Here is a 138,623-nt window from a genome sequence, read left to right as displayed (position 1 = left end):
GATAGCGAGGGTGTGTGGAGGAGGGCTGCGCATTTGTAAAGAAGACGGAGAGGTTAAAGGTAGGAAGAAAGAATAGAAGGAACGAAAAATGTTGGGGCGCGGTATGAGTAGGGGCGTTCGTCAAATCAAAACGAGTCCTTCACGTCTCGCATCTTGACTTGGATTTGTTGTATGGATGGAGGCGGTTCCTTCTACTTCGACGTATGCAGCAGGACACCGACGATGCACTTTAGAATGATCCGAAGTTCCCGGGTTCGAACCCGACCGCGGCGGCTGCGTTTTTATGGAGGCAAAACGCTAAGGCGCCCGTGTGCTGTGCGATGTCAGTGCATGTGAAAGATCCCCAGGTGGTAGAGATTATTCCGGAGCCCTCCACTGCGGCACCTCTTTCTTCCTTTCTTCTTTCAATCCCTCCTTTATTCCTTCCCTTACGGAGCGGTTCAGGAGTCCAATGATATAAGAGACAGATACTGCGCCATTTCCTTGCACCAAAAGCCAATTATTATTATTAATGAACGTACAAGCATTGGCGAGTTGTGTGCGATTTCTTTGCCTTGAGATTCAATTCTCACTGTCGCCTACATATCGCCAGGCGCCATTGAAAGGCATGCTGCTTCTCAGGGGTATCATTAGTTATCCTACACAGTTCTACGCAACGAAACCGCCCTTGTTGGAGACTTCACCTAGCGCTTCCGCAGGTCTTCCAAGTTTATCGACGTTATTCTAGACAATCTGGCATGCGTCTTTCTCGATGAACAGGCAGACTGCCATCTATGTGGCGTTCCAGACCAAAAGGGAAATTGAAAATGTCAAGTAAAAACGGTGCTCGCTATGCTCACTCTGTAAGAAGCCCCAGAGAGTCATCCACTTGATGTAGACATCAGGCTTGAAAGTCATTCGTGAAAAAAAAAGCAAGCGAATTGTGTGGATAACCTTTGGATAAGTCTCAAAAGACAAGGCAATCGAGTACAAACAGGTTGCATAAATGCCAGCAAAACTGTAGGGAGCTTTGCCGAATTCTGGCAAGACTGTGCTGAGCCGCCATTGCGCAGGAACGCCAGTCGCGAATCTTGTCGCAACGGCCGTTCGCATCATGTGTCAATCCATCTCGCATCTGCAGCGTGCGTACAAATTGCACATATTGTCTACAGGCAAAGAGCGAACAACTGCTTTCCGACGTTGTTTTTGCAGTTAGGCCATGGCGTGTCATATTCCACATTACGGGATGGCGCAATAACTTAACCATGATCCCGCAAGTCTTGAATTGAAGAATGCGTGGTGACTGCTATGAGAGCAGAGCGAGCACAGAGTGGAGGTATGAGCGTAGCTATAACTTGAACGTTCAATATTAGGTAAATGTGGCTGTGCCGAAAACCAGCATTAGCCAGAGCAGCCACGGCTGCCAGGTTCTGCGCAAGGGTTTGGCGTCCGTAACTTCATCGTGCTGATCAACACGCGTGCCCAGTTTATTTCGTTAGATTTATAAATTACCCGGAAATACATAGCGCGTAAAGAGCGCTAATTCACAGAAAGCATCTTACACATTGTAAGAGCACTAAGCGTTCAAGAAATTAACTCTCTTTATTTACAGCAATGGCGTCGTTTGCGTAAAGACACCGTCCATTCGCAGCAGGAAAAAGTATACGCTGCAACACGCCGTAATGGCTGCCCTGGACGGCACAGTGGATACTGTTGTTGAAACTGCCCTGCAGGGATGCTCACCAGCAACACGTACCCTGCTCGCTATCTTGCGCACCGTTATGGTGCAGCAGTCCATGAGATTTTCCGAGCCGCGAGATACGCTGCTGTGTACAGACTTGCCCGGCAGCGGAGGGTACCCGGGGCAGTGCCATCAAAGGGCGCGCAGTTCTATCCGTAGACTGGAGCAAAGAGAAGCAGGATTGAGGCAGCACTCCGAGGAATGCACTGCCCAAAGGAGCGTGGCATGTACCGTATGACTCTCCCTCAGCAGGAGGACGTTAAAAAGCGGCTAGCACCGGACCTTCTCGATAATACCCTGCGTGAAGACTGGTACGTGCGCTGCTCTCTACCGGGAACAAGCCTTGCAAAACAAAACAGGCAGACTGCGAACCAGTTCACCACATTTTTGCGCTCATAACTTGAAGCACAAAGATGGAACACAATACTCTTACATGAGCGGGCGCTCTTATAGAAACAAGCGAGTAGCAGCGTTGCCATGCCGCGCTCATTATCCAGAAAAACTTAGACAGCACTCAGTGGCTGCAGCTGCGCCGTTTCAAAAGCAGGCGTGAGCTTGAGACAACATACGCATTACTGTTCCGATGGAATACCATCTCCAATTCACTTATTTTTTTCATCAAGTGCAGCCTGAACAGAGCAGTAAACAGGTAGCTCCTTCATGCAGGTACCCTAACCTCTAAGGCTACTAGAAATACCAACGGAAAGAACGAACATGTTCCAAGTAGGAACTATTTCAATTAAACAATTAAGTCGTCATCAACAGGCGCAACCATAATAATACAGCGCGAGCTGAATTGCATTCGCGGCGCAAATAAGCACTGAATTACGTTGGCGTTTTCGTAATGTAGCAGTCTGAGATCACAAACGCATGCTCTGCCTCTCGCACCAATGCCATTGGAGAAATTTGCGCACGCGTGAGCGCGGTTCATGAACTGGCCTCTCGGAACGAAACGTAAGCCGTCTCTTTTCGAGGTGACCTTTACTCAGCTTTGAAAATGAAGTGCCCGCAGGCCAGCGGCGGCGGCCAACGGCTCGGATAACAGGGATGGACGAATCCATACGTGTGCAACGAAAGGGGAGACGGGATGCAGCTCGTAGGTTCTTCGCGGTGTTTGTACTCGCTGGCCATTCGCGCCGGCTACGGCTTTTATTCAACCATCACACTATAAGCCTTCCTCCAGAGCCGCTTGACTAAAGCTTTAACAAACGTCCCGTGCTCCAGTCTGTAGCACTGCAAAACATATTTGGTGAAACGTCGCTGTCCACGACGCGCATCGAGCGAGCGTCTACACGTAACAAGCAATGCACACCTCTCAATGAATATTCCATGGTCCGGACAGGCGATAACGCAAAGACTAAAAAGGTAAATGTTATCCACCTCAGAACGTGAGTGTGCGTTTCTGGAAGTGCCAAGTGCTAACCAACGCATAGCTCCATTTCGGCCGTCATTCAAGAGATAAGCGATATTTCTGGCCGCCACACATCTACCTTACAGCAAGAGGAGCGCCTTATCATCACGGGTTTCGCACCGACTGCCTTTCCGCGCGGTAGGAAAGACACGGCGGCACAGAGACAAGTGGCATTAGTCGAGAACCCGGTGGCTTCCGCTCCTTATAACCACACTTACAAACGAGGATAAGAAGTTTGTCACGGCGCACATAATTTGTTCTGCACGCACAGCTCTGCTCAGAGTGGTTTAGGAGACCAAATGAATAAAACGTAATCGCGTAGACTCACCGTAAGCGGACGATAAAGTTGGATTTCGTTGAAAATGCAATCCACGGGAGAGCACGCCCAAGACACCGACACATCCGCGCACACGGTTGTTTGCAGCCCGAATGATTTTCCGCCGTCTCCCGGTAAAATGGGTAACACGTGAAACAGAAACCCATTTCACGGTCGTATCTTTGCAGCTTGCACCCTTGCCGTGCGTAGCTTGATCTGGTATCCAAGACCACCGAGGGCAATTAGTTTATAAGCTCAAATTCTCCACTCCACGTTAAAAAACTTATTCTTTTCTCGGAAATAAAACCGAAACCTTACTGCTTTGTCCATGCGTACCTCAGCTCCCACAAAATAGTATGTAACACACTTTTGGACTAATAATTAAAAAGTTGCATACCATAACGTCTTTTTTGTGTATAGAGAGAGAGACATGAAACGAAGAGGGGAAAGGCAGGGATGTTAACCAGAAAGGTTTCCGGTTGGCTGCCCTGCAATGGGGAAGGGAATGAGGGGATTAAAAAGGGAAGAGAGAAGGAATGGGAAACACAGTCACATTATGACGAAGCAGAACGTTCAGTTGGGCAAGTTGGTATATATGCATCTTTTGTAAAACAGCACGAACAACGTCGGACAAGACCAAGAAGGACACGGGACGAGCGCTCGTCCCGTGTCCTCCTTGTTCCTGTCCGACGTTGTTCGCGCTGTTTTACAAAAGAAGCAGTCACAATCTGTCAATCAAGGCAGTCGTTCGTAAAAAAACAAAAGAGTGTCTTGTAAGCCTTGATGGCAGCCGACTGTTGTGGCCACGGACCGAGGATCTTGGCCTCTGTGAAAGGGCGAGGATCAAGGCGACCCAGAGCACAACACAGCTTAAGTCTTTCCTTCACAAAGACAGGACACTCGCACAGGAGATGACTGATTTCTATTCGCAGACACAGTTTACACAAGAAAGGCTGCCGGCCATCTCGATCCGGAAAGCTTATCGATTTGTGAGGGCAAAGCCCAGCCATAGACGGCACAGCAATGTCGATTTGCGACGCGCTATGTCACAAGGAAGAGAGAGACACAGTCCAAGGTATGGGCGGCATCAGGGTATCATCGGCTCTGAAGCAGCAGGTATATGGGGAGGAAAGAAAAAATACTGGCTGTGTGATGGTTGCGTCGTAGCGCAATTTCACGTCAATGCAAACTGCAAAGGTATTAATGGCAGATGTTAATCGCGCAGAGGACCCTACTCTTTGAACTCGTCTAACGGTGTTTCTAAGAGATGGGGACACCCATGAATTCTCACACCCGTCTTTCCCCCTTCATTTAAAGGAAGTTTTAAAGATAAATGCGGAATCACTGATGAAATGTTGGACAGTAATGGTCGAAAGATGGAATGAAAATGTCTCGAGCGATTCCTTTAATGGAGATGGTGTTCGTTTGATGTAGTACAGTTCGCGGGCATCCGTACTTTAGGAATGGCTGCCTTTCCTAGCTTTATTTATTTACCTGTTAATATTAAACATTCTTGAATTCTATTCACAATATACCTCACGGTGTAACGAAAAAGAGTTTTTGCGGTTTCTAAAAACAATATACAGGAGGGCGCTGCATTGTCCTCACCCAAAATCTTCTTAATTCCCAAAACAGCGAAAGAGGTGGAGGACTGTAGCCATAGTTGCGGTCACCCGATGCAGGGATCTCCTCGACAAAGAGTTTAAAAAATTGACACGGTCCTGGGCTTAGTCGAAAGGCAGTGCATAGATTGTCACATAAAAAGAAATTGAGATTTTTATACACTGGTCTTTAGACTATAGACTATAGATAGTCTATAAACTAACTATAGATTATAAGGCTATTATAGAGTTTAGTCTACAGTTAGTTTATAGACGGTCGATAGATCAAAAGAAATTAAAGCTGTTGCAGATTTAGGCTAGAGATAGCCTACAGACCGCCTATAAACAAAAGGAATTTAAGAGGGTTATAGACTTTAGTATATCGTCTACAGACCATCTATAGATCAAAGGAAATTAAGAGGGTTATAAACTTAAGGCTGCAGATGGTCTATAGACTGTCTATAGACAAAAGGAAAAGTCTAAGGTATGGCTATAGAGTCTAAAAAGTCCATAGAAAGTATATACACCATTTTGATAAGTGTCTACCCTACAGACAGTGGTGGTTTTTACGTTAATAATAAAAATAATTGGTTTTTCTTGGGAAAGTAAATGGTGCAGTATCTGTCTGACATCTCGGCGGACACCCGAACCGCGCCCAACCGCGGCTGCTGCGTTTTTATGGAGGAAAAACGCTAAGGCCCCCTGTGCTGTGCGATGTCAGTGCACGCTAAAGATCCCCAGGTGGTCTAAATTATTCCAGAGCCCTCCACTACGGCACCTATCTCTTCCTTTCTTCTTTCACTCCCTCCTTTATCCCTTCCCTTACGGCGCGGTTCAAGTGTCCAACGATATATGAGACAGATACTGTGCCATTTCTTTTCCCCAAAAGCCAATTATTATTATTATTTTATATTATTATTATTATTATTATTATTATTATTATTATTATTATTATTATTATTATTATTATTATTATTATTATTATTATTATTATTATTATTATTATTATTATTATCATTAAGGGAAGGGATAAAGGAGGGAGTGAAAGAATAAAGGAATAAAGAGGTGTCGTAGTGGAGGGTTCCGGAATAATTTCGACCACCTGGGAATCTTTAACGTGCACTGACATCGCGCAGCACACGGGCGCCTTGGCGTTTTTCCTCCATAAAAACGCAGCCGCCGCGGTCGGGTTCGAACCCGGGAACTCAGTGTGCGTGATTTCTCAGTGTACGTTCTCAGTGTGCGTGATTTGTGATCCTGCCCGTGTGCTCGGGTGTATATATTAAATAGTGCGACCTAGTGACAGATTGCGAGAAAGAACTCCCAACATGGGCTCAGTGCGAGCAGCCCACATTTCTCATATTGCTTCAGTAATTAAAAAACTAAAATTTTGAAGAAAGCTATTTAGATGGCGTTAACACGTGAAAAATAATTGTCTTCTGCCGGTACTGATAGGCCAAAAAACGCAAGCAGGACTGGGGCCGCCGCTTGCCTTCATCGGACCCCTGCCGGGGAAGGGCTTGCCCCTGCTGAAGCCGTTTGAGCTGAAAAGATGCTTGCTTCAAATAAAAATTACCCTTTTCTAGCGGTACAAAAATGTATTTTTACTATAAATATTTTGCCCGCCGCAGTGGCTCAGTGGTTAGGGCGCTCGACTACTGATCCGGAGCTCCCGGGCTCGAACCCGACCGAGGCGGCTGCGTTTTTATGGAGGAAAAACGCTAAGGCACCCGTGTGCTGTGCGATGTCAGTGCACGTTAAAGATCCCCAGGTGGTCTAAATTATTCCGGAGCCCTCCACTACGGCACCTCTTTCTTCCTTCCTTCTTTCATTCCCTCCTTTATCCCTTCCCTTACGGCGTGATTCAGGTGTCCAACGATATATGAGACAGATACTGCGCCATTTTCTTTCCCCAAAAACCAATTAATTAATTACTATAAATATTCTACTGCAAAATGCTGCAAATTTAGAGGCACCAACTACCATACATGTACTTCGAAAAGGACTTAATATAGGTTCCCTACAAAGCGATGTTGGTACAATAAAAAGACGTTTAACTGAAAACGTTTTTTTATATGACGGAAATGCTGCAAAGCATAAAGGTACCAACAAGCATATAAGTGCTTTGAAATTAACTATATTTAAGTTTCCTAGAAAGCGACGGAGGAAAAAAAGGCAGGTTTATCAGCAAAAGTTTTTTTGAAAATGCTGCAAAATTTATAGGCACCAACTCACATATATGCGCTTTCAAATAGACTATAAGTTCCCTACAAAGAGATGGTCGTAGAGTATGCGAAGAGGAAACAGCTTAAAATTGGATTCAGAATAGTCAAAATGCGCCTAAAATATTATTGGAAAATAAGTATAGATGGAGAATCGAAACGACTTGCAGTATATGTTCTAAGGGAAAAGAATTGAGGTTTTATGGAACTGCATGACAAATATGAGTTTCATTCTCTTGTTATCAAGGACACCTATAGAGCGATCAGAGGCCAGAGCCAATGAGTCATAATAACAGCCATTCCATGAGAATTTAAAAACGACGGTCACCTCGATAACATTTGTTCTAGTGATATTTAGGTTAACGTTATATGGCAGCTGCATCCTAAACTCTCCTAAATGATCGTGTCAGTCCTCAAAAAATGCCTATTTACTTTGACCACAGCATTCACTGTGTTGAGTCCATATACATCTGCCTTTGACGCCACCCCACTACAAGAAGACAAAGCAGGTCCCTCCAAAAACTACAATACTCAGCACCAATGAGGTAACTGAAGTTTTTAAAGAAAGGGTGGCAGAATAAATGACATATTTCTGCGTGGATTACCTAAGTAAGACACTTTATCGTTGGACTATTCTATTCATTTTACTGGCACTGTATTGTGTTCTTTTCCTTCTATACTATTTTGGCCTATTTTTTTTCACCTCACTCGAACAAAATTTACGCCATGAAAGGGCCCCGTCTGGATAACGCTTCGAAAAATTTTTGCCCGCGTCTAACGGGTAGCGATTCAGCACATGTCCTCTTTCTTCCCTCCCCGCGGCCTTTCAGTTAATGCCGTTCCCCACACACGTCGCGGAAGCTTCTTACATTCAACTTCTCTTTTTTACTTGTTTTAATAGCCTGGAACGGGCTTTTCAGTTACAAGACACTACATGAAGCGATATATTTTTGTTTTCCTCTGGACAATGAGCCGAGACAATACCGCCAGCTGCTTAAATCACTGTGCGTTGTGTCGATTCGATTTCGTTCCACTAGAGACGTGAGGTGCAAAACTCCTCATCGACAGCGCAGCCCATTTAACCCTCTTTCGGTGTAAGCGTTGCCGTGGACGGGTCTCGACGGGAGGCAAGTGCTTTTGTCTGTTTTGCTGGATTTCGCTGGTAGTTTTCAAGAGGTTAGCATGGTTGAAGATGCACCTCAAGAAAAAGAACCTTACTCCAGTCTCCTTAAAGATCCCCAGGTCGGAGACCTCCACTACGGGCACCTCTTTCTTCCTTTCTTCTTTCACTCCCTCCTTTATTCCTTCCCTTACGGCGTGGTTCGGGTGTCCAACGATATATGAGACAAATACTGTGCCATTTTCTTCCCCAAAAACCAATTATTATTTTTATTACTATAGACTCCTTACAAAAAATTTTTCTGAGAAAAATACTGTCCATAGACTTCTGACTATAAAGTCTACAGACTCTCTACAGACAAACCCTAAGAACAGTCTATGGGCAATACAAATCCTGTCACAGCCTATTGATAATCTCTATTTTATGGCCATACACTTTTATTCGACTTTATCTATAGACAGTCTATAGACTATGAATCGACAAAAAGAAATATCTCTAGGAAGTGAATAGAAAAAAGAAGTCTATAGACTGTCTATAGACTTCTATACCTGTCTATACCTTGTTTTGTGAGGGTCACGTGGTTCCTACATGTTATTTGATGCATACAAAAATTTAGCAAGCGCTGTTAGTGGAACCACTATTTTCGAAGGGAATACTTAAGGCCTGGGGACCAATATGGCGCGGGTACTTTTAAAAGCTGCGCTAGTTAACTTCAGCACTAGGCGCCAAAGGGCGCACTGCACAGACTTGAGAATTCGAAAAGCGTTACGGATGTCGCAGTATCTGTCTCATATATCGTTGGACACATGAACCGCGTCGTAAGGAAAGGAATAAAGGAGGGAGTGAAAGAAGAAAGGAAGAGATAGGTGCCGTAGTGGAGGGCTCCGGAATAATTTCGACCACCCGGGGATCTTTAACGTGCACTGACATCGTACAGCACACAGGCTCCTTCGCGTTTTTCCTCCATAAAAACGCAGCCGCCGCGGTCGGGTTCGAACCCGGGAACTTCGCATATTTCGCTTACAGACTTCATGCATGCCAATTGTCTCACCTTGTCTAGTTTTTTTTTTTGAAAATCCACTTCAGGTTGCCTCTGAGTGTTAGCCCGAAATGCTGACACAACACTACGCTGGATGACGTTGCAGGCATTAAGGCTAACTGCCATTTTCGAACATTAAGCTGCGCAACGGCATTAGGGCATACTCACGTGATGGCGCATAAAAGGATGTCAGCTTTACGAAAAAGTTTTATGATAGGTAGAAATGTGGCTAAGAAGCAACGTTCTGCCACTATCACGGGCTGCGTAGCCTGTGGGCTCGCCTCACCTCACTCATCGCAGTGTTCGCATCGAGCTTAACATACCACTTTTAAATGGAATGTCTTCGTTTAGAGCGAGCCAAAATGCGATTCGATAGTTATAGCTTTCTCTCGGGTTTTGGTGCACAGACCATCGAATTATAACGGCTGCTTAACAAGATCGTCCTAAGCAGCACTCTTTTGAAGAGGTAGCTGTTAGATTGGCATTCCGAGAAAGGCGTCGTCCACGGCTCGAGGCATGACACATAAATTTCTGTGGGCAGTTGGAAAAGAAATAAAAAATTAGCTGCGCTTCAACTACTTCAAACCTGGTTAGAGAGCTAAAGCTGTGGTGTCGGGCAACTAGACGCTTGGCGTCTGTAACGTTCAGCGCTTTACATACACTTGATAGGCAGTGCGCCCGCCCTGCCACCCTGGCAGGTGGCAGTTAATGATTGATCGCGACAGGTTGGTCACCAAATGAACGCTGCGGCCTATTGCTGCAGTGCCGCGTGTCCGCCACAACGTCCTGTCCAATCTTGATATCGCTCCCCTCTATACTTCTCGTTATTCTCTCCCTTTCCCTTTCACCTCAGCTGGTTGCAGCTCAGGCGCTTAATATATTAGATAGCAAATGCCGCAGCCGCCAACATAATTTTTCTTTCCTTTTTATTTATTTGTTTTAAATAAACCACTACCACCACCACGTTGTCAGCGCTAATCATAAGGCCACATCTTTCTCTCACCACCACGTACCGCATAGCGCGATTGAGGCGTCCACTCTCCAAGGAGTCTAGAACGCTGTCAACGTCAACGCCAATGAACACAATGAACGCCGAAGGGGTCTATAGCTTCAGTGCCGCGTTTCTCCTACAACGTTGTCAATGCCAACGCAAGCGGCGCACATCTGTCACTACCACCAAGTAGCTTAGAGCGCGACTGAGGTGTCCACTGTCTCAGGGGGCGAGTTATGCGCCTTTCCTTTGCTTTCGCAGAAGATTGGATTCGCTTTGAAAATTGGCGTTTTTCCTCCATAAAAACGCGGCGGCTGCGTTTTTATGGAGGCAAAACGCTAAGACGCCCGTGTGCTGTCCGATGTCAGTGCACGTTAAAGATCCCCAGGTGGTCGAAATTATTCCGGAGCCCTCCACTACGGCACCTCTTTCTTACTTTCTTCTTTCACTCCCTCCGCCATCCCTTCCCTTACGACGCGGTTCAGATGTCCAACGATATATGAGACAGATAATGCGCCATTTCCTTTCCCCAAAAAGCAATTATTATTATTATTATTATTTGAAAATTGGTTTTGAGGAAAGGAAATGAGGCAGTAACTCTCTCACTTATATCGGTGTACACCCGAGCCGCGTCGCAAGGAAGGGATAAACGTAGTTGCGCTGAAGGTAGTTCAAGGTCGTTCTCCGGCCAGCGTGACGACTGCCAAAATAATATTGTCCGGCCAATGCGGAAAAGGGGACAAGGGACAAAAGGAACTCCTCCTCAGCAGTGAATACGAGTTGGTGAGGACGGAAAATGGAGCTACGCACTCTCGGGCTCTCTCCGTTGTAACCGCATCTTTGTTTGCCCATTGCCGTCGACGCGTTCATCGAGCCACCCCAGACAGAACCAACGCGGGGCGAACCCAACATCCTCAAGATGTTGAATAAAATTGAATTGACTTATCGCCAGGGTCTCCAGAAGGAGGCACGGCCTGCGGGAAAATGACACTTTAACACTCGTCAGAAGCCTCGTAGTAAGCAGAATAACATACAGCCTCGCATACTACAACTGCACTAAGGGAGAAATACTTCAGGCACACACAATAATAAGGAAAGCATATAAGTTAGCGCTCCACCTACCGCAAGCAACCTCAACGGAGAAACTCCTAGCCCTGGGTTTGCATAACACCTTTGAAGAGCTGAGAGAAGCCCAACTTGCGGCGCAGCTACAAAGGCTAAAACAAACCAAAGCTGGGATAGCACTCCTAAATAGGGGTGGCTACGAAGGTGCGCTGCAAGAAACAAGAACAGAGCGGATACCTGACGAATATCGCAACACACTCAGGATAGCCCCGATACCGAAAAACATGGATCCAAACCTGCATAAAGGACGCAGGGAAGCTAGGGCAAAATACGTTCAACAAATCCTAGCCGAAAAAGAAAACACACTGTACACAGACGCGGCTGCGTACCCGAGAGATTCTCGAGAAATCAGAAACAGAATGGTAGCAACGGCAATAAACTCTGCACACAGGGAAATAGCCAGCGCATCATTTAAGGACTGTGCGGCCGAGGAAGCCGAAGAGGCTGCCATCGCCCTGGCGGCGGCGGAGGGCTACCGTATCCGAAGGTCTCTAACAATATTAACAGACTCGCAAGCAGCATGCCGAAATTACATGAATGGCAAAATAGGACGGAAAGCTCTACATATCCTTAAATCGGCCAAAATGCCGCAAACCGAAGAACAACAACTGCAACACGTAATCATGTGGGTACCAGGACACACCGGGATCGCCGGGAACGTAGAGGCAGATAGGATTGCTCGAGAGCACACAAACCGAGCCTCCACTCAAACTGACCTCGACAACCCAGCAGCAGACCCGGTACCCCTGAGCTACTCAGACATTCTAAACTATCACAGGGGAACGCGACTCAAATATCCGCCACCCCATAACAGTCTACACCAACAAGATGCAGTATGCTGGAGGCTGCTGCAAACGGGGACTTTCCCCAATCTAAATGCCTTAAGTAAAATCTACCCCACGCAATACAGCAGCAAATGTCCGTGGTGTGGAGAAAAACCCACGTTAATGCACATAACGTGGGTGTGTCAGAAAAACAAGGATCTATCTGCAATAAACAAAAACCCGTGTGCGGAACAGTGGGAGGGGATGCTCTCCAGCGAGGACCCGGCCGTCCAGCGCGGATTGGTGCGGAGAGCCTACCTGGCGGCATACCTCAGTGGAGCCCTGTACCAGGGGCCCCAACCCCGTTAAGACGGGCTGCAATAACTCATCGGAAGATGAAGAAAACAGCCCGCGACCGCTAAGAACACGTTTTAATATCAAATATAAATAAAGTTTTTCCTCCTCCTCCTTATCGCCAAACACGCTCAAAGGCGAGAGCAAGGCACTGAGCAGTGCTCTTAATTGCAAAGAACCTTGGACCAACAGATAGCTGTTTTCGTTCGCGACCGTGTTGGATGATCATTTCACATTTTCACACGTGTTTAAAGTAGCTGCATTTCGCAGAAAAAAATACTGAAATATAAAATATTTTGGCTCAATCTACGTTGTTAAGGTGGCTGGACAGCGTAGCTATGCTGACTGCATTAAGTTTTTAGCCTAGCGTTTTCTGCTTACTACGACGAAACGAAAACGCAACAGTAATCCTTACCGGGAAACACACGCGGGGACAAGGCACGTGCTTCGCATTGTTTGCAGGCGCCATTATGATACATTATGCGGATTGCACGTTGCGCGAAGGCTTGCAATGGCGTCAAGCGCTTTCGAAGCAGATGCAAACCTAATGTTTACCGCAACGCGTAGCTGTAATAGTCAGCACCGCGCGTCGGAAATATTCGTTCTCTAACGGCACGGTTTCGGTGTCCACCGAGATATGCGCGACAGGCGTGATTTCCTTGACTTAAAACCAAATTTCATTTTATTTTCCTTGCTTTACGGCCCAGCTCGGGTGGCCACCAAGATACGTGAGAACGGCGGCACTTCCTTTCCTTAAATTGTTTAACAGGCAAGGCGTCGCGCCGAACGGAAAGGAATAATAATAATAATTGGTTTTGGGGGAAAGGAAATGGCGCGGTATCTGTCTCATATATCGTTGGACACCTGAACCGCGCCGTAAGGGAAGGGATAAAGGAGGAAGTGAAAGAAGAAAGAGGTGCCGTAGTGGAGGGCTCCGGAATAATTTCGACCACCTAGGGATCTTTAACGGACCCGTCGCGGTGACTCAGTGGTTAGGGCGGTCGGCTACTGATCCGGAGTTGGACTAAGAGAAGAAAGGAAGAAAGAGGTGCCATACTGCAGGGCTCCGGAATAATTTCGAGCACCTGGGGATCTTTAACGTGCACTGACATCGCACAACACACGGGCGCCTTAGAGTTTTGCCGCCATAAAAACGCAGGCGCCGTGGTCGGGTTCCAACCCGGGAACTCTCGTAACCTAGGGATGCATAACAGGTGGTTATATTCTGCCCTCTTCTGTATTCACCTGACTGATCGTGTGAATATGGTCTTTGTCCAGTAGCATTTCCGAAAGTCAGCCTGGTTCTTTCGTTTATTGATGTCTAAGGTTGACCTAATTCAATTAGTGAATAAGTCAGCAAATATCATGTAAACAACTGACAGTAAGCTGGCCGCTTTAATTCTGCAAGACCATGACATTCCCATCCTTGTCAATTACGATGATGTTATCGTTCTTATAAGATTCTGGTACGATTTGCCCAAAACGTATCACCAAAAAACACTGACCACTAAATTAAACCACCAAGAAGCCATCCGCTTATCCGAGGGAATCGTATCCGTGATATTTTTATCAGTGACACAACAGCCGGTGTTACGACTCATTATCCTATGCCTGCTACTAGCGATGGGCAGAGGTGGCCAGGCAACAAGCAGACTGTCCTAATACAGAAAGAAGTTTAATCCCGGCCAACGTACTAGAGCTCGTATAGAGAATTAACGCTTATAAAAAAGTGTGTACAATATATCGCATGCCAGGATAAAACACTGGCACACGGTGCAATTCACATGATGACGACGGTGTCTTTAACCAACCAACATCGATTTCTGTTTCTTTATTAGGTGCAGCAAGAAAGGAAGCAGTTCAATCAGGATGTTGTGGCTTCTTGCTGTGAACCTTCTCTTGTGTGTCGTGAAACCGGTGGGTATTCCTTTTTATTTTTTTTTCAAATATAAGACTCCGAAGTGTTATAACTTCGGATAAACTGTTACCGGTTACAAACCGCCGTCGTGTAACTAAATTTTTGCATTGAAAGCTGCTTAAGCATTAACAAGGTAACAAAGCTTTCAGTGAGTTTGAGAAAAACGAGGCATTTTGCGTTTTTGTACGTTATCGTATTTCTCGCTCAGCAGTTATTCGTAACGATGATGATGATGACGATCAGGCATATAGCCAGAAATTTTTTCGGGAGGGGCTCAAGGTAATTTCTTCTATCTCGGGGAGGAGGAGGAGGGGGGGGGAGCTGGCAGTTGGATGAGCACTACCAAGTGTAAAGAGAGGACACTTGAACTTGTGCCTGATGATGATGCTGATGATCAAAACTACAGCACCTGTCGAGACGAAGTCCTCTCGTCCGAACGATCATCAGCAAACTAAGGCCTCGTTACCGTTGCTTTTTCATTTTCTGCTGTCCAGATTTCGGTACTTTCTTCACTCTAGCTACAAATACTGTCATAAATTTCCCGTCTCTCACACTTACAGCTATCTGCGGAGCAATTTGAACTGAATGGATTAGGTAAGTACTCCATGATTTGGCTTCTTAGACGCTCATTCAGATTTTTAGGTAGGCGAGGGAGGCGAAAAAAATTGTCGACACTATCTCTGAGGTGAAAAGTCCCATAATGAGGCCGCTATCAGCGCAGTATGATAATGTTAGTCATGAGTTAATTAACATTTAACAACAAAAACAAATTTATAATATCTCTAACATCGTGCACTTTCTTCCATTGAACGACAATGAAAGAAGCTTTTGGTACGTACATCCATGATTAATTTTTGTCGAAAAGAAAAGCAATTCAATTTTTTTTTGCACAGCTAGTTTTCTTGGGCGAATTTTTACCCCATAGTTGTTATACAGGTAGGCAACGTACAGGGCAGGTCAAAAGTTCCCAGGCCACAAAGTCTACTTTTGAGCAGTGTAGTCGGGCAGTTATAACACCCTCGAAGCTGAAAATATCTGCAGAGGGTAGAAGAAATATCATCATAACCCCTGAGAACCTTGATAGCTTTATCCACATCTTAAAGTGCCAGGATATGCCGAAAAAAAAAGCAGACTGTGTTGCCTGGGAACTTTTGACCAACCCTGTACCTTTGTAAAAATGTTGGCAGAATACTTGCATTTTCTTCTCATTGTACCTGATATCTGATACGATGCCCTAATACGATATCGAGGTGATATCGATAAGCTTTTTAGCTAACGAAGCTACTTCTTAGTCATCACATGAGGAAGTGATAAATCCAATGCCCCGAAACACACAGGGAGTGAAACTGCACTGTAAACTAGAAAACTGAGTTACGAAATGATTGCTATAATGCCTAACACTAAATATATGTTCTATATTTGCCCCTTTGAAGAGTGCGGGTTATCGGATTACCCACGACTGATTATCAATGGATCGGCAGCAGTTCCAGGGCAGTTTCCGTGGGTGGTAAGAAAACAAGGCCATTTTTGTTGTTTACATAGCTTCAAGACATCAGCAAAAAACGTTAGAGGTCTCTGCGGTAACCCGCATTGGTGGAATGCGAAAGCACTGACGCCTCCTCCTTTCTCTTTGCCTCTCTTTGCCCCTCTTTGCCTCTTTTTGCTTCACTTGTCCCTTCTCCTCACATTTACTCGATTAAGCACTGATGTAAATTCATCCAATTTCCCCAATTAAAACTATTAATTGTGTTAATTCATCAAGTTCCATCAATTACTCATTTTGAGATTTCAAACTTGACGCCACGCTTTGTTTTCAAGTTTGGCGTCACGCGTTGGCTCCGCCCGCACTTCCGATTTTTTTTCAAATTTGGCGCCACACGGTGCCCTGGCTCCGCCCACTTTTTGGACATTTTTGCCTCTAATTAACTAATCACTCTATCGACATAATTTTTTTTGCGCACCATCCTCACATAATTCTCTTTCGATCAATACCATTCGTCTGGCGCTACCTCTTCTAAGTTCGTCACAACTGCTGCAGACACGTTTTGCGGACACGACCTTGTCGACATAGCCTAGTAGTAAGGCTTTCGCATTAATAAAGACGTTGGACAATTTGAGCCTACTGATCAATGCCCAGATCTCTCGCTTTTGGGAACCCCATCTGCTTTTAGATCATTGTGGAATGCAGCATCGCGAGACAAGTTTGGCCGCACAATCCTATAAAGGCATCAAACTTAGCAGCATTTGGAACTACAAAGCGATCCCCTTTCAAATCAATGCGCACAACTATCTTATACCTATGCCTATGCAACCTATACAACCTACTTGCGCGCTCCTTATGTAGATAGGGGGCACGCACTCGTATGGCATGGCAGGGTACTGTATAGGAAGATGCATTCAAGCAAAATACCACTAGCATGAATTCATCTAAACGCTTGGAGTATTCTGCTCACACTGAACGGTGGCGTGCACGTTCACATACTCAAATATCCACGAAAAACAGGGAATGATACCTTGCTGGAACTGTGGCTTCGAAGGAGATTCTTCTAGCTCGTAAACGATAAATGAAAACTAAAATAAAAAAGCTGAAAGGCCAATAAAGAAACAGTGCCTGAAACGAGCGCCTAGTCAGTGAATAAATTAATCGTGTTCAGATATGCCTGTAACCCGCCGCGGTGGCTCAGTGGTCAGGGCGCTCGGCTACTGATCCGGAGTTCCCGGGTTCGAACCCGACCGTGGCGGCTGCGTTTTTATGGAGGGAAAACGCTAAGGCGCCCGTGTGCTGTGCGATGTAAGTGCACGTTAAAGATCCCCAGGTGGTCGAAATTTTTCCGGAGCCCTCCACTACGGCACCTCTCTCTTCCTTTCTTCTTTCACGTCCTCCTTTATCCCTTCTCTTATGGCGCGGTTCAGGTCTCCAACGATATATGAGACAGATACTGCGCCATTTCCTTTCCCCAGAAATTTATTATTATTATTATTATTATTATTATTATTATTATTATTATTATTATTATTATTGTCCGTGTAATTTTTCCCGTAGTTTGTTACCCTCATTGATGGGCAGACGCAGGATTGGTGAAGAAATTTAATATTCACGGTGTTGTTTGCATTTTAACGCACTGGTATGTTGTTTTCACTACATATACGTAGCACAAGAACGGCTAAAGTGTTTTTAATTTACCGAATTACAGGTGCGGGTTAGGACGTTCCTGACTCCGAATTTGGGCTTTGGATGCGGGGGAACTATCATTACCAGGCGTCACGTGCTCACAGCCGCGCACTGCGTTAAAATGTGAGTTGTTAAAACTATAGTGAATATAAATTGTTAAAACATGGCTTGCACAAGAATTGCTTTAAATTACCGTAATGTAACTTTTGTTTGGGCAAGCATAGAACGGTGCTGGTATGGCCTCAATATGTTGCAAATATAGTCCGGCATTGCAGTGGCAAACGCGTCGAATATACGCTGCGTAGCATGCAGCAATGTGTAACGTCAGCCCAAAAATTGATCGTTTTTCGTGTTTCAGGGCATTTGTTGCGTAGAAATGTTGTGGTTTTATCCAGCTGATTTGTTTTGTTGGAATAAATCTGGCATAAATCGGATAAATTGAAAATGATAAGTTCAAGAAGAGCTATTTTTGTATTAGTCTATACATATTAGTGCCGCGAATGCATTAAACCTGCTTTAAGTAAGTGCAAACGTTCACATCCAGATGTCAACGAAAACATGGTAAGCCATCATGAGGCTCGGAAGTTTTGGGATAGTGCCACCAAAGCTAACACATCAGAAGTAGAGGCGAGCAAGGGAAGAGTACCTAAAGTACTGGTGGCGTAAAATTTAATAGAAATGCTCAGAGCCGAACAAAAATAAAAATAATGCAGTTTCAAACATAGGAAAGAAATCGTTGATAAAAGGATGAAATAGAGTAATATTGAATGTTATTAAACGCATAATAAAATATACGAATCAAATTGCAAGGCTGTGGAGCGCCGGCTACCACTCCTATTCAAGATTGGTGCCAACAACATCTATTTATGTATCGTATTTCGACATTCCGAGCTTCAGACTGTCTTCTAGCGCACTTACTCAAGAGCTCATTTCATTCTTGAGAGCTTAAGATACAGAAAAATTCTATTTCTTCAGCACTTCTTGAAATGCGCCAGTATTCGGTATCGGTACTGAGCTGTGACACAGCCCGGTTCTATCATGAATTGTATTCCGCATTCTCTTCTTATCAGGGTGAATTCACAACGAAGTATCCGGAAAATATCTCGCACAAAATTTCCCCCGTCTTGAAAACACAACGGCGCTGTTTCTGCAATCATTTTCTCCAAACTACTATGGGCGTCTTGCTGAAGAGAAGTTCTGGGACGATTTATGCAGAATAAAACTTGGCGTCGAACTGAGCTCTTGTAAACGTAGGCACAATCTGTCGAGGTGGGGCGGCCAGTGTGAAGATTTCATCTTCTTGGCGGATTTACGTGCTTTGGAAGGTTTGCAAGGGTTTTCTACAGTAACACGTTAAAATATTTATATATAATATTCATATTATTCTTCGGTAACTAGTAAACTAAAAAATGCAGTTAATTTCAGATGTTTATTACGGTTGCAAGGTGAACACTGACTCGAGAAGTCCGGTTTTTACAATTTTACAGCATATAATATCGACAAATGATTAAAATACGTTTCTCTACGTTCAAATAAAAAAAGTTCGACATTCTCATTCTTTAACAACTTACTCGTACATTACGTTTTCTGCAGCCATAACTTCTTGCAGTACTTAATGGCATTGATACAAGCGTCAGATGGTTTCAAGCTCAACGCCACTTCATCGCTGGCGTAGCAAGTTCCACAAGGCTGACATCAAGATTACGACAGCATAGAGCGGCCTCATTCTTTGCCTTTTCGGTATATTCAGAGGCGCGGTTTGTTATGAATTAGCATTAAAGCAACACTGATAACGCATTGAGCCACTGTCGCTGTTGCTCAGGTGTTACCGGAAGGATATCTTTTTTAGTTTTGATAGCACTCCCCGCGTAAAGCAAATGCCCTACGGTTTATCTGTTTCCCGCGTATGGTGCATGCGTCAAAGGCTAGCTGTCCCCTTATAATATGCAACGTTTTCCACAAGCTTCAACCTCCTCTTTGACTAAAGGGAGTGCGGGCCTGATAAGGTTGATTGATTGATTGATTGATTGATTGATTGATTGATTGATTGATTGATTGATTGATTGATTGATTGATTGATTGATTGATTGATTGATTGATTGATTGATTGATTGATTGCTATAAACCACACGTGCAAGTGTTGTTCTAAACGGTGGTATATTTTTTTCTCGCGCCTAGAGAAGGGAAAAAGGTGCTCAAGGTTGATGTCCTATACGGTGACCCGGACGTCACAAGAGCCACACAAGTCGATGTCGAGAAGTGTCTGCCTCATCAGGATTATAACGAGAAGCCTCCTGTCAATGACATCGCCATCTTACTGGTACTTATCGCAGTCAATGTTTAATTTATCGTGCTTTTTTATTACTAAGAAATGGTAACTGCCCAAGCTCTAAGGCTTCAGTTTTAGACAAATTACTTGAGCCTCTGAAGTGTAGAATATTTCCTTTCACGGTTTTTACAGACCAGGACTGAAAAAAGGAACTAGAACATCAAAGTAATCACAATGTTGTGCGAGATGACTTGTGAAGATACGTATAGATATGGGATGTAGTCTTCCAAACCAAGGCTCCTATTTCTTCTTATATACTTCATGGCTGCAAATGCTCAATAATTACACTATAGTGAATTTATAGAAATCTACATGCATGAATCGCGAACGAGAAACATTGAGCTGTAATTAGATTACTAATTCAGGAAGTTATCGGACTCTTCGCTCTAATTGATTAATTACGCCATCTAACGCCTGAAAAAGAAGTAACTGATTTTTCAGCGTCAATGAGGCTAAAATAGTATTTTTTTAAACAAGTTCCAAATTTAACTTAGTGGCTGTCATGAGAGTTAAGTATGATCGTTTTATGCTCACAAGCTGAGATCCTCATGTTTTCGTCAGAAAGTGTCCAACACAGTAGGTTACAAATGTCTGCAACGGCTTGCCTGCATATTAAAAAGTTATTGCACTTATACATGAGCCGGATTTCGGAAATTTAGGATGCAAGAAAAAAGAATGCTTTTTCAACATTTTCTTAGTGCCAGTATGTCTGGATATTTCCGAACGACAGCGTATCGCATGAATCTCCAATCCAGACGTGCCCTTACAAAATTTTCTTTACACTCTCTAAAACGCTATCCTCAGACTTTTGCCGATAAAATTTGTACCGTTTGAAGACAAATCGTAAAGACTAGTCTACAGACAATACAAATCCTATAGACAGTGCATAGACAAACAAGATTTACAACCACACATTTTAGTAGACCTTCGTCTAAAGACAATCTCTAGACTATGAATAGACAAAAGCAAATATTTATTGGAAGGCAATCGAGTCTATAAAAAGTAGAAGTTTCTAGACCTTATTTCTAACTGTGGCTGCACATCCAAGGCGTTGTACATTGTAGGAAAACTGCGCTTCAACTGAGCAATAACTGCGGCTTTTTAGTGGCCTCAAATTTAGCTGTCCGTTAAATTTATGAAAATCGAGTCATCTATTGTGCATAACTGGGCTTCTTTGATGTCTCATGTGTACTACTAATGCATCTTTGGTTTAGTTCTGTTGTAAAATTTTAAAGAGTCTATATGAAAACGATAGAGGTCGTGCCATTTCGTCTCTCGGTAAACACATAGGTGTTTCCAGAAAAAAAGCTTTATATGGTGATTGAATAATTATGTCAAAAGATGTTACACTTCATCTTTCAAACTTCTTCAATGCCCGTCTAGTGTGCGTTTTTCTGTTCCGCTTATGCGCATTAGAAAAATAGTAGTTAATATTCAAAGCCAGATAGCCCCTTACGACACTTCAATATTTTCTCTCTAGTTTTTCAAAAAGTATAAAAAAATGAAAAGAACAACTACTGCCCGCACTTGTGCTGTCATTATAACATTAGAACTTATTAAGTGATCATATGACTTACTGCGGAGTTTTGTGCAGGTGAAGGAACCTTTCCAGTTTTCTGACACAGTAAAGCCCGCCTGCCTCCCACCAGGAAAATTGGACATTGCCGGAAAAAGAGCTGTTACTCCCGGCTGGGGTATGACTTTACCAGGTAGAAAACTACTATTACAACAGCGCCACACTAATGATTTTCAAGCAACTTTTGTATCTGCTCGACGTGGTAATAAACTTGCAGTTTCCTATTGACAAAAATACATACATACATACATACATACATACATACATACATACATACATACATACATACATACATACATACATACATACATACATACATACATACATACATACATACATACATACATACATACATACATACATACATACATACATACATACATACATACATACATACATACATACATACATACATACATACATACATACATACATACATACATACATACATACATACATACATACATACATACATACATACATACATACATACATACATACATACATACGTACGTACATACGTACGTACGTACGTACGTACGTACGTACGTACATACAGGAATTTTATTGCAAGTTTACCCTTTCCTCTAACGCAGAGTCCTTTCCGGTGTAAATGTCACAAGTTTGAATCGAGACACGGGAAATTTTGATATGCAGTTTGCTCAGCAACAACAGGAAAAGAGCTCTGAAACAAAATTTTTCGAAGAAAAAATTGCATGGGAGTTTCAGTGTTCTTTAAAGCCGCTCAAACCAAAGGACCGTTTGTATGTCTAGCTTTCCTTAACTGCACCAACTATCTAAGGTAGCGCCACCTATATGACACAGGTAGCGTAAAAAGCGGATGTCAATAAATAACGCGTTTTATTTTACAAGGACCAATACTGAGGAGTAAGCACACAAGTGGGAGGAAAAGGGGTTATTTTTATGGCATACACGATGGAAGTCAACAGCATACATGACGGAAACCAACGAATAAAACAATTGTTCAGAAAGCGCGGCAACGTCCAACGGCTGCCCTTGCAAGATCAGAAGTAACTTCAGTGCTCGGCCTCTGTGCATACTCTCACGGAATCACTACGGCATTTTGAAGCGAAAAGCTTCACTACGCTGGGTAAACCAGTCGTTGCGTAGGCCGGTGAATGACCTTGAACGACCTTCAGCCCAACCATGTTTGCTCCGTATGACCATATATATGTAGTACAGCTAAGGTGTCGAACCTTTGCCTGCTGACCTTGATCTATGACATTTAGTTGAACTTTGACCTTTGATTTGGGTTTACCTCTGACTTTTGACATTTGACATTGGCTGACCTTCGGGTTGACCTTTGACCTTAAGAACATTCGATGGGGTGATATGAAGCCGCGTAATTACATCCGATGGAGGTGTCGTAAGACCATATGATATCACGTCACAGCCACGTGGTCGTGTGGGTATATAGAGAACGGCTGTCGCGAGCGTGTAGCGGGGCTGCCATGGACGAGCCTCAGACGCTTAGCGAGCGTGCTTGCTTTTTGCTGAATTCCAGGGTTAGCCAAGTTAATAAGCCACTGCCAACTTCTTTTATTTGCGACCCAGGTGGGCCGTCAACCAACCACCTTCAGTACACGACTCTCAAGGTACTGCCGGACATAATCTGCTGGATGGTCTACAGAAATAAGTTCAGGCAGGGCAGCATGCTCTGTACTGATAACCGCCTCTCTACGCCGTGCCAGGTAGGCTTTATCATTCAAGACCCAAGATGTCTGTATTGTTATTTTGTTGTAGAAGAATGAACCACCCGAAATCGAAGCGGTTTCTGAAATAACCACGGAAATGAAAGGCTATAGACGCTTTCCGCAAGAGAAAAATTCATGCCGCCGCAGTCTGGAAGACGAAGTAACGAGCATTAGCTGTTTGGTGGGCGACATCTTGGATTTATAAGTGACGTCACCAATCAATAACCAATTGTATATATCAGTGACGTCAGCAATCACCAATTGGGTTACTATTGATTTCCCATGGCGGCCGCCACCTTGGATTTATAGATGACGTCATCAATTGGAGGCTATCTTGGATATACCAGTGACGTCAACAATCAATGTCCAATTCGTAATACTAATGACGTCATCAATCAATCACCAATTGGTTTGCTATATCGATTTACTATGGGTGCCGCCATCTTGAATTCCTTCGACTGAAAATTTCACGCCGAAGGGAGGTGGTAGCAGACCCCAATAAATCGAGAAACGTGATGAGCACGAGCCAACGCTCTTAAAAATTTCTAGGTAAAAGTTTTACAATGAGATGACCTCAAGGTATTTTTACAGAGTTAACTTTATGCGTACTTTGCGACAGTCGTCCCCGCTGCCTGCTCGAAGTGGTGCCATCGCATTAGTATTCCATAAGCTGAACTTCAGTTCAAGATTTGGTGGCAAATGATCGTCCTCCACATGTTTGCAAGGGCCGAAAAATTAAGAGCTGCTAAAAATATCGCCCCTGGAGTCAACTTAGCCTCTGGCAGTATTCCTTCTTGAGCTGAAGATTTATTACCAATGTATGTGTATCTGCACTTCAAATCAAGTTCAACGGACGCTTAACGAAAACAAGCGGTGAGAAGTTGCAAGAAACAAAAATAAAATCGAGTTCTCTTCAGTGTGCCTTTCAACGTCGGCGCATTCGAAGTGGTCTGCTTAATTCTGGAGCAACATTTTGGTGAGGCCAAGGTAATAATACTTACCAATGTGTGAGAAATTCAAACAATTCCAGTTATTTAAAAGCTAATTCTTTAAGGAATGATAACCTAAATTAATACGTTTTTCTCCTCACCCCACATTGCACTTTATTTAAACCACCTAAGCGCAATACTTCCTGCGTCTTTTCAACGCAGACTTTCATCAAGTCTGCGTTGAAACCGAATGCGATGAAGAAAGGTTTAAGGTAGCCCCGCGCCAACGATCACAAATATTTTTTTAGACAGTCTATAGACTTTCTATAGACAAGAGCCGCCACGGTGGCTGAGTGGTTATGGCGCTTGGCTGCTGGCCCGAAAGACGCGGGTTCGATCCCGGCCGCGGCGATCGAATTTCGATGGAGGCGATATTCTAGAGGCCCGTGTACTGTGCAATGTCAGTGCACGTTAAAGAACCCCAGGTGGTCGAAATTTCCGGAGCTCTTCACTGCGGCGTCCCTCACAGCCTGAGTCGCTTTGGGACGTTAAACCCCTTTAAACCCATAAACCCTTTCTATAGACAAGGCCTAGAGAGCAATCTATAGGCAATAGAAATCCTATAGACAGTCTATAGAGAATCGGTAGATTTATGGCCATACACTCTTAGTTGACTTTTGTCTATAGAAAGTCTATAGACTATAAGTAAACACGGATAAATATCTATAGCAAAGCAATGTAGTCTATAAGAAGTCTATAGAATATTTTTGTAAGGGTCAAGAGGCAGAACTATAACGGCACCCACTTTCCCACACCATTTTCTCAAGCGTGCCAGCCCAAATGGTGCAAACGCTCCGGGTTGAGGCACAAAATCTTACTCTCTCGATTCAGGATAAGCTAAACCAGCCATAAAGGAGTTTATATTACCACCAAACTTATTGCTGAAGTAAGAGTTAATACTTTCCTCTCTATTTTACAGGGCGACTCTGGAGGTCCGCTGTTCGTGAAAGTCAACAAGGAGCGTTTCGTGCAAGCCGGAATCACATCTTTTGGCGACGAGTTTTGCCGCCGTATTCCGGGTGTCTTCACCCGTGTGGACGCCTTCATGCCCTGGATAAAAGAGAACATTGGAAACCACATGGCCTACGAGGACGTTTCGGTATATGCGCCTCCGATAGACCCAGCTGTTCCGTTGATGGAACCGTATGCATTTTCCTCGGAGAGCACGGATCACGACCTATCCGAACCATACCTCCTGTGGTGAAGCTTGTTTTCGCACAAAAAAAAAATAAACTTCCTACCGTAAATATACTTTGCGAGAGGTAGCCTTCATTGCTCAACAATCCCACCGATGATTTTAGTATATGGCAAATGAAATACTGCGCGTTTATTTAAATTTCACAAGCGTTTTGTTTTTATAAGGGCGAATGTGTTGTTTTGCAATGGGGGGCGTAAAAAGTTCTCATTAAAGGTGATCCAAATGCACCACCGTGTTGCGGGACCTGAATATTGAGTGTAACTTGAGTTTGTGGAAAACAGCAAGATCGTGTTCCGTCTTCTGCATTTGCATTGGAGCTAAAAAATATCTAACTGCGTACGTTCACTTTATTCCGCTACAGCTAAGCAGTTGTGGGGGAACAAAATTGTAGGGCATTTTATTGATCTCTTGGGCTTCTTTCAACATTTATGAAAAATGCTTCTAGGCAGGAATTTTGTTTAAAACTTATCTTTGAAGTGATTTCTCTAGTCCTCCTTTCCTCCCTCACATTTCCAGCTTCGCTCGGTATTTTCGCAAAATTTGTTTCCTGGGTAAAAATGTTGCAAAAACTTGCTTATACAGGGTACGCATTTTGTATCGTAAAACTTCAAGTATTGCTCGTTTTTCTTTTGTAAATTTTACCGATTCCATCAGTTTCCGATTAATGCAATCCTAAAGGTAACTGTTGGAAGGAGGTGAATAATTTCCAGAGGTAATTAAAACACTTCGTTATTCGTATGATAACGTGAACAGCTATATTCTTATATTTCATCAATGGACCCCACAAAAGGCCAGTGAAGGCAACATCTACGAAATACTCATAACCTTTTTCTTTTCCTAATTTCCTGAGATGAAGTAAGTGCACCCTGTATAGTATTGCGAGGCACGTGACTCCGCCTTGGACTTAAAACAAGTCTCTGCTCCTTTATTTCCTGCGTCGCCGGAGAGATGCCTGACTGCTCGATATGACGAACTGCACGAAAGGTACTTCCTCAAGAAACATGCGTAAACTATTCCGACGTAAAACAGTAAGAATAGTGATTGTCCCTCGAAGTTGTGACATTTTGACATTGTGCAACGCCTTTAGACAGTCCAGGACGCCAAAAAATCCCCGCAGGAGAAGACTTCTAAATCAAATGTTATAAAAGAACGAATACTCATATAACCGTCGAACAACCATTTACGAAGACATCACGTGATTGACCATGCATGCAAAAACTTATATTCTGCTTCCGCCGTAGCAACGAAGGAGCTATGACATAACCTGGCCACATAATTTGCTTCTCCGGGAATTTTTCGCCACGACGACGACGCCGATTATGACGACGCAGCATTTCCTACAGAATAAAAGTCTTATCGGTGTTGTGTTAAATTAGAACACACGGCGAAACACGCTCCCATTTAAGTCATACATTGAACGAAACTTGCTTTGTCTGCCTAATGCCTTCACAACCCAATCGACGCATTCTGCGTTTTAATGCGAAAGCATTTCTAGGCTATGTCTACGGGGTCGTGTCACCAAAGCATGTCACCAAAATGGTTTATGGTTTATGGGCGTTTAACGTCCCAAAGCGGCTCAGGCTATGAGAGGCGCCGTAGTGAAGGGCTCCGGAAATTTCGACCACCTGGGGTTCTTTAACGTGCACTGACATCGCACAGTACACGGGCCTCTAGAATTTCGCCTCCATCGAAATTTGACCGCCGCGGCCGGGATCGAACCGGCGTCTTTCGGGCCGGCAGCCGAGCGCCGTAACCACTCAGCCACCGCGGCGGCGCACGTCACCAAAATGTGTCCGCAGCGATTGTGACGTTCTCAGAAGAGGTAGCATGAAACGAATGGTTGTCATCGATGGAGGATGACGTGAGGACTATGCGCAGAAAAGTTTATGTGAATAGGATGATTAGTTAATTACAGCCAATATTGTCAAAGGAACGTCTAAATAGTGTGGACGTCGATATAGTGAGCGGACGGGAAAACAGCCGTGGACGGCAAAATAGCGAAAAGAAAAGCAAAAAAGTGAAAATAAAGTTTGAAATGAATTGAAATGTGATGAGTGATAATTAGTCAAACAAAAAGTTTCATTGACATAGATAAATTAGCTAATAATTTAGAAGCAAACATCAATCGACTCAAAAAGAGGCAAATAGAGGAGACGAGTGTCATCGAGGCGTCAATGTTTTCGCATTCCGCCAATGCGGGTAGCCGCAGTGATCTCTTAACTTTTTTTCCTGTGCGAATGACCGGTGTCTTAGAGTTCCACTCACTAAAATCTGCTGAGCTCCTTGACAAAACATTTGTGTTTGAGAATTGAGCCAATAAAGAAATAAGCGAGATCCTTGATATAAACATGCGGAATTAGGTCACAATACAGAATATCTCCAAAGCAGTATCATGGTGTGATCGCTTCTCGATGCTTTGTCTCAACGAGTGTACAATTTTTGGTAAATACAACCCTTTCTCATTTCACTCGACAAGAGACGGAACCACTGCCGGTAGGTTCCAATACCAATGTGCATTGTGACTGTGGATGTGGAATGTGCATTCTGAACTGTTAGCTCATACGCCATGCCGCACTCTTTGAAAGACCCTTCCCACTGGAGAAACTCGACCGCCTTACCACAGCAATGCTGCAGAGGTTCAAAAATACGTCTGCCTTCGATGGTACCGAATCCAAATCTAGAACATCCCGGTCCCCCACAGGTTGTTCTGCCACCGTTGTGACAGGTGCGGTCAGGCTGTAAGGTTTACTAGTGTGCTGGTATAGACGGATTATGGGACGTAATGAGCCTCTCACTGCAGGGAATTGTCTAAAATCTTGCCAGCAGAATCATCATCATCGAGAACCCTGGTTACATTCACCACAGAAAAAAGTCTTTTCATTGTTTGGCAATACGCCCTGTCATTTATGGGCCGCGATAACGTCACAACAAATTTTCTTGTGTAATCTACCAACCTGACTCTTTGCAGAGAGAAATATGAAATTCGTGGATCACTCAACAGACTACATAAATTTGCTTAAGGAGGTGAAATTTTTAGCTTCATAGGCGCAAGATCTAAAATACTGAGCCGTAAAATTTGGTCGACTTAGCTTTCTTTTCAATGCAGCATTACAAGAAGCTTAATGTGCAATCATTGGTTATAGAAAAATTTAAGGTTATACAGAAATTGGCTTAATCGGTCGGAACGCGTAAGTCTTTTGTGGCGAGAGAAACACAAAAAATCCCCCTTTAGAAAGGCCCTTCGTTCTCTAATTAATTATTTTCAAGCACCTAAAGCAGAAAGGGGGCACGTATTTTTTTACTGACGATTTGCGAGAAGTAAGCGTCTTTATTAACGTCGAAGGCTGAGCCATGCATCGTATTAACACTCATTTACAAAAATTGGCTGTAATGCTGTTTTTTTTATAGCGTTGTTTATTGCCTCTGGGCATAAGGGGAGCTGGGAAGAAAAGAGAAAAGAAAGGAAAGAAAGGAGGTGGTGGGTGTTAAATGAAGCAGGAAAGATGTGCCGATCTAATGAAGGCGAGGAGGGAGCGGTGATGTGGCCCCTGCGTGCAATCAATATATGAGGACGGGTTGTTGGATGGAGACCCGCTGCTGCCAGGTAGCGAATTCTAGTTGGCTTCAGTGCCGGGCAAACCCACAACAAGTGGTGAATGTCAGCCTCAGTGTCTTGTGAGTTGCAGACTGGACATCCTAGGCGGGGATATAAGTGGCGAAATTGAGGCCACGTCCAAGTTACGGCAGGGGCGAGGGCGACCCCGACCCGGATCCTTCGGAGCACTACCTCCTTTGCACGGGTAAAACCGCGGAGGAGGGTTATCGCACACGGAGGGACGAGAGCACGTGTGCAGCGCCGGAGGTGTCCCTTTCTTGTGAGAAGGAGAGTAGCATCATCCATACTGAAGAACTGAGGCATTTATGTGGGTACGGTTGGCAAGCGGGTTGCAGAACCTGCAGATCTTTGTGAATTGAGTAGGTCCCGTGGGACCCACTCAATTCAAATGGCTTGCGGGGCGCGAACCGCCAGGCGATGTATATTCTGGCACATTTCTGGGCTGCGGCTGACGCGTCGGAGTAGACGAGTTGCTTGAAGGGCGTCAGTACGGATGATAATGTGGCCTCTAGGGAGCAAGGTAACTGCGACTACAGAACGAAGCGCATCTTGTATAGCAAGCAGCCAAGCACAGAAGGAAGTAGGGGGTTCCGCGAATCGAAACCTGGCCGTCTTGTTAAGTGCAGGCTGCCTGGGACAGTAAAGTGCAGTCGTCGTTACACAGCCCTGGAGACTGGCATCAACATATATAATAATTGAGCCGCAGGGTAGGTGACTATCTTGTTCCGCGATTCGCTCGCGAAGGGACGATGCCGCATAAGGTGAGGTTGGTCGACGTATATCGGTAGGTTTGTTGTCGCTGAAGTGCACAAAGTCCCTTGGAGGAAGAACTGACGGTGGCGGCGACAGTATGGTGTGCGATAAAGCAAAGGTCAGTAGCGCTCGCGGTGAATGCAAAAGGGTGGCCTTAAGGCTACGAGCATCACGGAGCTGCTGCACAAGCTCGTCAAGGGTATTTAACTGAGCATTTTCTTGAAGTTCCACGATCGGCGTGATGCGTGGAAGGCAAGTGACAGTTCTCACAGCCTCTCGATTGACGGCTTCCAGATGATCCCACTGAGCTCTGGTTAAGTGTTGGAACTGTGCTTGGTAAATGAGGCGCGGTTGCCAAACCGCTTTCACCAAATGCCGTGCGACATGGGAGCGAGCGCCGCCGCTTTTGGGAGCAATACGTCTGATTAGGCCCAAAGTCTGCAACGCCTGCTTTTTAGCCTGAGAAAGCCAGGCAGTACTCGTTCCGGACTGATGTATCGACAAACCCAGAATTTTCAATGTCGAAGATTCTTGAACTAGGGTTCCAGACAGTTGGAGACCGATTGGAGTGGAAGCGAGTTTACGGCGTCCCCAGCGGTTGGTCACTCACATGAACGTAGTTTTTCTCACTGAAAGCTGTAGGCCGACAGACATAGCGTAATTGGCGATAATATCTAAGGCTGACTGTAGGGCCGCCGCTTGAGTTAGCAGGTCATGGTGAGTGCTCCATACCGTGGTATCATCGGCGTTGAGTAAGAACTTAACGTCAGGGACATAATGTAAGCGCCATGCATGAGGAATGAAGGCAATATTGAGCAGTGTTGGTGACAGCATCGAGCCTTGGGGTACACCGCGAACAGATTCAAATGATCCTATGGAGTCACCACCGAGGCGTATGGCAAATTGTCTGCCTTCAAAGAAGGATTTTATAAAATTGCATTCTCGAAGAGGGAAATGCAACATGTCAATATAATGCAAAATGGCGGCATGACTTATATTATCGTAAGCCTTTTCTATATCCATCGCGAGGACTGTGCGTACACTGTGGCTGCGAGTTGATGACAGAACTTGCGACGCCAAGACAGCCAGTCGATCTTCAGTGCCGATGAATGGACGGAAGCCAATTTGGCCGGGGTGGTAGAAACTGGGGTGCTCCAGACACCACGAAAGTCGTGTGGCTAACATTTTCTCTGTCAGCTTGCACAGTGTTGATGTTAGAGAAATGCTACTAACAACCTTTTTGTTTCTTAAACGCAATGACCTTTTACAAATATAAAGGTAATGTAAACATCTATGACCACCAGCGTTGTGGACAAGTCAGTTTAACGCTTGCCACTGCGATGGAAGATAAATCGGGTCCAGTGTTGGCAGGTGCTACCGTCTCTGACGACGCTAAGACTCCGCGTTATCGGGGAAACTGTCAAGGCCAGGTTGACCCGGTTCAAGGGTCAAATGGCGTGAATCCGAGGTGTGTCCATATACTACATAGGGCACATCTTGAGGCGAATAGCTGATGATGGGATGGGAGAGGGAGATGCAGGATTCTGAACAGTCTCATTCAAGATGATTCTTTTCGTCTGTGTCATGTTCAACCGTCCAGTTTTAGATTGTCGAATAATTCTTTTGGGTCGCAAATTATTATTTTTTTGTTCTTGTTGAGACGGAATTTCCTCGGTGTCATGTTAAAGGACTATCGTGAAAATCGCGCTAATAGCGCAGTTATGCTACCAACAGCCTTTTTGCTTCTTAAACGGAACGACGTTTTACAAATATAAAGGTCATGTGAACATCTATGGCCACCAGCGTTGTGGACAAGTCAGTTTAACGCTTGCCTAAGCGGTGGAAGATAAAACGGGTCCAGTGTCGGCAGGTGCTACCATCGCTGACGACGCTGAGACTCCGCGTTATCAGGGAGACTGTCAAGGCCAGGTTGGCCCGGTTCAAGGATCAAACGGCGTGAATTCGAGTTGTGTCCATATACTACATGGGGCACATCTTGAGGCGAATAGCTGACGATGGGATGGGAGAGGCAGAGGCAGGATTCTGAACAGTCTCCTTCAAGATGATTCTTGTCGTCTGTATCATGTTCAACCGTCCAGTTTTAGATTGTCGAATAATACTTTTGGGTCACAAATTATTTTTTGTTCTTCTTGAGACCGGAATTTCCTGGCTTTCAAATGAAAGGACTATAGTTCAAATCGTGCTAATAGCGCAGTTATGCTGCTAACAGCCTTTCTGCTTCTTAAACGCAACGACGTTTTACAAATATAAAGGTCATGCAAACATCTATGGCCACCAACGTTGTAGACAAGTCAGTTTAACGCTTGCCTCTGCGATGGAAGATAAAACGGGTCCAGTGTCGGCAGGTGCTACCATCGCTGACGACGCTGAGACTCCGCGTTATCGGGGAGACTGTCAAGGCCAGGTTGGCCCGGTTCAAGGTCCAAATGGCGTGAATCCGAGGTGTGTCCATATACTACATAGGGCACATCTTGAGGCGAATAGCTGACGATGGGATGGGAGAGGCAGAGGAAGGATTCTGAACAGTCTCCTTCAAGATGATTCTTTTCGTCTGTATCATGTTCAACTGTGCTGTTTTTGAGGGTGTGTTTTGGAGAGTTGGGCTCCTCAGAGCCTTTTTCATCTTAAAATCAAGGATATTGTACAGCTATAAATGCATTGCAAACCACTACTACCACCAGTTTTACGGGCAACACTGTTTAGCGCTTCCGTCGGTGGTGGGAGATTTCGAGATGATTATTTCCCCGTGTATCATTTTCTACTGGGCAGTTTTGGTGAGTTGAAGAATATTGTTTTGCATCGCCAGGGCACTGTTATTTATACCGTCGGGTGCTCAGCAATTATTCAAGTAGAACGAAGACTTAGATCTCAGTAAGAGGGACCTCAGCATATAGTTCGTCCTAACGCCTCTAATATCTAGAAAAGCTTTCTTTTTCTATAGACGCTATCTTCTCCATCTATGACTACTCCCTATTCTTCACATTCCTCGTCTAAATGCACCTATATACATGCCGTAGCTATGCGTAGATGTGAACATAAAGATGTGAGTTCTTTAATGTAATTCAGGTCAACGCTATATTTTTGTCTGGAAACAGGAAGAATTAGAAGAAGCCTTTTAATTAAGTAAACAATGCACAGGTGACGGCTCTGTGATGCGAGAAATCTTCGTTAGCACTATTGGTTGTGCGTTTCGCTTTTAACATTGATCGCCTTCCTATTGCTTCTCTGAATTTGCTTTCTCCGGAGAAATCTGGCTGGTAGGGGCCTCCTGAAGGGTAGAAGGGGGAGAGGGGAATTGGGTGGAGGGACGCAGGTAGGAAATGCAGCTTTTATCCGGAGATGCACCCACCAGAGAGTGCCCCGGAGGAGGCGCCTCCCGGGCCCGGAGGTAGTGAACGTTCTCAATCTCTCCACCCTCACCAATTCCCTACTTTCATCTTGCTTACTTGGCCTATTTCTTTGCTGAAACGTTTTTCAGATCAACCGGGCCAATCCTCTTTACGACGCCACCTGTCGCAGCTCCTGTGCCTCGACAATTTTTTCAAGTCCTCGTTCTCTATCTCACTACCCTTCCCTCATCACACCGTTTAGCCCTCACCGGTGTTTCCTTCTCGGAGGAAAGGCCCTATTGAACAGCTGTCAATGATGAACGCATTTCCCACACGAAGACGAGTCCTCTTACCCCAACTTTTGCTCGCGGACTTAGTCTCCCTCTCAACCACTGTTCACTTTCTTTTCTGCTGTCAAGAATCTCACACCGCCCCCCCCCCTCTCTCTACTGCGGATCTTTTAAAAATAGCGTCCAGCGACAACCATTAATAAGTTGTAGAGCGCGTCTTTTGCTGAAATAAACAATAAACGTTTTTTTCGCGCTGAAGTCTGTTGTCTACCGTTTTACAGCTCCAAAAATATACTAGAGCATCGAAGACAACGCCGTTATCACTACAGCGAAGAATTCACGGTGCAATTGTACTAAAGTAGAAGGGGGCGATGCATGACAAAGCAGCACTCTATGACACCTGTGACACGTTGCACTGTGATTTTTTCCTGGCCACCATAGCAAAGCATGCTAAATATAAAACTGCATACCGAGTCGCTGTGGCGGCTTTCACGGCCTCGGCATTTCCTCTTGCGTGTTTGGAGTGAGGCGCTTGTATTAGACGTTGCTGAGACGTTTTCGCCTTTACACAACGTAAGCCTTACCCTTCTAACTGACATTTGCAATATTACTGCTGCTGTATTGCACCATAAATGTTTTGCAGTGCCGGTATATTCATCTCTTCTACATTAGTTCAAAAAGTTTTGGATCAATATATCAGCAGCCGTCTTTGCTGTTGTTATTATTGTAGTAATTTTTGACTTCAAGCTCACTGACTCGCACACACAGCGAGAAAATCGGGGTAATGCATTTCTTCATAATGTGACACACGGTCATGTTCACTGCCCTGAAATGTTAACAGCTTCAATCAGATATGACATAAGAAAAACTGCTGGGGTATAGTGGCTACAGCTGGTGTATAACGAGGCTCATAATGTGAACTTGCGACGTCACTGCTCTACAGAGGAGGTAATTCCGCTAACCTGTGCAAAAACCTGTGTCTTTAAGAGCACTTCCTGCATTACAGACAGTAAGCATGCCCGACCCCCTTCCAAATCTTTTCAGGTATATAGTCAATAATAAGCGTTTGTCTATAAAGCTTTTGTAGATCGTCTATAGACGTACCTTGTAATAACCAGCAAATTACTCATTGGCATCCACCCAGGCGCAGCCATTCTGCTAAAATAAAATCCGTACACACATCTATACGTATCTTATAGATAGTCTACGGCATAATGGTTGAAGCCTTTTGTAGACAACACACAAACTGCCTGTAGTAGATGGATTTAATGCCTTCAGATTTTTGTACTCGTTTGATTCTAAAAGGTATTTGTGCTTTTAAGTTCTGAGATACTTCAGCTCTCTGCAAGTGTCATTTTGTCACCGTTTTGAACTGGTGCTCTACGCCCTTAAAAGCCACTATGCGCGCTTTAATAACGCTTGCGATTCGCTGCCGAGTTACATAGCGTTGTCTAGCGTAGCTGCCAGATTTCGCCTTGTGCCTGCTAAGTTTTGTCTTTGATTGCAGGCGTCTGTGTTCGCGAGCTAGAAACATTTCCTTGTGCGTCATGGTTAACATCCTCGGAGTGAGCTTTCTGCTAGCTGCCGGCCACTTGGTAGGTATCACAGTCCTTTCGCAACACTGCACATATTCTACCGTAAACTGACCTGTCACATACATACACCAGAGCAAAAGAAAATTTCATATCAACTATTACAGAGAAACGCTAATGGACACTGATAGCGCACTCACTGTTGTCAACAAGAAGTTCAGACAACCACAACCTTCTCCACGGGATAGTGAGAAGTATGCTTAAATAATTGAATAAATAAGAAAATAAATAAAAACGCAGGACGGCTTTAAGCCCGATTGATGACTAAACAAATTAAAATGAAAGTTAGCTGAGCATACGTCTACTTTTTTCTAAATAAAAATGACCCTAATAGCATTTGACCGCTATGGTTACATGCATACCGTTCTATACTTGTCTTATGGACAGTGCACATTTTCTAAAGTCTCTGATGCAACCTCAGTCTGCGAGTCTGCTCGGGTGGGACTGAGCAGTCACAAAAAGAGAAAAGTATACTTCGGGAAGAAAATTCGTTTTAAAACACTGCCCAGAGTTCCGTTTAAATCTGCGACTAGTACACCCTTCTTGAGTTCGTTTTGTGTAGTCTTTCTTTTCTCGGCTAGCAATCAATTTTTATCCGCGTGTCACAATTTCCTATCATTTTTTTTTCAAACTTCAACTTAACAAATATGTTCAAAACAACGCTTCAAAGTTTCGGTTCATGGCATTGCATGCTAACGCCATGAGGCAGCAATACTAAAGGAATCCAAGAAGCGTACTTCCTTTACTTCGATCTCTGCGGTACAGCATTTTTACTGCAGCCTACGTTCTTCAAGCCATTATACCACGCACTTGCTTTATTTGCTTACATAAAAAGTTCATGAAGTTCACGAATTTTTCTCGTCACCTCTTCTGCTGTGCATCTCTTTACAATTGGACGCATGTCTACATGAATATCTAATATTTTTTCAGCTTTCTGCTCAGGAACTTGAACTAAACGAAAAAGGCAAGTATTGCAAGGCAACTTCAAGTCCCAAGTAAGGTCACTCTTGCAAATCTTGTAATATAATTCTTGTTCAAAGAAGGCCTATCAAAGGCCCCCGTTTTTGCTCACGTAAATAAAACTGCGCACAACTGAAGGCATTATTGAGGACTGCGTAGTAGACTGCGTAGTAAGGTGTCTACGGCTTGCGAAGGATAGTGTTGAACACGGCGGGGGGGGGGGGGGGGGGGGGGGGGTTGTTTTGTATCAGGTGCAATCCTGGTGATAATGATGATGGTGCTTGCATTCAAGGTTGCGGCCAAACTATCTCGCAGTACATCGTGAACGGGACGCTTGCAAAGAAGGACCAGTACCCCTGGATGGTGAGATTAGACTTTTCAAGTTTGTTTTGGATCCCGCGCCAATCAGCACCTGCCTCTCTAACTACAATTTTAATTTTGAAACTCCTTTTCATAATTTTATTTCCCGGCGAACTGAAAGTTCTGAGCGCTACTCCCTCGGCGCCCAGAAATTCCCGCACATTCATCCCTGTATACTGCTGCTATTAGAAGCAGTCCTTCATGGAATGCAGTGCTTGCTTTGAAAAGTGACGTTAACACCTGCGAATTCCTCGCTACAAGTGAAGCTGCACTCTACAAATGAAGAAAGCAATTCCGCCTATGAAGGAATCTGCCCAACTGCATCACAAAAATAGGAGGTGGTTGTTAGCTCGGGTCAGATTTGTTGTCCCAGCTTGGCAATACAGGCACTTACGTCCCTTATCCAAATGGTCTATGGACTGCCTATAGACGTCTTATAGATTCTATTGCCTTCCTATAGATATTTCCTTTTGTCTATTCTTAGCCTTTAGAGTGTCTTTAAAGAAAAATCCACTAAAATAGTATGGCCATGAATCTATAGATTGTCTATAGACTGTCTATAGGTTTTGTATTGCTTATTGACTAGTCATAGGATTTGTCTACAGAAAGTCAATAGACCTTATAGAAAAAAGATTATAGATAGTAAAGGAACTCTTCTAAGGGGCTACCCTAGCTCTGCATATCTAAGCAAGTGCCCCGCGGAGAAAAATGAAGAAGCTAGCGCGTCTAAGTTAAAAAGCAAAGCAGGCTGCACGGGACTTATATTAACAGTCTGGGCTCTAGCATGCCCACTAGTCTCAGCCAGTGTCTTCTATTAGGGAAGCCAATAACCTTAATAGAAATTAGGAGCAATGTTACACTGAATCAAGATTCGACTCCGATGTGTCGTCATGCTAAATTTAACCAGTTACAGTGGCTGCGGTGCTTGGCAGCTGACCGGAAATACTCGTGTTCAATCCCGGCCACGCCGGCCGAATTTCGATGGCGAGAGGAAATGCGAGTCTCCCGTGTACTGCACGATGTCAATGCACGTTAACGAATTCTTTGTGAAACAAGGTGCTATATAATTGCTTGTCGTCCTGTTTTTTTTTTATGTGTACCAATGTTTCGCCTTGTTTCACAAGTTAACATGCAGAACCAACTAGCTCGGAAACATACCTTAATAAATAGTCCCAAGTGGTCGAAACTATTCGGAGCCCGCCACTACTGCGTCCCTCATAGCCGCCTCAGTTTCGTTGGAACGCTAAACGCCCATAAACTCTAAAACTAGTTAGCAATCTGAGGTGGCAATGTGAGATAGAGTTGATCGCACTCCAAAAATTATCACCTCGATGCTAAAATCAATGACAGCGGAGGGTGGGCAGTTTGTTGTACATAGCAGAAAAGGTTCGATGCAGTTATCTCTTCACTGTGTTAGTCTCCTTTCCATCAATTGCACATGGTGCCTGAACTGGCGACGTTTTTGTTTCCTGCAGGTGTTCCTGAAGGTCCACTTTCCGTCGTTTGACTCTAGATGCGGAGGAAGCATCATAACCAGGCGCCACGTCCTTACTGCGGGCCACTGCACATTATTGTGAGGTTACCCAGGTTTCGGAGTCACTCAATGACCTCATTAAGGTCCATATAGTGATGTCATTATATTTGGGTATTTCAGGCTGTTATGACAAACTCTGAGACCCCAAATGACGAAAGATAGCGTTAACGAATGTAACGCTGACCGCGAACTCAACTTCATGAAATTCGAAGCGTTCTCAGAGCCACTGGATTTTGTGACACGGTGTACCATCGAAAGAATGGAGTGTTGTCCAGATGAACGCATAAAATAGGGAGAAAATTGGAATAAATATATTGAAGCTTTCAAAACGAGAAAAACATTATGGTTACCCGCCGCGGTGGCTCAGTGGTTAGGCAGCTCGGCTACTGATCCGGAGTACCCGGGTTCGAACCCGACCGCGGCGGCAGCGTTTCGGTGGAGGCGAAACGCAAAGGCGCCCGTGTGCTGTACAATGTCAGTGCACGTTAAAGATCCCCAAGTGGTCGAAATTATTTATGACGATGATGATGATATCCTCAGGCTTAATGGCACATACCCACGGCGGGGGATTGGTTCTGGAGCCCTCTACTACGACACCTTTTTCTTTTTTCTTATTTCACTCACTCCTTTATCCCTTCCCTTACGGCGCGGTTCAAGTGTCCGCCGAGATGTGAGACATACTGTGCCATTTCCTTTCCCCAAGAACCAATTTTCAATTATTTTTTTCTAGGAAGGAAAAGAGTAAACTGAAACGATCTCTTTATGCACCTGAGTGGTTACAATACGAGATGTAAGATGCCCCAGAATTGCCTGCATATTTTCTGTATCTACCAATAAGCATGGGTTCGGGTTATAGCGGCCAAGGCAGCGCTAATGCTTGAACGAAAGCAGAACAGGACAGCGCTAGTGAACAAAGAGCTCTGCTGCACAGGAACTAAAGAAGAAGAGAGGAGATACAGCGCTTGCCCATCAGTCTGCGTTTTAGTGAACACAGTCATCTTTAGACGCCAGAAGCATCTGTACTGCAGTCTTGACCTGACTGTATTTCTCTCCGCATGCTCTTTTACAAATGTTGCCAGTCTAGGGAAGGAAGTAGTCAAAATAGACGTCGTCTACGGGGAAACAGATATCAACCGAGGCACCAAGCTCAAGGTGGTGAAGATACGACGCCATTCCGAGTACAGTGCAGTCCCGTTGTTCAATGACATTGCAGTCCTGCTGGTACGTGCTTTTTTTATATATGACAGTTTGGCCTTGCAACGCATAACCGTAGAGTGGTCAATAGCCACAGTAGACGACTTCAAAACTGCGCGCCTTCTGAATAAAGTCTTCGTCCTTCTCCATGCAATGAGTATCAGTCAGGATTTGAAGTTCTCCCTATCTATGTTCAGGGTTCCGGCCAAAGTAAAAAACGACAAATTTTTACAAATCGTTGCACTCCATTCCTTAATACGAAGCTGAGTCACTTTATTTTTTAGAGTGTTTTTCAATATTCCACATAGTCCCGATTTCAACGCAGGCATTTCCCCCATCGGTGGGGAGGCTTGAAAATACCACTTCTCTGTAGCGCCCCAGTCCAGCCTTGTAGACGCAGTGACGCAACGCTGCAAGGTTCACTTTTGATGTCACGAATCTTTGGCCTCGTATTTGTCTCAAAATATTTGAATAAGTTGAAGACAGATGGAGCCAGATCAGGGAGAGTGAAGAATTTTCAACCCCACTGCGCCATGGGGTTCCGCCGTGCTCCACCAATTTCCCTTACAAACATAGTATATATACAGTCTATAGATTTTTATAGACTATATTGCCTTCCTAGCATTTGTCTATTCATTGTCTGTAGACTGTCTATAAAAAAGTATAATAAAAGTGTATGACCATAAATCTATAGACAGTCTATAGGGTTTTTTTTTGCCTATAGACTTTTCTAGTGCTTGTCTATAGAGAGCCCATAGACTTTATAGACAGTCTATGGACAGCCTATAGACTGTCTAATTAAATTTTTGTAACTCCCATTCATGTGAGCTTTGAGATTGGCGCGCAAAAATTTTACATCATTACTTCTGTACGATCCTGGTAATTGTGCATCATCGGTATTCTACCGCTACAAGGATTACAAGGCCACACTGCAGTCGTGCCGAAAAGGGAAGAATGGCTATCGCTAAGAATAGTCAAGAACGGTATCACCCACTGGAAACATGTAGTTTTAATTCTGTGAGGTCCTTTCAGTCGGCAAGAGTTATATCGGTTTGCTGTGTGAGTGTACAAGATGCTGAGTGCTAATGTCAGTCAGTGTCCAATAAGCCAGTTCGTATACAAACGTGTTGCATACTACAACGTTGCATGTTGCATACTACCACACTGACATAACCTTTAGCGGCTATGCATTTTAGCCGCTTAGTGCGGATGCTCAAGAACATATTGCGATTTTGTAGCAGAAACAGTAATTAAAAAATCCCAAAGAACAACCCGTCAAAAATACGGGAAACTTGCCATCAATCGTTACATTTAGGCTGTCCCATGCATCCTCCGGGTAAAAAATCGCTTCTGTCTTAAGACGCTTTTTAGACGCCTAAGACCATTGAAAACTTCGCTCTCAAAGTGCCTATTTATTTTTTTTTCCAGGTGGATAAACCATTTCCCTACGCACAGAACGCGAAGCCCATATGTGTTCCCCTGGCACGAACAGATTTCTTCAACAAGGAAGCTGTCGTAGCTGGATGGGGACGCCTCTCCGAAGGTGCGGTTTAGTGTGCCCACAATACCTTTGAGTTGGCAGTTAACTCAGCCAAAAAGCACTTTGGGAAGCTTTGCTGACGGGTGCATCATTCCGACAGTAGCATCCATACAACCAAAATATTAGAGATCGCCAAGAGATTGTCTGACAGAGCTGTACATATATTTACATCGCTAAAAGTCTGTCGTCTCACAATATAACAATGCCCCTCCATTAAACATCTTTCATGGCGGTTGAATTTCCGGAGCCTTTCACTATGGCGTCCCTCGTAGCCCAAGTCGCTTTGGGACGTTAAACCCCCATAAACCATAAATGCAATTAAGTGTGCCCTATTTTTTGCAGAAGAATGTTGAGTTGGGCGAGTTGGATGTAGGTCATTTTGGTGGTATATGTATATATTTTTGCGCTCCTTCTTAATAAAACTTAGTTGCGACACAGCGCTTGTTTTGTCCCCTTTCTGTGTCCTTCGTCCGTTCGCGCTGAATTTTACCGCCAAAATGCCCTATTTTTTTCTGTATTTTTTACGTCGCAGACGGCTTACCTACAGACCGCCTCATGTACACGGTTGTCAAGATCCTACCGAATGACATCTGTGCAGAAACTAACAAGTATCTCGGCTACAGGAAGGATATAAGCTACTGCGCTTATGGCAATGAAACCGGCTCCTGTCAGGTAAGGGCCGCTAGTAAGGAGGGACGTTTTGTGGTGTGCAACACAACACACAAATGCTTCTTAGACATGCGAACTTGTCTTAACGCGGAAGAGAGCGAGAGAGAAATATTTATTATGTGTGCTAGGTGTGAGCCCAAGTGGATGCGCTTAGACTGGAGAATGGCTCAGCATGACAGTTAGGTGGCGTGGTGACGTCACCAAGATCAACAGGGGAGTGGCAGGGGTGTTCAGCGCCGTACTCCTCCCTTGTAAGAAAGAGAATAAGCTTGAACTCGTTACCCAGCGTGGATTGAAACGCTGAACGAATATGCGAACACCGACTGGGAAACAAGGCCCCACCTTTCGCCACAGTTAACCTGAAGTTGGTGGCGTTACAGTCGGCGCTCTGTGGCGATCGACTCGTGCCGCTATGGCGAAAAGGATCATGGCAATCATGATAGACTCATGATCTATGGCGATCGACTGAAGTCAGCTAACTGACTTGATATCGCCGCAGTTTGCATGTGAAAACGGCCTCTGGTGGCTACACGTATATATCTCTTTCAGAGTGTTTTTCTTGCTTATAAAAGTTAAATCTTCAGTGAAAGCACCGTTTTCTTGTGATTACAACATGGTGATATCTCAATTTAGTTCAACTTTTATTTGTGCTGAGTGTTTTGTTTAGCTCAACTAAGTCCAACCCGAGCCATACGAATAGGTACTATAGCGCTAAGCTTCATTGTCTTGTCACCTTGGACCAACTAGCCAATATATCCAAAATCCATGCTATCCCAGTCTAAAAACGCAACAAAAAAGTTTCTGTCGCGAAAACAAACTTTCCGTAATCCTTTTTCCCAAAAACTTGTAGTAAGAACAGAAATGTTTGCCGTTAAAACCGCATTTTTCGTAGTTACTACAAAAAAGTACTACAGATCTATAGACTACAGAAAAGTAGAGCAGAAACAACTACAATACTACAGAAAAATACTACAGAACAACAGAAAAATCTGCCTATGACAAAGCTACAAAATGTTTTGCCGTAACGACAGAAAAATCTGTCGTTACGACAGAACTACGACAAATATACGACAGAACTGTCAAATGTTTTGTCGTATATTTGAAAAGTTCTGTCGATTTTTTTTCCGACCAGGATTGCACTATGGCAAGACAGAAGCGCTTGCTTGCCACTGCGCATACGCGCGTCAGGCACTCGCCTGGTCCTGTATACGTGTGCGCTGGGACGTCTCCGCTACGCTAAAAATTGGCAGTGGATTAACTTGCCTAACCCTGCAATTCAACAAAAAGCAAGGACACTTGCTAAGCGTCTGAGGCTCGTCCATGGCAGCTCCGCTACACGCTCGCGACAGCCGTTCTATATATACAAAGACGACCACGTCGCTATGACGTGTATCACATGGTATTACGGCACCTCCATCGGATCTCATAACGTGGCTTCACATCACCCCTTCGGATGTTCTCAAGGTCAAAGGTCGACCCAAAGGACACCCAATATCAAAGGTCAAAGGTCAGAGGTCAGAAGTTAACTAAAGGTCATGGGTCAAGGTGAGGGGTCAAGGGTTCGACATCATAATTGTACCACATGCGTTCATACACGGCTAACGTGGCTGGGCTGAAGGTCGTTCGAGGTCGTTCTCCGGCCTGCACGACGACTGCTTTTCCTAGCGTAGTGCAGCTTTTCGCTTCAAAACTCTCTGCCATCTTCGCGGAAACGTTGTGTTATACGTCCTCCTTCCAGGGTGACTCCGGCGGGCCACTCTTCGTCAAGGCGGAAGCAGGCGGCTACGTCCAGGCCGGCATCGTCTCACACGGCATGGGCTGTGCCGGTCCACCGGGTGTCTACGTACGGGTGGACGCCTACGCCGAGTGGATTGAGGCGTCCGTACGCTCCGATGAAGGCTACACGGACCTGGATGTGGAAAATGCAGAACAACCGCCGTTGTAGCTCGTTTTCCAATTCTCCTCCTCTCCTGAAGCTGTGTCATATTATGTCGCCATGCGCCGAAGCTTTACAAGTCCAGCTTTCTCGGGAAAAAATTTCGAAAATTGGAAAATTGTAAGACACTGTTATGCTGATATTGAAGGTAATGGTCCATTATTCTGATACGTAGCAAAATCTTTCTTTTAAAGTGTTTCCATCGATCGCATCGCACATTTAAGACTGCCATAGAAAACCAATGGGGAACACTTTTGACAATAGCAGAAACGTGAATAGAAAAAGTTTAGTTTAGTTTACGGGGGTTTAACGTCCCAAAGCGACTCAGGCTATGAGGGACGCCGTAGTGAAGGGCTCCGGAAATTTCGACCACCTGGGGTTCTTTAACGTGCACTGACATCGCACAGTACACGGGGCTCTAGAATTCGTAAATAGAAAAAGAATTCAAGACTGCCATCGGATGATCTGCAAATAAATTGATTGCTATACTAAAACCTTACATTATATGAAAAAAATCTGCGGTCAGAAATGGCTTGCCGCTGAAAAATGTTTTCGTCCAGAAATTGCTGAGTACGGCGAGGCGCAATTTGTAAAAACTGAAGCCGTGTTTGATACATTTTTTAGGGAAAAAATTCAGAATACGAAACCTCCGCAAAGCAACGAAAACAAATTCCATGGTTTAACCCTTTAAAGCATTCTTTGCTGAACCACAAATATAGCAATGTCCTGCTGTGTGATGTTTCTACTTGTCATTGAATAAATAAAGCTTTATGAATAGTAGTTTGCGTGTCTAGCTCTTCAATGTCATCCAGTAACGGCAAGGACAGCAAAGAATTGAGGAAGAGAAGACTGTTTTCTTGCTAAATTATTTTTATGCAGTCTCTAAACGGAATAATGCAGTAAGTCCTACGCTATCCCAATGTAAGATATGTGATTCGTAGTTTTTTTGACCAGTTTTGCATTTCGTCAAATTTTGTGTCCGTGGCTATGAATCTTGTTATGATAGGCATAAACTAAGAACCGTTATCTTTATTGCAGATTTTCAGGCTCCTTCACGCTACTTTCAAGAGTCGCAAGAGTATACATATTTCAGTATTAGGCCACCGTGCGCCTCATGCCGCTGACAATGCTAACGCGAGCCAAGCATAAGCCAGTAAGGCCAGCAAGACGAACAACAAGCTAATGAAGAAAAGGTAATCATCGCCTTATATGGCAGGTTCTCTCCGATCATGAATGGCAGGTTACCAATATCCCTCAAGAGAAAAGTGTACAACAGCTGTATCTTACCGGCACTCACCTACGGGGCAGAAACATGGAGGCTAACGAAAAACTGTTAAGCTTAAGTTAAGGACAGCACAGCGAGCCATGGAAAGAAAAGTGATGGGTGTAACGTTAAGAGACCGGAAGCGGGTCGAGTGGGTGAGGCAGAAGTTTTTGTTCGCAGTGTTGGGCGTTTGCATGAACTCGGAAACGTCAGTTCCAGCTCGCGTGTGGTGTGTCTGCTACCGTGTGCAAAATGCCTACGGTGTTCTGCTGATGCGCGCCGAATTTGTCTGTTAAGTTCTTGACCGCGACCATCACATTTCAAAAGTCAAGGAATGCAAAGCTACTTGAGCACTGGTAGTTCAACACAAGCTGCAAAGAAAAAAAAACGTTAGCGGTCAAAGTTATTTCAGAACGCCCCCGTAAATAGCACACAAGGTTTAGCTTTCTATTGTAAACATCCACACATTTCAATTTTTTAGCTCGAGCGCACTGACATCGCATATATGAAACCTGGTCTGGAGTGGAAGGCCGGCCTCGCTTTGAAGCCTCTCGCAAAAAAAAACGTAAATTTCTCATAGAAGAGCTGACTAGTCAAGAGCCTCGTTCGGACTTTTCGACCTCCAAGCGTTATTCAAATTTCCTGTCAGAAATTTGACTTTAATTTTGTATTTTCCTCTAGAACAAAAAGTGCTTGAGAGCCAAAGCAAAGTGAAGAGCCTATGCTAGCGACAGAAGTGTTCACTGAGCCGGAATACCCTCAATTTCAACGGCTACTTTTATTCTGAAGACAACACGCGAGAACACAGTAAAGCGATTGTCCCGCAAGCCAAGCTGCGCGTTGTAATTCCCTTCTTTCTCTCCGCATTTTTCCGCCTCATTCCTGACATTGAAACTGCAGTCATTGTTTATTGTTTAGCCCTTCCAGTTGTGCTGAATCAGACAAGTGCAAGACAAAGCTGGTAAATGGCTAAACCTGCCGATGAAATTTGGATGAATCCGTCCCTCTGGGACAAAGCCAGCTGTTTATAACGGTCCCCACACGAGTAAGCTTTTAGTGACGCACATATTTTACTCATCTACACTTTAATGATCGGTCGTCGTACCAAGCAAGGTCCCACTTCACCATGTGGCCATTCTGGATTTTAGAGCCCGTACCGTAGAAGCGCCCATGACCTCAATATTTCGTGGTTATGTTCAAATGTTAGGTGTGCACTTGCTCGGTATTTTACGGTATCTACTGTTTTAATGCTAGGGACTAAGTCACTGCGTCGGTAGTCCGTATCCGTGACGGCATAGAATGAGCTTCCAAGCAGCGCGGGTCCCAATATTGGCCCTATATTGGAAAATACTGTCAAATGTCGGTCCAACAAAGGCCCATAATGAAACCATCAATTTCCAATATTGGCCACATTACATGTGCTGCTTGATGTGTAAATCAAGAAACCAGTCTAACGCGCCGGCTGTTGTGTCTCGTCGGTAAGGACGACATGCTTCTATTTCTGTGTCCTCGTCTATAGCGCTAGTCTTTTGTAATTAACAATGTACAACCTGCTAGCCCAGCTTTCAGCCTTCACTGGTCAGTAGAGCGTGATACCTGTTGACAGCGGCTACCGTCAACACACAGCCACAGCATCAGAAGAGCCAATGCGAGTTCAGTAGCACTTTCGCTACTCCAGAAAAGCTGCTACGGTTGCAAGTTTCATCATCATCAGCAGCAGCAGCAGCACTAGTCAAGTTACGTCTTCTGCCTACTTCCAATCAGTCCTGCACGGCCTCAGCCTCCATCGCCTTATTGTAGGATATTTTTCTTTTATCTTACTTCCTCACTCGACCCTCTGCCGCCTTACGGCACGTTTTAATCCCCGTGTTATGCACTCTAACAGGTCAACGGTTATCTCTTCTCTGCATTACATTTCTCCCCCAATTAAATTTCCTGCTATTTCCACTACGTGTATGATTACCTCAGTGGTCCGAGTCTTCCAATTCCTAAATCCGCAACCAATGTGCGCGGCCCCGAGAGAAATGCGTTGACGAAAAATATTGAAGCAGCATTAAATTTTCGACATTTCCGTCATTTCTTGCTACAGACAGACCAGAAGAGGCGGGTCACAGTTGCGAGGCGAAAAGTTCAGGACTCCAGCTCCGTGCGTGGGACCAAGTCACGAACGCCGGTGCGGCAGCGTCTGCGAACGAGTGATAAAGCAGTCTCTCGGATCTCGGGCAACCCACGAAACGTGCCGGCCGTAACGACCCAAGCGCAGCGGTGCGAGCCACAAAACACGAAGGTCCGACCTCCAGGCACGCACACACAGACAGACACACAATCCCAAGAAAAAAGGGGAAAAACATGCAAGTATCCAAGGAATAACGAAGCTTTCGCTTCTCCTGCCTTCGTAACGCCATCTTTGCGGAAACACGGCTTCCACGGCTAACGTCAAGACCACAAACACGCCGTCCAGATGTCAAGAAGCCACGCGCTGCAGACTGGAAGTGGCATAGGTCGGCAAGAGCTCTTACGTCGGCCCGCAATTCCGACGCAAATTGAACCTAGAGGTGTGGCGGTAATCCTAATTAGCGCGATAAGACCGCAAGCGTCCCAAGGAGGTCGAGTAAGAAGGCACACTTTCCCGGAACCCTTAGATCATGCCTTAAGCTGTTAAGTATGTTTCGGCTCGAAGAAGGCGCAAAAAACAGTCCTTGTGGCACACTACCCGTCTCGACAACAAAATGCGCGCCCTTACCTTGTTAGTCTAGTTTCGTTAACTCCACAGTGGTTTTTTCTTTATGATTACGTATAAATATATTAAATACTGAAGCGATACAAAGACAAGTCTTGACCCATGAAAGTGTTGTGATGGTAGAAACAAAATTTTCAATGCAGTCCGATGCAATCTTTGCTTACTGTAGTATCAGCCCGGATATAACAACTAACTCTTAACTTTAATTGGCACTGACGTGGAGAGGACCCGGACAACTGCCCCGGCTAATTAGCACGCTTCCGCCTTGCACGTACCGCACCCTGCTTGTTTTGTGTGATTACAAGCCTGTAGAGTGGCAGGGAAGCTTAGTGCGCCCGAAGGCCTCTGCGCGCAGCATGACTTCTAGGAGGGACCTCAGCACAGTCTCGCACTTTGACCAACTCCCTCGGCTGAGTCGCTGCAGACTAGAGATTGTGTGGTGAGTAAGAACATATTCACTTCACTGTTGAATAAGAGCCCGTAGGCTTCGCCTAGTAGCAAAAGTAGTTGCGCGATAATTATTGGTTAGCTTTTACTAGTAAAAACTATTTAGTAGGCTACGGGATACGCCATGGCGGTGGGCTCCTAATTAACTTTTACTGCCTGTGCGCTTTTAATGTGCACTGAAATCTCAGTATAGGCATAATTGTTTTTTACTTCTTCCTCCGTTTAAATGCGGCCGCGACTGCCGGGTTCGAACACATGGACTTGAGCTCAGCACCTGAACATTATAGCTTCTAAGCCTCCACAGAAGGTCACTGCGCAAAAATGATGGGAAAGGTCCGGCGCGGAGTTGCCAGGCAGCCTCCAAAGTGGGTCCACAAAGAATCACAACATGATGTGGAACTTTCACTGCGGCTTCCATCAGCAGTCCCGCAGGATTCTAATGCCACCACCGTACGGCCTTTCCATACTTTGAGAGGCTGCCCGAACAGCCTTTCGTCTCATCAAGGTGAGAACAATTCCCTGTGTTCCATGAGCCTCTTCGCTTCCTGAAGCTTCTTTTCATTCAGCACTTTCAGCAAGGTGTGCCCCCTAGCTTCGCCTGGTATCTCCAAATGACGAATATCTAAAGCCTTCCCGCAGGTCTAGGTTCATTCAAACAGTCATCATCATCATCATCATCAGTCTGACTACGCCCACTGCAGGGCAAAGGCCTCTCCCATATCTCTCCAATTAACCCTGTACTTGCCAGCTGCGCCCACTGTATGACAGCAAACTTCTTAACCTCATCCACCCACCTAGCTCTCTGCTGCCCCCTCGTATGCTTGCCTTCTCTTGGAATCCACTCCGTTACCCTTAAGGACCGGCGGTTATCTTGCCTTCCCATTGCATGCCGTGCCCAAGCCCATTTCTTCCTCTTGATTTCTACTAGGATATCATTAACTCGCCTTTGTTCCCTCATCCAGATTTGAGTCAGATGTGGCCGAGTCAAATTAACAAGACGGTACACCCACGACGACCTACTCTGCTTTTCTTACTATAGACGCACTTTGCTAGATACAGGTGCTGGGACTCAAGCCTTAATAGATATTAGATGTGATGAGGGACAACAGTCCAGAAGTGCTCATCTCGAGTAGCCAACCTGGTGAACATCTCCAGCAATCATTGAGGTATGCCTTTCCTTCCTATCCCCCGGATATTACCTGTCTGTGGCCAGTTCAGGCAAAACTTCTCGAAATATCAAGGAAAAATACAACGGAAAAGGTCGCGTTCATAAGAAGAAGCAGACAGGACGACGCTGTCTACATCAGCATCGTCTTCCTACTTGTTGTGAACGCGTCCTTTCCTGCTGTTTTTTTTTTTTGATCATTCACCAACTGGCCCATCAAGCTGCGCTTCCTCACTACTGCAAATATATTCTGCAGTTAAACGCACGTCCTTCACTGGATACCAGAAATTTATAAACAGGCGTTGTTCATTAAATGCATGTTGAATCCAGCACAGTGCCAGCGCAGGTACGTTATGATGCTGAGTACTACTCCATTCTGGCCTCAATGAGAACTTCATCTGGATATAATATCGACGAACAATACAAAACCTCTCACCCGGACACTCTAATTCACACTGAAAACACCTATTTTGTTTGTTTGTTTTTAAATAAACCGGAGCTAGCTTTTGCAGTCAGATGAACACCAACGATCGCTAATATACACAAACCACGAAGCTATTCATGTTGCGATAATAAACACTTACAAAATGAATCAAAAGCATCCGGGCCACACGCCTAATTTGATCCTCACACATTTTAACATTCTTGAAATTTTCTTCACGACAGTAATGCAACAGCTGCAAGTAATTCTACAAATTCTCAGGCTTAGGAAGAAACAAGCTATTGTGAGGAAAGGAAAGGCACAAGCTTCATGGTAAACTTCCTGCGCACTTGCATGTGTTGCATTTGCATGTTTTGCAAATTACGAGCACAAGGCAATAACAGTACCAGATGCTCACTTTCTTTTAGGTGTTCTCGAAAAAATGCTAACGTCTCAGGCACTCAACAATCCAAGCCCCCAGCACAGACCGTCGCTATCTCGCAAAAACGACGCGAATGCAGTCTCGTTCGCACAATATTGGCTTCCAAGTAAGACTTTCAAGCGAGACTCGTATTCAAGCCGAAGGGTGTAAACCTCCGTCCTCACAGCTGTTCTTCCCTCGCCGTAAAGAAATAGTCCTTCATAACTGAAACACTCTAGTACACGGCGTCTGCCTCTTGTCTATCCTAGAGAATCTCTGTTCTTAATTGACAGAAAGGACCAGCCACCTGGGTGAGTTGGCACGCGTTTTTCGCACAAAGTGGAACAATGGCGACTCAAAGAAAATTTATTTTTGTTTGCCTTCCTCTAAAGTCAATCCTTTTCTCCTGCCCATGCAGCCGCCCTCAAAACAATCGTACGCGTGTTAGAAGCAAATCGATCGAAACAGATTCGAAAATCGGGCAGGAAAAGCGATTGCTTAATTAAGCCTTCTGCATCTTAACCTGCCTGCATGTGACGAAACAGTCAACTTCTAGCGCAAGAGGTTCTCAAATTCGCACGTTTGGAATATCCGGAAGTTATTATACGCTTCCAGAAGCTAACGGTGAAGGGTCACCATCTGCTGCGCTAAATACTACCATTGCCTTTCTCCGCTCTGATGCCAACACCCACCGGCTCAAAATAGCTCTCCGGTCATAGATCCCACAATAGCTGTCTGTTTCCTAGCCCACCACTGTTGTACTTCGTCCAGCAAAGACATCTTGACAGGCGTACATGCGCTGTACAGCATATTCCGTACCGCCAAGCCGCTTTCGTAGGCCTTGACAGAAGCGGGTGTAGGCACCCCGAAAGCCGCCAAGAAGGCAATGGCATGCACGGATTACCTGTCCGTAGGTGACGGCCCACAGCGAATGCATGCAAGCGGCACCTGCACCCCAGCTTTTCATTCGCAGCCAATGCACTCTCCGTTCTAGGGGGCGGTGATTAGTGAAAGGGGAGGCCGCGAAGGTAGGGGAGGGGGAAGGCAAGGAACTTTTTGTATCGCCTCGTTAGAAGCCCTCGCACGTCACCGTTAAGCGCCAGAAGCCCGAGATTCGAGAGAAGTCAACGTAAGACGGGAAACGAGAAAAAAACATGACAGCCTCCCCTGCATTTCTCACGCAGCCGCGCCTCTGGAAGTCGCGGGACACAAAGGAGACCCCCCGCCGAAGTCAACAAATAAACAGCATGACAAGTGAGCGTATTAAGCCAGCCGAGGCGGCGTCAATGACTGCGAGAATAGGCGAGACACACGTGGTCCTCGCCGGGATTCGAGCCGCCGTCGCATGGGTGTTGTTGCTGCTGAGCCTATCCGTGAGTATAAAACACCTTTTTATTGCTTTCGAGGTGAATATTCGCTGGGCACGTTCTCTGATTGGTCCCTCGGCATCCTCAGTGGCACTGTGTACCCGCAGCACGTGTCTGTGCTTGTCCAATCAGGCGCGAAACGTCACTAGTCCGGTGCATCAGTCACGGCAGTGATTGGTTCGCGGGAAGCTTGGCGGTGGCCCTGACAGACTGTCGTCTCTGCAACGAATGAACGGTGTCTAGTTTCCAGGCCATGCATAGTACCACCACCCAAGTGATTATACGTGTTAACTGCCAACGTTGACAACTAGCAAACAGTCGTCATTCGCCAACTAGCACTTGTATTCGAATCCTTATTTCTAACTCAACTAATGATGACGTTCCTCTGAACCTTTTAGAGATGGAGCAGCAGTCTTGTAACATCTGCCCACAAAAAGTACTTCCCAAGTTTCACTAAAATGAAGGGCAATAAATAATTTTTACACATTGTGAGCCTGGGACTGTGTAAGAATAAGATCGTAATAAAGACAAGAAAACAATAATATCTTTCGAAATATGCATGCAGACCTTACAGCAACAATTTCCGCCTAATGATTCCTTTCAGAACATGCGTACAAAGTTATCTGAGTGCAATGCCAGGAGCAGTCGCTTGTGTTATTATAAGTGATACGAATAACCTGTATCTAAACAATCTTCATCTGGTCGGCTCTTCAATCATGCGGACGGCGTCTTCCTTCCCCCTTGAACTAGGATCATGGTCATCTTTCGCGAGTTGCATCAACGACATTAACGAGTGATATGCTTGAAAACAAGAGCTTGCTTTACGAGTGACGGTGTGCCGCTTAGTTTTTTTTTTTTTCCAAGAGCATCATCTTCCCTCAAGCAGCTTTGGAAATTTATATGAGCTGGCACTGGCAAACGCTGAAGGCAGTAACTGCTTCATACTTTCAGTAATTAATGACCACGAACTCAAATAAGCTTATTGCATTCCAGATTTTAACAGCAGAAGCGTTTGAAAACGAAAAACGTGAGTTGAATTTTTATATTACCTAGTTATATACGAGTGCGGCGCAGTGAACCAAAACATGCCCTATATATATCCACAACGGCGAAAAAAGACTGCCGTTTAAACCCAGAGCTGATAAATCGGCTGTCATTGCACTGGCATTTAACGGGAAATTTGTGAGCGCGCAAAGTTGCGAACAGTCCTACAGTTACCGCGTTCATGCTCTTCTTGTTAACAAAGTCATGACCAAATTGGCCGAACACCTTTCTTACCTTAAGCTCACACAACCCAGAAAAGTGGTCGCTTTCTGTCAAAGTCTGATGAAAACGACCGCCAAAAGGATACGTGCAGGAAATACGTGTCGTAAGGCCAAATTCATACAGAGTAGCAACTTGAAATGCGAGAGTATGGTTGGTCTGTGTAGTTCGCCTCTCATGGTACTTTACTTTCATGCAGCCCTTCGGTCACTGTCGCCGTCTAGCATATATATACAGACCTTTCTTCGTCACAAGTTAGCCTCTCTACCTTCTATTGGAAGAAACCGGGGTAGCCTCGCTTCGTCGTTGCGTCAAAAGGTAACCTCCTGAGGCTTACCAAAGAAAGTTCAGTTCAAGCTGCCCCGTAATAGCCGGCATCAAAGCCTGATTATCAAAGACTGAAAACGCAACAAAGTTCAATAAAAAACAAAGCCTACAAAAAATTTGCTCCAGCTTCAAGAGGTGTAGCTGCGAATCGCGGAAAGACGCTATTCTCACAGCTTGCGACGTTGCCAAGATCCTGCGTATAGAGCTGAGCGCGTTGTGATCTCTTGGAGCCAGAACCTTCTTCTCTTTGAAATAGCTCGGACTGCTCACGACAAAAAGACGAAATACAAGCCACCGCTGAGACGTTTCGCAGTACTGGGCCGCTCTCCTTCTGAAGATAGGCGTACGCGAGTGTTAGACGCTCTTCCACGACCGAGTCGAATAAAACCCGCGGTTCCGCGCTCTGCTCTTTCAGCTCGCGTGTGCCATTGTGCGCGGTGTCTCCAGAGAACTCTCAAACCTAATTCATTTTACCAGAGCTCTTTCATGTGAGCCTATTTGTGTGCACTGAAAGTACGTGTTTCCGTGGAGGAATCCGGCGTAAAAAAGAGTGCTTCAAAACCATTACGACGCCCTGCGTGTTCCTCTTGACACCATACCCAGAAGCTGGACTGACCTGCAAGAGATATCCCTGTGGAGTCCAAGCTGGCGTCCAGATTGCAGCAGACACTCGCTCAAACCTTCCGGACCAAGCTGTTGGCGTGTGCAGTTCGGCGGGGAGAATTGTAATCTTGTGTGCAGTCTGAGCTCTTGTGTGTAATTCCTCAACTTTGCTTGAAGTCACACAACTGAAACGGAATTTCACTCGCGTGGTTTTTAAAGTGATCTTACACTATGGTGCTCGGATTCAGAATGTTTTGCCCGCCCGGATCTTACAGTGTATTGCGAGAAGTAAGTGCTGTCGATGCCGTGACGAAAACGAGTTCGAACTGCGGATTTTATAGAATGCGGTGTGTTCTTCGAGACCAGGGTGATCAACGGGTTGCGCGCCAGCCAGGGGATGTTCCCCTGGATGGTAAGTTTGAATCGTCCTTTCTTGCTTTCTTGTTTCGCTGTAATCGAAGCCCAAGTGATCGTTCTTCTTTGTCATGTTTGGGATTGTGAAACAAGAGAAAAATACTGTGTTCCCGACAAGCATACGCAACACATGGAGTGCCTGCCGTGAAATATGTAGGCAGTTGGTCAAAAGTTTCCAGGGCACAGAGTCGGGTTTCGAGCCAAGGAGCATGGCAGTTCTGAACATCCACGAAGCTAGAAATCTGCGGCATGCCCAGCATTCGTGGACGAAAATTTTGATTATTGGACTATTTAAGGCTACTGTTGTGTAAAATAGTAGGCAATGGTCCATTCTTCCGACGCGTACCAAAATCTTTCTTTTACAGTTTTCCCGTCGCTCGCATGGAGCAGTTAAGACTGACATTGAAAACCAATGGGCGACGTTTTTGACGATAGCAAAAAAGTCAATAGCAAAAAATTTCAAGCCTGCCGTCGGAAGATCTCAGGATATATTCAGTGTTTTAACGAAATCTTATATTATATGAAAAAAAATGCGTTCATAAAGTTTTTCTCGTTGAAGAAACCTTTATTCCGGAATTGTTGGGAATTTATCAAGAACACTCTGATATTCACCCCTAAGGACCTTCGTAGCCGCTATAAGTGCCAGGCTATGTTGCTCGAAATTGGACCCTATGTCCTGGGAACTTTTCACCTACAATTCACCTCCATGCGTTACGTGGGTGTTTCCGTGTACTTACAAGAATGTACACGTTAAACGCATCTGCAGCACATGCATAATTCGTATGCAGTCCAATGCATATTATGTAGCTTGGGTGAGACTGCTCCAGTGCTGCCACAGCAAACGTCATCTTATGCAAGCACTGCTAGTCAGAAAAGATTTCAAGAATGACGCTCAAGTGTCTGAACTTTGTGTATATGATGGTTAAGCACCGTTTTTCACGACGGTTGTAATGCTTCATTCTTAGACTTCTTAATGCGATTGCACTTAAGCATTCGTCTCACAAATAATTTTCGGCTTCTCTGCCACGACATTCTCTGGTTGGTCGAGAGGATCGCGACGTCATCAATCAGTACCACGTGACCACCAGTGGAACAATCATAGGGCACCGCTAGATTCTAAAATCTGAGGACACCTAAAGTTTGAAAATTACACCCGCCCCCCCCCCTTTAAAAAAGTTCCAAAGCAGCTCTAAAATCTTGGAAGTAAGCCAACATAAGATTAGCGGTGGACTGAGGTAGATTAACTGGTGGGATTAGTATAATTACATATGATAATCTAATGGTCTTACAACTTTCTAGAAGGCTATGACTTGCATACCGCATAAAGGCAACGAAAGCGGTTCCAACCGTTGTTTTGTTGGGAAAATCGTGAGAGCAATAGACGCTCACTGTAGACACCACAGCAAGATACTTAAATGCTATCGCATATTCTTGTTTAAGAATGTTATTAAGAAGGTCTCCAATTTTTTTATTATTTTCAGTCCTTGTCACAAAGGCCAAGCCAGATCTTCCTCGTACTGTTCACTCTGCTGCACCAGGCACTTAACGGAAGTAATAAATAAAACACGACTACATTGAATGATGCAGACGTCAATTTCAAGCCAGGCTACAGATTTAACCTAATGAAAATAGTCATTTATCCACACAAGATCGTACTGCCACATCCGTAAACCTCTGCTAGGTTTATGTTGTACATGATATATTACTGTGTGTTGGTGTGCCCTATTGTTTCGGAGTAGCGACTATGGCCCAACATGCGCAAGCCTAAATTTATACCAATAGTTGTGTGAAGGATGCTTCGGCCCGGGTGAATGGCCACACTGCTTTAGCGTACTGCAATTAAATACCACTCCAGAGGGCTTCACTTCAACAAATTCTTCAGTTAAGCGAACTTTTACAAAAACCCCTGCGGATACGCCATTGCATCAAATGAACATATATTTCAGTTGGACACATTTTAGCACACTGTAAACTTTGTTTAGAGGACATTTTGTGTCATTTTCACGGACACGATGAAATCTTCGTCCGCGAAACTTCGAACACTGCGATTCTGGAACTGCTCAATTTGCGAAATTTCGGAGCGCCATACTCTCTCTCGGGGAAATTCCGGACTCTACATCCGGTTTAGTTTTGTACGGCTGAGTTGCTGGCGTTTTGCTTGAGCAGTAACTGAACGTATTGCCTAACGCACGAAGTTGGCAATACTGAATATAAAAAAAATCAGCACAAAACGGTTTCATTTTTTTTAAAGAGCTTTGTGCATATTGCATGTGTAGAGTTTTCAGCACTGTAAAATAAATTCCATTAACAATACCCTAAATGCTCGAAACTTAGTTAAAAATGGGTGGTCGCCTGTCCGTTTCAATTGAGTGATTTTTTGATCAAATGAATGTATTCTTAAGTTTCCTTGAAGTTCGGTCAAGTAGTATTTCACTATATGTCGTAACTCAATACCTGCCATTTTCCTACCTGTGCTTAAGGATATCCATGTAGACTTAACACGTAAAGCAGGGCGCGGGGCTTTATCTGTGATCACGCGATGTCTATTTATTTATTTATTTATTTATTTATTTATTTGTTTGTACAATACTGCCAGCCACCTTTTCGTGGCCAAGGCGGGAGTGGGGTACAATTGCACAGTGTTTTGTCAACAACGAAAAAAGGGGAAAAAAAGGCCTGCAAGCAGGCAGAAAAATTTCTGCGGAACAACTCAAATAATAGGCGAGTAAAAAACACTTTACATTAAAATCGAAAAAAAAACTCTATTTATTCAAAAATGGGCAATGGGCACTGCCCTTACAAAACTGGTCTGTAGACGTTCTATAGACTTCTTATAGACTCTGTTGTCTTCCTATAGATATTTCTTTTTGTATAGTCATAATCTATAGACTGTCTATAGACAAGTCTACTAAAAGTGTATGGCCATAAATCTATAGATTGTCTATAGACTGGCTATAGGATTTGTATTGCCTATAGACTGTTCTCTGGGGTTTGTCTATAAAGAGTCTATAGATTTTATAGACATAAGTATATGGACAGTCTATAGACAGTCTGAAGAAATTTTTGTAAGGGTGGGATAGGCGCAGGCGCGGCACATGAGGGTGATGTGGCGGCGATGATAATAGGAGTACGGTATAGCCATGCCTGTCTGTCCCTTCTTTGCCAAAATATCTGGGAGTTCTTCCAATCAATACACGTCATCCAAAGACGGGCAGGTTGTAGCCATGCCGAAACGTCGTACGTTCTTCAGGTGCGACTTCTGGTGTACATCAACGGATCATCTCCGGCGACCTGCGGAGGCGCCATCATAACACGATGGCACATCCTGACAGCTGGCCACTGTGTCATGCGGTAAGGGGATACCTGAAGTTGTCTTTGACCAAGCACTATACACGCAGTCAGATGTGACTCGCCAATCAACAGTGCAGTATATGACACGCTTAGAGAAAACATGCACACCTATGAGTATGCAGATTGTATACAACTGCTAGTCTATAGTTGAGTCATTTTGTCGGTTTAAGTTTCGGGCGTGTTAAGTAATGCGAAAAAAAGACATACAGTGGAGGTGGACAGGTCTACATAACGTTTGCCCTGTCATCTGTCTAGTGGTCGTGTGTTTGCGCCCCACTTAACATGCTCATATACACAGCGTTTGTGCCGCGCACGCATCTCATTTTATGGATCCTAAAAGCTCCAAATCATATAATTAACAGAAAAAAAGGACATGAGGTTCCATACCATAGAACAAGGAAGGGGCGCGCTAACTTCCACTGAGCGCCAGATAAAAATCGTTTAGTGGAAGTTAGCGCCCGAGCTCTGTCTCTTCCTTGTTGTGCGCTGTGGAACCTCATATCGATTACCTACTAGCCCGAACCCCAACCCTTCTAAGAAAAAAAGGAGGTAACTATAGCAAGGACCTCTACGACTGGGCATTGTATTCCTTTCAAAGACAGATACTATATATGTCTCTCCTTCTACCTTTCTAATATTCTATGATGATGATGATGACGATGGTGATTATGACCACTGCAATAACAAGTTTTACGCAGTGGGTAAAAGCTGATGCTAAAGATGGAAGGCATATACGGCCGAACATTACAGCCCCGCTGAAGAAAGATGTCATTATTTTTCTTTGCTTCTTCCTGATGTCTGATATATGCTGACAACGACTGCGATAAGAACGGCAACGATTCGCACGTAGCGACCACAAGCTGATACCGAAGATCGAGGGCATTTACGGCGCCGCCGACACCACGTCGAAGCACGCGGTGAAGACCCGCATCGCGGCGGTGGCGCTGCACCCTCGCTTCTCGGAGGACCAGTACCACGACGACATCGCCGTGCTGCGGGTGCCCAAGGCGTTCGACTTCGGCTTCAAGATAAGGCCCGTCTGCCTGGACTTTGACCTGGGCGACCTGACCGGAAAGATGGTCACCGTGGCCGGATGGGGAGTGCAGAAGAGCAGTGAGTGACCCCAGCTTCCATATTTAACGCATCACTATATAGGCTTCAAACAGACCTTGTCCCACAGTCACCGCAGCCAGTGGGCTCGCCCCTTACAAAAATTTTCTTAGACAGTCTATATACTGTCCATAGACTTCTGTCTACAAAGTCTATAGACTCTCTATAGACAAACTCTAGAGAGCAGTCTATAGGCAATACAAATTCTATAGACAGTCTGTAGACAATCTATAGATTTATGGCCATACACTTTTAGTAGACTTCTGTCAATAGGCTTTGACTAGACAAAAAGAAATATCTATAAAAAGGCAACATAGTCTACAAGAAGTATATAGACTGCCAATAGACCATTTTTATAAGAGACCGCAGCTCTTCACACCATTATGTCCGCCCCGTCAGTGTACCGACCGATCTACTATGCCAGCAATCACCAACAGAGCTTAAATTTGGAATCTTGGTAAAGTCTAAAAATTAGGGAAACGGAAAATTATGGGCGTACGTTGAGAAACAGAAAGAGTAGATTAGACAAAGACAGCGAGTTAATCATATGCTGTAGCTCAAATCAAGAGAGAGTAATGGACTTGGGTTGTGCGTGCGTTGCGGCGAACTGACAGCCGATGACCCGTTATGGTGATCGAATGGATACCGTGCAAAAAGAAGGTTAGCGTTGATTGGTGGACGGTAAGCAAACAAGAATATTGTATTAGGAAATTCGCTGGTGCAGGGTGACCATGGTTGGGCACGTAAAGTGTGCTTGGAATCAATAGGGGAGGCTTCTGTCCTTCAAGCACCTCAGTTGTCTGATGGTTATGATGATATCAGCGTAGTGCCTTTTTAATAGAGAAAACAGATTGCGGATGCCGTCCAGATATATTGCATCCATATATAATTAACAAGGTCGAAGTATATATCAGCTCCCAGTGTGTGAATGCCTCCCCCCACCGAAACCCTCCCTGGCACTGCTTGGGAGCTCAGTTCTCGGTCGCTCTCTCCTCTACTTTTCTACCTAGCCGAAAGGGGCAAGACCGAATGCCCCTGTCCTCAGCCGTCCACATCGAAATTCAGAGCCCCTGAAGCTGTTGTGGCCACGCGGTCATTCAACCTGTACACATTGGGCTCAGTGACCAGGCTACGGTCCCAGCCCTTAAAACCAGACCTCAGCCTGGATCGACGCACAACCAGACTGTTCTTCGGCGCGTGCCTGAAAGCTGATCGTTACACTCTCTGCAAAAGAGCCGATCGCTCTCAGCGTACAGTCGCGCGTAAAAAAGATTAGTTAATTGTGAGACCCTTAGAAATATTCTTCGCTATGCTCACCGCGCTGCTGTTCTCCTATTTCGACGGTACTTGCCCATTGACGGCGATATAGCCTTGCATGAGAAAAGCGATGAACCAATCGTGACCGGCGAAGAATTCGCGTCACCAGGCGCGGTTGCAGGAATCCGCGAGGGGTGTCGCCACGTGTTCTTCACTTCTGCGCAATTTTCTGGCGTATCAAAGCTCTGTTCTTAGTAAAAATAACATATTTGCCAGGCGAAGTTGCAAGGATCCTACCCGCACAGCCATCCTGTTTGACAATATTTTCAAATTCACGCTCCCCCATCCTAACACCCTTCCCACATCACACCCTTATCCCCTTCACTGTGGCTTCCTCTTCGAAGCGAAGACCCTATTTAATCCACCCTGCAAATGACGACCGCTTTGACCAGATAGATGCAAGTTCTCTTATCGAAACGTTGGCCGAGCAACTGGGCCTCTCCAGTTCTTGTTAATAATAATAATAATAATAATAATAATTGGTTTTTCGGGAAAGGAAATGGCGCAGCATCTGTCTCGTATATCGTTGGACACCTGAACCGCGCCGTAAGGGAAGGATTAAAGGAGGGAGTGAAAGAAGAAAGGAAGAAAGATGTGCCGTAGTGGAGGGCTCCGGAATAATTTCGACCACCTGAGGATCTTTAACGTGCACTGACATCGCACAGCACACGGGCGCCTTAGCGATGGCAGTGGACGTTCAAGATCCCCAGGTGGTCGAGATTATTCCGGAGTCCTCCACTACGGCACCTCTTTCTTCCTTTCTTCTCTCACTTCACTTTGTTTTATGTTGTCAAGAAACCCATCTCCCTGCCATCTCTCTACCATATTTGTTATCACGTGACCCTACTGTATCATCCCAGCATGACTCAGTGTTCCCTTTTAGTGTAGTGTCCCTTTGGAAGCTCCAAGTGGCAGAAACTAATCTGGAGTCCCCAGCTATACAGCGTGCCTCGTAGACAGTTGTTTTTGTTTCTCGTTTGTTTGTTCTGGATGTGCGATTCTTCGTCGCCTTGTAACCCCTGCTTCACTTGCTTCTCTATGCAACCTACCAGGCCGGGGTCCCTCGGATAAACTGCGCTACACCAAGCTGCAGGTGCTCGAGCAGTCGGAGTGCGCAGAGAAGCTGCAGTCGTACAGCTTCAATAAGTCCAGCATGATGTGCGCCTACGCGGAGGACACGGACGCCTGCCAGGTGAGTTTAGACAGGTGCTTCGAAAAGAGTGAGTGATATACAAACAAACCTTCAAGTTGTCCGGTTGCTACGACGTGTTAGCCGCTGTCCAACGATATGTCAGGACATCCACCGGCTCGCGGCACGCATCCCGCAGCCAGTACGTATTGAGTGGGTCCCACGGGATCTGCTGACCTATCAAAGCCAGGCAGATTTAGCGACCCGCCTTGCGAATACAAACTCATCACCCCCTCGGCTCCTTCATTTGGGCAATTTTACTATCCTTTCATCAAGAAAGGAACTCCTCCGGCGCCGCACACGTGCTCTCATCCCTCCGTGTGCGGTAAACCTCCCCCGCGGTCTTACCCGTGCAGAGGAGGTCGCGTTTAGGAGGATCCGGGTCGGGGTTGCCCTCACACCAGCTGTCACTCGGAATGGCCTCAGTACCGAGATTTGTTTCCTCGGCCAGGGTGTCCGATATGTAAACACGAGGACATTGAGGCCGACATTCATCACTTACTGTGGGACTGCCCAGCTCTCAAGCCTACAAGGATCCGGCACCTGATGGTAGCAGGTCTTTCACCAAGCAACCCTGCTTCATACATTGCCTGGACGCAGGGACCGTACCATCGTTCTATACTGGACTTCATCAAATCAGCTAACCTTTTTTTCATTCATTTAATCTCTACTACATCATTCATCACACCTTCACCCATCATTGATGCCCTGGGCCAATAAATTTCGCTTAAAAAATATACAGACTAGGCAGCCATGTTTGTTACAAATAAACATTTGGAAGGAGCGAATGTTAGAAACTCCTGCGCAAGGATTGAGTATTTCACGTTGTTCGGTTCATCTGCCACACGAAACTTTCACAGCAAAGAAGCAGGGGCATCATTTTCAACGATAACTACACCGCCTCAGCAACAGCACAGCTGGAGAAAACATTTCCAATCGCTCCTTGAATAGTTTGTTGTCGCGCTGTTTTTGGCCGAAAGGTTCTGTTTCTACCTCTGCGAGCTGCGACGTCACATGAGAGTACGCAAAACCCCCACAAGTCATGCGCGCTCACAGCAGACAAAGAAGCAACGAATGCGTCACCGTTTTGTGAGCGCACATAAAGCGGCGGTTCTCTGTGCCCTCTTGTGACGTCAAAACCCGCCGAAACTATATTGCGCTACAATAAATTACTTATAGCACACTGAGGCTTATATCTCATCCCTTTATGTCACCACCAAGACCGAGAACATGGTTACTGCCAAGAAACATGAACTTTTAGCGTGCGCTGTTAAGGGACTCATGGGATCATGTACACCTCCCATCAAAAGTATACGGCCCAAAAGGTTTCCTTTTGAGGCCTGGTGCATGCCTCGTTATGCATCCTCAGTGACCCTAATCTATCGAAATAGGAATGGCTTCGCGTCCTCAATCCTCACAAGGTTTGGACTGCTAGATGTACTAGGGAGCCCTGCTAAACAGCTGAGAAGCAAACCCCTTGAGATGTACACTTTTGACGGGGACTGTACGTGTAAGGGGGTCGTGGTCATGTCTATAGTCACCTTACCTATTCATTGAAATAAATAGGCGACATCACCAATGTGATATGCTCGAAGCTCGTTATAACGAAACGGTTTATAACTAAATAATCGATACAACGAAGGAATGGCGATTCCTCTTGGAAGCTCGGTCAACACGGGCTATAATGAAGCTAAACTGTAACGAAGAAATCGGCGGGCCCCTCCAACTTCGTAATAGCGAGGTTCAACTGTATACGTAAATAATGAGACTTACTTAAATAGGTCACGTGACCTGGTCACGGGATTATTACGTAATTTAGTGGAAACGACACGATCTCGACACAAGCGCTTATTGATCCTACAAAAAGATATTTCTGTCGCAGGGCGACTCGGGCTCTGGCGTGATGTACCGCCAGGCCCACCGATACATCCAGGTGGGAATCGTGTCGCACGGCGTCGGCTGCGCGCAGGGCATGCCGGGAATCTACGTGCCCGTCAACGTCTACAAGGAGTGGATCCTGCAGACCATCGCCGACCAGAGCGCCTTCAAGGAAATCGGAGGCCGGACAGATGGAAGCACTTGAAGCACTCCGCCTGTCCTATATCATCGAAGACGCAATAAACGAAACGCGGCGCGGCTGTACAGAGAAACGAGTGTTTTTGCACAGCCACAGCTGTACAGGCACCGCTGGGCGAAATCACGTTGGGTTTCGTCCAAGCCTCGTCCCTTTCTCTCATTTCCCTTGCTTACCCTGTTTTATACGAACCGATGAGCGACCTTGCGACCTTGGGTGACCTCAACCGTGCGTGACATACGCCTACCCTGCACTCCTAGCCAAAAACGGCCGCCACCCAACCGAACCCCATACTAATTACCGTAATAATCTGTCTGTGACAGCACGAAGGGCACGACAAACCAGAATGAAAAGCACGAGACACAATGTTTTACTGAGAGCTGGATACTGCCCTGTAAGTAAAGGTATTTAACTATTTCCTTAAAGTGAGAAAATTGGCTGTATTTTGTGGGTGTTTTGTGGGTGTAAACTATCTTGGTACAAAAACTATTAGGTCTAAAATTTAATCTGATACATCAAAATGAAGCCAACTGAACAGACTTCTTAATAATATGAGCTTCGTTAAAAACTTCCATGCCTTATTATGAATCTTAACTGCGAATTTAAGGTTTTTAGATAGAATCTGAACAAAACTTACAAATATATGCTGGTATCCAAGAAGAAAAAATTCAAAGAAACTGGAAAAAGTCGCCAGAGAAACTTAAGGCTGCTTATAATAAGAGAGTAAATACTCAATGGCATCCACCCAAACACAGCCACACGGCTACAAAGAAAAGCTATACAGCATTTCTCAGAAACTTCGCTGTTAAACAAAAATTCTTCCTGGTCTGAGGTTCGAGCCCGGGACCACCGCTTCAAAGAATCAGTAGCTCTGCTAACTGATCAGTAACTCGAAGTGGGAACAGTGTTGCTCAAGTGTTTAGGGGAATCCCCCAAGGTGGTGTAGAAGACTGCTTATGTCTGAGAAGGAGTAAGCCTGCCTCTCACTTTCTGAGCGCAGTCACCGCGCGCTGCGGCGTGATGTAACCCGATGCCATGAAGCTGGCAATTCAACCTCTTTATGGCTCTACGCAGCCGCCGCAGCACTCCTTCTGATCTGCACGCTGATGTGTATTAAGATTTTTTTATGCGATAGCTAATAGGTTAATGCCCAGATATGCAGAATTGGGCTTTTTCTACCTCATAGTCATAGATCCCTGGGGGTCCTCATTCCACTTCTGACGCAGTGGTGTAACGGTTAAGCGGTGCGCCACTTCCTAACGATGGTAGGTGCTGCCACCGGTGTTACTTGTGCGATCCGAGTTGAACCAAGCAACCTCGGGCGACCAATCATTAATTTAACTACCACCTGCCAGGTTGCATACGGACGCCGTATTTTATGGGTACCATCGAGCGTCACCATACGCACACGTATTTTCGCTTAATGGATCAAGTGAGGCTTACCCCTTACTAAACACGCGTTCACCGTCATCGAGATAATTTCGATCAACTTGGTTACCCGAGCTTCCTCCTATTGGCGGCAGCCTGCGCTATGCCTCTCCGAAGTTACCGCAGCTTACCCGAGTTACTTTGTGGACAGAAAGCTTGTGCGAACACTTTCAGTACACGCCACGCATGAGGCGAGTAATGCGTACGCATTAATAAAATAAAGCTGATTAATTTTTCGCGTCTGCCGAGTAATAAGCAAAGAGGACATCACGCCACTGGAGGGACTCATGGAGGGAGCCTTAAGGTGGGGTTTAAGTGTGCTCCTAAATTCTTTTCGCGCTTAATATCCGGCCCTGCATATTACCCGCAGCCCTAGTTTGAACCGTCATGACAAAAGAAAAAAAAAAGAAGTCTTCCTCGTACATATATACCGGCAGTAAGAACGACAGTGCACTTTTATGGCCGGCAAAGACAGCTGACCCTTAAGCAAGAACAAAGTTATCTAGGAGATGCTCCCTGCAGTGTTCACTCTGACTGCATTCGACCACCTCGGTGCTTGTTAAGGAACTCCATGAGGCTGAACTGAATCCGAACCTCTCTGCTGCGGTGTCCCTCGTTGCTTATGTGCAGCTGCAGGACGTTAACCCTGCACACTGCCCCACACGCAACAAGCCGCACGCCATACCACACCCCTCCATACCATACCGTACGATACCATACCACACCATACCATACAATACCGTACAATACCGTACAATACCATACCACACCAAACCATACCATTCCACACCACACCATACCATACCGTACCATACCACACCATACCATACCATACCATAATCACAAAGTGAACAAGCAAGGGAAAACCTCTGGGTGCTTGCCAACGTTTCGACAAGAGTAGTTGTCTTGGTCGAAGACAAGACGAAGACGAGTCCACTTGTCGAAACGTTGGCGACAAGAGTACTTGTCTTGGTCGAAGACAAGACGAAGACGAGTCCACTTGTCGAAACGTTGGCAAGCACCTGAGGCCTTCCCGTCCCTTGTTCACTTTGAGATTCTCAAGAACCCCCTGATCAACCTCTCTCTACCACGGTTACCATACCATACCATATACGTAATTCAATCACGGTTGTAACTGTCATTTTTTGGAGCATTGTCTTTGCTGATAAGGTTTCGCCATGTTCTGGGCCATACAGTTCTTGAGCGCCATACCTCCAGAGCATGACATTCAGTCTTCAATGATCCAACGTTCGCAGACGATCTAAGGGAAGCTGTGCACTGCTTTGATGCAGACCATCCCCTCGGAAATGCGCGTAACCTCGCAGCCTTACTTTTAAATTTTTAGATCGCAATTTTCAGCGCGAAAGTGATACTTCATGACGTCTAACCGGCCCGTCGAGCTTGTGTGAAGCTTCACCTTGAGGGTGACCTCGGACAAACCATAAATAAACAAAATAAATATTGCCGTGACTGGGTGTGGAACCCGCGGCGGCGCAAACAGATTCACTGGCCACTGCACGAAAGCACTCTACTGTCGCCGCAGCCAATCACGCTTCGTGTTAAACTGCTACAGACTCTCGCGCTGTGCTTTGCACATCGTCGTCTTCTTCAAATAATACTACTATCGAACTAATATGCACTCTCTTGCGCTGTGGATTGCACATCGCGGTCTTTATCAACTAATACTACTATCGAACTAATACCGTGGCGCTCGACAGACAACAATGGAGTGCGCATTTGCGAGGAGATGGCTAGCAAAAGAGGATTTTTTTGCTGAACCGACCTGTCCAATTCGCACACGACTTAGAGTGGCGATGGTTGTGGTGGTAGTGGTGTTAATGTACAAGCGGGAGTAGCTTTACAGTAACCTGTCGGCAATTTCTCCGACTGAGCCACAGGTTTTAATGATTGTTTCATAAGACCAGTGTCCTCTAAAAACTTCAAGAGTGATTTTGACATTGATCGCGCTCAGCTCGGGAGCCCTCCAACATTCTAACGGAACGCTAAAACGTTCCTGGAACGTTCCAACGGAACGTTCAAACTCCTCACGATGCCCAGGAGTGCCTACTCTGGTCACAAAAACGCTGACACGCTAAAAAGAAATGGTTCACGTCACCCACAACAGTACAGTTTAGGCACATAGCTGAGGTGGCGCGGTGAAGCTGATGAATCCAACCCGGCCAATAGGCGGAGTTCGTGAGCAGGCGATGCAAGAGTAGCTCTGTCGCGCGACAAGCCTTATCTAATGCAAGGGATGTGCAGAACCGGCCGAAGTTTCGGACAGTGATGCACCGCGCACTAGCTGAGAGTGGCCTGCGCCGACGGTCGACAGGCACTTGCGACGCTAACGTCTTGAGAAACTTGCACCTTCTTCGGCAGATCGCGGCGTGTTGAGCGACGGTCATCTAACGATGCACCTAACTTTCAGTCACGGGCCTCTGTTGTCAGCGTTATGCAGGAGACGTCGCCTAGGAAAGCTACGGTGCAGTAGCAGCAGAATCCGCTGCTTAAAACGGAGCAGTGCAGAGAGTGCGTATGAATCGGTGATGGAAACGCTTCGGCTGGGGCGAGCGGCTTCCCGCTGGGGACACGCACGATATAGCCGTGAAGTAAATGATGATACTCGTAAGAGCAGACAGACAGAATTGTTCACATTTTCATGAGACAATGTTCTCGCAGTATAAGAGAATACAACGCATATTCACTATTTAGTGCACACCACAGGAGAAGGGAGGGGGGGGGGGGGGGGGGGCAGGTGCTGGAATAGTAAATGTCTCCCGTCACTCGACATGCTTGTTCTCGAGTAATAATAATTGGTTTTTGGGTAAATGAAATGGCGCAGTATCTGTCTCATATATCGTTGGACACCTGAACCGCGCCGTTAGGGAAGGGATAAAGGAGGGAGTGAAGGAAGAAATGTGTGTCGTAGTGGAGGGCTCCGGAATAATTTCGACCACCTGGGGATCTTTAACGTGCACTGACATCGCACAGCACACTGGCGCCTTAGCGTTTTTCCTCCATAAAGACGCAGCCGCCGCGGTCGGGTTCGAACCCGGGAACTCCGGATCAGTAGTCGAGCGCCCTAACCACTGAGCCACCGCGGCGGGTCGTTCTCGAGTCGACATCCTTACGTTTTGTCTGCTTTGCACGAGCTAACTCTGTTCGAACTACACCTTTGTGCAGCGGCGCAGGACGCTGGCACGGTGATGGTCCTGAGTGCCCTGAATACCGTGTCCCTGGAAGACGTGAGGGCCAGAGCCCCACACTGCGTCCTCTGGCAACAGGTGTGCATCCTCCGGGACAGGTCCCTCACCGAGTCCCTGGTCAAGAGGGCCGCCGCTCAGGGTTACGCTGCCATCGTTGTCCCCGTAGATGCGCCCGTACCAGGCGACGCCGTCTCCCAGTTCGCGTTCTCCAGCCGCCTTCCAGAGGGCGCCAGGTTGGCTTACGTTTCTAAAAAGTTGTCTAATAGAATAAACCTTTTCCTCTTGTTCTCCAAGCGGCCAGTTTTGGGCCGTGGTACTCAATAGTCAGCTTCTGGCAACTGCTTGAGAAGCTAACTGTTCGCACGTGAAGGGCACCTTGCAATCATGGAGTAGTAGTAGCAGTAGTAGTAGTAGTAGTAGTAGTAGTAGTAGTAGTAGTAGTAGTAGTAGTAGTAGTAGTAGTACTAATAGTAGTAGCAGTGGTTTATTTAAAATAACCTAAGTTAATAATAACAGTAAGATAATAGATAAGATAAGATAATAATAATAATAAAAAGGAAGGAAAAGATTTTACAGTGATAGCTGTCGTCGCCGTCGGCGTAACCGCTCGACTTGGGTGTGTTTAAGCCTGCGGATGGCTCTGTTTGGAACAGCCGCCTGCCAGTGCAGGTGTGCATCACGTGACCACTAAAGCAGTGGTCACGTGACTAAACGCATAAACTAAACGCCTAAACAGCTATCGCGGAATCTCGCGTTACACTCTCGTAACCGTCCCGTAAGTTTCTTTTTTTTTTTTGCTGGTCCCGGCATCTGCCATCGGTACGGGAAGTATACCTGAGCTGGGGCAACGGAAATAAAGGAATAGCAGGCAGACTGGAGAAATGAAATGAAAGAAGTGAGGGGACAGGAAGAAAGGATATGGGGAAGGAGGTAATATTTAAAATTATTCTATTTGCACAATAATATATGCACAGGTCGGGCGCGTGTGATGTCCACAACCATGGAGGGAACGCGATAGAATTTGCAAATTGATCCTAATAAGCTTTACAGACGGAGAATATATAGGTTCGTCCGGTTTAACAGAACTCGGAAGGGCAGCTTAGGCCTTCAACAAGGAAGCGGTTCTCGTCAGCATCCACCTATATTTTCCTTAACACCCCTGGAACACATTCGAGCGCACTCCTCCCGCATCGCATGCGCGTTTCAATCACCCTGCGTGTCAATTGGCCCGCTTTGTTTTTGAGGCTAGTGTCATCTAAACGCCAATGTGATATGCGCGTGGCTTCCTCAGATATTCGTAGCATTTATGCGTGGAACAAGTAATCTTCGGCCGTTCAAAAGAAAGCTGGATTTGGAATGAACTGGATTTGCAGGTACAGCTCATCATCGGATAAAAGTCTCTGCAACGGTGAAGCCAGCGTTTTTACTCAAACCATCGCGACAATTTCTTCCTCAGTGCCGTCAGATGTGATGTATTATGTGCAATAAAGACATCAGGGGTTCTGATGCTGACGTATGGGGGATAAAAAGTGTTAACTGCCTTCAAGGATTCAACATAAAGGAGCCACTCCTGCACCTGGATACTGTAGTTTGCTTCAAAATCACGCCACAGCCGTGACACGCTTTCGGAGCAGAAACCCAATCAGCACAAGTAATCAGTCCAACATTGGAAATGTATTGGCAAAGGCTGGCCCTGTAAAGTATCGGTGTGACGCCATCCATTGCCAATATTGGGCCAATTACTTGTGTTGCTAGGAAAATAATTCGATTGGTACAGTGGCCAAGAACATGCAAGCCATTTTTCAGTGAGTGAAAATAAAACCAAATACGAACAACCTGAAATCAACTGTTTAATGGGTAACCAGCGATAAAACTTGGCTATTTCATTAAGCGCTCCACCATATGTAGGCCAGGAGACCTTTTTCACCACGAATTCGCTTTTCACTGGTCACTAACTACTTACACCTCAACGATCGAGTCTGAATTTTCTAACCATTCGCTCTCAGTTTACAAACGCTGCGAAAGGCGTGGCCATCTGACCAAGCTGTTGGTCACCACGAAGCACGAAATGACAGGCACCCAAGCATTGGAAATGTATTCGCAAATGCTGGTCCTCCAAATTACCAGTGCGGAAGCATCTTTTTTACAATGTTCGGTCAATTACCGGTGCTGCTTGGGAATCTCTAGATCCGGAGAGGCTGCCTTTGGAAACTCGGCCTATAGCAACGTTTAACGCTAGAACCTTACCAAAAGAACCTATAATCTCAGTGTCGTTCGAGCACCTACAAGCTATTAAACTGGTTTCCATAGAGCTTGTCAAGGTTTGGCAGAATAATGATGCATACACAGCACTGAAAGTACTGGCATTTTTTTTACACTAACGAAGACTTTTTGAAGGAGAGAGCACGGAGAAGGCTTATTTGCCCTTAAAAAGAAAGCACGGAAGAATACAGAGAAACCTTTCAAATAAAGAAAGGATAGCAGTATCTTAATAATTAGTTTTTTAGGGAAAGGAAATGGCGCAGTATCTGTCTTATATATTGTTGGACACCTGACCCGCACCGTAAGGAAAGGGATAAAGGAGGGAGTGAAAGAAGAAAGCAAGAGAGAGGTGCCGTAGTGGAGGGCCGGAATAATTTCGACCACCTGGGGATCTTTAACGTGCACTGACATCGCACAGCACACGGGCGCCTTAGCGTTTTGCCTCCATCAAAACGCAGCCGCCGCGGTCGGGTTCGAACCCGGGAACTCCGGATCAGTAGCCGAGCGCACTAACCACTGAGCCACCGCGGCGGGTAGCAGTATCTTACATAAACTGTTTTCGGTTAAGTGGGCGTTGTACGTTTCATTTAAAAGCTCTTGCCGTATTATATACAATAAAGCGTAGTAAGCGATAGAAACTGAGCGTAGTACTATCTGTGTAAATATATCACATCATAGAGAGGAAACGGACGAAAAAATGTCATACATATCTGGAAACGGCAGCGCAGTACACTACCTTGACGCAAAAATCTTCGCAGCTTTGCCAACATGCAGGCTTCATATGCGAACCACACGAGCAGTGCCGAAACGCATCACAACTCTTACTGGAGCGGCATGGAGGTTCTACGCACGGCTACTCTCGCCGACAATAGACGCTTTTAGCATACCGGATACGCATACCGGTTTACCGGAACCCTCTCGCGGATGCGCAGAGGCATTGTTGGGGGTGAGGGGGAGCCACTGCACATGCGCAGCCGGCATCCGGTAAACTGGTATACGTCGCCGGTAGTACGTCTCCGGTATGCTAAAAACGTCTACTGACTGGTTGTGCGGCCTCTCTGATCTGCCCGTGATCGTGAAGGGTGTCCTCACCGGTGAGTGAAAGCGCTTGAAGCGCTTTCAGAACGACGATATGCGACTGTTTTGTGACTCCATGCCAGAAACTATCATAAGGATTGTCATAGGCTTAACTACATCCACTGCAGGACAAAGGTCTCTTCCACATCCGTCCAGTTATCTTTGTCAGGTGTCAGCTGCAGCCATCTTATTTCGGAGAACTTTATCTCATCCGCACGACTGACTGTCTGCCACCCTGTTACGCTTGCCTTTTCTTCGAATCCGAAAATGCGCAAACTGTGAGTAATATACACGAGAACATGAAGGAACTTGCCAATTGACAGGCCTGGACGTCAATGAGCATTTTAACCTGAAATGTGGGCACTGTTCCATACAATAATGATGTTAACTCAATGTAATGTGAACATGTCTCGGTGTAACAATAGGTTTATATCCTGAATCAGAAACTGCACACAATAAAAACCCCTTTCATGCAAGCTTTTTATTCACAGCAAGGCATAAGCCAAATGCAAAAATCATGGTACAGCAAATATTAACACTGCATTCCCTTAGCAATATGCCATATTACATTATACTAGATGAACTGGTGGATCTAGCAGAAAAAATATGCTTCACTGAAAAATAAGTATGCATTTTAAAAATAAATTCAAAACTTATCTCGATGATATGATCTCGATAATATGATCTTCTAGATAATACGAACTAGTAAAATGCCCTGGCCAGAGTGCAATGGGTAGAGCTTCCGATGTTACAAACTCCCACCCCACTGTGGATGATAAGAATGCGCAAGACTTGTTGCCCGTACATCGTCGACACCAGCCAGTCAGGTGGTGTTCACTGCGAGTAGCGAGCGGAGGCATGCGGCCCGTATATCGCCGCCGTCACAATCTCCAGTCACACGGTATGCGCCGCACGATCAGCACAGCGCTGACATCGCAAGTCAGCGCTAGCGCACGGCAGTAAGTAAACCCCGCCAGACAAAAACACCGTGCGACCAGCACAGCCGCAACGTCGCAAGTCAGCGGTTGCGCACAGCGGTAAGTAAACCCCGCCAGCCGAAAACAGATTTGTGAAAATTCTGCACATAAATTTTGTTCATTCTGTATGATACGAATATTTTTCGTGACCCCGTGAAATCCGTATGATCTAGATTCCCCTGTACCACACATTGTGTGGTTTTCCAAAGGCAGCTTCATAAACACTTTTGCCAGTGCAAGCATACAAGTCAAAAAAACACGCAGCAAAACATTACTCCAAATTCACCTGAAACCATCCAACACAGCAAATCTGTCCATGGACTCCTTCTAGACACCACTTTCACTTCACAAGCATAAAATGAAAAATGGTTCAGCCTAAAATTTTATCACATCTCCAAACCCTTCACAGATATTATGGCCGCAAGACACATTACATAGTCCTTGTCAATGTGCCCTAATGGTGCTTCATGACGGAAGGGCATGACAGCGCAACAAAAACCTTGGAGCTGAACTACTTGATCGATGCCACAAGCAAACAGCTGCCAGCAGGTGCTCCACCGGATGCTGGATGAACAAGCCACGAGCTTTAGGAAACAGCGAATGCCATTCGGTGACAGTTCTGTACACAGTATTTCAACTATAGGTTGTCCTGGAGCAAAAGTGGCATTAGACTGGTTTTGCACGCTTGTGGGTTTTCACATGTGAGTTCAAGCCCGCCTTGACAGAGAACACCATGGGGCACAGTTCGCACTGGTACGGCTTCTCGCCTGTGTGGGTACGAAGATGCCCGTTGAGAACGGTCTTCGTTATAAACCTCTTGCTGCAGTGAATACACTGGTATGGTTTTTCACCTGTATGGGTACGAACGTGCTCCGTCAAGAAGTTCTTCCTTGTGAAGCTCTTGCTGCAATGAGTGCACTGGTATGGCTTTTCGCCAGTGTGAATACGAAGGTGAACTTTTAGTGTGTTCCTCTCTGTAAACGTCTGCTTGCAATGAACACACTGGTAAGGCTTCTCCCCTGTGTGGGTGCGCATGTGCTTTTTGCGGCTGTCACTCCTTGTGAAGCGCATGCCGCAGTGACCGCAGCGGTATGGCTTTTCGCCCGTGTGAATGCGGAGGTGTTCAGCCAGGATGCGCTTCTGTGCAAACCCTTTGCCACAACGGTCGCACATATATGGCTTCTCCCCAGTGTGGATGCAGAGGTGGTGCATCATTTGGGTGTGCTTATCAGTGTCATAGCCGCACTCTGAACACACCAACTGCCGCCCTCCTGTGTGCGGTTCTTTTCGAGGCAACGAGTCGCGGTTGCTCTGAGCGGTGTCCGAGCCTGCATAGTGAATGAAAGCACGTTTTTTTAAAAACATCCTCTTTGTGCATGTTTTCTGTAAACTGTACATAATGAACAGCTGGATCATATCTCAAGATAATAGTATTGCTGTCACATATAAGCACCTTCGAGAGTTGAAAGCAGATTTGGCACTGCTGCATGTCCAATTCAATCGCAATTGAGCTTTTCAACCCTAGTTAAACGCTACTACCCTTGTGCTCAGGAAACATTCAAATAAAAACTAAAAAGTGGACAGATGATTACGGCAGTCGATAATACGAAATTTGAGTGCAGCTTTAAGCTTCTTGACAGCAGAACAAGCCAATGACCTGTCAACACAATTCGGACTCTACTTCAAGGCTGAGTTCGAATGTTGCAAGAAAACTAAACGTGAATTTAGTGCGAACAAAATCTGCAATAGGATCATGCAGACCTTCCACAGCACAGCTGATGTGGGAGATTTTTGCAATTTCATGAATTTTTTTAATGCTATGTGAAGTACACATCATTTTATTCACGGACACAGCACATATTTTCTCTATCTTGGTTTAAATTACATGTTTCCTTATTCATAATTTGCAGCACGTCTTTTTTGTTAGGAATGTCTTTCAGAGATGAAGCCTCAAGGCCTATGACAATGAGCGCTTATTTACAGGTCCCCCCAATATGAAAGGGAATGAAGTTTTAGCATTCAATTAATGAGTGCTCTATATTTACGAGAGAAAAGCACACTTCTTCCTGTTTTATAACTAGCCTTCCCCTTAGCTTATAATACCCAAGTCATTTTAATCTTCAGTAAAGACATGGCAGAAAAATTCATTTTATGCAAACTGGTTGTTCCCTTTCATATTGGAAGGGCCTGTACTCTGTCGTAGAATGTTCAATCTCTTCTATTAATAGCCAGATTGACAATGCATGACCTCCAGCGTCAATATATATCTTATGTGTCTCTAGGCCATCTAGGTTAACTAAGCCGTTAGCAACCTTGACCTTCAAGGTAAGTATGTAAGTTTTTGCTATGCTCAACATTGTGAATGCCTTGTACAACCTCTGGTTTGAAACCACAAAGATGAGTCGTATTGCCGTTTGGGCTCCGTATAACAGATTTTGTTGTTAAAGGGGCTGCGAAACACCGCTTGAACGAATGCCGGTTACGCTTCAGTTGGATTCTTTATGTCACACAGATGCTGACTCAAAAAGAATTATGAAAATCGATGCATAGGAACAGGAGTTATTCAATGAAGAAATTTCAAAATACAAGCAAACAAAATGCTGCTCTCAACTCTATTTTCGCACAGCTTCCCATTCCCATTTCACTCTCCCAATGACAACACGCAGGGTGACAAATCAAAACAGCCCATCTGAGCACGTGGCGGAAGTTTGCATTCCATGGTTGCCTGTTCTTTGTAACTCGTTCATGCCAAGGCTGGCAGCCCCGTTTGCACGGTTACAGCAACGATGTGAACGCTCAGCTGACCCAGCAATGCTTCACCGTCACGTCGACGGCGCAGAAGGGAACACTGATCAGTGATCAGTGATTCTCTTATGGATCCGAACTCGAGTGCAAGATACTGCGACGCTGTGACAGCCTGCGCAAAATATCAGACACATTTAGCATAGTGCGTACTGCTACTGCTTATCGCCAACCATCGCTCGTCCCTCCAAGCGCGCTGGTTGGTCACGGCGAGCAAGGACCACGCGCTGTTGACGGGAACGTGGCGCCACCTGGCGCCGCAGCCCGGTGATCCTCCACAAGCTGACGATGCGCACTGCCTGCTAAATGTGAAACGAACACATCCTTCCTTGGGACCGAAACGAACGCTTATAGAGTGCAATGGCTCGATCGCATCGATTCCGCAAAGCCGCTCTCAGATACATAGAGAGTAGCCATAAGTGTTTAGTGCTAGGTCGCAGGACGTTTACAGCGAGGCGCAAAGTGCTTCGATGAAAAAAGTAGCCAGTGCCTCTGGTGGCGTGTTTTTGTTTTACTTGATTTACAGTGCTTTTATCTAGGGCAAACAAGCTGATTTTGTTAAAGTAATATAAAACACAAAAACTTGACAAAACGTATCTCTAGTTATTAACCCAATTTGCAGAATATTTACTCTTTGTCGAATCATAAAGCTCGTCCTCCGTGATGTCATATCCGCTGCTAAAAACCACCACTGTATGGTGACACCGTCAGCGCCACGAATTCGTTTTTGCGAGCTAATTAAAATATTAAAAAACGCAGTATACGCGGTACGACCAATGCTAATAGCATCACTATAACTCATTCTATGCAACCAACAGGTAAAAAAATGCACTGAAAATGTGTTTCGGAGCCCCTTTAGAGCAGCCAAAGCTTTGTTGCAGTTGTCAGTGAAAGAGCAGTGGACATGATAACAACAGCAAACACTGAGACAATCATTGAGAGGATTGTAAGAATGGCTTGCCCATGACTAATCCACAGATTAATCCAGTGGAGGTGCACTCAGTGAAAGTGTGAGATGGCGGCTCCCATCCTGAAAAACAAATTAAAAGAGGAAATACAACGTCTCTGACAAGGAACTTCCTTTATCCCTTCTCATACGTCCTTTTCCATCACTTTTTCTGGACGGACACTGTCCAGGATGTTGCCAAGGTGAAGTTGCTCACTGCATCAGCAGAATATCTAGCTAGGTCTGTGGAAGTGAATACTAATAAAGAAAGAGGCTGATACTAGTGCTTCTATTCAGATCACTGACCAGTGCTGACCAGCTGCTAAGGATTGCATTCACTTAAAAATTGCCGATCTTTGAAAAACAACTATTTTCTTTGTAACCACATAACAGATGTACACAACATAACACAAATGTAATTTTTTTTTTTAGATTCAGAACTACACAGGCTATCAGGAAGAGAAATAAACAGTCTCTTCTCATCATCATCATCGGCCTGACTACGCCCACTGCAGGGCAAAGGCCTCTCCCATGTCTCTCCAATTAACCCTGTCCTGTGCTAGCTGCGGCCACCCTATCACTGCGAACTTCTTAATATCATCCGCCCACCTTTCTGCCGGCCCCTGCTACGCTTGCCTTCTCTCGTCTGTCACTCTCTAATGCAGAAGGCATGGGATTTGTGAAACGCTTGATTCGTTTCTCGTGCTGCTGCTTGCTATTGAGAAGCATTTGATGTTTGGGCACATTTAATAAACACTAGCATGAATTGAGGGCAACAAGTGTTGGAGAAGAGCCAAAACAAGCGGTTTATCACAACAGCTTGATATTAGGATTATGCAAAAAAGCAGTTTTCAAGAAGCATTCTTCTCATTGATACATACTACCACTAAAGATTTTGTGTTTATGGGAAACGTGAACAAATCATTGCCCCAGCATCCACCGGAATGTTTACATACACCAAAATTTATGTATTATTTTTAATGTCGAGAGCACAAGACGGCAAAAAAACAAAAAACTAGGCCAACCTAACAAGAAAAGAATTTGATTATAGGGCAGGTCAACCACAATGAATTGAATGACCAGCTGCTAAGGATTGCATTCACTCAAATATTGCCAGCTATTTTCTTCGTAAACTGGCCAAAGCAACGACCCCAGCACGACGAAAAAGCTCAGGCACAGAGATAATTGCCAACACAAGCTCATTTCACAAGAGTTATCTTGCAGCAAATAGGAGTGCAAAACCAAACATCATGAACCCACCCCCCCAAAAAAAAGATCATACCACGCTAAATCAGGCAAGCTCGAACACTCTTCTAGGTCCACTGATGCATACAGCCATGGAGGTAGTACACTTGCTCAATTCCCAGTAATCAGAGCTGCAGTGCGGCTTTGTGCCCACCTACCCCATATGTTGAAATCATCAGGTGTGCTCCTGTCCAGCCGTCACAGTAATGGTCGGCCCATGACGATGCAGAGCTTTTCACCTGCAAACTTTCTTTAGTCCCCAGTCCCTGTGAAATGAGAGACGTTTCATGCATATCACAGAAAACCAATGCTGATGAGATCCATGCACGGCCGATTCAAACCTTCCACAAGAATTCAGTGTAGTCATGATCTTTTGGAAGGCAAATTCATGAGCTTGAAGACAAGTGCTTTCCAATGAGCCAATAAAACTGCTACTGTAGGTGTGATGTAGTACAGTGTTCAACGCCCCAAAGCTGCACACAGCTGCACACCACCTGTAAGGGACACTGTAATGGAGTGCTCCATATTAATTTCGAAAACCTGGGGGTCTTTCATGTGCAGCGACAGCCCACAACACACGGGCGTTTCTGCATTTCGCTTCCACCAACATGTGGCTGTCGAGTACTGGTTCTCAGCAGCCGAAAGCCGCGGCGGGAAGGAAGGAAGGAAGGCCTCAGACGTTGCTGGCACATACCCACTAAGGGGCAGTGGCCAAGACACAGGTGGTTAATTGCTGGATACAGGAAAGTTTTGACGGGAAAAGGAGTGGTAATAGTATGTAGTCTGATAGATTGGAAGACGGAAAAACAAGGGTCCTGTTAACTTGGAGGTCGAAGACGGGACAATGGCTTAATGTGCATAATAGTACACAATGCCTGTAATGTTTCAATGTCGTACTGACTGAGAGCGGGAAAAATAAATTAGAATGGGAGTCACTGCGTTTCTTGAAGAAAATTTTTGCACAGCAGTGCGCACACTCCAGTCGCTTCGTCCAAGCAAAGAAGCGCCAATGGAAAGAACAACCGCAGAGGACACAGGCAAGCCCAGTTGATGAAATGGAAGTTGCAAAAGACGCTTCCTCAAATGAGAGAAGCGGTGGCAGAACAGCAGGAAGTGATCTATTGTCTCAGGTTCGGCACAAAAAGGGCACAGTAGGGAAGCCGCCAGGCCAGATCTGTGAAGGTAGAAATTTAGGAGGGGAACCCGGCAACGCAAGCGCCTGAAAGAGACCTCTAGTCTGCATGAGCGCCAGTCTTTGCTACTCCAAGGATGCAGAAGATGCTGATATTCGGGAGATGATGTAAGAGCCGAGGCAGCAAATTCCTGAAATATTGTGTAGCTGTGAAACCTCGCCGCAGCTGTATATGCACGCGTTGGCAGGACAGCAACAATTGGGCCGCAGAGAGAGGCTCTTGCTAAGGAATCTGCAACCTCATTTAAGTGAAAGCCCGTGTGACCTGGTACCCAAAGTAGCCTTACCGAATTTAGATGGAGCGCAATCAGGAACTTAAAGAGGCGTAATAGCAGAGACTCAGTGAGTGAGGATAATGAAGAGCAAATGGACAGAGAGTCTGTCATAACCACGACCTGGGAAACGGTAGTTTCTAATTTTTGTAAGGCTAAGATTACTGCTAATAATTCAGCCAGAAAAATGAGTGAAGTCAGGAAGACAGACAGAAAAAGACCAATCCAATGAAGGCGAAAAAATTCCCACACCTGCCTTTTCCCGATCCTGGGAGGCCTCGCAGGATCGGTAGCAATAAGAACATGAGAGGGAAAGGACCTTAGGTGGTCCTTTCCTTTGCAGCGGGAAGGGCTGCAGCTTTGCATTCGATGGGAAAATGCCATCGAATTCAATCTGGACAGATTATGAGTTGTTATACACTTGGCGGACATCTGTGAAATAAATATTTATGGGATCAAGGAGGGACTGCACGTAACATATCTGCGGAGTATGAAAACGAGACCAGGAGGCACTAAAAAAGGCAGAAGGTTGACTAAGAAATATTATACTGGAAGCGTGAAGAGGTGAGTCGCACAATTTTAAAAATGTTTGAGCTGTCAAAAGGCGAGACCTAGCTGATAACAATGGGATTCGTGCCTCAAGGTGCAGAACAGCATTGGCGACATATTTTGGAAGCCCCAGACAAAGGCACAACGCCTCACGCTCCAACAGCACAAGAGGGCGAAGTTTATAGGCAGGAGCTCCTGAGAATAAAACACACCTGAACTCCAAAATTGGGCGGACATACATTTTTGCTGAGTCACTCAGGGGGTGAACTGCAAATCATGATCAATGAGTTAGACAGGCAGAGCAGAATGATGGGTCTAAAAATTAACATGCAGAAAACCAAGGTAATGTTCAATAGCCTAGCAAGGAAACAACAGTTCACAATTGGCAGCGAGAGCCTGGAAGTTGTGACGGAATACGTCTACTTAGGGCAGGTAGTGACAGCTGATCCGGATCATGAGAGGGAGATAACTAGAAGGATAAGAATGGGGTGGAGCGCATATGGCAAGTTCTCGCAGATCATGAGTGGCAGTTTACCAATTTCCCTCAAGAGAAAAGTGTACAACAGCTTTATCTTACCGGTACTCACCTATGGGGCAGAAATGTGGAGGCAACGAAAAGAGTTCAGCTTAAGTTAAGGACAACGCAGCGAGCCATGGAAGGAAAAATGATAGGTGTAACATTAAGAGGCCAGAAGCGGGCAGAGTGGGTGAGGGAACAAACACAGGTTAATGACATCCTAGTCGAAATCAAGAGAAAGAAATGGGCTTGGGCAGGGCATGTAATGCGAAGGCAAGATAACCGCTGGTCCTTAAGGGTAACGGAGTGAATTCCAAGAGAAAGTAAGCGTAGCACGGGGCGGCAGAAGGTTAGGTGGGCGGATGAGATTAAGAAGTTTGCAGGCAAAGGGTGGATGCAGCTGGCAAAGGACAGGGTTAATTGGAGAGACATGGGAGAGGCATTTGCCCTGCAGTGGGTGTAGTAAGGCTGATGATGATGATGACATTTTATAAATCATCAGAAGTGTATGCCTTCTCATGCCTGACCTAGCACTACAAAGCCTGCGCAGGATGCCAATGGCCCGAACTCTTTTTGCAGAAACTTGCTCAATGTGTGGCCGCCAGGATAGAGTAGAGTCGTATATTACTCCGAGATACTTCACCGTCTGAACTTGAGGTATTATGTTATTTCTATAGACCAGGCAGATATTTACAGGAACAGAAACCGGAAATACTAACAATGCGCATTTCTTCACATTGAGCGACAGATGAATTCTTCCTAACCAGTTGTCAAGAACATTGAGGTAATTTTGCAGGGTTCGATAAAGAGTGTGAATGTCACCTGCTGATGCAAACAATGCATATCGTCAACGTACACGAAGTTTTCACATTTTGAATGCATGGAATTGAGCTTAGCAAAATGTTAAAAAGAACAGGTGAGAGAACTGATCCTTGCGGTACACCCCTTGTCTGTGGAAATCTCCTTGAGGAAATACCATTTTGGCAGCAGTAAAATTCTCTATTTTCCAAAAAAACAAATCCAGGCTACAAAATAGCTTGGGAAGTTCAGTTCCTGTAATCTTAGTAACAGAGCCGAGTGCTCAACGCTGTCGTATGCTTTACTGACATCCGAGGTGACAAGTGCAGCAAACTGTTTTCTATTGCGAACTAATTTAATACGACTCTCTAGGTCAGATGAGCACACCAAATTGAACAACCCGACCTGAAACCAATTTGACATGGATTCAAGAGAGCATTTTTTGAAATGAAAGACATGACACGGCTGAGAAGGACCCTTTCCACCAATTTCACTAGGTTCGATGTTAATGAAATAGGGCGTATTTTGTCTAAAGTTAAGCCCTCCCCTTGGTTTTTAACCAATGAAACTATTTCAGCAAGACGCCACTCATGAGGTATCCAAGGACCTTTAATAGAATGATTAACTAGAGCCAACAGGTCTGCAGGAGATTCATTGAACAAAATTTTGATCATAGATGAAGTGACCTTATCGGGGCCAGGAGCCGCTGGGGATAAACGCAGAACAATTTGCGACAGCTCAGGCATAGAAACCTCAGTGAAATCACTTGATGTAAACGAAGCTCTAGGCCACACGCAATATCCTCTCACGGCCAGGAGCCGCTGGGAATAAGCGCAGAACAATTTGCGACAGCTCAGGCATAGAGACCTCAGTGAAATTGCTCGAGGTGCATGTGAATATAGCAGGAGAAGGTAGAGCAGATGTAAAGCGAAGCTCTAGGCCGCACGCAATACCCTCTATGGTCTTTGCGATGTCAGCAGGGGACTGAACTAGGTATTCAATGTTGGCAGTCGGAGGAATCGCCTTGTTTCGCCTCATGAAATTAAACAAAGCTCGTTTACTTCCTGATTGGGAAAGGAAATCATAATGATTTGTATTATACTCCTCCTTTGCACGGGCGACAGTGCGCTTAAATGTGTCTGTAACATACTTATAGCCCAACCAATTTTTTGGGCATTGATTGATGAGAAGTTTCTTCCAAGCTGCTTTCCGTCGTCTATATGCACGCGTGCACTCAGCATTCCACCAATTGTTCGCGATTGCAACCATGGTTCCCTTAACCAAAAATTCAGACTTTTGCCTTGCATGGTCCAGTACTGAGCATAGATGTGCAGCCTTGCTTTCGGCACTTGTCTGAGCGCAAGGGTCTGAAGTGATTTGGAGGGCTGATTTTAGCATGTCTTTAAAGGGACACTGAGGAGAACCCTATCAAAATTTTTTTGTTAGCAATATCTGATAGTTCGGCATTTCATGGCTTTGTTGACGCTTGTCCGGGAGCGAAAGATGCATTTATTTCAAAGAAATTTGGATTCTAAGTTGAAAAATTTTTTCCCGCCGCTCCGATTCAAACTCGAGAACTCTTATGACGACATGGAGAACTCTTATGACGACACAGAACGGAGTGACGTGAAACGTGACGTAAACGAAGACTCCGTGATTTCTGGCGGGTAGCGGTGCGGTGCGCTACCTTCCTTTGCAAGCCTCCGAGATTCGTCGCGTCCATGAAGTAAGGAAAATTCCTCCATGGTGGCGCCTCTTGTCCTAGGAAGTCATCACGCTTGTACTTGCGAGATTGGCCTGTGGCGGCGATACCTGTATTTTGGTTCTGGCTATTTTCTACATTACAAGAGCTTTGTTTTTAGGAAGAGTGGCGTTTTTGTGATCAGGAGCTGGTATTCTATGGATACAAGCCAACTTCAATTTCTCCTCAGTGTCCCTTTAAAGCAACTGCAATTTATTAACATGCGCTGATGTCGCTCGGGAAGAGTTAATTTACACGCAAACTTGAAACTAATCGGTAGATGATCACTGTTTGTTGCACAGGCAATAGGCGCCCAAGACATAACAGAAACTCCTTGGGAGAAAAAAGTTAAATCCAAGGCAGAGCGGCATTGATTCCGAACAAACGTAGGCAATCCGGAATTGTTGCAGATCAAGTTGTTGTCAGAAGCCCACTCAAATAGTCTAGAACCAAAGCTGTCTGTTTTAAACCCCCATGTCACATGGTGCGAATTGAAGTCGCCAAGTAATAGAATCTGAGATCGGCTACTAGACATGAGTGAGTCAAGGGGCCGAGTGTCACGCACACCAGACGGGAAATATGCATTAGCTACCGTAAAGGGCTGTTGACCTGGGACACTGAGGTCTACCGCAAGGATTTCACATTCATTGTCCACATATTGGAAAGAAATGCATGCCCTGTGACAAAACTTTGTAGAGATGAGCACTAACAACCCTCCCCCTCGTGATGACCGGTCAAGCCGGAATGGACGGTAATCCTTGAGATGATAATTGAAATTTGTAGTTAGCCATGTTTCCTGTAAAGCAACTACATCTGGTAGAAGCTGACTGCATAGGCAATTTAAATCTGTTGAAGCTGAGAATACAGATCGACAATTCCACTGGAGTACACTTAAGAACCCTATCTTGACGGGAGTGCCGCAGCCACGACTGCCTTTTCTAGAATCCTGGTCTTAGCATTTTGACTTGCGTTACTTTTCTTTCTTTGACTGGGGGCAAGATGGACCTGCAATATTCAGAGGAGACGCACTTCGTTTCTGGGCGTGGAGATCAGACTCCATATCCATACAGTCCATAGAAGATGCGTCCATAACGCTGTTCGAAGGAGAGGCCTGAGGGGTCTTTTGTTGCTCACCTTGTTTTTGGCCCTGTGGAGCGGAATCGATTACTACAGAAGGAGGAGTAGCTTCCCAAGCCAAAGAAGGCAAGAGCGGAGCGGTGGACACCTGCAGAAGATTAGTCATCTGAGCAGCTATGACCTGCGAAATGCACGTGGACACGGTTTCCATAATGCGATCCATTGCATTTGCCACAGCTTTCTCAACTGCCGCTGTAATAGCCTGGGACCAACTAGAATCCATTATGGGTGGGCATTTGGCGGCCACACTAGAGTAGCCTGGGGCTCTCTCCTTGACTGCGGCAAAAGCCTCTCTCCGCGTGCATCTGCGCTTGTCTATAAGCTCGAGCACCTGAACTTCTTGTGCTCGTGCAGGACAGTCAGGCGAATCAGCAGGGTGAGCACCGCTACACAAACAACATTTACCTTGCTGCCCAGGACATTCCTCTCTGCAATGACATTCCCCACAGGCACAGCAGCATAAGGCCGATCTGCAGGCTTTGCCACTGTGGCCCAATCGCCAGCAGTTTTGACACAGAAGGGGCCGAGAGTTAAAGGCACCTACTCAAAAAACCAGTGGCCACACCTTAATCTCTGACGGGCAAAATATTACTGCAAATGTGACAATAACGGACTCGTTGGAATTTTTACTCCGTCAACCATCCTGCTACATCGATGGACAGCAATCACTCATGCAGGCGAGAGGTTCTCAAGCGTCTCCATAGGGCTTAATCGAGAGTCGACCCCTCGGACCAAGCCCTTGGAACATGCTAGATGAGGCGGAATGAATGCGCTCACCGGGTGGTTGGCGAAGGTCGTACACTTTAGCAGGTCTTCAATGCAGTCTTTATCCAGTGACCTGCACAAAATACCACCCCTGCCGAACTACCGGACATCAGTAATGCGCATGAAGTGCTTGGATGTGGATTGAAGAGCCACCTGTACTGCCTCCGGGTTGTTCAGTCGGATAGCACCTCCATCGAAAGGCACTAAAGCGACCGGAATGCTCGAAACACCACTGCGGAAAAAGAGATCAATTGGGAGCTGGTCTTGAGGAAGAGATGCCGACCAAGGGGAAAACCCCTGGCCGGGAGAAGAAGTAGACATTAAGCTCTCGTCCTGCGCCCAATCACCCCAGAACAGGAGCAAGCAGGCACAGACAAAAAGAAGAAGAAATTTAGCAAGCTAGCGCAACACCGCCAGGTACTTAGCTGCTACCCCGCAGCCTGGGTTGCTAGGCCACGTCAGAAGCACCTCCAAATGCGCCCACAAGAAGGACGTGGTTTTTTAGACGCCTCGTACAATTTAATGGCCTCCGCGTGTCACCAACACTATGGTGACACTCAAGAGGGTATTTCTTAACACTGCATGGACTCTTGGAATGCGAAAGACAGCACCCGTTTATCGATTTTATTGGGAGTGACTCACCAGCACAACAATTTCTACCGCCTCTCAAGTCATCGCCGTACGCCGATTGGTTTGACGTGATAGTACACAGTGTAGTACCTGTACAGCCTTCCTGATTTTTAATAATATAGCGCGAGCGTAGACCAAACTGTTGGTCAGCGCCTTATAACAGCGATAAGCATGCAACACGGCGAGAGTTCGCACATGCTCGCACAGGGACAGCGTCCTCTGCTACTCTGTTCCAATCACAAGGACACCGGCCCTGCCACAGTATCTGTTCACAAAAGCCGGCAAGCAGTACAGCACTTGTGCGTGACTAAGATGTCACTCTGAGACGTGCTTTCCTTCTTTTTTGTTGTCCATTACAGGAGGCCGCACTGGCGAAGCAGAGTTAAGAAAAAGTAAAAGGAAGGGAATACAACAGCACGTGGAAACCACTGCCTGGAACGCGAACCTTCTGATTTGAGCAGTCCTCTGCAAGGTGGCAACACGGTAAAAGGGGCACCATCGAGCTCTTTAATTAAGGGGCACCATCGAGCTCTTTAATTAGCCACCCCCCACCTACATTGAAGAGACATTGGAGCTCTTTAATCAGTATTTCAGTGTCTATACGGTATAAAAAAAAGCATCACAGTTTTCAAGCGTCTCAGTGTCACATATTAGTCATGCACAAGTGCTCTACTGCCCGGCGATTTTTTGCGAATAGATATTGTGGCAGGGCGTGTGCTCTCGTGATCGGAACAGCGTAGCAGAGGACGCTCTCCCTTCGTGCGCATGCGCGAACTCTCGCCATGTTCCACGCTTATCGCCGTTATACGGCGCTGACCAACAGTTTGGTCGGTGCTCGCGATATATCATTAAAAATCAGGAAGGCTGTACTACATGGTGTGCCAGGCGCGTATGGTTTCTGCACCCTGACGACAAATCGAAGCATACTGGGTTCAAAATGAATGTACAGGCCACAAAATTCAATAATTGGGAGTTCATGCTGTCCTGGACACGCCTGTACTCGGGGCTGCAGCTAGAAGCTCGTGATAATGCGCTTCGCAGTACACAGATTGCGCAACGCGAAAGCGATATCTGTGCTGCAGTGACAAATGTAAACACGGGGCCCTCGGCTCTTCTCACTGCATCCTCGAGTCCAAGGAGGAGTATGAATGCATGCAAGGCGTACGCGTCACAACGTATGCAATACTATTCCCCCTGAGCACAGCAAACTGTGCAGCTTGGTCGCAGGTGAAGCTGCGTGCAATGCGCGCAAGGGAGTATGCGTTAAACTAAGTAAGCGCTTCTAACCTGTATTTCGGGTAACAGTTAGCAGAGACAGCCTGAAAGGTCTACCATCGATGGCACAAACGAACACGCTTTAGATTCAAAACTACGGGCGCTGAGGCGTCCACGTCGAGAAGCTTGTATGCACGGTCAGCACGGTGAAGAAAGAAACCATCTCAACGACGCGGACGACACAGCCTGCACCCGGATACGGCTATGGCTGGCTTGCTGTGGCTCTGCGATGATGATGATATAGATCTTCCACCATGATGATGATACCGACCGGACGAGTGCGCGTCTGCAAAGGGTAGAACTGGTAGAACGTGTTCCTTCTTCCATGGAGGGGGGCCGATCCTGCTAGCGTTCGCACGGCTTTTTGCGGAGCAGCGGGACGGTCACGGAAAATTTGCGACCTGACACTAGTCCCAGCTCCAACAATGAGCTCCAACAATAGTCCCAGCTCCAACAATGAGAGGAGCCTCTTTTCGTTTTATAGCATCAACTGTACTTACGATTTACGAGGGGTTTCCTGGGACAAACTTAAGCCAACACTTAGGCAAGTTCTTTATTCCTCTGAGCTATCTGAGCCAATGGTCCAACCCCTGGGATGGTCGCACCGCGAGCGGTTTCGGTATCCCCGCTCTGCACCTAGCCGCGGAGAACCATGAAGCGGTCATCCTGAGGCTATGTGCTTCTGCCACTTCTACCCCCACTCCAGACATACGCGGTAGAAGAGTGCCAGACCTCACGGCCGATAATGCCAGTCAGCTCTCGCTGATTAATGCGCTGAGCCGTTAATCACAGCTCTACCATTTTTTTTCTAGACGCCTCTCTAAGCAGCTAGTAGCTTCACTATCCAAATACCTTCATTTCTGAGCACGCAAATACCGCGCCGTGTGACCGCGTATCACGTGCCGCCTTTGAGCGCGCAACGTAGGCGCGCCCGGTGATTTGCCGCTTTCTCCGACCAACTGAGCAGGCATTTCACCATAACATGCCTTTTGCTGCAATAAAAATAAGAATAATTTGCTTAGCACGTACTGTTGGACGAGTTGGTTTGACATTATATTGCGAGAAAGGCGCCAAACGTAAATTACAGACAGCGAAGACCGCCCTTATACTCCAAGGCCTCTCGTAATGGAAATATAAAAGTGTGGTGATTCATGTGTCAGTGACCCCTCAGTGGTTTTATCAGCGAAGGAGTTCGCAGACCTTGGGTTCAGTGTGTAAATGGAAAAGTGGACTGTATCGCGAACTTTTTTGGCCTGATGTGTATGATGGCAAATATTTTCTGTATGTTCTTCGCTTGGCACCAGTTATTTATTCTCTGCAACAATACATAAACTAACAGTTATTAGTGCACCTGCATGTGTTTTGTGCGGTCTTTGCTGACTGTCACGACTTTTGATGCCTTTTTTTGCAAATAGAAGTTTTTAGTCCAGACTGCGTTTTACCTTGAGACATGTTACAGCTACAAAGCATGGCTTGCATTGCGCCTGCGGCGTCACATTAAGTGCTCTCGTACCCCAATGTACACATGGCACGGAGCTTACTAGAGTGCTTTCAATAAATGCTGTTTTATTAACCGTGTTTTTTATCTACTTCAAAGTTGTGGCGTGAAGGGAAACCACTGATAGAATAATTAAGTGGTCACTAATGTGGTCTTGATTTGAATTATAGCACGGAATGTGTGTAGATGTATAAGGAGGCGCCCGTCTCTGTCTCGAACAAGTGCGGTTTCGTTCTTGCTGCAACTGGTAAGACGTTATTTGGTGCCGTTGCGGTGGCGATGTCATTATTTTCCTCAGCGATATGTGACTTGTTCAGCACTGGCGGTGTCAACTGCGCTTGTATCCACCGTTAATGGAGTACCATGATTTTGCCTTGTCTCTCACTGCTGTTTGTGAGTTCTGCCGTGCAGACGTGGAAGTGGTTAATGGCCTTCTGCCTTGATAAACGTGAGCAAATAACAGCTGCTTTCCAAAGCAACCCACAAGTGAGACTGAAACCATTGTATGCCTAAAACGAAAAAACGACATTGAAGACAGCCATGGCATAAACACTGTGAGTTTATTACATAAAGAGCTGCATATGGCCTCAGCGTCGCTTCTGTCGTTTTCCTGGCATCTTGCCACGTTTGCCGCCGGCAAACTTTCGTTTTCGGCTCCTCCAGTCTTGGCCACGGATCCAGGCATCCCGGTCCCTCTCCCACTTAAGCTGCTTGACGCCTGGAGCAGAAGGAAATAAGTTTAATGTCAAAAAACTTCATTATAAGACACCCTAAGACACAGGGAAATTTCCACAATGCATTTGTTTACCAATCCTTCGAAATTTCACTATCTTCTACCCATTGGTGCAGTGCATGTCCAAGCACATCTACTTTCATTGCAAGGATGAAAGTTTTTGGATGAGGTGTTGGATTCAAACCTTTTTGCAAACATTTTGGTAATTTTTCGGAAGCTCCATGTGACAGCAATCGCTTCTTCTCTGGCAAGTATTAACAGCCCTGCTTCCAGATAGAAGGAGACTTTCATAATGCTGCATTTGTCACCATTCATCATGAATCCGATGCACAAATAACCAATGTGCAATAGTTTATTGCAGCACACCTTCTAACACAGCCTCTATTTCTGAAGCTGCTGACCTTAGCACAGGCAACGGCTGCACGATGTTACAAGGTGTGCACAAAATGTGGCCATGCATGCGGAATCAACTACAGTTACGAACCCAAGGAATGCTAATTCATACATTATGGCCCAGAGGACAATAAAAAAATTCACGGTGATTGGCAATTGCACAAGGCCTGAACAGCCCACTTTACAGTGCTCGCATAATTCAGTCCGCATTTGCATTGCACTCTCCTTAGCACGGCACTGCGAAGAACCCGCTGCATATTTCAAGTCACGTCCCCATGGGAACGCCAAAATCATATGCAAGCGCACCATTGTTTGTTTGATGCTTCATCCTTTGCACCTGCGCACTACAGAGAAAACCACCAATATGAATGACTGCAACTGCATTTCAGCTTTTCATGCTGCGTCCACTCAGGTTCAGCCACGGTTGGTCACTAAACGTATTATACGACCAGAGTTTGTCAAAATTTGGAACACAGTAGCTGAGAAATCGCCTTATCTGGGTGCATATTAACTCGAAGAGAAGCAGTGTAATTCTATTCAACATTTTTACTGCCCATGATTTTGGGCACGTGACCTAGGAAATCGTACGTACAAGGAACGTGACAACAAGGTTTTACTACGTCTACTAAGCAAGGAAATTATGCAAAAGACCAATCAGTACTGCATAAAACAGCTTACTTGCTTTGTCCCTGTTTGAAACAGCCTGTGATGTTGTTGTGTCCACACCTCCAGCAGTGTCCTCCAAGAGATGTGAAAACTGGAAAAAACAAAGAAATGCTAACCACTGCTCTCAAACGATGCAACAAAAACATGGGAACAATAACACAGGGGTGTTGACCCTTCTGGCGAACTACTGGTACTAATAGTGCCTCTTGGGAACTATGCTGGCAGTACTGACGAACTTCGCTGACCCAGAAAGAGAGCTTTTATACCACCACCAGTCGATTTTGAAGTAAACTGCATGCATTGACACCAAAGTTCTGGTTATGGACGCTATTCTACACCGCCATTCACTTCACAATGATCGCAACCAGCCCTCCTCGGTGTAGACATCACGAATTTGAATCGAGACATGGGAACATCCCAGAATGCACTTTTCTCAGTTATAAATGAGTTTCTTCATGCTGGAAAAACGTGTTGCAACATAACCAGAAAGAGTCAGAGAAACAATTTTTACTGAGAACAATATTTGAGTAGAGTTGTTCTTGGTGTTTCCTTACGATTCTGCCAATAGTATGGCGAACTCCAATCCAGAAATGCTACAGCTGCAGCTCGTCAAGTATCTTAATCTAAAATAAACAATTTGTGGCCATTAGATACCATAAAGTTCCAGGTTTATGACATAGGCAGGTGCTTGTAATGCAAACGAATCACATGTTCCTTACACAACACACTATACAGTGAATAATCATCATGCAGGAATTTATTTCTTGGAAATACTTGAAACGCAGATGCTGCACATTAAGGCCGGGCAAGCTGTCACAAGCATTTAGCTACTTCAATAACACAAGAACTTCAATACCCACACAATGCACCCAACATCTCCATGGCACAAATGCGCAAAGAAAACGGAAAGCGTGCAGCTCACCTCTTCAGCAGATGCAACAAGGTTGGACAAATCGAAACTGCAATAAAAAATGAAGAATTAGAAACAGAATAAACACGACAGCAGTACTAAGCATTACATTACAAACTAATAATATATAATACTATGGGTGCATGAATATCCAAAATTTCCAGTGTATGTGTTGAATGTTTGTTATTTGTGTTACATTCGTGCCAAGAATTTTGAGACATTCGAAAATTTCGAAAAGTATGCAACTGGGCACACTGCATCTAAAGCAACATTCCTGACTGCAACAGCCAATCACGTGCCATCACATAGCACCTGTTATCTTCTCTCTTTGAATCCTTTCTCAATGCCCCGGTTGCAAATACACTTACTGCGATCCCCCCCTTTTTTTTTAATGAAAAAGTAATAAAAAGTGGCCACTGCATCACATTAGCATGCTGTCTACCTGTACTACCACCATTACTGCATCCACCAGCTGTGTACATATCATGCGCATGCGGTGTTGGTTTGTAGCAGGCACAGTAATGGCACTAGCAGTATAGTAACGGCATTTTGGCATGCCCTAGTGGTGAAACTTTACTTCCAGAGCCACAACGAAACCTACTCTGACGAAACGGACACTAAAAGAGATGACTAGGGGCAGAAAAAAACCAGAGAGGCCTGACAAGAGTGCTTTCAGGTGCCCTGGTCTTCTTGCAAACAACGCTCGGCCTACCGGCTCCCAGTGCAACAAAGTGAAATGTTCGATAGCTACAATAGGGCTTTAATTTCCCGCTAAAGCTTTGCTGCAATGCACTGCATGCTACATATTTATCAGTCCTGGTTGTACACAATTTTTTTTTTGGAGGGGGGGGAGGGGGGCTCCATTACCGTATATACTGGCGTAATGAACCCCCCCCACCACCAACTTTTGTCTGCCAGAATTTACTTTTTTTTCAGCCTTCAGCTTTTTGTAGCGGGTTGCTTAGTTGGGTTGCCCAGTTTTCGCGCAATCCGCAGAGCAGACCTTGGCAGCGTGCCAAGATAATGACCCCCCAACCACACTGTCGATAACATTACCATTACCACTTGTTTGTTTATCTTTTGAGGAAAGCTCTTGCAAGAAAAGGAGGAGGGAGGGGGGAGGCACGCGAACTTGGCAGAGCGCCAGTCATTGCGTGCTGTAAGCTAAGACTTAAACATTCGCATTACACACTGATCACCATCCTGTGTGTTTTTTTAACGTCGAATAAAAACGCATGCCTGACCTTCAGGGCAGGTGTTCAGCATGTTTGCGTTAGCTCGCCGCGATTGCCCGGCGCTGCCGTCTACCACAGAATTGCCGGATCACTTCAAAGTGAACTGCGCTAAACACCAGCAGCACAAATGTGTCTGACAGCATACATTTGTTGATGAGGGAAGGACGGACGGAGGTACGATATAAAATCTTGACCCTTCCAAAAAAATCTGTTGAAACTTTTTTCCCGCATAATGAACCCTCCCCCCAAAACTAATGGCAACTTTTATAGAAAAAAAAAAGGGTTCATTAAGCCAGTAATACGGTATTTTCGGTCCAAAAAGTCCACAATGCTCATTTCGACTTTTTTCTCTCTTGATATGCCGCCAAGTAGGCCCTTCTGAAAGGCACGAGGCCAGGCACCCACTGACAGACGCCTGGTCGTTTGTGTGCTCGTTTCATCCATCGCGGGTTGAGAAGCTGTTCGCATCATCTTGAACCGTAGCGTACTGCATAAAATGCAATGTGCCCAGGCCTTTTTAAAAGCTGCACGATCTCGAAAATCTCATCAACCATAATCGCATCATGAGATTCTACTGTATTTATAGGGTAACACATACCAGGGCTGTTCAAAAACCCATAACTTCATTTGTACTGCCGAAACATAGTCTAATTTAATTTAAAAGCTGCACGATCTCGAAAATCTCATCAACCATAATCGCATCATGAGATTCTACTGTATACATAGGGTAACACATACCAGGGCTGTTCAAAAACCCATAACTTCATTTGTACTGCCGAAACATAGTCGAATTTAATTTAAAAGCTGCACGATCTCGAAAATCTCATCAACCATAATCGCATCATGAGATTCTACTGTATACATAGGGTAACACATACCAGGGCTGTTCAAAAACCCATAACTTCATTTGTACTGCCGAAACATAGTCTAATTTAATTTAAAAGCTGCACGATCTCGAAAATCTCATCAACCATAATCGCATCATGAGATTCTACTGTATACATAGGGTAACACATACCAGGGCTGTTCAAAAACCCATAACTTCATTTGTACTGCCGAAACATAGTCTAATTTAATTTAAAAGCTGCACGATCTCGAAAATCTCATCAACCATAATCGCATCATGAGATTCTACTGTATACATAGGGTAACACATACCAGGGCTGTTCAAAAACCCATAACTTCATTTGTACTGCCGAAACATAGTCGAATTTAATTTAAAAGCTGCACGATCTCGAAAATCTCATCAACCATAATCGCATCATGAGATTCTACTGTATACATAGGGTAACACATACCAGGGCTGTTCAAAAACCCATAACTTCATTTGTACTGCCGAAACATAGTCGAATTTAATTTAAAAGCTGCACGATCTCGAAAATCTCATCAACCATAATCGCATCATGAGATTCTACTGTATACATAGGGTAACACATACCAGGGCTGTTCAAAAACCCATAACTTCATTTGTACTGCCGAAACATAGTCGAATTTAATTTAAAAGCTGCACGATCTCGAAAATCTCATCAACCATAATCGCATCATGAGATTCTACTGTATACATAGGGTAACACATACCAGGGCTGTTCAAAAACCCATAACTTCATTTGTACTGCCGAAACATAGTCGAATTTAATTTAAAAGCTGCACGATCTCGAAAATCTCATCAACCATAATCGCATCATGAGATTCTACTGTATACATAGGGTAACACATACCAGGGCTGTTCAAAAACCCATAACTTCATTTGTACTGCCGAAACATAGTCGAATTTAATTTAAAAGCTGCACGATCTCGAAAATCTCATCAACCATAATCGCATCATGAGATTCTACTGTATACATAGGGTAACACATACCAGGGCTGTTCAAAAACCCATAACTTCATTTGTACTGCTGAAACATAGGAATCTCGACTCAACATATTCACCTGCATCAAGAAAAACAGCCAAGCACTGTGGCTCACACACTCACCTTTTCGCTTTGCCCTTGGCTGGTTTCTGTTTGGACGGCTTGCTTTCGGTGCCGAAGTCATCGTCTGCATGAAGTCACACACAGCTCAGTGCGATGTCATCCTGTCGACATATCTCCACAAAACACTCCTCTGAGTAAACATTCCAAGTCGCTGATCCTCTAATGAGCAATCCTATCGAAGCACGAACTGTGGTTAACACAGTTGACCATGATGAACGCGTTTGAGCAGCGAATTAGTTTCATAGTGTCTGTCTATATTTGTCGTCGACGCGCACCTTTCCCCGTTAAAAATTAGACGATAATCAGGTGCAGTTTTCAAAACATGCATGACTGAGTCAGTGCAAGCTTGTAAGGATTGCCTCCAAGTCCATAGACTGCCTGCAACACATGTGGCATCGATAGGTGATGACAATGTCTACAAACTGCACCCTATTCCCTAGTTTGGCAAGAAATGTGCCAAAACTTTTGCAGAGGTTCCGCTAGCACTGCATGTCCTAGCACTACCCGGTACAAGCGGGGACCTTTTGTGCCTGCTTGGACTAGAGGCTTAAGGCCTGCCGTACTGTATAATTAAGCATCAACTGAGGTTTTTTTCTTTTGTAATCACATAGTATTTTGCAAAATTTAGTCACAATATTTTATAGCTGTTTGCTCGCATTATTCTTTTACAGCCTCTCCGAACTGCTTGTGTAGCCATGAAGGTAAAATAAATAAACTGTCCAGGTAACCTTCAGCGAACACTTAAACTACAGACCTCACCACTTCTAACCATTGATGAGAATTGTCAGCGTCCATTCTTTGTTGTTCCTTTCACATGGTTACGAGTCATAAACTGCGCCAATTTTTCTTTTGGCACAACCACTGATGCCAACACATTGCATCTCTTAGGAAACAACATTCCAAAATCTCTATAGGGTTACACGGTCTTCGCTAGAAACCCTGACGACGACTGTACATCACTTTTGGAGAGTACCCGAGTAGCCTGGGACCTGGGCAGACTTGTTGAGAAGCTGAGCAGTGGCGCACTTCGTAGTTCCCCCTTTCTGCACAAGGTTTTCTAGGGCAATCATAGGGACTGGCTCTCTACTCACCGTCTTGGACCCCCGTATCCACAACACGGTACATACCTCGCCACACAATTTCACTGCGGTTGTGCTGACGTTTGTTCGGCAAAAAAAAAAACGCATTTATTGCTGAAAGAACTGCAATTAAAGAAAGGAAATTCTTTTCCCAAAAGCCGATTGAAGCTCGTGATGTCAATGGTGAAAGGAGCTCCGTTTTTCACAGTTTGAAAGTGAATGGTAATGTGGCCCAGCCTCAGAGATTCGAGATTAAAAAAAAAGGGAGACTGACATCACTGCAGTGTGCTTGTCAAAGCGGCCAGTGGTAGCAATACCTGTACTAGTTCATAGTTTTTTGGTCTTTTCTGCCTTTGTAAAGCTCAGTTTTCTATGACACCAGCGTCTTAATCATCAGAAATGTGGTAGCCTATCAATATAGGCCAATTTCAATTTGTTCCCTGTGTCTCTTAACTTATCAGAACAGACAATACTCCAATTAAAATGCAAACAAAAGGTCAAGTCACCCTCATCGGAGAATTCAATGTCCTCTTCTCGAATCGCTGCTCCACGCTTGTCCAGAGGCAGGCCCTTGAGGGCCTCCTGGTACTCTTCGTCATCTTCGAGCCCTTCCAGGTCATCATCATCATCCGATCCCTCTTCTTCGCCGGAATCATCAGATTCTGCACGACCTTTCCTGCGTTTCTGCGAAAGAAAGGCAAGACGTCTACAACCAAATGTTTGCACTGTGGCATTCAACGCACATCACTTTTCCACTGCCTTTCACACCCTTCAAGGGGCCAGAAAATGTATTTCATCCATCGAGCCCAAGCGTCTATATGTAGTCTCACCAAGGAACATTCCATTCACTACTTTCGGAATTCACACCTCAGCAGTGGCCAAGTGGTTTTAGCATCCGCCCCGCGTGCGGAAAGTGCTGGTTTGGTTTCGGAATGAGCGCCCCAGCTGTGGCCTAGTGGTTTGAGCAGATACCTTGCATGCGAAAAGTGCTTGTTTCAGAATTCACACCTCAGCAGTGGCCTAGTGGTTCTAGTATCTGCCTCACATACGAAAAGTGCTGGTTTGGTTTCAGAATCCGCACCCCAGCGGTGGCCTAGTGGTTTGAGCAGCCACCTTGCATGCGGAAGGTGCTTGTTTCGGAATTCACACTTCAGCAGTGGCCTAGTGGTTTGAGCAGCCTTACATGTGGAAGGTGTTTGTTTCAGAATTCATATCTGATCAGTGGCCACGTGGTTTTAGAATTCGCCTCGCGTTCGGAAAGTGCTGGTTTCAGAATCCGCACCCCAGCAGTGGCCTAGTAGTCTGAGCATCCGCCTTGCATGCGGAAGGTGCTGGTTTCAGAATTCACACCACAGCAGGGGCCAAGTGGTTTTAACATCCCCCTTGAGCGCAGAAAGTGCTGGTTTCACAATCCGCACCCCAGCAGTGGCCTAGTGGTCAGAGCAGCTGCCTTGCACGCGGAAGGTGCTGGTTCACACCTCAGCAGTGGCCTAGTGGCTTGAGAATCTACCTTGTGTGTGTACAGCACTTGATCCCCCAAGTGCCACTAGGTACCCATCGGTTTTCCAATAAATATAAGCTTTCCCATGGCTTGGGGCTTGGCTTCTCTAGGGTCGAATACTTGCAAAAAATGGTATTGTGCCCCACATTGCTCAGACCAAATATGTTAGGCATGACATTCTTTAGGCAAGTTACCCTTGCACAAATAAAAATAAATCATCACTGTCGGTGTGTTTGAGACACAAAAATAACAACTGCAGTTAATGCGAACAACGTCAATGAGACTGTGTCACAGCAGCTCCTACCATGAAGCACAAAATTTGCATAGTTGTCACCAGAGACAGTTGTGACATTCCTATGTGGAAGCTGTGGGCAGTGGATCACATACATAGTCATAGAGGTGTTGATCACGTGGCTGCTTTCTGACCAACATGTGGAGTAGACACTAGGTGTGGACCTGTGGCAGTCTCTTAAAATTTTTTTCATCTGTAATAATACAATTTTTTTTGTAGATTTATAGCGCCGTGTGCTCTATGCGATCCTTGACTGCTCATCTAAGCCGTTACTAGTGCTTCAATGTTACAACTTTTAAGCACTGTGATGCTTTGTACAAAATTTCAAACGAATCTGAGGAGAGTCGACAATTGTGATGGTTCATGTTGCAAAATTCACTGCCTTCCTAGAGGCCTTCATGAAATATTAATGCAGAAAAATTTTTCTATTTAGTAGAAGTCGTGAGTGAGGCCTAAAAGGGTGAAGTATAGCTACCTCCATGCCCCGAAAATTCTCTTCTCAATGCGAGCTGAAGTGCCCTCTACAATGCAATTCTTTTCTCCTGCAGAAACTGCCTGGAGCGTGAATGTTCTGGGCAAAGCTTCGTTATGTTTGCTTCTTCATGTTCGAGGCAGATGGCATGCAGCCTTAGCGCATAGTTTGAGAAGGGAGAGGCGCCGAATCTCTTCGGAACGATTGCATCCAAACACAACTGCTTCTACGACATCTGAGACTTCCACAGGTGGTTTCCATGCCCTATCTTGAAAGTTCTGCATCACTTTAATTAAGCATGGCCTAGAGCAGTGCCAATTATGCTGTTTGACAATCGCCAAGCACACTGTCGCCGCCACTGGGTTCAGTTCATTTCAAGGCATGGCCTCACCCAATAAACAGTTTCCTCTAAATGCCTTCAATGTTCTTGCAGCCCAGCTGTCGTCACCACAATGTGACAATACCTAGTCTGCCCAATCCCAAGTGTTCTACAAGTCTGCACCACAGAATCCCTGGATCCCAAGCCCTGGGCAGGTTTCAGCACATCTGGACTGACCTTGCTTCCACCCGAAAACGCCGAGGCAAAGTCGAGTTCTCCATCCACGCCTGGCTCAAACATGTCGAGGACTTCCGCAACGTCGTCGCTGGCGACGCTCTCAACGTCGGACCCCAGCTCCTCGTCATCGTCCGCCTTCTTCTTCTTCTTCTTCTCTTCGACATCGTTCTTCTCTGCCTTGCGGCGGTCACGTTCCTGCTTGAAGTACCTAGCAGCCAAGAGAAAAAGAAGTGCTTGAGACACAGTACAACCGTGGCCACTGCATACAAGACAACAGGTAAGGGGGGCCCTGCAAGGGTAATTCCGTTATGTCAACGACACAGAACCACAACTTCCAGCTGCACCCCACATCTCTCTAAATGGTGACTCTGGCCGAGAAGCACCTCGTCATTTGACCTAAAATGTAACACACACGCCCAGGGGAGATCATAAATAATTTGCACACAATAAATTCTGAAAATGAAAAAGCAAAAGAAAGAAGAACTTTTTGATTAACTAATGTATAACTATGGTTTTCAACATGTTCTGTATTAGGTACTTATTTTGCTGTTCAGTTTTGTTTTGTTTTTTACACTCCTGTTACAACCCCTTATGGAGGCTGACAGTATTAATAAATGAAATGAAATGAAAAATTAAACTACAACAAGGAGATATGAACTTTAATCAACACAGCCGGTAAGAGCTGCATAGCTGACTTTTACTGAGAACAAAGTTGGGTCATGTTGTTCTCGGCGTCCTTTTAAAGTCTTATTCAGAAACACAAAAAAACATGATCAAGTGCTGCAAAAAAAAAAAATGAGCGGTTCACAGTTTTGAGGAGGACTGCCGCGGCTCACCTGTAGAGGAACGTCTCTTCGGGTGGAATGTTGGCCTCAACCTGCTGCTGGTATTGCCGGCTAAGCACATCCATCTTGCGGACGCCAGTGGGCATGTATTGCCGGCGCTTGCCAAAGATGTTGCTGGCCAGGTCCTCTATTCTGGGCTCTACGGCACCGGTTGCTTTGGGGTTCCGGTACACGAACCTTGTGAACGAAGAGAAATGTAACAAAAAAAAACAGAACAGGAAAGAGGTTTTAGGTCATGTTTCTTTTCCTCATTACGGCAGCACACAGGCTGGGGTGTAATGCTCATGTTCACTGCGCTGCTCATGCTCGTTTCATAGTGCCCTGGTGTGAAGATTGTAACGCAATAAAAAAACTCACTCCAATCCCATCAGCAGTGCAAATTTTGTTGTAACGGCTGCAGTGCACTCTAATACATGATGAATTGCACGATGCTAGAACCTTTTGACTCATGATTTTTTTTTTCCCGCGTACTGTTGTTTCTAGCTCCTCACATTACAAGTGTACCACTGCTCATATATCAATGTAAATGTATTAACTAGCTAAGCTCAACAGCAGACAGTGGATGGTGTTTTGTTACATAGATACATCGGACAGAAATCAGGAAGCGCTGCATACAGGTGCAACACCTGGCATTACCATGTATGTGCGTTCTTTTGTTACATGCCAGAAATCAACCATACAAGATAACAGCAAGACAGCTGATGCATCAACAATGGCATTGTATATAAAGTGGAACTATTGAGTAGTGTTCATAAATGCCATGCTGCTTGAATGACCCACTTTAAATCAACAGGAAAACTAATACCCACATTACCTGTAACTTACAGATATTTGACAGACTTGAATAGTACTACCATACTCACGTAATGAATCTACTATTTTATCCAAAATAGTTGGTATGAATCCGGGGGGAGGGCTCATTACGTGGGAAAAAAGTTTGGACGGAATTTATTGCGAGAGTCGAAATTTCATATCATACACCCTCCCATCTGTCCATCCATCATCAAAAAAAGCAAGCGGTCAGCCAAGTTTGAGTCGCCAGTGTTTAGCATTGTTCGCTTTGAAAGGTGTCTGCTGTATCATGGTAAAAAAGTCGGTTCGACAACATTTCTACAACTGATAGTGCCAGCCAATCACAGTGAGATAAAGCGAACATGCTGAACATTGGCCCTGAAACTCAGGTGCGTGTTTTTTTTACACGAGGTTAAAAAAACTCACAGGACAGTTACGAGTAATTAATGTGAATGTTTAAGCATTAGCTGAGGTGTGAGAAGGGGTTAGACATCTGTACTCCTGATCACGAGCTTGCCAAATTGCTTGGGTGTCTGAAAATCCTGCTTCCTCCACTGTATTTCAGTGTAGAGGATGTTTTATAACATTCTGGTCTGCTTTGCTACGGCTCGCCAGCTTTTCTAAGCGTGCATACACTGGCACAGCTGGGCACGCAGGATCATGCAGAGCAAGCCACCACTGCCGGTGCTCGCTCCTGTCAAGGGCGCACAGTGTCTTGGCACTCTGCCAAATTCGCCAAATGCGCCACCCCTGCAGGAGCTTTTGTCAAACGATAAACATGCCGTGATGTTATCAGCGCACCATCTTGGCACACTGCTAAGGTCTGCGCTGTGGATGGCACTAAATTGAGGAACCGTTCTCAAACCATTTAATAAAAGATTTAATAAAACCGAGCTAACCAAATCGAGCAGTAAATACCGTTCTCAAACCATTCAATACTTTGAAGCTGCACACTACAGCCCCTTTCATGCATAGAGTTCAATTACTGGAATGGCTTGAGTTACCTGCAATAAACTAATACCTCTGATTTTAAGTAGCACTGAGAATTTGCACTGAGAAACCAGTCTTACCTAGTGCAGTGAATCTTCACTTCAGTGGCATCTGCCATAAAGAGGCCGACATGGACTGATTAGACACCCACTGCCATAACCCAGTTGGTAGACCGCCATACATCACAAGCGGAGGTCATAGGTCTGGATCCCACCAGCAGCATGTGGCTGTCTTTTCTACTACTTTCTGTTCAATTACCTTCCGTTTAGAAAATGATTACTCTTCCAATTTTCTACTTTGATCAACACCACTATTAAATATAATAAAAAAAGCATTCCCCCCCCTCATTTCTTGGTTACATGACTGTTAGTTTCTTTCATACCTATGTTGCACAAAAGTGATCAGATAAACTGACCAATGGAAACCACTTTCAAGGTTAACATTCTTCACTTACCTGTCAAGAAAGCGTGACAGGGTGAAATCCTGCAGGGGGTCCCCAGGATAGGCGACTGCCTGGCCACGAAGAATTCGCTCCGCAAAAAGCGCCACCGAAGGGTGGTGGTGGCGACTCAGGTGGCGCAACTCCCATGCAGGGCAACCCTCGGCCCCACAGTACAGTGGGTTCCGAGCTAAGGGGTCGTATCTGCACCATGCACAGGAAACAAAAAAAGTTGATAGACACACACACAATGCTATTTACTGAGGTTACTAACAAAAGATTCTTTTTTCTTTTACTTCTAATATACAGTTTATTTCTCTTTAAAGCTTGTTATTCAAACTAAGCCTTTAACTATTCAAGTGGTGCTTTTTGAGTAGTATTCATAAGAAGTGTGCATTTTGAATTTGTTTGTTTCTCATTGTGTGCTGCATACATTCCTAACTGCTACTTACGAGGTGGTACAGCTTCTTATACTGCAGGCTCTTTATTTCGTGCTTTCTAAACTAGAAGTTAAAAATGCTGCTGTAAATCAGGTGCCTGGGCTTAGTCAAGCTGCAGGTAATCAGCTGTTTGCCCGATAACTATTCCACAGTTGTGTATACAGCTGGAAAAAAATATTTTTAAAATAAACAGAATAGCAGAGACGTAATCACCAATGACGGGGCAATATGCCATGCCCTTCATACAGGCAAACAAAGTTAAACTACGTGGCTTCGCTCTTTGCTTTGACACCAAAGAAAGCACTAACACAACTGTCACACCGTTCCTTTAACACACACCCTCGCTTCTGCAATGAAGAAACATAGCGCACGTTGTGCTGTGTGGCCACAGCTCCCGAGCATTCGGAGAGGAAGGCCATATATGGGCTATTATCACTGCAGCGAACTGGCCTTGGAAAGAAGCTGAACAGGAAACAGACCGAAAGAGCATTTGTAGAGCAGTGACTACTACTCTGCTGTTTACAGGCAAACACTATAGACCTTGTCAATTTACAACAACAATCACTGGCTCGTAAACGTACCGGGCCATGAATCAGTGTTGTCACTAATATAGCTCTGGCACAACTTTCAGAGTTCTAGCCCCATGCTACCACAATGTGCCCCCACCTTGCAACAAGTTTCATTTCTTGCTGCTCCTGTCAGCCGTCATGGATCCCTCCGTTCAGTTTGAGGGAAATTCCATAACAGTTGTGGTAGATGATCTGAGCATAGTCAGAATCACATTAACCATTCTTTCAACGATGTTAAGCTCGATCTGCCTTCTCTAAACAAGGTACATTATGCCTTCTTAGCTCATTCGATTTTTCGTGTATACAGCAACACCGACCATGCCTTTTGGCTGGTCTTGGGACTTCTGTGACACTTTTTCGTAGGTGGCGCAGCCATTCCTCTCCAGACAGAATGTGCAGACGCATTTCTCTAACAAAGATGAGACAAAACTTGAAGCTAAAAAATTTCTTGCATAGAGCAGAGCATAAGTTAGAGAGAAAAGAATGTGACACCCCAACCAAAGCCTCAAGACAAGAGAACCAACGTTTTGGGTTCGGCTCAGCACCTTCTTCAGGGTTGATTAGGAGGGGCAGGAGGCACTTCTTAAACCTTCTTTTGGTCGGTCCACTGCCACAGTTTCAGGAAAGAGGTCACCAGAGTGCAAGTCCCCCGAGTAGGGGTACAAATTATGAGTATTCACGGAATGGCAGAGGACGGACTTCACGGCATCAGGCCAGCCATGTACATGCAATAATGGAAGGCAGCCTTGAGATCTGTTTGCGCTTATGGGTGTGTTTTATGTGTACCAGGCCTCTCCCAGCTGTCGTGTCAATCGGTTGAGCTTGGTGTCAACCCCGGCAAAAACAGTATAACGCACCCAGTCCTCCGCCTCTGTGCCGTTGTCATGGCTCCTGATTCGTCCACGACAGTCAATTTCGTGTGGACCCAGGAGGCCACGCTCTGTTTCCTATTGGCAGCACCCCTTTGTCTTGATGTGGAATCTGACAGTTGCAGGTTTGCAGCAACTGGTTCCTTTTCTTCGTCCTAGAAAACAAAGGGTGATATGCTACACATCCAACTTGTCACAGCCATTAAGCTGACATGACAGTGATGCAACTGCGACTAAAAGGATTAACAGCACAGCAGGATCAACAGACAGTCGGGGGACCATCCAAAAAGAATTTGTGCCCCCAGGACAAAGTTGTCAATCAAGCTTTTTTATCGGGAAGTCGTTGAAAGACTCGGGAAAAGGAGGCACGTTGCAAACAAGCATTGCAAGCACGTAGATGTTTCACCACGAAAATGCACCCTGTCACGTGCCAAGAAATAGCAAATCTGTTTCCTCAACGTCCATATCTGCTCGATCTTTGCCCCTGTGACTTACTTTCATTCTCAACTCAAACAACTTGAAACAGTGTCAGTTTTGTATTCTGGATAATATTCAGAAAAGTGTAACAGATGAGCTGAAAGGTATTCCAGCAGAAGCCTTCCAGAACTGCTACTAAGACTGGAAGCAATGTTCCGTAGCTTGATGTGTAAGAATAATAAGAAACATAGCACATTACTGCCACGAAGTTTTCTCTGAAAACATGGTATATTGGTAACAGTCTTTATTTAGGGCATACTTCTACCATAAATCTGCATTTTCAACCCATGAAGATTGCGGAAAAATAGTTCCTTTGACTACGACAAGTTATTTTGGTGCATCTAGTTTTAAGAAGTTTCCATAGATGGCGCCAACTGCTCCAGTGATGGAGCGGAGAACCAAGCGGCGTGCAAGGCGGCCGTTCTACAGCCGAGCTATTGGTGGAGTGACACAGTTACAGACGCTCTGCCCCTGTACCCTTCCTTTCATTGCCATGAAAAGCTGTCGTCAAGTGCAGCAACCTGCGATGCCACACTAGCCGGTGCAAGGCAATGGTGCCACAATGATAGGCCGACACCATTAGCAGGAAGGCCTCCTTTGAGGGGCAGATTGCCACTTCGGTCTTGACCTGCAATCGACTATGCTGCCCCGCATCAACCAGCCCGGGCGCACACCATCCCGGGGATGACCAACAGGCGGAACATTGGTCACCCGGAACTTCATTTTCTTTCCTACATGCAGCATTAAAGCAGATAGCAGCACAAGATGCTGCTAAGCATACAAAGCCAGTGAAAGGAGGGACTCGTTACAATATACAGTCGCCCAAACACTTGTTTACAGCACTTTAAAGGCATGCTCAGTTGTGCATTCATGACAATCAACGCAGCGCGGCGGGCCCGATGCAGCTTTTAACAACATGAAGAGTTCAAGCCAATCCCAGTGAAGTCTGGTTTCGAGCTCTAGGCCAACTGACACAAGCGTACTTGCCAGTGCGCTCTTCATGAACTCTAGAGAGGTATGTGGATGACTGTACATATGAGAAAGCCCAACAGCCTTCGAAAACAAAGAAACCATAAGGAAAAAATATATATACATGTATATATATTACTAATTACTAACTTAGTAATGTAATCATTTTAGATAGAAGATGATGGCACTGTATGTGACAAAGGTTCAAATCCTACTGGCAGCATGCGGTTGTCTTGTCATAATCACTATCAGCCTAACAACATCTACTAAAGGAGAAAGGCCTGCCTCATATCCCTCCAATTACCAGGTCATGTGCCAGCCGCAGCGGTCTTAACCCCGCAAACATCTACATCAGTACAGGAGCATATTTTTAAAGTATTCAAGACTGTCTGCAGGACATTAAAAAGTGTTTATGGGAGGTTTGTTTGGTTATTCTTTTTGAAACAAAACCAGACACTTAGGGCTGGCATGCGGAAGCAGGAAACACACTGCACTGCTCACACTGTCATCGGGAGCATCATCATAGTGCTCGCCGTCGCTGTCATTATCGTCCTGGCAAACAAGCCTCTCTTGCTCCAGCTTCGGGGCTTCGTCGGCAGCGGCTGCATCATCAAACGTCTGAGTTTCAAGAAGCACTGGCCGCAGCTTCAGCACTTCAGATACGAGGAAGAGGATGCCGCAGGCCAGGTGTGGAGACCGGTACAGGCAGGCCTGCAATCCAGGAAGCAGCAGTGGTGTGCTCAATCAAAAAGAAAAGCTTCAAAGTTGGGAAGAATTGACTGGCAGGCAAGATCTACCTTTGGTTTGGTAATTACAATCACTCCAAGCAAGAAGACAAAGCACCACACGCAAATGTTTTTTTTTCTCTCATTTTTAATGTTTTGTAGCAGAGCATTCTTAACTATCACTGTACATCATCTGATCTTTCTATCCCTGCTGATCCAGTCTTCTTGCCCTATAAGAGAATTAATTAGAGAGAGTGAGTACAAATCTAAGTTGGCCTGCATCGACAGATTATCACTTTCTATCAATCAAGGCTAGCTTCGCAAGAAAGCGAAGCATTTATAAGATGGAAAAGGCCAAAAAATGAGACACAGGTGTCGTCACGACCGACCATTTTCCAAAAAAGCTGCAGTGACACCAAGACGCTGTTTTTACCGAGCGGGTCTCCGAGGCTAGACCGCACTACTGTTCCCTTAGGCAGTAACCACAAAGTACCTTTTGGTCTGGACATCATAAGCTTGAATCAAGTGGTGGGAAAAATGGAATTCTGACTTTATAATCAAATTTGCTTAGCTATAAATTCACCTTTTGCTGCCAAGCAAACATTAACACAGCCAGAAAAATCCATACAATTGGACACAATTGCCCCTTTAATGTTGCCACAGTAACATAATCATGATTGCGTCCACTGCAGGAGAAAGGCCTCTCCCATACCTCTGCAATTAATCCTGTCCTGTGCCACCTGCGGCCACCCTATACCCACAAACTTTCTACATCGTGATCCATTCTTTCGTGTCTTTAAGACCCTTGCACTGGAGATTAATCCATCACCAAGTCAGTGCTGAGCGAATTTTTCTTTTCTGCGATTTTGTTGTTGGTCTCTAATGGTACTTGACAAACTGTGCAGCCAACGTACCTGCAGGAGCCGCTTCAGGAACGCTTTGACCCGGTTGTTCTCCGTGTCTCGCTTCAGCGACTTGTACAGGAGGTTGAGAAACATGGTCTGGTGGGTGGAGTGCTCCAGTGCCGGGTCCAGTGCCTTCCGGTACAATGCTCCGTAGAAGCGGTCCGACAACGAGCTCTTGGCGTCCAGGATCTAGCCCCAGCCAAGCCAAAGCCAATGAGAGAGATCAAGTAAGAAGAGAAAAGGACAAAACAGAAGAACTGCAAAACACGCACCCACTAAGCAGTGCTCAAAAAAACAGAAGACAAGGAAAAGTGATGATGAATGCGCAAAGTGGTTGCCTGCTGAAGTCTACCAGAAGACTGCACTGCACGGCAATGGCACAGAATATCAGTAAGGGCAATAATAATGAAGGCAGCCGTGTTAACGAAGCTGCTCAACAAGCGTAGACACAAGAGGAGCTAACGCACCTGTGAAGATGCTCGCACAAGTGCATCAGTTTAGGCTTTAGAGAACACCACAATTAACATGTACAAATCTATTTTGACCAGCCGGTCAAGTACCTTGACTATGGGCGCCAGCTGTGATGCGCCAATCCCGTTGTTTTCATGTGCCTTCTTCGTCCCTGGTCTTTTTTGCACCGCCTTCAGAACACTTTAGTTGTGAACCAATTAACCTAAATCAAATTATTACTTCATGTACCAAGTGAGTACCGGTGTTATGGGCACCAGCGGAGAACAATGTGCGCTACACGCACAGAGTAGCAAGTGAAGTACAGACACCAGTACAATGTGAGGTACCAGCACATACTGCCAGTACGATAAACACCAGTACTGAGCGATGTGTATCATGAGCTCAGAGTAATAGTACTGTGATCAGCAGGCAAGAATACTCCTGGTACCCTTTAAGCAAACACAAGTAAACGTTTCAGACCTGGAACAGCAGGGTGAGAGCCTGCACGGCGATGTTGAAGTCCGTGAGGTGGACGAGACGGAACATGAGGTTCACTTGGTCCTCGGGCAGGCCCTCGGCATCCGCAGTGCGGGCGTAGGGAAATGCGCGGTTCACGCCCGTCAGGAGAACCTTCATGGTCCGTGCATCTGCCACCTTGGAGCGCTGGACACACTTCTTGAAAAAGGTGAAGTAGAACGACACCAGGGACCGTGCCAGTGACACCTCATCATCTGACAGCAGAAGCTGCGAAGGCAAAAGAACACACGATGGAAAGGAACATGAAGGTGTTGATGAGGTAGCAAGGCTATGGAGCTTGCTTAGTGAAGAGATGCTAGGACCACCTTGTTACAGCAAGAAATGATGCTATTTGTGCCATAACTAGCATAAACTAAACCAAAGCTATTCCTAGCCCCCTTCTTTTCTAGATCCACTCTCACTGCGGCCAATAAAGTGCAAGAGAAAGGTGGCGTTGTGATGGTGATAATTGTTTGTTAGCTTTAGATAGGTTTGTTAGCTAGAAAATAAGAAATGAGATGACAAAATAGGCTTGGTAGCCACACAGACTTCGGCTGGTTCTGAGACCTGGTCTGTAGCAGGCAGAAATAACAAGGACAGCAATGATGAGAGGCAGGACAAAACAAGGACAGCATGGAGAGCAAGAAAAGGTAGTGGAGAGAAATACAACTATGTAAAAAGATCACATTCACACAAACATAAATGAAACAGAACAAAACAGCGCCTGCTGCCATCTCATATCAATTACTCCCGACTATAAACAGAATTTGCACAGCACTCGACGACACTGAAGCATCTATTGCGGCATTCCGCTTCAAAACACCAGATCGTGCCAGGTTACCAGCTGCCGAGCATTTTTGCGCTTAAATTTACCCTCAGCATTGAGACAGATGTCGCGTCATTATTTTAATGCGAAAACATTAGATGGCTTATCGACACGAAAACCTGGCGTTCCAAAAAGTGGCGGCGCTACAAAACGTGCGATTGGTAAAAGTGTTGCGACGTCATCAAAGGTGGGAAAATGCGAAATGTTAGCAATAACAATCATTACTAGTACTACTTACCACTGCACCAACAACAAAAGATTAGAATAAAATTGAAACAAAACTGGAATACAATTGAAATGGAATTGGAATAGAATTAGAATAGATTTAGAATACAAGTGAAATAGAATTGAAATGCTCTTGCACTACTCACACTAAGTTTCATACGTGCTCCCGGTAACTTTTTACACCCACCTGGCTGAGGAAGCAGAGGGCATAGTACTGAGCTTTTGGGGCCACATTTGGTCGGTAGACGAACCGCTCCACCTCGGTGAGCATTTTGGGCTTCATGAGAGGATGGTGGTTGGTCAGCTGGGTGAGGTGGTGGGAGACGCGCGAGGCGACCGCATTTGTGCGGTCACCCAGCTTGTTGATCAGGCGCTCCAACAGCAACTTTTTAAGGACGAAAAAAAAAAATGAAGAGCAGTGAATTACATGACCGCACTAATGGCTAAAATATCCACCTAAAGTCACAAATTATTAACCAATGGGAAGAAAATTTTCAAAGTTTCAGATTCTCTTGAGGCACACACCTAGAAGGCACGAAAAAAATTGTACCTTCACTGATGATTAAATACGGAATTTCTGTTAGAGCTTTGGTGTGTCCGCATTGTGACTGTACACTGCTTTTAGGGTCTCAATTACTGCTTCGTTGACTCATTTTGATCACAAAAAGTTATGTAAACTATCCAGCTTATTTTAGGCCTTTTAAAGCGCTGATGCATACAAAACAAGCAAATGAAAGCACTCTCCGGAGCCAAACTGGTGCTCATGTAGAAAAACAAGGAAGCATCCATCTTAAAGTAGGTTTCTTAATTCATTTCACATGCCTGCTTCAGATCCTTGTATGTGGCTTGTCACAAAGAATTTTGAAATGTAAGCCTCAGCCGTTCGTTCGTGATGCCTTACGTCCCCAGCAGTAGGTGAAAATACTATATTATGGCACCGTGACCAAATAGAGTCCACAAGCCTCTCAGACCTGTGAATATGTGCAAAATCAAATGTAAATTTGCTTGTGATGCCACTTATGAAGACTTTTTAAATGCATGAATTTTTGAACTTGCAACATCTGCAGCCTTAGGTCTGTTTTTCCCAGCTCACTCCACTTCCCATTTTACAGAACCCATGGAGCTGTGATGCCCAGGAGAGAAAGCTCCACTTTAAGCCACAGCACAGTTCATAAGATGAATTCATCAACAAACCAAGCTACTCAAAACCGGCAGCACATTAGTGGCATTTGGTGGCTGATTCCACAACTCTCTTGAAGGATGCTGCGTCTCTTGGGGTAGTAATTATTGCCACAAGACATTCAAATGACATACTCAAGCACAAGTAGCCTAATTACTATGTCAAATGCATCCCAGTAGCAATGCAAACGTCACTCCCTTGATGGCTGGCCCGATGACACTTCGGTGTGTCACAAATGAATGCCCTAAAACTGCTTTCACTGATCAAGGTAAGAATGCGAGCCTTGGTTTCTTCATAACGCAAGCCCTGCTATGAGTTCATGCACGCTACCATGTTCCCACAAGTATTCAATAAGACACACTTTGGACGTGTACTCCAGAGGTTCTCAAAGTGGGCTCTACCAAACCCTTGGGCTCCCACTGGGTTCCATGAACACCTCACTCAACCCTTAACTTCCCTTTTACCCATTTGCTTTTCGGACTAATCACACTGCAACTGCTTACAGCAGGCTGTTCCAATATGCAGCCAGTTGTCATTAATAATATACGGGAACATTTTTTGATTGGTTTGGTTTGGTTTATGGGGATTTAACGTCCCAAAGCGACTCAGGTTATGAGAGATGCCGTAGTGAAGGACTCTGGGAATTTCGACCACCTGGGGTCCTTAACGTGCACCGACATCGCACAGTACACGGGCCTCTAGAACTTCGCCTTCATTGAAATTTGACCGCCGTGGCCAGGATCGAACCCGTGTCTTTCGGGTCAGCAGCCGAGCGGCATAACCAATCAGCCACCACGGCGAAGAGAACATTTTTTGAGGGGCCACACATGCGCGCTCTTTTTTACATGCATGTTAGGAAGAAAGACGCAGATGCCATGATGCAAGGTTCCTCAGCTCCTTAAGAAAGCCGCTAAGGTTCCCCAAGGCTAAAGAGATTGAGGATTGAGATCTCTGTTCTAGGCACAACCCGGCCATCATCACCACATGTCGGCCCATGAACGTCAACTGTTCAAAAGCCTCACCACTTCTAGCTCAGGGTGGTAGGTGAGCATGTGGAACATGCACGTGACAGCCCGCAGCTTGAGCTTCTCCACTTGGTCAAAGGATGCTGTCTCCAGGGACTGCAGGAATGATGCGTACCGCTGCTTCAGCAGGTCCTCAAAGTGCCACAATAGCAGCGTGCGGGACTCGACCACTCCACTGCCGCTGAGGCCTGCCAGGGGGCGCTGCAAGCGTCCAGAGATGATCATCCCGATGAAAGCAGGAGGACTGACTGACTCACAGATTAATGAACATTTCCGTGCCATGGAAACATACACTAATACAGTCTTCTGAGATAATTTCGAGCACCTAGGGATTTTTAATGGCCACTGAAGTCCATGTACATGGGTGTCCTGACGTCTAGCAAATAAGAAGGATGGAGGTTACAGAATCAGTGCAGGAGAACAAATCAGCTGATTGACAACAATCAAAAACTGAGAAAATTAGATTCATGGTTTAAGAGGTTTAAAGACCTAAGGTGACCAGGCTATGGGGATGCCGTTGTGGAGGGCTCCGGATAATATCGACCACCTGGAGTTCTTTAATGTGCACTGACATCACACAGTACACGGGCCTCGAGCCAATTAGGGTACATTATGTTTGTGAGATGCAGAAAGTTGATAAAAATGAGCAAAATAACAAGAGAGGCATGGTCTAGGAATTAAAAGTTTGTACAAAGAGCCTGACAAGTTACAAAAATATTTACAACAGGCTAACTGTAATATTAATTCAAATAGATAACTTTATCAGTAGAAAGATAGTGCCCCTGGTCAGCACTATGCTTCCATCCCCGCATTTTTGCCATGCACAAACATGACAGCCAGGCCTAGTCAGACACAGAAGAAAACTAACACAATGGTCTGGAAAGATCAAACCCTACGACATAGGTAATTAGCGGCAATACGAAAACTACCACTGCCGCGATTCAAGAGAAGAATAATGAATATCTATCAGCCCACAACATTTCTAAAGACGTCGCTCGGTGAAGACAGTTACTACACCAACAGCAAAAATCTCATTTTTCATGCATCTGACAATTAACTGTACAAAAAAAAGGTACAGTTAGCCAGCGATAACCACAAAAAAAAGAGACTGCATGATTTGGAGAACTAAAAGAGGCTTCTGCAGTTCATTCTGTATATTTCGTTCTTGTTTCATGAAGGCTAGGCTGCTTCACATAAATAAAAAATGACTAGCAAATTATGTTTTTTTAAAACTTGAAAACAGTTAAAACATAACTTGTTAGCCCAGAAACATGGTTGGCATGACCACTTTGAATTAAATTGCAGTTTTCAGATGAAACTGCCAACGCAAAATCTGCAAGCCAAATAAAGCAAAGCACACACACAACACTGCATTTCACAAGATTGCATTTGCAAAAAAAGGCACACACCTGGCTGAAGGGGATCAACTTCTTGTCAGGAACCAGAAGGTCAGACAAAAACAGGTCTCTCAGTGCATCTGGAAGCATCATTACACACACATGCAGGATTTTAAGCAGTGACATCATCATTAGCATAATTATTAATAATAACAGTAACAATAACAATAATCAGCCAAGTTAGTTGCACTGCTGCACAAAGGTTTCTTGCCGTAATCTCGAAAGTATGACATTTCTGCGCCACTTTCGAAGAAAGCGCAGCTGAGATTATGTTAGCTTATCTTTGGTTAATGCAGAGACGTCATCATTAGTCAGGCTAATTCCATTGTTGTACAAACAATCCTTACAGCAATCTCCTGGGTGAGATGGTTCAATGTCAACTGGCATTCGAACAAAGCACAGTAAATACTTGTTTAGCTTAGCTATGACCACGTTAGATGTTCTGCATTAGCTGCAAGCATCTTAACTAACAAGAATTTCTAATACTACCTTTCCCTTCCCTCGATGTCTAGTATATGCCACTCTGAAGTAGCACTGGTTATTTGCTCTATGCATCACATGTCCTGTCTGAGTCCATTTCATCCACTCCATTAATACTCAAATACCAACTTGCATTCAACGCTTAATCAATGCTGCTATCTTACTGTCTCTATCAACTTCCTCTGCTTTTGCACAGTAAAAGCTTGCTGCATGAAGCTAATAAGCTGCTTTCTTTTCATAGGCGTATAGCATAATCTACGCTACATAAACATTGCAGGTTACAAATGGTGCAATACAACACATGGATGCACTACAAGAACTCCAGTGCATGCAGACTGATGAAAGTCCTTAGCTAAAACAGTCAGTTAGTCTTCCATGAACAATGACACTGAATTGGTTAGAAATACTATACGATGCCCATCAAGCATGAACTGTACACCACGTACGACCAACAAGGCCAACGGTCACTTACCCATGGCGAGAAGACACTCTTTCTTTCCCTTGGGTGTAACCATGGCGACCAGAGCGTCCAGGCTTGCCAGGTTGTGCACGGGGCTCTCCTGAATTAGCAACGTGTGTGCCGCCACCTTGTCAGCGAGCACGCCTTTCGCCAGCACCGTCTTCACCCAGCGCATCTCCGAAGCTCGTGACCGCGACTCTGTCTCTGCAAAAGAACTGGCGATAAATCAGCCTGCACTTCGTCCGCTGTCCATCAACTCAAGCCAATTTGCTCAGCTTTCTGTCATCTTGCACTTTATTTCTACTGCTTTGAGCTTTTTTGCTTGTTGGCCGTGTTAGTTTTGCACAACTTATAGGATAGCACAGGACAAGAAAATGCACACACACACAGTGCTGACACACAGAGCTCAGAAGTCAGCAGAAAAAAAAATAAAAGAAGCTTTCTTTCACAAAAAAAAATTGCAAGTAAATGAGTCGCCCCTACATGTGCACTTTCTTGTTCCCTTCTGTTCGCAAGGTACCGTATAAGTTACTGCAAAACTCAACTGATCAAATATTTTATCTCATGAATGGCTGAGGACTATGCCCTGCCCGCACCACGAAAGAATGAAAGGAAGGTACAGGAGATAGCTCACGCTTCTTGTATAGGGCCTTGTCGTGCTCAAAGAGATTTTCCGCCAGCTTTCGCTTAGCAGAAACCAGCTCGGGCGGGTTGTCCAGGACCGGTGCACAGTCATCTTCCGGCAGCTACATTGAGCACAGAATAAGAAGGTTCACGTCACCAGCGTAAGTCTCAACTGAGAAAGCACAGAAGCCAGCGTCCCCCTGGTGTTTCGTAAAAACACATGAAAGTCAAACCAAGTACAGTTGGAAAGATGAAAAAAAAAATGGCTAGTGGTGAGAAGTTATGTTTCAGCGGATTCCCGTTTTAGTTAAGGCAAAAACGTTGATGTATTAGCTCTCGACAACAGCATAACCTCGCGATTTTTTCGCATAATTCTTTTCCCTCTGTAGTGATCCCAAGAACGACAGGTATCAACAGGATACAATCAGGGCAACAGCATATAAACATTCTGAACGGATGTTCTTGGAATTCAAAGTAAGCATTTGTATGGTCATTAGAAGTATAAACAAACAGCCGCAGCCAACGTAAAAATCAAGAAAGGTTACGCGATCAACGCTATATGGACAAGTTCTACCAGACCCAGTATCAGTACTCCACCACCGAGGCATTCGCAAGTGGGAAAGCTGTCTTGAGAACAGAGGTGCGAATTATGTAATCTATCAATCGGAATATGCCAACGCAGGGCCCACTGATTTTTGCCACCTAAAACAGGCACGTAACGACACTTGAGAAAAAAATTCACGAACATGACAGCCACGCTTACCTGCTCATACCACTTCTTGTTTGGCTTTACGAGCATCTGGTTGAACTTTATGGCCTCCGAAACCTCGTCGGCAACCGTCGGTTTCGACGCATCGCTACGTAACTTGTTACTCGTTTTTTCAAACACCTTGTGAATCGGTAAGGCATCTTTTTGACGCTTTTTACGCGTAGCATTGTCAGATCGCACGTCACCAGCCATCGTGCGTGCTAAAATAACATGGGCGCCGCCATTGTTTCCTCGTGGTTGCCGGACGAGTGAAACGTGGTGCGGTTGAAGTTGACGAAACCACGGCGTACTTCAAGGCTCAGTACTAAATAGTTTGTAAAGCATGAGTGTACAGGGCTATTTTCTATGATTCACTCGCTCGTTCATCTGTGATTGTACTATTCGAGCGCGGATAGGGACTGCTTGAAGCACGGAAAGGGCCGTACCAAGGCCGTATTGGCTGTATCGCAGAGAAGTGTTCTTTCCCCCACGTTATTTAACCAATTTAACGTTGCAATGACTTGTCTTCTCCAGGCCTTGAATAAAAATCGCAGGCGTGTAAGCATTTGCATTTGGATTTGACGGCTACCAACCCAAGCGATTAGCTAGGTGAGAGGCCCAACTTTCGGTACAACCGAGCTCCAAGTGTGGGATTGACTACATCAGTGGAAAAGTGCCGCTTTGTCTTTTTTTTTTTTTTCAGGTGTTGGAAGGTGCTATGCGCGGTGGAAGAGAAACCCTGACAGCTCGTGCATTCTCGTATTTAGTCACATGCGCTTTCTTGTTGCCGTTCTTGATTTCCGTCTCCATGTGGCGACGAGCTGTGGACATCTCCATTTTAGCGCCCCAATGTGATCAATACAGTCATAGGTACAAGTGAAGAATGGTGACATCATCTTCCCTCAATGGTCGGACTCCATAAAGGCGCACTTGGTAGTGAGCTGCATAGTGTACCAACTGCTTCATCTTACCTATTTCACAGTTTGTTTTGAACGTCTAGAAATTTTGCACCGAAATAGCCTAAGGAGAGAGCTTGGAGCTCCGCAGTCGGCCGCGAAAAATCGATTTCGCTCACTATCTAAACTTCTTTGCATTGTGACTCATCGGTGAAACAATGGGTACAATAAGCTTTCCCCTGGCCTGGTGCTCGGCTTCATTGCATTGGGAAATGGGTCTGTAGCCGAGTTTTTCGCAGATCCAAGAGGCTACGTTATAACGTGATTCACTTCAAAACGGCGGGAACCACGTCGTCCTCAGCGTAGACGTCACGAGCTTGAATCAAGTGGCGGGAAAATTTTAAAATCCAATTTTTTCAAACATAAATGCCTCCTTTACTGTCGGACAAACGAGCCAGAGAATCAATTCTTGCGGGGGACAGTAATTCGATGGAGAAAACGAAGGATATTAAAAGAATGGTTTATACAAGTAACTATTTCCAGCAAACTGATAGTCCCAACAGCTACAGAGGATGGAGCCAATGGGCCATTTGAACTGAGACCATTAAGACTCCCACTCTGATATTTTTCTTGGGTAAAGAACCGAAGCTGCCACTCTTTGCACATGTTCATTTTCTCTTCCTCGCTCCATCACATATTTCAAACTGTGAGTTTATCTCAGTCTCAATTCGCTTGTTATTGGAAGTAAAGTAAAAAAAACATTCAAATCACTTTAATTCCAAACAGTTACATTCAGTACGGTGCTTTCACAAGTGAGGCTAGAGGCAGTTCAACAATTACTGCCATCTTTACTTCTGAAATGCTCTATCCTCCTCTCATGGGTTGACACTATAATATCGGTCAGTGAAAAAAGTTTAATAGGCGAGAGATGAGACATAGGGCACATCTTGAGTTGAACAGCTGACGATGGGCTGGGTGAGGCAGAGGCAGGATTCTGAACAGTCTCCTTCAAGATGATTCTTTTCGTCTGTATATCATGTTCAACCATCCAGTTTTAGAGTGTCGAATAATTGTTTTGGGTCGCAAATTATTTTTTTCTTGTTGTTGAGACCGGAATTTCCTCGGTGTCAAATTAAAGGACTATCGTGAAAATCGCGCTAATAGCGCAGTTATGCTACTAACAGCCTTTTTGCTTCTTAAACGCAACGACCTTTTACAAATATAAAGGCCATGTAAACATCTATGGCCACCAGCGTTGTGAACAAGTAAGTTGAACGCTTGCCTAAGCGGTGGAAGATAAAACGGGTCCAGTGTCGGCAGGTGCTACCATCGCTGACGACGCTAAGACTCCGCGTGCGTTATCGGGGAGACTGTCAAGGCCAGGTTGGCCCGGTTCAAGGGTCAAATGGCGTGAATCCGAGGTGTGGCCTTATACTACATAGGGCACATCTTGAGGCGAATAGCTGACGATGGGATGGGTGAGGCAGAGGAAGGATTCAGAACAGTCTCCTTCAAGATGATTATTTTCGTCTGTATCATGTTCAACCGTCCAGTTTTAGATTGTCGAATAATTGTTTTGGGTCGCAATTTGTTTTTTTGTGGTAGAGACCGGAATTTCCTAGGTGTCAAATTAAAGGGCTATTGTGAAAATCGCGCTAATAGCGCTGTTATGCTACTAACCGCCTTTTTGCTTCTTAAACGCAACGACCTTTTACAAACATATAGGTCATCCTAGTCGAAATCAAGAGAAAGAAATGGGCTTGGGCAGGGCATGTGATGCGAAGGCAAGATAACCGCTGGTCTTTAAGGGTAACGGAGTGGGTTCCAAGAGAAAGTAAGCGTAGCAGGGGGCGGCAGAAGGTTAGATGGGCGGATGAGATTAAGAAGTTTGCAGGCAAAGGGTGGATGCAGCTGGCAAAGGATAGGGTTACTTGGAGAGACATGGGAGAGGCCTTTGCCCTGCAGTGGGTGTAGTAAGGCTGATGATGATGATGATGATGATGTTGTGGACAAGTCAGTTTAACGCTTGCCTCTGCGATGGAAGATAAAACGGGTCCAGTGTCGGCAGGTGCTACCATCGCTGACGAAGCTAAGACTCCGCGTTATCGGGCAGACTGTCAAGGCCAGGTTGGCCCGGTTCTAGGGTCAAATGGCGTGAATCCGAGGTGTGGCCATATCCTACATAGGGCACATCTTGAGGCGAATAGCTGACGATGGGATGGGTGCGGCAGAGGAAGGATTCAGAACAGTCTCCTTCAAGATGATTATTTTCGTCTGTATCATGTTCAACCGTCCAGTTTTAGATTGTCGAATAATTGTTTTGGGTCGCCATTTTTTTTTTTTTGTGGTAGAGACCGGAATTTCCTAGGTGTCAAATAAAAGGGCTATTGTGAAAATCGCGCTAATAGCGCAGTTATGCTACTAACAGCCTTTTTGCTTCTTAAACGCAAAAACCTTTTACAAACATATAGGTCATGCAAGCATCAATGACCACCAGCGTTGTGGACAAGTCAGTTTAACGCTTGCCTCTGCGATGGAAGATAAAACGGGTCCAGTGTCGGCAGGTGCTACCATCGCTGACGACGCTAAGACTCCGCGTTATCGGGGAGACTGTCAAGGCCAGGTTGGCCCGGTTCTAGGGTCAAATGGCGTGAATCCGAGGTGTGGCCATATCCTACATAGGGCACATCTTGAGGCGAACAGCTGACGATGGGATGGGTGAGGCAGAGGAAGGATTCAGAACAGTCTCCTTCAAGATGATTATTTTCGTCTGTATCATGTTCAACCGTCCAGTTTTAGATTGTCGAATAATTGTTTTGGGTCGCAATTTGTTTTTTGTGGTAGAGACCGGAATTTCCTCGGTGTCAAATTAAAGGACTATCGTGAAAATCGCGCTAATAGCGCTGTTATGCTACTAACAGCCTTTTTGCTTCTTAAACGCAACGACCTTTTACAAACATATAGGTCATGCAAGCATCAATGACCACCAGCGTTGTGGACAAGTCAGTTTAACGCTTGCCTCTGCGATGGAAGATAAAACGGGTCCATTGTCGGCAGGTGCTACCATCGCTGACGACGCTAAGACTCCGCGTTATCGGGGAGACTGTCAAGGCCAGGTTGGCCCGGTTCTAGGGTCAAATGGCGTGAATCCGAGGTGTGGCCATATCCTACATAGGGCACATCTTGAGGCGAACAGCTGACGATGGGATGGGTGAGGCAGAGGAAGGATTCAGAACAGTCTCCTTCAAGATGATTATTTTCGTCTGTATCATGTTCAACCGTCCAGTTTTAGATTGTCGAATAATTGTTTTGGGTCGCAATTTGTTTTTTGTGGTAGAGACCGGAATTTCCTCGGTGTCAAATTAAAGGGCTATTGTGAAAATCGCGCTAATAGCGCAGTTATGCTATTAACAGCTTTTTTGCTTCTTAAACGCAACGACCTTTTACAAACATATAGGTCATGCAAGCATCAATGACCACCAGCGTTGTGGACAAGTCAGTTTAACGCTTGCCTAAGCGGTGGAAGATAAAACGGGTCCATTGTCGGCAGGTGCTACCATCGCTGACGACGCTAAGACTCCGCGTTATCGGGGAGACTGTCAAGGCCAGGTTGGCCCGGTTCAAGGGTCAAATGGCGTGAATCCGAGGTGTGGCCATATACTACATAGGGCACATCTTGAGGCGAATAGCTGACGATGGGATGGGTGAGGCAGAGGAAGGATTCAGAACAGTCTCCTTCAAGATGATTATTTTCGTCTGTATCATGTTCAACCGTCCAGTTTTAGATTGTCGAATAATTGTTTTGGGTCGCAATTTGTTTTTTGTGGTAGAGACCGGAATTTCCTCGGTGTCAAATTAAAGGGCTATTGTGAAAATCGCGCTAATAGCGCAGTTATGCTACTAACAGCCTTTTTGCTTCTTAAACGCAACGACCTTTTACAAACATATAGGTCATGCAATCATCAATGACCACCAGCGTTGTGGACAAGTCAGTTTAACGCTTGCCTAAGCGGTGGAAGATAAAACGGGTCCATTGTCGGCAGGTGCTACCATCGCTGACGACGCTAAGACTCCGCGTTATCGGGGAGACTGTCAAGGCCAGGTTGGCCCGGTTCAAGGGTCAAATGGCGTGAATCCGAGGTGTGGCCATATACTACATAGGGCACATCTTGAGGCGAATAGCTGACGATGGGATGGGTGAGGCAGAGGAAGGATTCAGAACAGTCTCCTTCAAGATGATTATTTTCGTCTGTATCATGTTCAACCGTCCAGTTTTAGATTGTCGAATAATTGTTTTGGGTCGCAATTTGTTTTTTGTGGTAGAGACCGGAATTTCCTCGGTGTCAAATTAAAGGGCTATTGTGAAAATCGCGCTAATAGCGCAGTTATGCTACTAACAGCCTTTTTGCTTCTTAAACGCAACGACCTTTTACAAACATATAGGTCATGCAATCATCAATGACCACCAGCGTTGTGGACAAGTCAGTTTAACGCTTGCCTAAGCGGTGGAAGATAAAACGGGTCCATTGTCGGCAGGTGCTACCATCGCTGACGACGCTAAGACTCCGCGTTATCGGGGAGACTGTCAAGGCCAGGTTGGCCCGGTTCTAGGGTCAAATGGCGTGAATCCGAGGTGTGGCCATATCCTACATAGGGCACATCTTGAGGCGAACAGCAGACGATGGGATGGGTGAGGCAGAGGAAGGATTCAGAACAGTCTCCTTCAAGATGATTATTTTCGTCTGTATCATGTTCAACCGTCCAGTTTTAGATTGTCGAATAATTGTTTTGGGTCGCAATTTGTTTTTTGTGGTAGAGACCGGAATTTCCTAGGTGTCAAATTAAAGGGCTATTGTGAAAATCGCGCTAATAGCGCTGTTATGCTACTAACAGCCTTTTTGCTTCTTAAACGCAACGACCTTTTACAAACATATAGGTCATGCAAGCATCAATGACCACCAGCGTTGTGGACAAGTCAGTTTAACGCTTGCCTAAACGGTGGAAGATAAAACGGGTCCAGTGTCGGCAGGTGCTACCATCGCTGACGACGCTAAGACTCCGCGTTATCGGGGAGACTGTCAAGGCCAGGTTGGCCCGGTTCAAGGGTCAAATGGCGTGAATCCGAGGTGTGGCCATATCCTACATAGGGCACATCTTGAGGCGAATAGCTGACGATGGGATGGGTGAGGCAGAGGAAGGATTCAGAACAGTCTCCTTCAAGATGATTATTTTCGTCTGTATCATGTTCAACCGTCCAGTTCTAGATTGTCGAATAATTGTTTTGGGTCGCAATTTGTTTTTTGTGGTAGAGACCGGAATTTCCTAGGTGTCAAATTAAAGGGCTATTGTGAAAATCGCGCTAATAGCGCTGTTATGCTACTAACAGCCTTTTTGCTTCTTAAACGCAACGACCTTTTACAAACATATGGGTCATGCAAGCATCAATGACCACCAGCGTTGTGGACAAGTCAGTTTAACGCTTGCCTAAACGGTGGAAGATAAAACGGGTCCAGTGTCGGCAGGTGCTACCATCGCTGACGACGCTAAGACTCCGCGTTATCGGGGAGACTGTCAAGGCCAGGTTGGCCCGGTTCTAGGGTCAAATGGCGTGAATCCGAGGTGTGGCCATATCCTACATAGGGCACATCTTGAGGCGAATAGCTGACGATGGGATGGGTGAGGCAGAGGAAGGATTCAGAACAGTCTCCTTCAAGATGATTATTTTCGTCTGTATAATGTTCAACCGTCCAGTTTTAGATTGTCGAATAATTGTTTTGGGTCGCAATTTGTTTTTTGTGGTAGAGACCGGAATTTCCTCGGTGTCAAATTAAAGGGCTATTGTGAAAATCGCGCTAATAGCGCTGTTATGCTACTAACAGCCTTTTTGCTTCTTAAACGCAACGACCTTTTACAAACATAAAGGTCATGCAAGCATCAATGACCACCAGCGTTGTGGACAAGTCAGTTTAACGCTTGCCTAAACGGTGGAAGATAAAACGGGTCCAGTGTCGGCAGGTGCTACCATCGCTGACGACGCTAAGACTCCGCGTTATCGGGGAGACTGTCAAGGCCAGGTTGGCCCGGTTCTAGGGTCAAATGGCGTGAATCCGAGGTGTGGCCATATCCTACATAGGGCACATCTTGAGGCGAACAGCTGACGATGGGATGGGTGAGGCAGAGGAAGGATTCAGAACAGTCTCCTTCAAGATGATTATTTTCGTCTGTATCATGTTCAACCGTCCAGTTTTAGATTGTCGAATAATTGTTTTGGGTCGCAATTTGTTTTTTGTGGTAGAGACCGGAATTTCCTCGGTGTCAAATTAAAGGGCTATTGTGAAAATCGCGCTAATAGCGCAGTTATGCTATTAACAGCTTTTTTGCTTCTTAAACGCAACGACCTTTTACAAACATATAGGTCATGCAAGCATCAATGACCACCAGCGTTGTGGACAAGTCAGTTTAACGCTTGCCTAAGCGGTGGAAGATAAAACGGGTCCATTGTCGGCAGGTGCTACCATCGCTGACGACGCTAAGACTCCGCGTTATCGGGGAGACTGTCAAGGCCAGGTTGGCCCGGTTCAAGGGTCAAATGGCGTGAATCCGAGGTGTGGCCATATACTACATAGGGCACATCTTGAGGCGAATAGCTGACGATGGGATGGGTGAGGCAGAGGAAGGATTCAGAACAGTCTCCTTCAAGATGATTATTTTCGTCTGTATCATGTTCAACCGTCCAGTTTTAGATTGTCGAATAATTGTTTTGGGTCGCAATTTGTTTTTTGTGGTAGAGACCGGAATTTCCTCGGTGTCAAATTAAAGGGCTATTGTGAAAATCGCGCTAATAGCGCAGTTATGCTACTAACAGCCTTTTTGCTTCTTAAACGCAACGACCTTTTACAAACATATAGGTCATGCAATCATCAATGACCACCAGCGTTGTGGACAAGTCAGTTTAACGCTTGCCTAAGCGGTGGAAGATAAAACGGGTCCATTGTCGGCAGGTGCTACCATCGCTGACGACGCTAAGACTCCGCGTTATCGGGGAGACTGTCAAGGCCAGGTTGGCCCGGTTCAAGGGTCAAATGGCGTGAATCCGAGGTGTGGCCATATACTACATAGGGCACATCTTGAGGCGAATAGCTGACGATGGGATGGGTGAGGCAGAGGAAGGATTCAGAACAGTCTCCTTCAAGATGAATATTTTCGTCTGTATCATGTTCAACCGTCCAGTTTTAGATTGTCGAATAATTGTTTTGGGTCGCAATTTGTTTTTTGTGGTAGAGACCGGAATTTCCTCGGTGTCAAATTAAAGGGCTATTGTGAAAATCGCGCTAATAGCGCAGTTATGCTACTAACAGCCTTTTTGCTTCTTAAACGCAACGACCTTTTACAAACATATAGGTCATGCAATCATCAATGACCACCAGCGTTGTGGACAAGTCAGTTTAACGCTTGCCTAAGCGGTGGAAGATAAAACGGGTCCATTGTCGGCAGGTGCTACCATCGCTGACGACGCTAAGACTCCGCGTTATCGGGGAGACTGTCAAGGCCAGGTTGGCCCGGTTCTAGGGTCAAATGGCGTGAATCCGAGGTGTGGCCATATCCTACATAGGGCACATCTTGAGGCGAACAGCAGACGATGGGATGGGTGAGGCAGAGGAAGGATTCAGAACAGTCTCCTTCAAGATGATTATTTTCGTCTGTATCATGTTCAACCGTCCAGTTTTAGATTGTCGAATAATTGTTTTGGGTCGCAATTTGTTTTTTGTGGTAGAGACCGGAATTTCCTAGGTGTCAAATTAAAGGGCTATTGTGAAAATCGCGCTAATAGCGCTGTTATGCTACTAACAGCCTTTTTGCTTCTTAAACGCAACGACCTTTTACAAACATATAGGTCATGCAAGCATCAATGACCACCAGCGTTGTGGACAAGTCAGTTTAACGCTTGCCTAAACGGTGGAAGATAAAACGGGTCCAGTGTCGGCAGGTGCTACCATCGCTGACGACGCTAAGACTCCGCGTTATCGGGGAGACTGTCAAGGCCAGGTTGGCCCGGTTCAAGGGTCAAATGGCGTGAATCCGAGGTGTGGCCATATCCTACATAGGGCACATCTTGAGGCGAATAGCTGACGATGGGATGGGTGAGGCAGAGGAAGGATTCAGAACAGTCTCCTTCAAGATGATTATTTTCGTCTGTATCATGTTCAACCGTCCAGTTCTAGATTGTCGAATAATTGTTTTGGGTCGCAATTTGTTTTTTGTGGTAGAGACCGGAATTTCCTAGGTGTCAAATTAAAGGGCTATTGTGAAAATCGCGCTAATAGCGCTGTTATGCTACTAACAGCCTTTTTGCTTCTTAAACGCAACGACCTTTTACAAACATATGGGTCATGCAAGCATCAATGACCACCAGCGTTGTGGACAAGTCAGTTTAACGCTTGCCTAAACGGTGGAAGATAAAACGGGTCCAGTGTCGGCAGGTGCTACCATCGCTGACGACGCTAAGACTCCGCGTTATCGGGGAGACTGTCAAGGCCAGGTTGGCCCGGTTCTAGGGTCAAATGGCGTGAATCCGAGGTGTGGCCATATCCTACATAGGGCACATCTTGAGGCGAATAGCTGACGATGGGATGGGTGAGGCAGAGGAAGGATTCAGAACAGTCTCCTTCAAGATGATTATTTTCGTCTGTATAATGTTCAACCGTCCAGTTTTAGATTGTCGAATAATTGTTTTGGGTCGCAATTTGTTTTTTGTGGTAGAGACCGGAATTTCCTCGGTGTCAAATTAAAGGGCTATTGTGAAAATCGCGCTAATAGCGCTGTTATGCTACTAACAGCCTTTTTGCTTCTTAAACGCAACGACCTTTTACAAACATAAAGGTCATGCAAGCATCAATGACCACCAGCGTTGTGGACAAGTCAGTTTAACGCTTGCCTAAACGGTGGAAGATAAAACGGGTCCAGTGTCGGCAGGTGCTACCATCGCTGACGACGCTAAGACTCCGCGTTATCGGGGAGACTGTCAAGGCCAGGTTGGCCCGGTTCTAGGGTCAAATGGCGTGAATCCGAGGTTTGGCCATATCCTACATAGGGCACATCTTGAGGCGAATAGCTGACGATGGGATGGGTGAGGCAGAGGAAGGATTCAGAACAGTCTCCTTCAAGATGATTATTTTCGTCTGTATCATGTTCAACCGTCCAGTTCTAGATTGTCGAATAATTGTTTTGGGTCGCAATTTGTTTTTTGTGGTAGAGACCGGAATTTCCTCGGTGTCAAATTAAAGGGCTATTGTGAAAATCGCGCTAATAGCGCAGTTATGCTACTAACAGCCTTTTTGCTTCTTAAACGCAACGACCTTTTAGAAACATATAGGTCATGCAATCATCAATGACCACCAGCGTTGTGGACAAGTCAGTTTAACGCTTGCCTAAGCGGTGGAAGATAAAACGGGTCCATTGTCGGCAGGTGCTACCATCGCTGACGACGCTAAGACTCCGCGTTATCGGGGAGACTGTCAAGGCCAGGTTGGCCCGGTTCAAGGGTCAAATGGCGTGAATCCGAGGTGTGGCCATATACTACATAGGACACATCTTGAGGCGAATAGCTGACGATGGGATGGGTGAGGCAGAGGAAGGATTCAGAACAGTCTCCTTCAAGATGATTATTTTCGTCTGTATCATGTTCAACCGTCCAGTTTTAGATTGTCGAATAATTGTTTTGGGTCGCAATTTGTTTTTTGTGGTAGAGACCGGAATTTCCTCGGTGTCAAATTAAAGGGCTATTGTGAAAATCGCGCTAATAGCGCAGTTATGCTATTAACAGCTTTTTTGCTTCTTAAACGCAACGACCTTTTACAAACATATAGGTCATGCAAGCATCAATGACCACCAGCGTTGTGGACAAGTCAGTTTAACGCTTGCCTAAGCGGTGGAAGATAAAACGGGTCCATTGTCGGCAGGTGCTACCATCGCTGACGACGCTAAGACTCCGCGTTATCGGGGAGACTGTCAAGGCCAGGTTGGCCCGGTTCAAGGGTCAAATGGCGTGAATCCGAGGTGTGGCCATATACTACATAGGGCACATCTTGAGGCGAATAGCTGACGATGGGATGGGTGAGGCAGAGGAAGGATTCAGAACAGTCTCCTTCAAGATGATTATTTTCGTCTGTATCATGTTCAACCGTCCAGTTTTAGATTGTCGAATAATTGTTTTGGGTCGCAATTTGTTTTTTGTGGTAGAGACCGGAATTTCCTCGGTGTCAAATTAAAGGGCTATTGTGAAAATCGCGCTAATAGCGCAGTTATGCTATTAACAGCTTTTTTGCTTCTTAAACGCAACGACCTTTTACAAACATATAGGTCATGCAAGCATCAATGACCACCAGCGTTGTGGACAAGTCAGTTTAACGCTTGCCTAAACGGTGGAAGATAAAACGGGTCCAGTGTCGGCAGGTGCTACCATCGCTGACGACGCTAAGACTCCGCGTTATCGGGGAGACTGTCAAGGCCAGGTTGGCCCGGTTCAAGGGTCAAATGGCGTGAATCCGAGGTGTGGCCATATACTACATAGGACACATCTTGAGGCGAATAGCTGACGATGGGATGGGTGAGGCAGAGGAAGGATTCAGAACAGTCTCCTTCAAGATGATTATTTTCGTCTGTATCATGTTCAACCGTCCAGTTTTAGATTGTCGAATAATTGTTTTGGGTCGCAATTTGTTTTTTGTGGTAGAGACCGGAATTTCCTCGGTGTCAAATTAAAGGGCTATTGTGAAAATCGCGCTAATAGCGCAGCTATGCTACTAACAGCCTTTTTGCTTCTTAAACGCAACGACCTTTTAGAAACATATAGGTCATGCAATCATCAATGACCACCAGCGTTGTGGACAAGTCAGTTTAACGCTTGCCTAAGCGGTGGAAGATAAAACGGGTCCATTGTCGGCAGGTGCTACCATCGCTGACGACGCTAAGACTCCGCGTTATCGGGGAGACTGTCAAGGCCAGGTTGGCCCGGTTCAAGGGTCAAATGGCGTGAATCCGAGGTGTGGCCATATACTACATAGGGCACATCTTGAGGCGAATAGCTGACGATGGGATGGGTGAGGCAGAGGAAGGATTCAGAACAGTCTCCTTCAAGATGATTATTTTCGTCTGTATCATGTTCAACCGTCCAGTTTTAGATTGTCGAATAATTGTTTTGGGTCGCAATTTGTTTTTTGTGGTAGAGACCGGAATTTCCTCGGTGTCAAATTAAAGGGCTATTGTGAAAATCGCGCTAATAGCGCAGTTATGCTATTAACAGCTTTTTTGCTTCTTAAACGCAACGACCTTTTACAAACATATAGGTCATGCAAGCATCAATGACCACCAGCGTTGTGGACAAGTCAGTTTAACGCTTGCCTAAACGGTGGAAGATAAAACGGGTCCAGTGTCGGCAGGTGCTACCATCGCTGACGACGCTAAGACTCCGCGTTATCGGGGAGACTGTCAAGGCCAGGTTGGCCCGGTTCTAGGGTCAAATGGCGTGAATCCGAGGTGTGGCCATATCCTACATAGGGCACATCTTGAGGCGAATAGCTGACGATGGGATGGGTGAGGCAGAGGAAGGATTCAGAACAGTCTCCTTCAAGATGATTATTTTCGTCTGTATCATGTTCAACCGTCTAGTTTTAGATTGTCGAATAATTGTTTTGGGTCGCAATTTGTTTTTTGTGGTAGAGACCGGAATTTCCTCGGTGTCAAATTAAAGGGCTATTGTGAAAATCGCGCTAATAGCGCAGTTATGCTATTAACAGCCTTTTTGCTTCTTAAACGCAACGACCTTTTACAAACATATAGGTCATGCAAGCATCAATGACCACCAGCGTTGTGGACAAGTCAGTTTAACGCTTGCCTAAGCGGTGGAAGATAAAACGGGTCCATTGTCGGCAGGTGCTACCATCGCTGACGACGCTAAGACTCCGCGTTATCGGGGAGACTGTCAAGGCCAGGTTGGCCCGGTTCAAGGGTCAAATGGCGTGAATCCGAGGTGTGGCCATATACTACATAGGGCACATCTTGAGGCGAATAGCTGACGATGGGATGGGTGAGGCAGAGGAAGAATTCAGAACAGTCTCCTTCAAGATGATTATTTTCGTCTGTATCATGTTCAACCGTCCTGTTTTAGATTGTCGAATAATTGTTTTGGGTCGCAAGTTGTTTTTTGTGGTAGAGACCGGAATTTCCTCGGTGTCAAATTAAAGGGCTATTGTGAAAATCGCGCTAATAGCGCAGTTATGCTATTAACAGCTTTTTTGCTTCTTAAACGCAACGACCTTTTACAAACATATAGGTCATGCAAGCATCAATGACCACCAGCGTTGTGGACAAGTCAGTTTAACGCTTGCCTAAACGGTGGAAGATAAAACGGGTCCAGTGTCGGCAGGTGCTACCATCGCTGACGACGCTAAGACTCCGCGTTATCGGGGAGACTGTCAAGGCCAGGTTGGCCCGGTTCTAGGGTCAAATGGCGTGAATCCGAGGTGTGGCCATATCCTACATAGGGCACATCTTGAGGCGAATAGCTGACGATGGGATGGGTGAGGCAGAGGAAGGATTCAGAACAGTCTCCTTCAAGATGATTATTTTCGTCTGTATCATGTTCAACCGTCCAGTTTTAGATTGTCGAATAATTGTTTTGGGTCGCAATTTGTTTTTTGTGGTAGAGACCGGAATTTCCTCGGTGTCAAATTAAAGGGCTATTGTGAAAATCGCGCTAATAGCGCAGTTATGCTATTAACAGCTTTTTTGCTTCTTAAACGCAACGACCTTTTACAAACATATAGGTCATGCAAGCATCAATGACCACCAGCGTTGTGGACAAGTCAGTTTAACGCTTGCCTAAACGGTGGAAGATAAAACGGGTCCAGTGTCGGCAGGTGCTACCATCGCTGACGACGCTAAGACTCCGCGTTATCGGGGAGACTGTCAAGGCCAGGTTGGCCCGGTTCTAGGGTCAAATGGCGTGAATCCGAGGTGTGGCCATATCCTACATAGGGCACATCTTGAGGCGAATAGCTGACGATGGGATGGGTGAGGCAGAGGAAGGATTCAGAACAGTCTCCTTCAAGATGATTATTTTCGTCTGTATCATGTTCAACCGTCTAGTTTTAGATTGTCGAATAATTGTTTTGGGTCGCAATTTGTTTTTTGTGGTAGAGACCGGAATTTCCTCGGTGTCAAATTAAAGGGCTATTGTGAAAATCGCGCTAATAGCGCAGTTATGCTATTAACAGCCTTTTTGCTTCTTAAACGCAACGACCTTTTACAAACATATAGGTCATGCAAGCATCAATGACCACCAGCGTTGTGGACAAGTCAGTTTAACGCTTGCCTAAGCGGTGGAAGATAAAACGGGTCCATTGTCGGCAGGTGCTACCATCGCTGACGACGCTAAGACTCCGCGTTATCGGGGAGACTGTCAAGGCCAGGTTGGCCCGGTTCAAGGGTCAAATGGCGTGAATCCGAGGTGTGGCCATATACTACATAGGGCACATCTTGAGGCGAATAGCTGACGATGGGATGGGTGAGGCAGAGGAAGGATTCAGAACAGTCTCCTTCAAGATGATTATTTTCGTCTGTATCATGTTCAACCGTCCAGTTTTAGATTGTCGAATAATTGTTTTGGGTCGCAAGTTGTTTTTTGTGGTAGAGACCGGAATTTCCTCGGTGTCAAATTAAAGGGCTATTGTGAAAATCGCGCTAATAGCGCAGTTATGCTATTAACAGCTTTTTTGCTTCTTAAACGCAACGACCTTTTACAAACATATAGGTCATGCAAGCATCAATGACCACCAGCGTTGTGGACAAGTCAGTTTAACGCTTGCCTAAACGGTGGAAGATAAAACGGGTCCAGTGTCGGCAGGTGCTACCATCGCTGACGACGCTAAGACTCCGCGTTATCGGGGAGACTGTCAAGGCCAGGTTGGCCCGGTTCTAGGGTCAAATGGCGTGAATCCGAGGTGTGGCCATATCCTACATAGGGCACATCTTGAGGCGAATAGCTGACGATGGGATGGGTGAGGCAGAGGAAGGATTCAGAACAGTCTCCTTCAAGATGATTATTTTCGTCTGTATCATGTTCAACCGTCTAGTTTTAGATTGTCGAATAATTGTTTTGGGTCGCAATTTGTTTTTTGTGGTAGAGACCGGAATTTCCTCGGTGTCAAATTAAAGGGCTATTGTGAAAATCGCGCTAATAGCGCAGTTATGCTATTAACAGCTTTTTTGCTTCTTAAACGCAACGACCTTTTACAAACATATAGGTCATGCAAGCATCAATGACCACCAGCGTTGTGGACAAGTCAGTTTAACGCTTGCCTAAACGGTGGAAGATAAAACGGGTCCAGTGTCGGCAGGTGCTACCATCGCTGACGACGCTAAGACTCCGCGTTATCGGGGAGACTGTCAAGGCCAGGTTGGCCCGGTTCAAGGGTCAAATGGCGTGAATCCGAGGTGTGGCCATATACTACATAGGACACATCTTGAGGCGAATAGCTGACGATGGGATGGGTGAGGCAGAGGAAGGATTCAGAACAGTCTCCTTCAAGATGATTATTTTCGTCTGTGTCATGTTCAACCGTCCAGTTTTAGATTGTCGAATATTTGTTTTGGGTCGCAAATTATTTTTTTGTACTTGTTGAGACCGGAATTTCCTGGCTGTGAAATATATGTATATATATCGGATCGACATAATTCAATTTATATTGTGGTGCTCGGGCACCACACTGCGCCTGTTATAATTTTATTCCAATGTACAACCACCGCGGTTACGATTTGCGTTATAACGGATAACGCTGAGACACGAAACGCAAGCAGCAGACCGAACGCTCTAAAATGCATCGTGGTGAACAAAATAAATCAAGTCTACAGCATCTACTGAAAACACGTATCCAATGGAAGCGTTTCCCTCGAGAAACCTGACAACATCTTTAGAACTCATTGTAGCAAAATGATCGTGACCAGGAGAGAATTAATTTGTTTCTGCAGGTATTTGCTTAGAACAAGCTGCCATGTACCGTTCTCACTGACCACCTTTCTAGAATGCATCGGCGGTTTGTGCGTTTCGGCAGTAAAAAATACAGTAACCTTTACTGTTACTAATGTCGTTAGCCTACCAACTCAAATTTAACTCTTTACAGATCATGGCCGCCTTGCCTTACACTCTCCCCAAACTGGCTTTCAATGGATTAAAGTTCTTTCATTCTTGTTCTCTCGGCAATTTCGCTCTAGGTTTTAATCTCCGGCGCAATGAAAATCAATAGGAATCAACTACTAATCTGAGATTTCATGAAAGGCTAACTTATAGGTGCTTTCTACTAAGGTGACGCTTCTTTGTTCCTTTTATAAACTCTTTTTTATACTCCTGAACCACGACACCAATGCAGCCTCCGCGCAGCTGCTGCCAGCGAAAGTCTATATAATTGTGGGTCACCGTATGTTTAATTTCGTAATGGTCTGTCGCTTTATCGAACAGGGTAAGCTATCATGCTTTCATATCTGTAGTTGTGGAGTCTGAAGACAGCTCTAAAGCTGCCACTTGACGCAAATTTCGACGGCCGTAGTCGTATAGGAATGAGTTATCGCCGGTGCCCTAAGTAATTCTTTCGGCGGCTCTTGAAAAACAAGCTATCTCAAAATTTCTTCAAGACTGGGATGATTTCTATCGTTTTGCATGTTGAATAAGTTAAGTGTTAGGTCCCTGGTTGTGGAAATAATGAAAGCGTTTTCTCCGTCGAAAGTTACCAGATGCACGTCAGCAGCTGATACATATCGCATGCATAATATGTGACGCGTGTTGATCCGCCAGACCCTCGTGGGATTGATGTGGTTCCGTTCTATCGTTGCTCACGCGAGCGAAATATCGAATACGCTTTAGAGCCACTGCGAGCTTGAAGAGTAGGAATAAAAACTAAATTAACAGCACCGGCCGTAACGTGATGAACCTCGATCGCCATTGGACAATCGCTCAAGAACCGGACGGTGTAATAGATCTTTCGAAAAGAAGGGCGCACAACGGCCGTACTCTCAAACTACGTCACTTGACGACCACAAATTGCGGGAGGCAGCAAAGTGGGTGCGATTGACTGCGTTCGACTGCAAGGCGCCAGTATAATTACCTGCTAGTGGTCTTGCGGAAACAGGACTTGTGACCCATGATGGCTCTCTCATGGCGTGAGTAACAGCCACTTTCGTAATTGACCGACGGATAAGCCTGCCGACGGATTATCTGCGGATATGTTGATCGTTATAGTGACATATCTTACAAGATATGAAAAAATTCCACCATAAACTCTTTTTCCGTTCGAAAATGCTTTTGTCCAGAACTGTTGGGTGTGCATATTGCACAAAAGGCAAATAATTGTTCTTTCATTGTTTCAAGTTAAATATTTTAGCATGCCCCAAAACCTCAGCGTTCTGTATCGATTTCTCCAATGCTCTTAGTGTAGTCTTGCTTGTTAGAGATATGTGATATAACAATCTGCCAAAGTTTCGATCGTTCGAAAGCCAGGTCACCAATTGCATACAGTGCTACACATCAAGAAGTCTTCACGCGTACCACGTAGACGATATATTTATTCGGTGGAAGCAAGGACGACAGAAGCTCCCAGTGTTTCGCCATTGTCCACGCTATACAAGATATCTCTGGGACCATGGCCTCAACTTTCTTGAGCACAAGGTTTGAGTGTCCGCCTTACGCACTTTGTTTTTATTGGCCACAATTTACCACTGACAATGCTCACGTGCTTATGACAAACTCATTTTTAATTCTGTCTGTTCTCTTCCGGTCCTTTTTTTCTCCCTTCCCATGTGTAGGGTAGCCAACCTGACGTACTACATCCGGTTTACCCACAGGCTCCTTCCCCCCCCCACCTCTTCCCCCTATGTCCACGATACTTCCAGCCGTAATGGCCGCTTCTGATTTCCATTTCTCTGCAGGCAAAGGACTGAAGTTCGCTGCTAAGCAAAGCAAGGCGACCAGGCGCTGTTTTACCATCGTTCCAGCAGCGCTGTCTTCAGAGCCAACGGAACAGTCTTACATGGTTCGGCTTTTCATCATCCACGCAAGATTCATCCGGTTCTTTGGCTGCCTGTTCATCGGCAACATGAAAAAGGAATCGCTGAAGAACGCCAGGATGACCTGGAAGAGCCCTTACTTGATTTACTCCATCGCCTGGCTGGCGACGCTTACAACCATGGAGGGCATCACGATCGCGTCGAAGGCGACCTGCTTATCGGACAAATCTTGCAAGTTTTCCGAGTCCATCGGGTTCATCGCACACGTCGTGGCCGCCGTCAAATGGCTCTTCAACTTCATCTGTCTCGCCTTCGGGTCTCGGAGGCTCTTGGACTTTCTGCGGGACGCGGCGGAGTTAGAGAAGTGCACCGGCTTCGTTCCCGAAAAGAGGTCGATCTGCCGCTACAACGGCCGCGCTTGGTTCAAAGTCGTGTTGAGGTCAGCCATGCTGGCCACTGCGGTATCATGCTTCTCTCTGGTGTTCCTGATGCACTGCAGAATGTTCTCAGGAGAGCGCAAACACTGGCACCCGCTCTTCAAGGCTCTGGCCGTTCTTAGCTCCGTGGCGCTCCTGTTCTGCGAGTCTTACATGTACATGTCCCTGGTCCATTTCTGCGGCGTCCTGGTGCAGTACCTGAGGGCGCAGGTAGCGACCTTTGAGGAATGCCGCCGGATGACTAAGGCCACGACGCTGGCATACGTCGCTGCGGCCTCCAGAATCGAAGAAGTGCGCGCCAACGTCTGCAAGATAAAGGCGCTCAAGGCGGTCATCAACAGCGTATGGAGTCCGATGATCCTGGTATCTTCGGCAAGCCTCCTCGGCTCGCTGTGCATGACCCTGTACAGGTCCTTCCACGTAACGGCGCTGGCCCTGGTAGACACCTGGATTGCGGTCACCTACACGGCTTACAGTACCCTTGGATTCGTAGACTTCGTCCTTACAAGCAGTGACCTTGCAAGCGAGGTGAGTGATGGGTCTACCAGTGCGCTCGCGATTATGTACTCCATGACTGGAACATGCGCATTAATAAGCGCTAATAATACAAGGAAATAACAGTAGTTTCTTATCCAAAACGCTGCCGAATAGAATGGCGACCTGTCCCTGTAGTGGTAACTTGTGGAGTTAAATTTCTGAAGACTGGGACAGTGCTCAGAGCGGTTGAAGGGAAGATTATAGGTATGTAACGTTAAAAGACAAATTGACTTTGTCTTAGATGAAACAAAATGGAGTACATTACTATGACCAGGTCATGTATTACGGAGAGGTGATTACGGATGATCCGTTAGGCTAAGGAAATAGATTGTAAGGGAATTAAAATGTAGCTTAGGGCAGTATAGAGCCGTGCGTAGATATAGGCTTAGGAATTCCGCTTCGGAAGCCGCGGGTGGCGCTGGAGCGTGCTTAATGCAAATCAGTGGGAGGGGCCTCGTAATCCAGTGGACCTTGCTGATATTGATGGCGACGGCGATAACAACGACTTTGCGACATCCTTTCAGGTTCGTAAGTTGAAGGATGCAGTCAAGAATGCGGCCTTGCTCGAACCTACTAACCCCTATTCACATCAGGTAAGCCCTGTGTATGTGATGGCCGTGGGGCCTATAGAAGTAAGTGCGAAAACACATGTAGTGTTTTGTTCTCGTGCCGCAGGTTCAGTATCTGCATGACATCATCGAACCCGATGAAATGTGCCTCACCGCCGGCGGTTTCTTCCGCCTCGACCGCTCGCTCCTTGTCACGGTACGTCACGATTGTGGTTGCTTAGAAGAGCAGGACGCTTGATTTCGAACGCCGCGGCTCTCTGCTGATGATAACGAAAATATATATTGTAGTACAGTTAGAGGGTGGGTAAGAGAAGGGCGAAGACTTTAGTCCTGGACTTCGTTGGCGTAAGCTGCTGCCCTTGCTCGTTCGATAACCACTAGTTATCAAGAGGGTCGTGTCTTTCGTGGGCGTATACATTCTCCATGAGTGCCGGGATTGTTCTGGGGCTTTAGTTTTCGCTTATTCGCCGTTTCTGGTGTTATTCATTTCTCTTTAGAAGCCAGAGTTCTGGCATTTCTGCACCGTTCCTTTATATCTGTTTTCTCTGCAACTAGGGGCTTGGGCTACAATCCGCCGTCTTTCGTGTTCGCCGAGGACACCTTGTGACGACAAAAAGTACTATTTTCCACGAACCTTCGCCTTAAGAGCTAGCGCTCTGAAACGAAGGAAAAATCAAATTCAAAGATCAATGGGAAAGTGATCAATGTAAAAGCGGAATGTACACCAGGAACTTCTAAACGCAGATTTGTCTCATTACATCGTATGGTCAGCGGCCAGGTTTCTATTTATTTCATTAATTTAAAACATACTGCAGTCATCGAAGACTAGGATGGAAGCAGGAGAGTAATGCAGATAAAAAAAATCAGTTCAGCGCCACCATGAGCAAGCAACAAAAAACATAAAACGGACATAAATGCACTAGAAACACAAGATGTATGCAAAAAAAAAGAAACCAGTACACATCACAGAGGAAAATTCAACGCTGGGCATTTCGTGCACGTTCTTCAAAAATAGTACAAGAAAATTAGTAACCGATTACAATTACTCCATCGGAAATTTAACTGATTACAGTGGGCAATTACAGCTCCGAAAAAGTAACTTAACAGTTAGAGAAAGGAATCTGTTGCGTTATTTTCCTTCCAACTTTTATTGCCATAAATCAAATTTATTCAAACTACACTGCAGCTTGCTCGATATTTTGTTACTTGTAAATTTTGAAAAGGAGTTGTTTTTCGAATTTGGCCTCGCTAATTTTCCCGCCTTTCCTCGTGAATAGATCAGCAGCTACACTAAACGCTATCTCAATGTGTATCCTGGAGGGAGGGGCGGTATTGTAACGTATAAACACCTTGCACACCAGGTCGTAGCTGGGAAATGCTTCGATGCTAGCGTCCTAGTACTATGAAGAGCCGCGCTCCATTGTTGCTCCGTGCTTTGTGTGGAAGCCTTACGAGTTCGGTGTAGTGGCCGTTAAGTCGCAGCGCCATCTAACAGGACGAGGGGACCCTACAGAGCGGTCACGTTATATTTCTGGGGAAGAGAACTACCGTAAAAGATGGCGGTGACCCGATTGTGTTCCGGACATGATCGCGTACTAGGCTTCTCCGCAGCGGGTCCATTATCATTGTTACGAAAGATCCATCCCCGCTAGCCAGTGTTTTCCGTCAGGTTCGGGTTCTCTAAGCAGTACCGTTGCATTCAACTTGGTTTGGGAAAAAATTAACCAGTTACCAGTAATCAATTACAAAAAGTAATTGAATTGCCTTGAACGTTACTGTTTGAAAAAGTAATCAGTTAATTACAAAACTACAAGAAAATGTAATCGATTACCAGCGATCACTTATACTAGTGATGCGTTACGTACAACTCTGCCGCTTACCATACTATAGCCGGATACAACTCAAGAACAAAGCGACTTATCCCCGCTAAAGGACCCCCTTCCAGCCAACGGCGTCGGCCAATTCTCATGACCCTGCTAGCGTGACATTGCAAGGAGCGGGGTGACAATGCAGGGTGCACACAAAACAAATTCTCACCCTTAAGGGTGCAAATCAGCTGTCCCCAGACGAACACCCTTTTGGGTGCTGTGAAAGGGTGCAGAGATAAGCGCCCTTCAGGAAGGGTGCACAGCATGAAAGTTTAGAGGGCGCGCATCAATCCAAGGCTTTTGCTTCATGGGTGAATCAATGTGGAGCACCCTTCCAACATGCATTCGTAGAGGTGTTATGGAAAAATAGTACCCTTTAATGAGGGTGCACCATTACATCCTCTAAAGTATCATTAAGTGCACCCTTCCTTAAGGGTGCTGATCTCTGCACCCTTTTTTAGCACCGAACAATTGGAAAAGGGTGTTCGTCTGGGGACAGCTGATTTACACCCTAAAGGGTGAGAAATTGTTTAGTGTGTGGAGACTGTCCCCGACCACGGAAGCAGGGGAGTATCCCCTTTCATCTGGCACTCCATGCATTGTCGTGCTAGCAACTTCATGAGAATCGGCCGACGCCATTGGCTGGAAGGGGGTACTTTGACGGGGAATAACCGTTTCGCTCATGAGTTGCATCCGATTATAGCCAACCGGGCCGGACGCGAATGTGGAAGGTGCTGACGACGCGCTACGTCTTCGCCGTTCATCTCCATTTGCCTCCAACTGCTGGCGTTGCAATAGCGTTTTCAGACCTTTGTTGCGTTGAGGTGCTCGTGCCGCGATGTCAGCGAAGAACCTTCAATAGAGCGGTCAGGAGTAACACGTAATCAGACATCAGCTTCTCCCAATACTGCGCAAACCGTGCTCTCCGTTCTCGGGGACATGAAAATCGGCTGTGCGTTATAATCGGGTAATTACGGTTCATCACTTGCGATAAAAACAGTTGCCCGAGTAAATCGCTCACGAGTAATAGCATGTATGAACGGAAAAGAATTCCTTAAAGGTGCTGATACAGGTCGCACCTGTGGTAAGGCTGTTGTCACACAGCTGACACTACCGCCCGTAGCTATCGGAGTGCAAGGCATATCCGCGATTTAGCGCAAGTTACCGTTATTTGACGAATACTGGCGCTAACGTTTTTCAAGACCAGGGTGACCGAAACGGTAGTGGAACAGGAGAAAATCAAGTGCGGTAAATGAGCACATGATCGGGGCAGACATGCAGAGGAGGCACGGGGACTGTATACTATAGAACGAACATGGGTTGAGGTGAGGAGTGCAATACACATCCTCACTGCGGTGGACACTGCGAAGAGCGTGGAGCTAGGGTTTGGGAGAGATTTTTCACCCACAGGCAGGGTCCGGAGATTCTCTGTAATAAGCAGTTTTAGCGTGCTCGTGCAGTAAATATACACTAGACACCTTTGGCATACCGTGTACCGTGTTACTGGTGCTACCGTTCCCGGAGTACCCGCCCACCGCTGTTGGGCACGCTCTGATTGGTCCCGATGCCGCAGTCGCACGTGTAGCTGCCGGGCACCTGGCGCCATCTGGCGCCGTCAAGATGATTTGCGCATTGGCTGCGTACGGGCTCCCGGTACTGCGGTACCGGTATCATGGTATGCTAAAGGTGTCTAATATAACTACGACTGCACGGCAAAGGGGGCTAGACAAGCCAGACAGCGGTATTAATGGCAACGGCTGTCCTGCTGAGCTTGAACTCCGTAGTGCGATTTATTTCTTCTTTACAAAGGATGGTACTGTCCTATACTGATGGACAGGGTTACTTGAAGACCATTCTAAAACTTCTTTTTGTGCTTGAGTCTTGCTGCGATAATTAAGAACATGGCGATCATGAGTTAGTGGAAAACTGCCGTATACCAACCAGCCGTCTTGAAATTCAACCTACGTTTTTTTTTTTTTGCAGATGGCTGGATCGGTCATCACATTCACTGTGATCCTCGTGCAAACCAGCGACGACCTAAAGCATCGGATGCGAACATAGGGCTTTATCCAGTGCGGCTGATGTAGCACGCTTTTGTGATTTGTGATTTTGTTTTTGACGTGAACAAAAATAAAAAGTGGAAAAAGACGCGTGGCCGATCCTGTTTGCGTTTGTCTAGCGCGGTTGATGTACGCTTTTGTGATTTGTAATTTTGGTATTTGTGAATCAGTTGTTGCTACTGGTATTGTTTTTGAGGCACGCTCGAGCGCTGTGAGGCTGATAATCACGTGACAAGCAGCGCTACTACGCCGAGGCCAACGGATACAGCGGGATATATCTGGTAACAGCTGCGATGTAATAACACTGCAAACTCAGCATTCCGATTAGTCACGATAATGGTCCGATATGGTGACGATGATGATGAGTCGATGACTATCCCTTCCTTCCACCGGTATACAGGGAACAGTTGGCTATGGGGAACTTGCGCTGAAATTTGCGGTGCCGATTGCAGCGCCATAACTCACTGCCTAGCGAGAAGAACAAGCAGTTTTGGGTAGTACTCTTAGTACTTTTCCGCGCCACCTTCAGGCGCTTATTGGCGTGAGCCTCCGCGCTCTGTCGAAAGCGCACGTGCCGTGCGTCAGCTATCTGGGCTACGCCGAGAGAAGCTAGGCAATGAATGCTGTCAGCCAAACGCGGGTATCTAATCGCGCAGAATGTGTTCTCGTGTTTGCAGCAGCCCAAGCGGCTGACAAAAGCAGTTTTGAGTCACCGAATGAAACAATTGCAGTGCCACCTTGGCAGCGCAGGTTCCCCATACTCGCTTGGGACACCCTGCACTAAGGCGTATCAAAAAAAAAAGGATGGAAAAGACTGAAGCAGCGATGATTGCACTTTCACTTTTATGAACGCCCCCGTGTATGCAGCGCACACCGATGAAGGCACAGTATATGCAGATAACAATGGATGCCACCCTTCTTTTACTGACTAAGCAGTATGGATGCCACGAGACGAAAATTCCGGCGTGTGTCTCTGCGTGGCCACCGAGTGAAGCCTCTGGCGCCAGCGGATCACGTCAGCTAACGTTCGTCATAACGCGGCACACCTATTACCTCCACGGTCTTTTGTGTCCCTGACTTCGAACTAGAAAAACAAACGGGCTCGAGGCTACTCACAGGCTTATCATTTGCTGCGTCATTCCTGCGACGCGGTTAGCTGCGTGCCTGAATAGACTTTTCGAGGTTCTCTCTGCGCTGCGTCCACGGGCTGGCTTCAAAATCGCATTTATTTTCTGAAGCATGCACAAACCGCTTACTCCTGGGTTAAGCGTTCGTCTTTAGGCTTTTTCTGCCCCGCTGTCGCTTTTGGTATCTGCTGCTCGGAACGCTGAGAACATATCCGACTAATTACTGCCACCTGCCGCCTGTACAGCGTGAGAGGTGATTCGTATTGCTATAGGTAAGGTGGTCACCTTTAACACCCGCGGATAAAGACAATCGGTTGGCGCAGCCAAGAGAGAGGTGATCTTCAGCTCGGGGAGGATTAAGAAATGGACGAAGTGTTCATCATTGCAGGCTGTATTTATTGGGCGGGTGGTGTAACCATCACGTACAAAATCGTCCTGAATTCTAAGGCTTGGTGAAATCTGATTTGGTAAGGTTCTAAGTTCATCTCAACAGAAAAATGGCTGCGGCTCAGCTCGGCTAGGCCTGCCTGGTTAAGCAAGCGAAAGCGTTGCAAACCGAACGATATATGGCTAGTCGAACGTTTCTTACTGCGGGCACATCACTGCCGTTGTTTTGTCAGTTTCCAAAGCCGTCGTCGAAATCGAGGCGTCCATTGCCGCCTCTAAAGCTCGTCGCTGTCGTCTTTCTGCATCCTTCTGCCGACGCTTAGCTCGCCGAAGTTCCCGTTGTTCACTCGTTTCAGCCTGCGACTTTGCGCTCGTACCCACGTTTCCGCTTTAACTCATTACCGAGCCGAGAGACATCTGCAGTATGGTCCTACGCAGCTTGCCGCTTAATTTCGCCAACTGGGACCGCGCAGACAACTTCGGCACAGATGGACCAGTGGAGGGAGGACACTGTCCTCCCTCCGTCCTTCCATCACACAATTAAGGGCTGAACTGAAAACTGCGAGTCGGCAGAGAGAGCGGCGCGATCTCCCTTTCTAGCGATCGGTGAGCCACGTGACTATTCACGTGGACACAGCTTCTTCCTTAGCTTCAACTCAATCTGTCACTTAACAGTACCACTCGCTGGGCTAGCTGGTGGAACATTGTGCAACAAAAGTAAAAGCAGCACTGAATTTTACACAAAGCACACCACACACAAACCACACGTCCTGTCCGTCTTT

The 138,623-nt window shown here is 45.6% G+C and overlaps 5 protein-coding genes and 1 long non-coding RNA gene across 11 annotated transcripts; 4 read left to right on the top strand and 2 right to left on the bottom strand.

Moving 5' to 3' along the window:
• Window positions 1-8,309: 8,309 nt before the first annotated feature.
• On the top strand, window positions 8,310-15,175 carry LOC144104533 (uncharacterized). The gene is made up of 3 exons (XR_013308560.1): window positions 8,310-8,397; window positions 14,502-14,580; window positions 15,142-15,175. It is a non-coding gene; the product is annotated as an uncharacterized LOC144104533 (long non-coding RNA).
• A 796-nt stretch (window positions 15,176-15,971) lies between these two features.
• Window positions 15,972-43,682, top strand: LOC144103712 (transmembrane protease serine 9-like). The gene is made up of 14 exons (XM_077636370.1): window positions 15,972-16,088; window positions 17,776-17,876; window positions 19,932-20,073; window positions 21,677-21,791; window positions 23,234-23,370; window positions 25,282-25,562; window positions 35,077-35,164; window positions 36,092-36,125; window positions 36,414-36,484; window positions 37,957-38,054; window positions 39,095-39,236; window positions 40,638-40,752; window positions 41,282-41,421; window positions 42,992-43,682. The coding sequence occupies exons 1-14, from the start codon at window positions 15,972-15,974 to the stop codon at window positions 43,361-43,363; spliced, it is 1,953 nt and encodes a 650-aa protein (XP_077492496.1). The 3' UTR covers window positions 43,364-43,682.
• A 7,307-nt stretch (window positions 43,683-50,989) lies between these two features.
• LOC144105600 (venom protease-like) lies at window positions 50,990-62,847 on the top strand. Its single transcript, XM_077638721.1, has 7 exons — window positions 50,990-51,185; window positions 52,173-52,206; window positions 53,714-53,784; window positions 57,037-57,137; window positions 57,988-58,250; window positions 60,617-60,756; window positions 62,636-62,847. The coding sequence occupies exons 1-7, from the start codon at window positions 51,060-51,062 to the stop codon at window positions 62,834-62,836; spliced, it is 936 nt and encodes a 311-aa protein (XP_077494847.1). The 5' UTR covers window positions 50,990-51,059; the 3' UTR covers window positions 62,837-62,847.
• An 8,415-nt stretch (window positions 62,848-71,262) lies between these two features.
• LOC144104521 (uncharacterized) lies at window positions 71,263-85,863 on the bottom strand. 4 transcript variants are annotated; one of them, XM_077637598.1, is made up of 5 exons: window positions 85,659-85,834; window positions 83,754-83,973; window positions 76,808-77,036; window positions 75,541-75,609; window positions 71,263-73,105 (listed from the first exon to the last, which is right to left on the bottom strand). In XM_077637598.1, the coding sequence occupies exons 4-5, from the start codon at window positions 75,542-75,544 to the stop codon at window positions 72,444-72,446; spliced, it is 666 nt and encodes a 221-aa protein (XP_077493724.1). In that variant the 5' UTR covers window positions 75,545-75,609; window positions 76,808-77,036; window positions 83,754-83,973; window positions 85,659-85,834; the 3' UTR covers window positions 71,263-72,443. The 4 variants fall into 4 exon arrangements, with proteins under 4 accessions (XP_077493724.1, XP_077493723.1, XP_077493726.1 ...); XM_077637597.1 differs by having other exon boundaries at window positions 76,929-77,036; XM_077637600.1 differs by lacking the exon at window positions 83,754-83,973 and having other exon boundaries at window positions 85,659-85,863.
• A 1,822-nt stretch (window positions 85,864-87,685) lies between these two features.
• On the bottom strand, window positions 87,686-113,164 carry LOC144104519 (CCAAT/enhancer-binding protein zeta-like). Of its 2 annotated transcripts, none has more exons than XR_013308557.1 (18): window positions 112,921-113,164; window positions 112,168-112,279; window positions 111,546-111,737; window positions 110,606-110,673; window positions 109,194-109,397; window positions 107,179-107,376; window positions 105,905-106,168; window positions 104,984-105,163; window positions 103,846-104,055; window positions 101,887-102,053; window positions 100,036-100,224; window positions 97,791-97,976; window positions 96,955-97,162; window positions 94,640-94,817; window positions 92,917-93,118; window positions 89,859-91,655; window positions 88,949-89,027; window positions 87,686-87,862 (listed from the first exon to the last, which is right to left on the bottom strand). XR_013308557.1 is itself a non-coding variant. In XM_077637595.1 (18 exons), the coding sequence occupies exons 1-18, from the start codon at window positions 113,116-113,118 to the stop codon at window positions 87,732-87,734; spliced, it is 2,865 nt and encodes a 954-aa protein (XP_077493721.1). In that variant the 5' UTR covers window positions 113,119-113,164; the 3' UTR covers window positions 87,686-87,731. The 2 variants fall into 2 exon arrangements, 1 of the variants encoding a protein (XP_077493721.1); XM_077637595.1 differs by having other exon boundaries at window positions 89,859-89,895; window positions 93,055-93,118.
• A 455-nt stretch (window positions 113,165-113,619) lies between these two features.
• Window positions 113,620-136,348, top strand: LOC144105599 (uncharacterized). 2 transcript variants are annotated; one of them, XM_077638718.1, is made up of 5 exons: window positions 113,620-113,841; window positions 130,779-131,821; window positions 132,355-132,423; window positions 132,506-132,595; window positions 136,251-136,348. In XM_077638718.1, exons 1-5 carry the CDS (start codon window positions 113,811-113,813, stop codon window positions 136,326-136,328), a joined length of 1,311 nt encoding a protein of 436 aa, XP_077494844.1. In that variant the 5' UTR covers window positions 113,620-113,810; the 3' UTR covers window positions 136,329-136,348. The 2 variants fall into 2 exon arrangements, with proteins under 2 accessions (XP_077494844.1, XP_077494845.1); XM_077638719.1 differs by lacking the exon at window positions 113,620-113,841 and adding an exon at window positions 129,872-130,013.
• The last annotated feature ends 2,275 nt before the right edge of the window (window positions 136,349-138,623 follow it).

The sequence above is a fragment of the Amblyomma americanum genome, chromosome 9, assembly GCF_052857255.1.
Source record: "Amblyomma americanum isolate KBUSLIRL-KWMA chromosome 9, ASM5285725v1, whole genome shotgun sequence".
NCBI lineage: Eukaryota > Metazoa > Arthropoda > Arachnida > Ixodida > Ixodidae > Amblyomma > Amblyomma americanum.
The sequence above is the reverse complement of the archived record's forward strand: the minus strand, read 5'-3'. Positions and strand labels throughout refer to the sequence as shown.

Excerpts from the sequence above, each read along its gene's own strand:
- LOC144105599 (XM_077638718.1), top strand. The coding sequence starts at position 113,811 with ATGGTCGGACTCCATAAAGGCGCACTTGGTA. Across the intron at positions 113,842-130,778 it reads CCATAAAGGCGCACTTGGTA|GCAAAGGACTGAAGTTCGCT; the intron begins GTGAGCTGCATA and ends ATTTCTCTGCAG. Across the intron at positions 131,822-132,354 it reads GCAGTGACCTTGCAAGCGAG|GTTCGTAAGTTGAAGGATGC; the intron begins GTGAGTGATGGG and ends ACATCCTTTCAG.
- LOC144105600 (XM_077638721.1), top strand. The coding sequence starts at position 51,060 with ATGACAAGTGAGCGTATTAAGCCAGCCGAGGCGGCGTCAATGACTGCG. Across the intron at positions 57,138-57,987 it reads GCTGGCCACTGTGTCATGCG|CGACCACAAGCTGATACCGA; the intron begins GTAAGGGGATAC and ends ATTCGCACGTAG. Across the intron at positions 60,757-62,635 it reads AGGACACGGACGCCTGCCAG|GGCGACTCGGGCTCTGGCGT; the intron begins GTGAGTTTAGAC and ends TTTCTGTCGCAG.
- LOC144103712 (XM_077636370.1), top strand. The coding sequence starts at position 15,972 with ATGCCTAACACTAAATATATGTTCTATATTTGCCCCTTTGAAGAGTGC. Across the intron at positions 17,877-19,931 it reads GCCGCGCACTGCGTTAAAAT|AGAAGGGAAAAAGGTGCTCA; the intron begins GTGAGTTGTTAA and ends TCTCGCGCCTAG. Across the intron at positions 38,055-39,094 it reads GCGGGCCACTGCACATTATT|TCTAGGGAAGGAAGTAGTCA; the intron begins GTGAGGTTACCC and ends AAATGTTGCCAG.
- LOC144104519 (XM_077637595.1), bottom strand. The coding sequence starts at position 113,118 with ATGGCTGGTGACGTGCGATCTGACAATGCTACGCGTAAAAAGCGTCAA. Across the intron at positions 105,164-105,904 it reads CTCTCACCCTGCTGTTCCAG|ATCCTGGACGCCAAGAGCTC; the intron begins GTCTGAAACGTT and ends GGCTGGGGCTAG. Across the intron at positions 102,054-103,845 it reads ATGATGCTCCCGATGACAGT|GACGAAGAAAAGGAACCAGT; the intron begins GTGAGCAGTGCA and ends TTTGTTTTCTAG.